The 144,179-nt window shown below is 35.3% G+C and overlaps 6 protein-coding genes and 1 pseudogene across 11 annotated transcripts in view; 4 read left to right on the top strand and 3 right to left on the bottom strand.

Moving 5' to 3' along the window:
- LOC125645922 (F-box/LRR-repeat protein 7-like) overlaps nt 1–4,826 on the bottom strand; it is a 25,034-nt gene extending 20,208 nt beyond the window's left edge. The window contains exons 1-3 of the mRNA XM_048871938.2: nt 4,474–4,826; nt 3,003–3,131; nt 1,988–2,089 (exon numbers count right to left, since the gene is read on the bottom strand). Coding sequence (XP_048727895.2) covers nt 1,988–2,089; nt 3,003–3,027 — 127 coding nt within the window. The 5' untranslated portion in view covers nt 3,028–3,131; nt 4,474–4,826. The remainder of the gene's footprint in view (nt 1–1,987; nt 2,090–3,002; nt 3,132–4,473) is intronic.
- Nucleotides 4,827–16,492: 11,666 nt separating this feature from the next.
- LOC125645923 (transcription factor CP2-like) lies at nt 16,493–35,985 on the bottom strand. 2 transcript variants are annotated; one of them, XM_048871943.2, is made up of 16 exons: nt 35,887–35,985; nt 29,514–29,698; nt 28,376–28,426; nt 28,116–28,192; nt 27,901–27,968; nt 26,951–27,056; nt 26,499–26,752; nt 26,342–26,410; nt 24,910–24,951; nt 23,955–24,055; nt 23,674–23,815; nt 22,101–22,197; nt 21,178–21,268; nt 19,879–19,928; nt 19,430–19,624; nt 16,493–18,248 (listed from the first exon to the last, which is right to left on the bottom strand). In XM_048871943.2, exons 2-16 carry the CDS (start codon nt 29,687–29,689, stop codon nt 18,202–18,204), a joined length of 1,566 nt encoding a protein of 521 aa, XP_048727900.2. In that variant the 5' UTR covers nt 29,690–29,698; nt 35,887–35,985; the 3' UTR covers nt 16,493–18,201. The 2 variants fall into 2 exon arrangements, with proteins under 2 accessions (XP_048727900.2, XP_055998513.1); XM_056142538.1 differs by having other exon boundaries at nt 16,493–18,245; nt 35,887–35,980.
- A 157-nt stretch (nt 35,986–36,142) lies between these two features.
- LOC125645930 (sorting nexin-10-like) lies at nt 36,143–46,163 on the top strand. Its single transcript, XM_048871952.2, has 6 exons — nt 36,143–36,295; nt 39,018–39,098; nt 41,224–41,324; nt 42,419–42,517; nt 43,676–43,834; nt 44,036–46,163. The coding sequence occupies exons 1-6, from the start codon at nt 36,287–36,289 to the stop codon at nt 44,355–44,357; spliced, it is 771 nt and encodes a 256-aa protein (XP_048727909.1). The 5' UTR covers nt 36,143–36,286; the 3' UTR covers nt 44,358–46,163.
- A 2,600-nt stretch (nt 46,164–48,763) lies between these two features.
- On the top strand, nt 48,764–66,114 carry LOC125645931 (tetraspanin-13-like). 2 transcript variants are annotated; one of them, XM_048871953.2, is made up of 6 exons: nt 48,764–48,922; nt 55,312–55,479; nt 57,623–57,826; nt 59,802–59,978; nt 60,768–60,852; nt 63,649–66,114. In XM_048871953.2, exons 1-5 carry the CDS (start codon nt 48,860–48,862, stop codon nt 60,840–60,842), a joined length of 687 nt encoding a protein of 228 aa, XP_048727910.1. In that variant the 5' UTR covers nt 48,764–48,859; the 3' UTR covers nt 60,843–60,852; nt 63,649–66,114. The 2 variants fall into 2 exon arrangements, with proteins under 2 accessions (XP_048727910.1, XP_048727911.1); XM_048871954.2 differs by lacking the exon at nt 60,768–60,852.
- A 7,569-nt stretch (nt 66,115–73,683) lies between these two features.
- Nucleotides 73,684–103,005, bottom strand: LOC125645921 (vacuolar protein sorting-associated protein 16 homolog). Its single transcript, XM_056142537.1, has 22 exons — nt 102,859–103,005; nt 100,939–101,027; nt 100,231–100,331; nt 98,746–98,874; nt 97,349–97,493; nt 94,779–94,897; nt 92,650–92,769; nt 92,456–92,511; nt 91,936–92,105; nt 91,087–91,163; nt 90,793–90,918; nt 88,854–88,981; nt 88,214–88,358; nt 86,205–86,339; nt 85,686–85,794; nt 83,825–83,922; nt 83,071–83,175; nt 82,876–82,953; nt 82,460–82,629; nt 79,823–79,919; nt 76,788–76,891; nt 73,684–74,022 (listed from the first exon to the last, which is right to left on the bottom strand). The coding sequence occupies exons 1-22, from the start codon at nt 102,900–102,902 to the stop codon at nt 73,881–73,883; spliced, it is 2,487 nt and encodes an 828-aa protein (XP_055998512.1). The 5' UTR covers nt 102,903–103,005; the 3' UTR covers nt 73,684–73,880.
- Nucleotides 103,006–109,195: 6,190 nt separating this feature from the next.
- On the top strand, nt 109,196–134,006 carry LOC125645929 (hepatic leukemia factor-like). 4 transcript variants are annotated; one of them, XM_048871951.2, is made up of 4 exons: nt 109,211–109,356; nt 112,539–112,769; nt 113,157–113,315; nt 130,954–134,006. In XM_048871951.2, exons 1-4 carry the CDS (start codon nt 109,263–109,265, stop codon nt 131,271–131,273), a joined length of 804 nt encoding a protein of 267 aa, XP_048727908.2. In that variant the 5' UTR covers nt 109,211–109,262; the 3' UTR covers nt 131,274–134,006. The 4 variants fall into 4 exon arrangements, with proteins under 4 accessions (XP_055998511.1, XP_048727908.2, XP_055998510.1 ...); XM_056142536.1 differs by lacking the exon at nt 113,157–113,315 and having other exon boundaries at nt 109,196–109,356; XM_056142535.1 differs by lacking the exons at nt 109,211–109,356; nt 112,539–112,769; nt 113,157–113,315 and adding an exon at nt 124,304–126,114 and having other exon boundaries at nt 130,957–134,006.
- A 6,105-nt stretch (nt 134,007–140,111) lies between these two features.
- LOC125647439 (uncharacterized) lies at nt 140,112–141,482 on the top strand (annotated as a pseudogene).
- The last annotated feature ends 2,697 nt before the right edge of the window (nt 141,483–144,179 follow it).

Here is a 144,179-nt window from a genome sequence, read left to right as displayed (position 1 = left end):
GATGTCGATCACCAAACACAACATAAAATTTAAAACTGTTCTTACGTCTTGATCTACTCCTTATCGGCCAATCCAACTTAGACGTGGCGACATCTTTAAGAACCAAAGAATCGTTTTTCTTTATCTTGTCCTCAGCACAATAGAATATCTGTCCATCAATTTTACCCCAATCGGGAAAAGTTACACCAAAATATGCGGTGGCCATTACTAAATGTCCTCGCACATGAACGCTTATTCTTTAATGCTTATAGCACCACAGGTCAATTTCCCATTGCTGACGGACTGAAATGAGACAGCTCTTTTTTCGGATCTGTGGAGATTAAGTAACTTTTACCCTGATAATCCGTGAATGTATATGAGAAAACAAATATAAGTATTCTGGTTAATTCGGTGACAATCGATGGATAAGCAGCGGTTTAATATCGTAATCAGAGCTTCGCTAATCTCTCTAATTCTCTCTGGTGAACAATGATACATCTTAATCTATTAATCTAGTGTATTTGACAAAACTTGGAAACTTAAACAATAATTAATTCTCAGTGTTTAAATGACAAAAAAAAAACCATTACAACTTTTGAGCTCCTTAGCCGTTCAAATGGACAGGGGTCAGAATCTTCAACAGTACACGGCTTTTTTTTCAGGTGTTGTGTACCGCTCTCATTTTCCATGTATAGAGAAATATCGTGGCATTCATTACACGTTCGATAAACATATTGGTTTAATAAAGAGAAGGAAATAATTGATGACACTTCCTTTTATACTTGCAGGATTTATGCACTTGAATAGTTTTTCAGAGTATATTTGCATTGAACCTTACATTGTTCGTATAAACACGTATGTTCTTCGGGTTTTTTATATTTCATTTGCAATGACTTTGATAACAAGTGCGTCGAGACTGACTGACAGCCGTATTCAGGTCCCAAAAATGTGATTTTTCAAAACTAATGGCAAAACATACATACCTATACATGCATTATTTTTCAATTTCGGTCCTAACAATTTTCGAATTCTTTCCAGCGTGTTCATTGTTGAATGATCTAGATTCCAATAACACTCGTTAAGTTCACATTTTAGAATTGGAGGTGTTCACGTATATGTCCCTCTGTAGTTACTAAAAGTTACAATGTCACTGAAAGTTTATTAAGTTTTAATTCAATTTCCACTTACAATCGGATTAATTTACTTATCCTTGCAAATCGAAAGGTTCTTAGGGGGACAACATGAAAGGATCTAGACCCCACTCTTCATTACTTTACCACATACAGAACCCAATTCAACAAAAGGATTGATATACACAATTAAGGATAATTGAAAATAAATATTTTTAGAATTGCGTTGATTTCTTTTACTCTTTCAGTAATGATTTCCCCCGGCTGGCCCGAATTTCTTATCATTTTTAATATCGAGGCACAGTTCTTGGCCAAATTTGTAAGAAAGGATTATACACTTGAAATATAAACTGTTTAATTTCATTGACGATTTTTACTTGTAGTAAAAGTTTACGTTTTAATGGGAAACATGTTTTTGATTTAATAAAAGAATAATGTATGATTGACACTAATTAAGTTTGAGTAAAAATAAATAAAGAATTTAATTTTCATAAGAGCAGGAACGTCGAAATTATATTTTAAAGTTCCCGGATGTAAAATCAAATTAAATGATATTCTACATGTTCATGGACTAAGAAACTGCATTGTTATAAGTACTATATTACATGTTCATGGACTATGAAACTGCATTGTTATAAGTACTATATTACATGTTCATGGACTATGAAACTGCATTGTTATAAGTACTATATTACACGTTCATGGACAATGAAACTGCATTGTTATAAGTACTATATTACACGTTCATGGACTATGAAACTGCATTGTTATAAGTACTATATTACATGTTCATCCCGACCCCCAAAAATCATAGATCCGTTTCTTTTAATTCTATGGAGTACTTTACAGACAACTATCACATCCATACAGACACTTACTTGGCACGCTGATGACGTGAAACCGTCTAGGGGTCTTGGATGGCCAAGGGTTGATGATGGCGAAATCTGCAGAATCGGCAGAAAATTGTACCAGAGGCTGGCCTTCAAAAAACGATGGAACAAACTGTCTATATTAAAAATCTAAATACGCCGTACAAATATATAATGAAATTGGAGACGTCTCGGACGGCTTTCTGTCTCACGCCAATTTATCCGAGCGGTTGAGAGAATGGTTGTGGTGACGTGCATAGATGTAGATGTATTATTGCATCCCTTTGTCATTAGAGAACGTGAGAGGAGATCTTGCATGCAGTTATTGATTTGAGTATAAAGTGTTGGTCTACTCTATAGATTAATTCCAGATTATCAAAATTTCATTTCACCTCACAAAAGGTGTCAGATTTTGAACTTTAGGCATCAATCAAAAGTTCATTCACTCCGAATTCAATTTATAGAATGCATTATGTAAACAATTATTAGATATCATGATTTATGTGATTTTGAGGTGGGTTTTTTCTTTTAGAAAATTGGTGGCTGTGTTTTCAGAAGCACTGATGCCCGACCTTCATAACAAATCATATCCTCCACCACGGACAAATGCATGTATACACTCCAGAACTTGTCACACATGTAGAAAGGTGGTTTTTTTTATTTTGTCATGGAGATAACGCTGATATCCTATTACATGGAACGAAAAGAAATTTTAAAATCCATTACGATCTGTCTCAGCAAAATGTAATTTGTTTTCCTTCAAGATATGACCCAAAAATTGCTTTGACATCGCATTGTGTGAGCCGCAATTTTCTCAATAAACTCCATGTATAACATAATATTGAACCGAGGCCTATATATGCTGATACAATTTGAATGATAAATATTTCACCACGGACTGCCTCTTCGCGTCTGAACAGACGTTCCGTACGACTGACAGCGAAATCATTAAGAGATAAAAACTACAAAAAACCGCGCTTTCTGAACATGACATAAGCTTAATCAAACTTGTTGAGAAACTTACGTGATTTCGTGTTGGCGGATCCCATTCTTCAACCATATATATCGGTATCCAATGAAAAAATATGCTGCTTTATTCAATTTTTATGACGTATCCATTATTCATAACTCCTCTTGCCACTGGAACACGTGTCTAAATATTCAGAAAAAAATTATTTACTGTGGAGCAACAGCACAATGCAGTCATTATCTTCTTAAAAAGCAACGTTTACTAGAAGAAAACTTTCTAAACACTGCTGAAAAAGTCCCCTTTCATGAAGATAATGGCTGTGTGATTTAAGGGATGTTTGTCAACATCTTTCTCATCTTCTCAGGCCGTTTCCATGAACAAAGATTGTGTCATCTCCCTAAGGATTCCGCAGAGAGCCTTGGTTGGCCCTCTGGTCATATTAGACTGTCGCACAGCAGAAAAACGTTTAAGCCTCATTTCCGACTAAGGTTATAAATTGGTGTTTATAAACTTTTATAAATGGGACTTGCTTGTAATTAAACCCAATTATTTAAACAGTGTGAAGATGATTCAACAAATAAAGAGAAAGGTTTATATTTTGGTTGACCTTTACTGACCTTCAATTAACCCATCTACGTTTATCTAACGAACTACATGTAATTTGGAATAAATCTTATCATATCATAGCGTATACTAAATTATGGACAAACAGTATAAAGCACTAAAATGACCAATGACACGAACAATATTGAATTGTCATTTTTTCTTGGGAAGACCCGTCACTTCTTCAGGACGAAAGAATATTTACATAGAAATGAAAGACAAATCAAAGTACTAAGACACAGTCAAAGTAGTACTACAAAGTCTAGTCTGGAAGTAAATAGGGCTTATTGAAATCGTCAGATGTTTCACGGTACGGAGCTAGAAATATACGTCTGTTTTCTTCCCGGAAATTTGAAAATTCCATTTTGTTCGTGTCGTTGGTCTAGAGAGGGGGGGGGGGTGTCTGAACATAGTAATTTATTGAATGTTGTTAAATGCTTTTGTTTTAAATATCTCTCATTCTTTCCCTCTCAATCTCTCTCGTTTGAATATGTATAGATAAACAGATTCATCCTGAAAACTGAATCACTGACTTCCAGATGATGGCGTTCTTGAAGCCTCTGTCAGTGCTTTTTGTGCGTTTTAAGAAAATAAAGACGATATTGGAGTTTTTTACTAAACATCACAGCGGTAAAGTTACAATCAATCAAACACGAGGTGCTGGACGTCCTTCATCTTCGGATCGTATACAAATATTTTTTCCTGACTATGAGGTAACAATGTATTTATTTCGAATTCGTTTAGCATAAGATACTATAATACCTACGATATGAAATAGTGATTGGCATGCATGTACTTGTGAACAGGTGCGCAAAGTTCTCAAACATTCGCAACTCTCTCTTTCAATACGAATAATATTGGTGGAATCTACATGAGCAATCTGCGTTAAAAAAAAAAACGAATACATTTAATAAAATTTTACCTCTCTTGAAATCCTTGTTTATCAGTCCTTTTATGATTGTCACCACAGTACAACCCATGGTACTTCTATATCCACAGACGACGTACGAATTTTAGCCGATAAAATCACATTTGAACAGGCAAGTGGGACCTATCGCCAAAAAGGTGTTTTTAAAAAGAAGAAACAATTGGGTTTGTGTATTAGACCCAGTAATGGACTGCCTTCTTACACTCTCTACGATATTTACTTAAAAGTTTATCGTTACTCTGATTTTAAAAGTATGGTGCCTTATTGAAGTGAACTTAAAGTGCGTGTTTGATCAGTGGATCGGTGTAAAAAGGGGGAATCTCCAATCATCACGGAGTGCGGTGGAGTCCTCATGATAACGCAGGAAGGCAGAATTTATGGGAATTTATTTTTGCAATAAAAAAATCTCCATTCACATCCTCCAATGGTTGAGATTTGAATGATAGCAGGTTAGAGACAGCAGATGTGTATCAGCATTTCTTTAATGCGTTTCTTTTTATCGGAGATACGGCCATACTGACTGCTGGTTCGTGTCATAATCAAAGTGATACACAGTACAGACCAGCTGGCCAAATTTAAGAGAAATAGGATTTTGTTTACTGATTTTTACCACATAGATGGACGAGATTCCCTCTTTCGGAAACACTTGTAAAGTAAGAACAAGGTACGGTTTTAGCCAAAATCTGCCCTGTCAAGAAAATTTACCAAAATACTAAATCTGGTATTTGACAATGTGTCATTCATGAATATCACCATTGTTATTCTTAATTTTGATGTAAAATACGAGAGCGCTTGTAAAGTACTTTGACTTGCACAACATCTAACTGACTCGTTAAGTATATTTCGCACGTGTAAAGCAATCTGATTTCGTGAAGCTATGTCACTTTCTCCCCATCATATGTAAACTTGTCTGACCCAATAATTGTAAATCCATTTGACCAATGTACCAATAAGTACTCCAATTTGACCTTTAATCTGCTCCCTCTTCTGAACCAATATAACCTGTAAACAGATGTAATAAAAAAAACAATTTAACACAAAATTGTAATCATAAATTTCGATTCCAATCACATATACAGAGAATGAATCCTATCGTGCGTAGTATTAATGGGCCTTCACAGTAATTGGACTTTGACAGCAATTCTATTTTTACTCGTGTATTGTAAATGGACTCTAATTCGCGGTAATTTGACTTTGACTCATGCAAAATAATTTGACTCCACCTGGTGTACAGTAATTTTGACTCCATCTGGTGTACGGTAATTTGACTTCATCTGGTGTACAATAATTTGACTTCACCTGGTGTACAGTAATATTTGACTCCATCTGGTGTACAGTAATTTGACTCCATCTGGTGTACAGTGATTTGACTTCATCTGATGTACAGTAATTTGACCTAATCTGGTGTGTGGTAGTTTGACTCCTACGCATGTATAGTAACTGGATTCTAATGCGCATACAGTAATTTGACTCCGACTAGTGTACAGAAATTTCATTCTAATTGGTACACAGTAATTTTATCTAAGTCGTGTAAAAATTAATTTGACTATAACTTGGGTACCTTAAATTGACTCTAAGTCGTTGTAAAGTATTTGAGTTCAATTCGTGTACAGTAATTTGATCTTAGTCGTGTAAAAATCATTTGACTTTAATCAGTGTATAGTAATTTGACTATAACTCGTGCAAAATAATTTGACTTTAATCAGTGTATAGTAATTTGACTTTAACTCGTGCAAAATGATTTGACTTTAATTCGCATACAGTAATTTGACTCTAACACGTGTACAATAATTTCACTAAAACACATGTACAATAATTTGACCTAAATTGATATAACCTAACGGTTCCAAAAATGTGTCATCTAATATAACCCATTACATGCACATGAATTTGACTTTCACTCGTGCACAGTGATTTGATTTGAACAGTAATTTGACCTCTGCTACTTTGATTCTAAGACACTAACATCACCTCCACCACTTGTAACTTGACTATAACAAGTCCAAAGTATTTTGAACTCTAACACTTGTAAAGCACAGCTTCGTTTCAAACTTATTAAATAATATTTAATTTGTTTTATTTTTTAGAAAACAATACATACGTGTATATAGCTCTACTGTGGTCTATGCCACGTCCTGTGTTTCATCGAGTTACCATGTGCTGATATTTCTGTCATTCTAAGCCTCCTCCCGTGGGTTTGGTGTATTTGGATACATTGCCCTCTTACGAAAATGACCGAGTGCCACTGATTGGTATTGGGACGGGGTGGTATTCGAACATGGATTCCAATAGGTATTTTACTGATCTCAATCATCAACTAGTCTACGATAACAAAAATGATCGCGTATCAATGGTGGTTGCGTCATGCGACAGGGGGATGATGGAAGGGGTATTTTTCGAGATCAATTCGAATCCACCTCTGGTGTGTCCAGGGGTTCTTGTTTGCCCAACTATTTTGTAATTGCTTATGGGATTTATGAGATTGATCACCGTTCGTTATCTTCCCCTTTCATGGCATTTTTTCAAATTAAAATTTATTTGATTATATTATCGAATGAATACATTAGTAAGTAATATCACCTATACTCAAATGCATTGTAGACGATGTCGCTAATTTGACCACGTGATGCACGAATTTGATCACGTGATATCATTGATTTGTCCAGCGTTACCTTATCGCGCCTGTTACTATGTAGAGTGGACACACCCCCACCCCCCAGTTTTTATTCATTTTTCCAAATCAAATTCCGTTTCGCTATGTAGTTAGGGGGGGGGGGGGTGTATCACTATTGACACATTCTATATAGAGTGGACATCCCACCCACCCAGTTTTTAGTCATTTTTCCAAATCAAATTCCGTTTCGCTATGTAGTTGGGGGGGGGGTGTCACTATTGACACATTCTATAAAAATCTGTCCCAGTAACCTGATAATTTTTCACTGATCTAACTCATCATATTTTCCTCTATCACAAATGAAAGTTTGAGTGAAAGGTCTGTTGAAGACAGAAATTAGACTCGTCCTTCTAAATTCCACTGAATATAGGGTTGTCCCTTTAAAAACAAACTTGACAACCCCATTGCGAATTGATAACTCCCGTGGCTGAAACACGTTTCGAACACACGCAAACTGATTTAACAAATGGTACCTTGATGCAAATACGAGGATTTTAAGTTTTACTTTTTATTCCTATTAATGTAAAACTGATGTTGCCCCGTCCTATTCACAGCGGGGATGAAGTTAATTACATTTCATATTACAAATTACTTTTTCTCAAATTCTATAAATTTATTCATGAATTTTCATCTCTGTACAAAAAACTCTTTTCAACACATTTATGTACATCATAATCATGTACATTATACGCATTACCGAGATTATACAATTTGTAGCTTACTTTTAATTTGAAGATTTGCGAATAATCTAAATGAAAACTGATGTAGAGAATCACTCCCCAGCAACGATCTGGGAACCAGCAGTACGAAGAAGAGGGATGGTTACCACGCCACAGTTCACAGTTGTATAAATTATTCGATATCAATGATTTAATCATTTGACAAAGAATTGACTATGACCGAGTTTCATCCCTTTCATTTAGTGGTGGTAAAGTTGAAAACGTGAAGTTTCGCTAAGGTATAGATGTGCAAACTTGCGTTTAAACAGGAACATGACGTGCCAATCACGTGACCTCGACCCTAATTAACCGGTTAACTTGCCTGTATTACTTAGCTCCATCCAGCCCACCCCTGATGGCTCTAAACTGACACAACCACCACCCCATCCACACCTGATGGCTCTAAACTAACACAACCACCCACCCCTGATGACTCTATACTGAAACAACTACCATCCTCACCCACCCACCCCTCGGCTAGAAAATCACTCTAGACACGAAAATCCCACATGCTGTTAGAGCCAGAAATCCGGAGGCGAGGTCCTTCTGTGTTTCACCCTAGCCAGTTTTCCCTCTCCTCACTATCGGAGACTCTATTTCATGTAGTACTTCAGTGCTCTATATGGAGCTGTGCGAGAATTAGACACAAAAGTCTTTAGTATAAGAATGGCTTACAATGTGAATAAGATTCTAAGTACCTGCCCAGTTCAAGTTTCCTGTTCTACATTTCCACACCATTAGCAGGTGAATTGTTTTTCTATAATGTTTAACTATAACTTAATTGTGTACAAATTGTTTTGGGTATGCAGAGTGATTATACCAAATATAGCACCAAAAAATGTTATTATGAACGTTCTACTGTAAAACAAACTCAGAGGCGGATCTAGGAGGGTGTTAGGAGGGTTGCAACTCACCCTTACCAGTTTAGTTGGTTGAACATTTTTGATAAAGCAAAAATTATCATTTTTGGGGGCTCTTCACCCCTCCACCTTTTGGGGGCAGAAAATGTACCATACTTGGATAGACCCCCCCCCCTTCGTTTTTTTTCCTGGATGCACCTCTGTATACTTATGGGGGGAAAGTAACTGTGTATGTAATCACATAAGGATTTTGTCATGGGTACAATCAAGGCTTTGTGCTTTTTTTATTATTTGATAACACCTTTATGTTCGCAGCACATCTCATAATTTAAATGTCTACAATAATTTTATGAGAGAACACAAAAAAGAACAGGGCATCTTTTAAAGATTCCCAAAATCATTAACAGGTGTGAGTGCCATTAGCATCGACGCGTGATTGATGACTTCTCATTGATGCAATCAAATTATTAAAAAAAAAAGTGGAATGTTGCTCCTTTCAACTAGTTCCTGATCTGGTTCAACTTACGTCAGAGGTGAATTTGGACGGTTACATACACGCTGTTCCATTTCACCCAAACATGTTCAATGAGTGCCAACTATAGGGAGACAGCAGGGCGAGGCATTACATTCACATTCTGTTCCCAAAGAAAGTCGAAAAAAATTTGTACATGGCGTGTGGCGTTGTCCTGTTGCATAGTGGTTTGTTGTCTGTGATTGTGGATGAAGGGTAAGATATGTCGAATCATTTCGTTCCTGTACCGAATTCCTGTCAGATCACCAAGGGAGTTTTTTCTTTGTGCGGTTATGTCCCCTCATATCATTACACTATCTCCACCATTTGAAGATTGATATTACAACTTTGATAGAAAAATATTGTAATACCAATGAAGGAAGGCTTTATACATTTCATTGACTTCCGTAAGGCCTTTGATAGAGTGATACACACTGGTTTGAAACTGAAATTGTTGAATATGAATATTGGCAGTTGTTTTTTATAACATTATTAAGGATATGTACATGAATTAGAGATAATCTTACTGATCCAATTTTGATTAACCTTGGTGTAAGACAGGGGACAATCTAAGCCACTCCCTGTTCAAAATCTTCATCAATGATTTTCCATTGTTGTTTAATTTATGCAGACAATATACTAATGAATTAATGTCAACATCAACAGAGGATTTACAACAGAGAATATCTATTTTTAGAAACATAATGGTGTTCGAAAGTTAATGCTTGTTTGTGTAGTAAATTTTTGCATTTCAATAACAAAATGCCATGGTATTCACTAGTGGAATTTTTTTTGGAATATTTTAAAATTGGATATCAATTCAGAGATTATAGTCAATATTGTAAAGAAACTACTCTGTAATAAATACACTGAAATCTGGTACAACAATCGAAATAAATTGATCGATGGAAAACTATCCACATATTTTAAACGTAAGAAGCACTTTGGTTTTTGAAAATTATCTTAATAAAGTTAAAAATTCTAATATTAGAAGATATATTTATAAGTTACGGATATCTGCTCATAAATTAATGATTGAAGTTGGTAGATATTCTGGTATTACAAGGAATGAACGATTCTGTAACAAATACAACTCCGGTTCATTAGGTGATGAGATTCATTTTTTTCAATTAAATGTGAAAAGTTTGTTGACGAAAGAAAACTGTACAGATTTTTACTACACTTAATGATGGACAACTCACAGGCATTTGAAGTTTTAAATATCTATAATAATAAAAAAAAAATAGTCTTCCAGTAAACATAATGTTTACAGGAAGACATTTTTTTTAAATTATAGATATATTTAAAACGTTCGAATCCCGGCCGCGACAGACCTAAGTCGTTAAAATAGGTAGTGATAGTTCCATCGCCAATCGTTCGGCATCAGGTGTGAATGTCACGGGTCCTCGGAGATTACCTTAAAAACGGATGTCCCGTGTCGCAGTAGGTGTGGCACGCTAAAGAACCCTCACTGCTCAATGGCCGTAAGCGCCGAGCATAGGCCCAAATTTGAAGTCCTTGGTGACGTCTCCATATGAGTGAAAAATTCTGGAGCGAGACGTTAAGCAAGATGCAATCAATCAATCAATCGAATGTCTGTGGAACAACTAGAAGACTGAAATCTATTTCGTAGATAAACAGACTCGTCTTGTCGGAGTGATGTCACACGCGGGTGTTCCGAACACGGTTGTCGGCGTGATGTCACACGCGGGTGTTCAGAACACGGTTGTCGGCGTGATGTCACACGCAGGTGTTCAGAACACGTTTGCGCCTCCAACAAGATCTTACGGTGTCAAATTTGAAAAAGAATATTGAATAAAATGTTAACACACGACGTATAACGCACGTCATCTCGGCCACCTCAGTGACTTAGAAAGAAAAAAATCATTAAAAACTACATATTTTTACTATAATTTATCATTAATTAAAAAACGAGTGTTCCATTTATTATCAAATAACGCGACTCATCTGTGGGTGTAACAAACAATGTTATCATTTTTTACATATGATTATAACATGCATACAATCTCATCCATTTGTATTGAATACATATATAAACCAATGTAAATATTGATCAGGACAACCCGTGAAAATTGTCACCCCGTGAAAACCATTGTTTCAACAGATATAACGTAACAGCTGTTAATGTTACACCCTAAATCGTCGCCCCATCCGAAATCGCCACCATCGACAATTAGGAATATTTCACCCGGCGACGATTTGGAACAAGATTGCACTATCATTGGGAATGTAACTATTACAAAACTAAAGTATTCAACAATTCAATAAGACGCGTTTTCAATTTATACGCACGACATGTGCCCCCATTCCACAACGTTTACGGATAGTCCTAACGTTCCGGAACGTTAACACAAAGTTTGTGGTTGCGGTATTTGACGTCGTGAATAGGAATTTTACGGCTCCGGACCATTTCTGCATAGTTTGCGGGTCCGGTAAGTTTACAGAGACTTCGTGAAAGATCCTTGACTTTTGCAACCCTGATCTGGGTCATTCCAGTTTCCATTCAATGGCGCGAGGACGATCAGCCCCATTAAGGCGAAACATCAGAAGTAGTAAAGAATTAATCAAATAAAATTGGTAGAGATTTTTAATGTTCCAAAACGCTCAATAAAGTTCCTGTTTTGATTTTTTTTTTAGCAATAAATTCAGCGCAAGTCAGCTAAAGATATGGCAAAAACACGATACATGATCGAGACCGAAGAACATCAAATACCTATGTGGCAAAAATTAGAAAATGGAGAATTCAATTTGAGCATTACTACATATAAAAAAAAATATTATTCCATTGATAAAGAAAAATCAATTTACGAAGTCACAAACGGGGAACTTTTGTCTCTGAAATGGAAGTGGAAATAAAATTCTGAAGTAGGATTTTCGAGGGAATTGGGGGGGGGGGGGGGGGGGGGGGGGGGGCTTACTACATTTAATACAATTTTTGGTAATTTGTGCAATATCGAAACCCTTGAATATTGGGAAAATTTTAAAATGTGCAGGCGGCCGAAAGCTTTCAAATCAATTGATTTAAAAGTAAATTAATCTTTGGTGGTATCCGGTATTCATGTAAACCGGCAAGGAAACAAGGAAGTGGGGGGACTATTCCTGCATTAACACAATCCTCTGTATCAATCCCTACCTAGAGTTATCGTTCCTTAAAATCACATTTTTTTAAAAGGATTTTTATGACGGTAAAAGTGCTCAAATGAAATATGGTTTCTCTCTGTGACACAAGAAGCATTGAATTGTGTTGAAACGTGGAATTCGTTCAATATATATAAGTTATATTGTAATGGGATATAAAAAGTACAATAAGTTGCTTGTCCTACATTTTCAGTTTCTCCTAGGGTAAAGTGTAAGGAACGATAACTCTGGGTAGAGATTGCATCCAACTGGAACACCTCAGGCCCAAGGTGTTCCAGATGGCCTCCACACTTGATTAAAAATTTCTTTAAAAGAAAACAAACACAATCTCTGTACATATGTTTATTGTTGTACATCAAAACCTAACAAGTGTCACATAAACATTGTACAAATCTTTGACTATTGTTTTTTCTTCCTAAAATTAAAACTGTTGGCAATGTGATGTGTTCTATCAGCTTTATGACCTAAAACAAAATCTGAAGAATTATCATATAACCAAAATTTCATGGAATGAATAGACTTGGACAATGTAAATATACCTCTCAAATTGAAGACTGCAAGGAAACACTGCACAAGAAAATTCTTTTACAAGTGTAAATCAAACCAAAGGCAAAACATTAGAGGGGCTAAAAACTATAAGTTCCAATGAGATTATGTCCATTTCAGCATCAATGAATTCATTCAACATCAGATTCATGGGTCACAACAATCACCCAAGATGCATTGCTTTCTCTCTTTTTGTCCATATGAAATGCATGCCAGACAATTTTTGACCATTTTTTTTCAATACTGTACAACCAAATTCCCTCTCATTTCCAAAACTTCAATAAATTAATTAATGGCATCTGAGAAATTTTGTCTCCAACTTGAACAAGATTCCCCATCCACATGCTGACTACAAAATTTAAAATACTTAGTATCAATCATTTTATAGAAACAAACAAATCAAATGCAATGGATTTAGAACATTGGGTTTAGATACCCAATGCTAATACCGACTACATTCAAAATTCCTTGTGCTTTTTTTCTTCTTCTTTTAGAATATAACACCCAACTACAGACATGGTTGAGAGAGGAAGGATAAATAGAATTCACACCAAACCTCAACAAATACTTTAGTGAAGAAATGGAAATGATCAGAAAGAAAATGGTTACAAAAAATATATTCATTTTCTCAGCAAATGAGGATAAAATGATGCGATTCAGCCATTCCAAATGCAAATTTACAATTGTTTTAAAATTGTTGCACGTAAAAAAAATATCTGACCAAGGGGGGAGTAAATGAAAGTTATGGATACAAAATAGAAAATGCTTTCAAAATGGCAACAGATGGGCTAGAAATGCAAAGAGGCCCTCTCTCATATAACTTTCATTACCTTATTTTTTTCTCTTACACTGAGCCTAACAATCCTGAAAGAGAATTGAAGGTAATCCACAATTGTAATGTCATGCATTGTACTTCATCTGGTAAATCTAAATCTCGTTGCTAAAATCATTTATGTATATATAAACCTAGGCCTACCTAACAATAAACATAACCAAGTTTTGATCATAATATTTCATTTCCACTTCTCACTCAGATGAAAAACACAGGCTATGGATGCTCTTAAAGTCTTCTTACTTTTTATGGAAAAATAAAATGTATTCCTTGAATTCAAAAATCTGTTGTCTTCTAATTATCATCACAAATTCAGCTTTACTATCAGAGTAGGGTGCATACCCCTGTCTACACAACACAAAATTTATTAAAAACTTTGTAGGAGGACTTATTAAGAGAAATTAGTGATTTAATTCACTAAATGTTACCAAAAAATGTGATGAACAACAAAAAAACACACCAAATGTCTTAATCCGAACTCATTTTTTATAACCCCTGAGCACACAATATTTCCCCCAACAAGAGGAACAGGCACATATTCTACAATCTACAGGAATCTGCTAGTTTACAGAGGACAAAACTTTTAAAAACTATTTACAAATAGATATACATAGAGAGCAATGTCATTTTCAATCTACAGCAAAACAAAAATAAACCAATGTGCACAACAGATTGTCACCCTATCCAAATACACTACAGAAAGGCAGCAAGTTGACAGACTAGTCAGCAGAAATATTTTCTTAAAATGAAGGCAAAACTGACTTTTCAAATCCTTGAAGTGTGGTTCAATAAGCACTCTAAAACTGATCAAGGAATACCACACGTACAACTATGTAGAGGAAGATGCCCTCGCATCATTCATCCACAGTGAACATGACAACTTCTACCGTGGGTTTGGCCTCAGTACTACAACCTTGACTATTTACTTCAATGTCAACTCTCAACTGCCAATTCAGTACTAAGTCACTTGAGACTGTAGGATGAAAAATGATACCTGAAATGTCCATGATCCATTAAGATCAAGAAAGGTCAAATAATGACCTTCACCTTCAACCCTTTGCACTCAAGGTCATTAGACTTCTTCCTCTGGTCACATGTATACAGTGCTTGTAAGAAATGCACTGTCCATAATATTGTTGGTGATGTTTGCCCATATACTATCAAATTTCTGTATTTGCTGCAGCTGCATGTGATAGTGTGGTGATAATAATCAAGAATCCGGTCACAATTTACACCCACTTAAAACTGCCCCTCCCCCACCTCTCCCCTAGGCATTGAATCACAGCTCTCAATCCCGATTCACACCCACTTAAAACTGCCCCTCCCCCACCTCTCCCCTAGGCATTAAATCACAGCTGTCAATTCCGATTCACACCCACTTAAAACTGTCCCTCCCCCACCTCTCCCCTAGGCATTGAATCACAACTGTCAATCATGATTCACACCCACTTAAAACTGCCCCTCCCCCACCTCTCCCCTAGGCATTGAATCACAACTGTCAATCACGATTCACACCCACTTAAAACTGCCCCTCCCCCACCTCTCCCCTAGGCATTAAATCACAACTGTCAATCACGATTCACACCCACTTAAAACTGCCCCACCCCACCCTCTCCTAGGCATTAAATCACAACTGTCAATCACGATTCAAACCCACTTAAAACTGCCCCTCCCCCATCTATCCCCTAGGCATTAAATCACAGCTGTCAATCATGATTCACATCCACTTAAAACTGCCCCTTCCCATCTCTCCCCTAGGCATTAAATCACAACTGTCAATAATGTAATGGAAAAATATGTCAGAATCTGTTCCTTTCCTGATATCTGATCATATTAATACAGTCTGCCTGGAATTCTCGTCATCAACAGTCCTCTGTATATGTACAGTCAGTTTATACCAACAACACTACATGATGTTAGCAGGAAACTATGGTGATGTAATCATGGATGTGTAATGTACATAAGAAAGCAGATTAATTTTCTATAAATTCATGGTGGATGGCAAGTACATGATATTCTAAATTAATACCTCTAGGATTTATCCATCAGTTTTAGGGAGTGCTAAAGAATTGTATATAATATTGCAATAAATGTTGGAAATAAAATTCCCGATTTCAAATGATTACAAGTATATGTGTGTGATGTCAATTGCTGCTAGGAGCACCCATTAATCCTTTTGAATATTCAATATTTGAGCGGTGGAGGTGGGGAATGATTTAGGGGGGGGGGGGGGGGGATTTTCTTACACTGTAATAACTCCTGATTTTGATGCACGAGTTGGATGGGAGTTTGTATCAAAAGAAGATAACAGCACTAAATAAGACAATAAAAAGCAGGAAATTTTCACATGATTTTTGCGACTTTGGCACTGTCAATTCATACACTTGAAGCTTTTGTGTGTGTGTGTGGGGGGGGGGGGGGTAATATTGTTCTAATGAACATGTGCAACAGAAAATATCGGGAGAAATTATCTGCTAGTTTGTAATCTTGTGAAATTATGAGAAAGTAAAAATGTCATAAATAATCTGCAGTGATCAACAACACTGACATTGTCTGACTGAAATCGCGTCATCAGACCACACTCAAAAAATGGAATTCTGGGATTTTATCATTTCATGAAATCATGGTGGAAATAAGTTCTACCAGGCCAAATCTTAAACTTAACTCAAAACACATCTGTATTTACATGCTAACTTCTTCATCAAATTGATATTTTCAACATTTACCCCACAACAACTCTAATTCTATTTAAATGTTCCTTCCTCTTTTCTTAATAAATGTAATATACTTAAACTTGTAAAAATACATAAAAAATAAAAGTTACTCATAATTCAATCTGCAACAAAATCAATGTTTGTATTCACAAATACAAACAGACACATACTTCAATTGGGGGGAAAATTGTACCAAATGTTCCGAAAACAAAAATTCCTAAACTTGATATTTCATACACTGTACATAAAATTCAATGAAACAAGTGAAAATTCTGATGTACGTAACAGAGATAAACATAATACAGTCAGGCATGATTATAGCAACTTGCTTATGATGAATTATGGCTTATAACGAAGTAATTCTCATAAAACACATAGAAAAAATAACAAATAATTCATCACATATAATGAATTAAGCCGATCACAAAACAAAATAGGACATTCCTGATGCTTCACTGTAATCGGGTTGTACTGTGCTCTGCTTAATAAGCAAGGTATCTTCATGAGCCTCTATGCTGCACATCTACACTTCAAAACCCCACATAAAGAAAAAAGTCACAAAGATTTTTTTGCGTGAGATAATATAACAAAATTTTGTGAAACACAAGGTTCTAAGATTTATGGTAGATCTTATTTTCAAAACATTTCTTTGTCATAGAGACTCGAACAATGGCGTTAAACAAAAACATAATAAAATTTTTATTTCATCACGCCAAACAACACACAATATTCCTTGACCCTTTTCTGAGTAAAATAATTCCTAGTACATACATGTATAACAATATCTCTACAAACTAAAACACTGGACATCTTATTGGTCTGTTGTGCAAGTATTTAAATGAACAGGAGAACCTCAATACGTATACCAGTATGATGTGTGTATTACACAGAAGATTTTATTTGTTTTAACCACACATACACAATGGTATACACAAAACAAAATAATGGTTTCTATCCCTATATAACAACTTTTAAATTATAAGATAGTTTAATGTCACCCTGCCTATAGTTTTTTCCTGATCATAAAAATTACATCCATACATAGCTCCTAATATCTACCAAAATATTGCAGGAGATTCTCTATTTAATAAAGCATACGTTCACTTTTTCAAAAATTTAAATGGATTACCTTCAAAGTAATAGACAGTTTGGAAAGATGTCAGTCAAACACAAAACCAATAACAAATGAAGCCACTTGGCCAACATAATCATTCAAGCAACAAAACTGGTTTCTCATCACATATCATCATTTTTCATGTCACAGCATTGTATTATAAACTCCTCAAATACAAGTCAGAAATAATTTCCTTTAACAAACACACTGGCAATTTTTTTTCTTTTAAAAAATAAGATGTACACACTGAAAAATGAATTTGTTGGTCTTTGAAGATGGAAATGCTTGTAACCATGGCAGTGAGACAAGCTAGGAGTGCAAACCCCATGAATTTCATACATAGATACAGTTCCATGCACACCGAGATAATGGCTGTGTTCGTCTGTAACAACATAATAGGAACTTGACTGAATGATTTAGAAAACCATGCACGCTTTAGTAAACTCCTGTGTCAGTGCAATGGATGTTGGTCAAGTTGCTGCTGTAAAACACCGAAACCCGGCAATTATTGTCACAAGATTTCTTACTGTTCTGACAACACTCCTCCTACACAGTACAAGGCATGCTGGGAGATCAGTTGGATGTTGTTACGGTCAAGATATCGACTTCAGTAACACCTTGTATTGGTCAGAAGTGTCTGCTGCAAGGAAAAAGGATTTCACAATTTGTTACCATTTCATCACAATTTTAATACGTGTCGATAACTTATCTCAATCAAGTTTTCACAGAACAATCTAAACTAGACCTGTATTTGTTGTACTAATATTCTCCGCAGGACTCATCCAAACTAGTGCATATTCAAACTATGGCAGCTTTAAATGCCACATTCACTTCTGCAATCCCTGTATTACAAACTTACCTAACACTCTACCAGATCCATCTTGAATATAAATCACACCTGAGAAATTGTTATGAATTGAAAATGGAGGCTGTGTAAAAAAAAAATTTGAAATCTAAAACTTACTATTTACTTTACTTAGTGAAAAAATTCATTTTTAGTAGATTTTAGATTAAAATCCTGCAAAATTTGACTTTCTGATCGGCAGTCACACCTCAAACCACCGAGATAACCAACTAAGCAATAATCTTTATAAGGAAAAGTGATATATTACTGACATTTATTTTTCCATTCATGATTCAGAAGGAAGTCGGCCTTTATGTCAATCCTTAATGTTGTGAACCAGTCCCCTTAATGCTGTTGATGCCAAAAGTGCACACACTACTGCTGTGTTGAACTACTACTCGAATGTTTTCAGTATCCAATTAAAAGGCATTGCATTGCTTAATCATTTCCCAGAATCTTCTGAGCAGATTTACTGCTTGGATGCCATTTGACTAGTTAAGTGAAAATGTATTAAACAATGAGAAACAAGCGATCAGCAGATCCTACAACCACAGTTTGGATGTGGGGCAGAGTAGATGTGGATCAGCAGATTCTACAACCATAGTTTGGATGTGGGGCAGAATAGATGTGGATCAGCAGATTCTACAACCACAGTTTGGATGTGGGGCAGAGTAGATGTGGATCAGTGGATCCTACAACTACAGTTTGGATGTGGGGTAGAGTAAAAGATGTGGATCAGTGGATCCTACAACCACAGTTTGGATGTGGGGCGGAGTAAAAGATGTGGATCAGCAGATCCTACAACCAGTTTGGATGTGGGGCGGAGTAAAAGATGTGGATCAGTGGATCCTACAACCACAGTTTGGATGTAGGACAGAGTAGATGTGGTTCCATAATGGTATGTAATAATGCAATAAACAATCTAAATACAAGTATACACATGTGCAAATTGAGAGTTACAGAGCATCATAGCTTACATTTCATGGCTTCCACACAGAATCTGGACTGTTCGGACATGTTTTGTAAGACTTCGTCGTTAAGGAGGACATAAATTCCCGAGGGGCCCTGGCAATACAACTCCCCAATCTGACTAGCACCGACATTGTAAAGCTTGGCCAACTTCTCCAGAAGTTCCCGGCTAGTCAAATGCTCGAGGTAGAGGGCATGGTACACTATGTAAGACAGAGAACATGTAACTTTAACAATACATAAATTCTTAAAACTGGATAATACACATTTTAAAAGTCATGGAAAACAAACATTCCAGTTTTCACGTATTACAACTGAGATTAATCAGCACCAATGCCATCAATCTCCACCAAAAACTCGTAAATCCAATACAAGGTACTGTAAATTGAACATCTGATACATGTGTATTCATTCAAATTGGATGTATATAACATAAGAAATTCACTTGTTTACATACCTGAGTCACTTTCTTGACACACATATATAATCAATCTTGGTCGAATTGCTCTGCAACATGAAATGTCGATTATCATTCATTGATTAAACTTTGTTACAACACGGATCTCAATAACGAGTTTAAATCTATAGTACAAGTCTCTTATTTTAACAATTAGGCAGAGAATGAATCATGCATTTAAAACACAAACACTGAGCAGTTTCTCTATTTCACTTTATACAGTTCATGTCCTTACCACAAAACCAGGATAATTTTCTACACTTTATACAGTTCATGTCCTTACCACAAAACCAGGATTATTTTCTACACTTTATACAGTTCATGTCCTTACCACAAAACCAGGATTATTTCTACACAGAGCCAGTAATAGAAGATATTACCAATTATACTGTATAAGTCATATTTTTAGCGAGACACAAATTCAGCAATTTGTTCATAAATTCTTAGTATATATATTTAGTGAGAGCTAATTTTAGGGATATTATAATTCCAAAAAAGATAGCTATTACTTCCAATATGGAATAAATAGTTAGCAATATTCAATTTTAGCGATCTCAACACCATTGCTGATAATGCCAAAATGAAATCCTCGTTAAAAATTCTACTTATACGCTAATTTGCAATTATAAAATAGGTAGATTTATACCCTTACTGAGTTACGGTTCTTACATGTACTGTTGAAGTGGGTAGCAATGTTGTCTGATATGTTTTATACATATAATTGTTAACTGATTTTTACACTGGATTACTCAGTTTATCTGTCAAGACAGGGTGGACATGACCGGTCAACAAAGGCATCATCTTGGCAACTAATCCCACTACTAGTGTTCACAGCGATCGGTGTTTGCCCAACTCTAAATTTTGTATGCTTTAAAGGATTTACGAGATTGATCACTGTTTATTATATTCACCTTTTTCATTCTACAAAACTTTCACTGACTATTAATGTTCAAACCTCTAGAAAAATTAACAGATAAGTTTTATTGGAATCCGAGTATGAAGAATTAATATACAGTCTAAAACCCATATGTTTTCATTGATCATGCTTCATAATTTCTTGATTTATCCAATTCTTACAAAAATTGGTACATTTCCAAATTCTTCAACTTTATATGACATGGTTTAGATTTAAGCATCTCAAAGTGTACTTCCTATTTCAGCAGGAATATGCGGAATCACCTGATCTTTCAATCATTGGACTGTTGTTATGGATACAACAAATGAATTATTTCCCTGACCTCCTGCATTGTTATACACTGAGTTAACGGTAAAAAGCTCTCTTTTTGAACATGCACTTACTTAGCCTGTAGAGCGTTGTTCAGACGGATTCCATCAGCCAATCCACATATCTGAATGAGATCATCTCGTGTGAGACGTAACAGATCTCCACCTGCAAAAGAGTTCATTAACGTACTCTTGGACTTGCGTTCTGAATGATATCACCTTGTATAAGACTCTTCCAAAAAATATATCACAGGAACCTGTGAAAAACTTCCTATTAAAGTATCCTGCCTAAATTAATGATAATGATAAAAACTTATATAGCACTTTATCTTAAATAAAACTCTTAAAATGCAAAAGTTCCAGTATGTAAATTTTTCCTTGTATTTTGTTAACCTATAAAATTGTAACATAACAACTCCTTTTGGAAATAAGGTGATACAAGTTTTTAAGGGTCATCCTTAGTACTGAGATTATGTGAAAAGTTTCAATCCTTTAATTCTCATATTCAGGACATTTTATTATATTTTACACCTGAATAAAGTGAAACTAAATCGTCAAGAGCAGGCACTACATGTCACATACAAGCAAGATTTAGAAGAGTATGATTTGTCATAAATCTATATCTACTTATATATACTGTAGATTACGTAATACAGACCTAAAGCATACTACTACACCATTAGAACCCTGAACAGTTTGGGAACCAACATTTTGGTTGGGGAATGAACACTGAACGGTTTGAAAGGAACGATTCTTACCGAGGACTGAACGCTTTAAGAATAAATGATAATGCTAAGTAAGTTCCGAATGAGCATGTGGAAATGAACAGTTTGAAGGAATGAACGCTCTATTGAAAACGAACGGGTTTAGATGAGAACAGAGTGAGGGAATGGACCAATTCTAGTTCATTCGGTGTAGCAGTACACATTGGCGTCTGTACCATGGAAATTGCCTATTTATAGCTGCTTGGATGCAGTTGTTCTCTGACAATGGGTTACCTGAAAAGTTCTGGAAGATCTGTTTGTAGCTGCAGAATCGATTGGCCTGTAACCAGGCTGTAACTTCAGCAGCTGAAGCATCGCATGTTAAGGGTTTCTACAAAAGCAAAGGGAAAAACAATGATCACATACCAGTGTGGTATATCACAGGGAAATAAACAACTATCACATACCAGTGTCACAGTGTGGTATATCACAGGGAAATAAACAACTATCACATACCAGTGTCACAGTGTGGTATATCAGAAAATACCAATACATAAAGGGTGGTTAACTTAAGGAAATTAGTTCCTCCACTTGAACACTTTTGAGCCGCACAGGATGCTATAAGTGTGTAGGCTCAATACTTATCTTATTGGCTGAAATATACTGTACATTTATATTTAAATCTATCCAGTCTAAAACATTTAAATGTCAATTCAAATTTTGAAAGGGTTTGGAAAGGCTATATTTTGTGCTGAAAGGATTGTTTACTCAAAGAGCTCTAAATCTGCACGATTTTATCAGTTCTGTTTCATCTAATATACTGTTAATATCTATACCCCTAGCGTCTGACGTGCATTTCAGTTTTATATTTATGATACAAGTACAGTAGTAGTAGAGTAGTAGAGATCAGGAATTAATTCAAATGTTGAAATTCATTGAAATCCATGATAAGAGTTTTCCAAGCAGAACACAGATTTTTAGCAACACCTTTATTAATTTAATACCCAAAATTTCATATGAAGATGACTTTCTTGGTCAACAATTCAAAAAATTTATGTATATATAACCCCCTCTTTTTAAAGTTCCGTCTTAAATTTTAAGGCAAGAAATTACAACTCATATGCAATTCTAAAAACCAACAATCCTAGAGTGTTCTTTTAAAGTCTCATATTCAATATGAAGAATTCTAGCATATTTTTAAGAGCAAACCAAATCATTATTTATTTCCAATCTAGTAGCATTAATCTTTTCTTTATATCTACATTGTTGGAGGACATGAGTGTGTAGCAATTTAATGTAATGATTGATTTGTGCTCCTTACATTTTGTTGACACCAACAAACAAAACTAACTTATGCAAATCAATCAAAGAAACTGAAAGAGCAAAAAGGTCCGGCTTAACCCACTGTAACTGAGACATTTTTATATCTTCAGTTTGATGCTGCCTTTGATATCTTTACAAATTGTAATGACAGCCATGTCCTCATGAATGTGTCGCAGTTACGAATGATGCACACATGAATCCTAATAAAAATAGTACGTCTATTCAATTCCAACAGAAATGAAAGTAGAATGTAAATATAAGAAATAAATTTCAGTTTTGAAAATACATGAAGGTATGAAATACAACGCTTCATGCTGGCCTACTTTTCATGAAGCACTAACATGTTTCATGACGTATGCCAATGTGAGGTGTTGCAGTTCATACCCTCATGTATTTTCAAAAATGAAACATTTCTTAGATAATAGTTTGGTATATCACGGGACACATGGATTAACAATGAAAGCATTCCAAGGCAAAGATTTGAAATACGAAATACAATTTTGATATGCAGCTATACATGATCATAATCTTGGTTGTGACTTACGCCTTTAAAATTGACTGCAGTATTCAAATCGTCATTTGATGAAGAAGGTTTCAGTTTCTTACTAGACCCAATTCCACCATTACTCAATGAGGAGTCATCATCATCTTCTTGGAATTTCTTGTTTGAAGTCTGAACTGGTGATCTATGAATACAAAACACTGCTGTCTGAGTAAATGTTCAACTACATAATAACTTTAACAAGTTCTATTTCCTTCCATTCTTTATTTTCAGTTTGTTTTTCTGCATTACTAATGCCAACAAAAGTTAGAGGAAATAGCTACCCAGCATGCAAATCACTGAAGCTCTGTGCAAGAATGGCAAAAGAATTGTTTGGAGACTTAACAGTGGTAGTGGTAATGTTTGTGACTTGATCCAAGGAAACCTGTGAAAATACAAAACAATATGTCACAGTGGCACAATAGAAACACATTAAACAGAGCATTTTATCAAAGAACCTGCCATCTTATAGGTATATGTGCCCTAGTAAACAGTCGTTTTTCAATGTTGGAAACCAGACCGAAATTTTATCATTATGATAAATAAGTAAATAATATCTGATTATTTTTTCCTTTGATAACATCCAATTATTCATATGGCACATCTACCAATAAAAAGACAAATCAAATCACAACAGCAAACTGAAAACTGCATAGTTAAAACTATTGTTCAAATTAATAGCCTACACTGTACTTGTTCTAATGCAGGCATGGGTCTGCTCTGTTTGTATTGTACACAAAATTTTTTACATACATCATATTTCTGCTCCTTATAATTTGGTTGTTTCTTAGTGATGTTCAGTCTGCGTTGTCATGCCTAGCATCGGAGTTACTTCCATAACCATTCAATGCATTTAAAAAAACATTGCAGCTTGCAGTGTAAGTTTATTTTTTTAAATTAGTAAGCACAAATTTCAGATGTTCATTTCACTTTTGTTGGGATTTGTTTTATTACTTAATAATTAAAAAAAAATTTTTTTTTTTTTTATCTTTGATCAGAAAATGAACTTAAACAGTATAAACTTGACTTATATATAGGTATACAGATTGCATTTTCGATGCAGGTGCAAAAACTTGTGACAATTCCCAAAGTAGTTATATCAGAAATTCTAAAATTTCGCAGGGATATCTTCAGTAGTTATAGGTTTGAACAACAGCTTTGAATCTCCTTTAGATACATACTTTTGTATAAGTGCTGAAGAGAGCGAATCAAAAATGGTGAAGCAGCTGTACAACCTACCTCTGTTAAAACTGTACACTCGTATGATGGCTGATATTTCTCCTACAAATAGCATTATCTGAATTATAACTACACAAATAGCATTATCTGAATTATACACAAATAGCATTATCTGAATTATAACTACACAAACAGCATTATCTGAATTATAACTACACAAATAGCATTATCTGAATTATACACAAATAGCATTACATGTATCTGAATTATAAACAAATAGCATTATCTGAATTATAAGTACACAAATAGCATTATCTGAATTATAAGTACACATATAGCATTATCTGAATTATAAGTACACAAATAGCATTATCTGAATTATAACTACACAAACAGCATTATCTGAATTATAACTACACAAATAGCATTATCTGAATTATACACAAATAGCATTATCTGAATTATAAGTACACAAATAGCATTATCTGAATTATAAGTACACAAATAGCATTATCTGAATTATAACTGCACAAACAGCATTATCTGAATTATATAAACAAATAGCATTATCTGAATTATAACTACACAAACAGCATTATCTGAATTATAACTACACAAATAGCATTATCTGAATTATACACAAATAGCATTACATGTATCTGAATTATAAACAAATAGTATTATCTGAATTATAAGTACACATATAGCATTATCTGAATTATAAGTACACAAATAGCATTATCTGAATTATAAGTACACAAATAGCATTATCTGAATTATAACTACACAAACAGCATTATCTGAATTATAACTACACAAATAGCATTATCTGAATTATACACAAATAGCATTATCTGAATTATACACAAATAGCATTATCTGAATTATAAACAAATAGCATTACATGTATCTGAATTATAAACAAATAGCATTATCTGAATTATAAGTACACAAATAGCATTATCTGAATTATAACTACACAAACAGCATTATCTGAATTATAACTACACAAATAGCATTATTTGAATTATACACAAATAGCATTATCTGAATTATACACAAAGAGCATTATCTGAATTATAAGTACACAAATAGCATTATCTGAATTATAAGTACACAAATAGCATTATCTGAATTATAACTACACAAATAGCATTATCTGAATTATAACTACACAAATACCATTATCTGAATTATACACAAAGAGCATTATCTGAATTATAAGTACACAAAGAGCATTATCTGAATTATAAGTACACAAATAGCATTATCTGAATTATAAGTACACAAATAGCATTATCTGAATTATAAGTACACAAATAGCATTATCTGAATTATAACTACACAAATACCATTATCTGAATTATAACTACAACCAATCAATAACAATTGCTGATCTCCTGAAACAGAGGAGTTGTCTACTACACATATGCAATAAAGCACTGATATAAAAAAAAAAAGAGGTTGTGGATTAATTGAGATAATTTCCCACCTTTTCAGCCTCTGTTCGTTTTTCCATCTTTTCCCTGTCGGTTTTGTGCTTTCTGTCGGCTCCTTTGGGCTAAACACAGAAAAAGAACAGTTACAGAGTGTGTAGAGTAACACAATATAGAAGAGAGTGAGGACTACAATACAATTCACATTCTGACCTTGAAAACTTTGATCTGACAGGATCCACAGTGGATGAGCTTGCTTTCTGTTTCACCGTAGGAATAAGTCTCCACCTGTAAGCGGAAAGGCACACCTTTCTCTCCGCCATGCTTCTTTGCTGTAAACTCTGTGCTGATACAATTGACCCTGATGTAAACCCCCGACTCCTTTGTGGGGTCCCAGATAAATTCTGCTCCATTCAGGTGGTCTCTGTTGATGTTTACATCAACTAATCCATAGGACAATGGAACATCTAATAAAATAATTATCATAACAAATTATAAACTGCAGTTTTTCACTATGCAGTATTTTGTACACTGCACCCACAACAGAATATAACATCATCAATTGGTACATATAAGTCGGGCAGCAGGAAATACAAAAGCATTCAAGATCAACATCCTGATACTAACAAAAACAATGCTTTGATCTACTAAATCAATTCTTGTACCGATATCTAGGATTCTTTCTCCTGGTCGGGTGTTCCGCCAACTATCAATCTGTTCCTTTTCCATGTACTGAAGACGGCGCTCATGAAAACATATCTTTACAATGCTCTACAATGTATGGTTAAATCAGGATTATGTATTGCTAATTATCATCTGTCACATTTGTTATATCTGCCACTCTAAAACATTGATATTTCTTCATCATCTTCATCATTTACTTTAAATAAATCCTGTGAGGATCTGGGTTAGAACAGGTCCTCCATACCATTTGCTTGTCGCAAGAGGCGACTAAATGCTTGAGATCGCAAAAACTGAGGCCCCATGTCAAAGCAGGTGTGGCATGATAAAGATCCCTCCCTGCTCAAAGACCATAAGCGCCGAGCATAGGCCTAAATTTTTCAGCCCTTCATCGGTATTGGTGACGTCTCCATATGAGTGAAAGATTCTCGAGTGGGACATTAAAAAATATTCAATCAATCAATACTTTAATTAGTTAAACTTAAAATTCCAGAGACAATATTGAATTAATAATTGTTTAATACAATTTAAGACTTGTGACTTTTGTCGTAAGTTGTTTTGAAAAACGGGCCCCAGGGCTGTTCAATGGCTGTTACATTAAATTCACCGTGTACAGAAATTTCTTGTAATTGGATTAATTAACAAGGACAATTTCAAAACACTACATCCAAACAAAATGTAAATACGAATTCTGATTGATTGATTGAATTTTTAAATCAATCAGTATGGATGCCTCCTGGTAACAAGATATTGGGTGTTAATCACTTCTCTGCTCACTATGCAGCATCCACCATCGTGATTCGAAAAGAACAATCATTCAATGCCTACAGAATATGCCCATGTACTTCTTTCTTCAGTTTTCAAGTACATAGCTTCAAATATATATTTACCTACACAAAATCATTCTCTTCGATCTTCTTACTAAAATACTCACTCTGAGAAATTTGTCTTGAAAATCCGATAAATCTCCCAACTTTTTCAGTTTGATTTCGTATGATTGTCCTGCAAAGTGTAAAATTATCATTAACCAAATTTTGTTCTTTGTAATAGGAATATTAGTGATACAGGGATTCTTTGCATTTTTTTTAAAAAGAAGTCATTACAATTATATATGATTTAAAACTGCAAAATGAAATCACAAGACTAGACCTTGATTTAGGTAGGTCAAGGTCTCCTCATTGAGCTTCACTGCGGGAGAGGTAGCTGCCCCAAGGATGTACTGAAATCTATAAATAGAAACAGTCAGGACCACAATGTTCAACAGTAAAAAAAAAAATTCTTGTTCTGTATAACACTTATTAAAATCCTTATGACAACTTCTAGATTATAAATTGAAATACGATGAAATGACACTTGATAATATACATTGTGCTTTCATTATCTTATATAAAACCATTAGAGTATCTTACCCATTGTCCAAATTCTCGGATTTGAATACAGGCAATGCCAGCAATGCTTCACTGTAGGACAAACCAAGTTTTACATTACAACATTTATATGCAAACTTCACAAGATTTGATTTCATAAAAACTTTCTGAGATTGCACCTATAGGTTAAAGTGATTTGAACTCCCTTTTAAGACTAATACATACATTACACTAATTATAAAATACACCTACTGTGATACATATTCACTGATATATCAGAAAATATACCATACATGTTCATGTTTGAAGTTCTATAAAATAAAACATTTTGAATCTATTTGGTTGAAGTTTTGTGATTTACAATACTTAGCATATCTACTGAAAGTTAGGAAACAAAACAGCTTCAATTTTCAATGAAGTTTTTGGGAGATCAAAGGCCATGGTCGATGATGGTTGAAAGCAGGAGCATTGATAAGATAATATATGCAGCATTGCCCAGGGTAAATTTAAACATATTTTATTGAGAAACTCAACAGGATTGGGCAACAGGCAGAGCCTATGTAGGCCCTGGGTACAATTTTGCAATACTTTGTCCACAACAACACGGTTACGTACAGCTAGATCTACTAACACGGTTACGTACAGCTAGATCTACTTGTGAAACAAGATAAGCATCCGATTTGAAATTTCTCAACAATCAAAATTTCAAATGGGCTCTCATTTTTTACCAATTTTGTCCCAAACAGACATCTCATATGCACATTCCTATAAACACACTTTTAGTTTCAGAATGATGACAACGACTATTGACCCTCAGTCAAAAAAATTTAATAAAAAAATCATTCAAAAGAATCAGGTTCCTCTACTTCAGGGTCTCCATGTTGGTTGTCATGGTGTAGGTATGATGGTTGGTCGGAGTAAAATTTGAAATTGGCCTCTTTGTGTTTAATATAAGTGATAAATAACCATTTCAAAGACCTCACTGGGATGTGTAGTTGTGTGGCACATTATCAAATCTACTGAGAAACCCTTTCGACTTCATGGGATTTGAGCATATGACCACCCCACTTTACATCTCCATTAAAAATTTTTTTTAAATGTTATCGATTTCTTTGGAAGTCAACAATAAAGCTAATGTTTCTAAAATCATTCCTGTTAAATATTGACAAAAAGAATGTACCTCATATTGTAGCTTGTTGTACCCAGCTCAGAACCAAGACCCGATAGGGATCCATCAAAATCTGCTGCCAAGGAGTCATTGATGTCCCAGCTGGTTATGGTGGGAACATGGTGAGACATCTTGGAACGCTTGCTTCCCTGTGTGACCACATCATTCAAAGACCACCCAAATGACATTGGAATTACCTAATGTAAGACATTTCACTCATCATTCAAAGACCACCCAAATGACATTGGAATTACCTTATGTAAGACATTTCACTCATCATTCAAAGATCACCCAAATGACATTGGAATTACCTAATGTAAGACATTTCACTCATCATTCAAAGACCACCCAAATGACATTGGAATTACCTAATGTAAGACATTTCACTCATCATTCAAAGATCACCCAAATGACATTGGAATTACCTAATGTAAGACATTTCACTCATCACACAAAAATACCAAATCAATTAGTACATGAAACAGCAAAAAACATTTATTTTCAAGACAGCAATGAAAAGTTCAAAACTAACAAGGCAATGCATATATATTCAAAATGGATTATATAGTATATTAAATCAATATATATGCTGTCAAAATATCAAAAAATACCTGAGTGTGCATAAAAGGTCATTGCAAGAAGAGACACTGGATGTCAAATTGTCAATCATGCCATGCTTTTTTGACAATTACTGCACTTTGCAGCAATGCTAATGCTACCCCAATTCTGTATAGTTAGTAAAAATGACACTTCGCAAATTCATGTGTTGTTTTGTTGTTAAAATCCATCTCGCTACATACATGTTCACTAGTTAAAGATAAAATTGGGAACATTTAATATCCCAAAGAGGATCTCCATTTTTAGTATCGAATGATCGTATCAGTCATGTGACCTAAAATTTGTAAATTCCAAAGTCCCTGCAATAAATCACTTCAGTGCAAGCCGAAGATGCAATAGCATTAAAATACAAAGTAGTTGGAGAGATAAAGCACTGCCAGTTTTACTTGAAAACTTCTGGCAGATGACACAAAAATTCCTAGTGCTCATCATTAATATTTGATTAAAACATTAAACATTGTCAAATTTGAGAGTATTCTTAAAAAACAATGAATTATAAAAGAACCAAAATAAATTTCCTATTCCCCAGCAAGATTCACAGAAATACACAATTTCTTTCCTGGTTTTATGAAAAATATCAGAATAAAAAATACATCCTTATCTCCAACTTGCACAAAGTCATTTGTTTACACGTAACTGACTTCTTATTAGGTCTATCACATTAGGGGCAATTTCAAGGTCACGGTTCATAATATCAAAATTACTGTAGCACATACTATATATATAAAAAAAAAATGGAGACATAATATGATAGAAATCTAATAAATAACCATTTGACAAGCAGGTTCATACATATGCATCTTATAATTTGACAAGCAGATTCATACATATGCATCTTATAATTTGATAATGGTCGTAGATAACAACAAAATACCACTGCTAAACGACTATAGACCTGTATGTTGTGATTTATTGTTTTAATATGACTTCACATACTGTGAAATGCACTGACAGGTATATTTCTGTTCGGCATCTGATCTTTCTTGGGAAGCCTTACCTAAGCTGTGTTCTTGCTTGACAACATCTTGTAGCATTTCTTGAATGAGTTATGTAATTTCCTACAGATCATGTAATCTTCTACAAGTTACATAATTTTCTGCAAATCATGTAATTTTCCTGCAGGTCATGCCATGCAATTTTACTGTGAGGATTTCCACAATGTGATAATGACTAGAAGTAATTTGCTGCTAATCAGAATAAGGTCATGTAAAGTCCTACACATTGTGTGATTTCCTCCCATTTCATTCAGAAGTATACCTCTTAGAGGTTTCGCATCAACTCAATGATTTCACTGCTGCTAAAAATATTGATAAAATGACATGAAGTTATATGGTGCTTCAGAACACTGCTGATTTGACAATAGCGGAATGTTGTATACTGTTTGATATACTCCTGGGACAGAGTATCAGTTAAGCAAGCGCAGCGAACCAGTGCAAAGCACTGGCTTGTGGTACAAGCTCTATATGACTAAAGCATGCAAAAAAACTCTGAGCTAAAGCTGCATATTTGTTTAGACCTCCCCCCCCCCCCCCCCCCCTCTCCACATTTTGCTTCACACAACATACTTTTACCTTTATTATCACATACAAAGCTCATTTTCACATACAAACATCAATTCATTAGCTGGTCACTTTTTATTGTAGTGATAAATGATAGTGTAAAGCAAGATTGAACAGATGGATTGAACTCATGTGCTGAGTATACTGAAGGATAAACAACCATTGCTACATGGGGATTTATCAGACAAATATTCAGAATAAGTATCAGTTTTGTAGATAATAAAGATTTATAATGAGTTTTATTATCCTATTTAGCAATCTTTATTACACTACAGATTTTCCCCATTTTATTTAAGATAAATATCTTATTTCTATTGCCAGTGGCTATATAAGGCACAACGAATAGGGGGTCTGAGCCCACCACCCCATAGAGGCTATAAAGGCACGCCGAATAGAGGGTCCAAGCCCACCACCCCATAGAGGCTATATAAGGCATACCGAATAGAGGGTCTGAACCCACCACCCCATAGAGGCTATATAAGGCACGCCGAATAGAGGGTCCAAGCCCACCACCCCATAGAAGCTATATAAGGCACGCTGAATAGAGGGTCTGAACCCATCACCCCATAGAGGCTATATAAGGCATACTGAATAGAGGGTCCAAGCCCACCACCCCATAGAGGCTATATAAGGCATGCCGAATAGAGGGTCTGAACCCACCACCCCATAGAGGCTATATAAGGCATGCCGAATAGAGGGTGTGAACCCACCACCCCATAGAGGCTATATAAGGCACGCTGAATAGAAGGTCTAAACCCACCACCCCATAGAGGCTATATAAGGCATGCCGAATAGAGGGTCTGAACCCACCACCCCATAGAGGCTATATAAGGCATGCCGAATAGAGGGTGTGAACCCACCACCCCATAGAGGCTATATAAGGCACACCGAATAGAGGGTCCAAGCCCACCACCCCATAGAGGCTATATAAGGCATGCCGAATAGAGGGTCTGAACCCACCACCCCATAGAGGCTATATAAGGCATACCGAATAGAGGATCTGAACCCACCACCCCATAGAGGCTATATAAGGCATGCCGAATAGAGGGTCCAAGCCCACCACCCCATAGAGGCTATATAAGGCATACCGAATAGAGGGTCTGAACCCACCAACCCATAGAGGCTATATAAGGCACGCCGAATAGAGAGTCTGAACCCACCAACCCATAGAGGCTATATAAGGCACACCGAATAGAGGGCTATAGTTGAACTCATATGATCAGCTTGACTTCTAGGGGGCTTCCGCCCCAAGCCCCCTCTTAATCATGCTTAAACACCACTGGGCTTTCTCATCAACTTTATTACACAACGCATTGGCAAGTTTCACGTTTCAGCATCAGACAGAGGCGAAAATGCAAATGGCAGTGAGTTTACAATCTGCTTTGCAATGGCAAGGGGAATAACTGCTCATGCACAGTCATGTGCTATTGGGAACCAGCATACTAGTAGAGTACTATAGTATCGTTGACTGCCCTATTTCGGTGACTGACCAGAATCGGTGACCTTTTGTTTACGTGTGCGCGTTGTCGTTTCCGGATGTAGATTGCATCATCAATTTCGCCGTAGTGTATGCAAACATATATAGAGTACGTCTTCAATTTTTTTCCGAAAATGAACTACTAGAAAGAGAGTATGCAAAAATCAACACAAGCACCCCAAAAATAAGCCCATTTATTTATTACTTTTTCAAGCAAACCTTCAAATTAATATAAAGCAGTGATTGGGAAGGCCAAAATGGCCTATGGCCCCACGGTTCAAGTTTTCAATGGGCCATTTTTAGATTTAATGGGCCATCAACATATTTTGAATGACCATTTTCAATAAATAGCAAATGTCCAGTGGAACAATTGTTTTAATTGAAACTCTGAACCATAACCACGATCTTTTCCACTGCTCGTGAAAATTTTTCTTCTTTGTTTCAATGTCCCCTTCTCAACGGTATCATTGCTTTTTATCGGCATTGGTATTTGAAGACGGTCTCTCGGGGTTTTTTTTATTGGTTTTTTTCACTTTCTGTCATTTCTATATCTGTCCTTGGACTTCCAAAGCTTAAATGCTAAAGTATAAGCATGAGAAGATGTGATGAGATGTGATGTAAGAGGAAATAGTTTATTGTTTACCTATTTTGATTAGTATTGCTTCAACCAATGAGATTCGGTGTATCAGAATACATAGGAATTAAAAATGAAAGTACAAAAAAATAAGTAAGTCGTACCCAATTCATTCTAGAAAAAAAAAAACCTATGTTACAATCGATAATGAATGCGCACTTTGGCGCATGGATTAGATAATTTAATGCGCCAATTTTCACCTGAATGGGACTATGGCGCAGGGCGCATGGCCTTCCCAATCACTGATAAAGTGTTCCAAAAGTCTAGAATCCTACACTAAGTTATTTTATTCATTGACGTTTAGTTGCACATTCCTCCTGTATATATGTTTTAACAGTTACAAACTTTTGGCAAACCTATATTAACAATGGTCACCAAAATAGGTGACGTCACCATTTTACGACCACAAAGTGACATGTTTTTTGTTACGAAAATATATTCAATTAAGGCCAATTCAACTTAATTGATAGATTGTCATTCCTGCCCACCCCTCAATAATAGGCCCGCCTGTAATTTTTTTTATTTCGCGAAATTTGCGATTTCCGGAAAATTTTCATGTGCGACTCTGGTATTTACACTTCTTGTTTTACATTTCCGGTATAGCAATGTGAAAAACCATGTGAAGAAAATGGCTATATGGTTTTCTTAATTTCTTACTGGCGTAAATAAAAGGAAGGGATTAATGTTCTTCATATCTTGAAGAAGTTTGGTATCTTTCTCTGTTTGAAATCAAAGCTTAACCTGGAATTCGTCAGTGAAATAAGCATAGATTGATATCCATCTGGCATTAAATAATGCACTTCTGTTGACAAAAACTCGTTTGTCATTATTATTTTTCTCAGAAAATAAAAATTGAAAAAACAAAATCCTCCCACCCGCCCCATACTTTTTGGTGACCCTGGATGATAATCTACTAATTAAGTTGAATTGGCCTAACGCAGGGATTTATCAGCCTATTTTGGGAAACGCCATTTTTTCAAAATTGGGAAAATTTAATCGACAATTTGCTGAAATTGGGAAAAATAACAAAATTATATATACACTTGTTTTCATATACAAATCAAATTAAATTCCAACATAACCTTTAATTTTCACAGAAATACAACAGTGTTAACATAGTCAGACCTCGTAAGCAAATTCTGATAATACTGTCCAAAGACACGTGTTTACAAGTCTATTTCTTAATGCATGGAATGCATCTGTTACTGTTGTGCGTCTAGATTCATTCGGTACACCTCAGTAACATCCAAATAAAGAGGTAACTGACCGAGGCGTACCAAATTTCAGTACTAAATTTAGATAATTCCTACTTAGAAACAGAATGCACGATTTGCGATTTAAAAACAACACAATTTTTTCAAAATTTTATTTTTGGGAATTTTTACTCGCAAATTGGGAAAATTTGAGCCTATTTTTGATTGGGAATGGGGCCCAATATCGGCCCCTGAGAAGGTACTGATAAATCCCTGTAACGTACCAATGAATTTGGAATTTTTAGATGAAAGTAAAAGAATTTAATTACTTAAAAGGTAGGTGTATTGTTTATTCATTTAATCTAAGTGATTAATGAGAAAATTGCGGTTTATCACTAAGGTAACCGAAACTGGTCAGTCAACGATACATATTAGACACGCATATTTGGTAAAATAGAGGGTCTGAACCAACCACCCCAGGGTTAGGTAGAAACTATATACATTTGCCTATCTGTATGCACTGTCAGGCATAAAACACTAAATGTTAGTCTATAGTTTCAATTGGACCCCTAGAAATGCATGGGATGGAACCCACTTCATTGGGGATTCAAATGTTTGAATCCGCTCCTATACATTTTGCTGTGCTCGCTCCAATGGTAGCTCCGTCAACATATTAATGTGTGTATAATTCTGAATCCCCATCGAGATGCTTTGAGTAAAAGTGGGACGTGGTGTATTGTTTTTGTTCATGACATCAAATACTGAAATAGGTCATTCAGACCCTAAACTTTCATTAATAGAGATCAGACATATTTCGCACTAACAAAACCTCGCCATTCCAATATATATCAACAATAAATATTGTTTATCTACAAAGGAATAAATGTCCATCAAAAAACTTTACCTTTTAAGTCGCAAACAGAGAATGGTTTATACCTTGTTTACAGAAAAAAATTTCACCAGCAATTCAATGCTGCCAAAAATAAGGCCTTCAGTTTACGACATTTCAACATGGGGATTTACTCGATTTTCATTATAGATCAGTGAGGATATCATGACTAATATCATTTTGATATATGTCTATATTTGTTTTACCAAATTAGAAATTTAGATAACATATTTCATAAAATAGAAATGTCGTAAATAGTTTACATTTCATTACAATCGGGTTCGGAATTCCGAATTTGATTGGTCATATGATGGACTGCTGACTGACGCGACGCGAACTACAAAAAAAAAACAACTTGAACAAGGGAAGAGTTTTGAATTGACATTTTGAAACTGGAAGTGATATGTAAACTTGAATGGATAAGGTATCTGATTTATCATCTTATGCAAGTATGAGGTTGAAGGGCCCCAATACTGAGTAGCATAGCACTTAATTGACTGAATAATTAACATTTTTTTTAATGAGTACCTCCATTGGACGTGCCTATTATCATGCATAGTCACTAACCACGATATGGCCACATAACTGATTAATAATAAACGTGTTTTCAAGCATTTTTTCTTCCTTCTGTAAGTCAGATAATGTGGTTTAAATGATTGTTATGAAAATATTGATACAGTACTACACAGTATCTTATTCTTGTTTTAAAGGTGGCTCACTACACTCAAAAATAGTTTCTCAAATCAGTAGGAATTGGTTTAATCATAAAAGCTATGATGATATATAATATGTATATTTGCCAAACAGGCAGAAAATATGTAAATTTGGATAAAAACATGATTTTCAAAAAAATTATTTCAACACATATGAAAATAAGACTCTGGTGGATTTGAACTTGAGATCTGCGATTCACCAGCCCAATGCTTTCACCACTGAGCTACGATGTTAGATAAACAAATTGATCAATACAAATACTTTCACAAAACATTTAAATCACCATCTTGTAATGTAGTGCCATAAAGATTAAATTTAAGCTTTAGTGTAGTGAGCTACCTTAATGCCTAAATAAATCATGCATAGTAAATTTTGGTCAGATACATATATATTTATACATGTATGGAGTAACAGTTACTCAAGAGTTTATTATTTTAGTTTTTTCCAGTGTAAATGTGTTTTTTTATTATTACATAATATTGCACAATTAGTTATTATACTAATCTAGTTTGCTCTGTAGTCCTGTCTTTAACATATATACTTATCAAAAACTTATATCATTAGATGTAAATATATCAAAGTTAATTTTACACATATATATACTTGTGAAAGTTTTGCAATTTCTAATAAAATCTGGTAAAGAGTTCCATAAAGTTGCTACTAAAATGATAAAATATTCAAATGATCAGTAATAAATTCTAAAATATTCTATTAAGGTTCTTCTGTCTTTTATTTCTTGTATTCACCGTATTTACAAATCTAAAAACATTTAGATACTTTAGCTTGTGTCAATCAGTCATGTGATGTAAAACTTTATAAACTCAAGAATTAATTTTCAATAGATGAGACAGTCAGACAGAGGCATCCATCTTGATAGCATAAAAAAAATGATGCTGATCAAGGTACTTTCATGTGATCCTGTAATTTAGCCTAATACCAATATTTGTCTTGTTCTTTTCATACTATACAACAATAGGTGACTCTTGAAGTATTGATTGTGTATTGTTTAACGTCTCTCTCAATAATTTTTCACTCATATGGAGATGTCACCATTGCCGGTAAACGGCTCCAAAATTTAGGCCTATGCTTGGCGCATTGTATGATCTTTAACGTGCCCCAACTGCTGAGACACGGGCCTTGGTTTTTACAGTCTTATTTAAATGACCATCCCATTTAGTTGCCTCTTACGACAAGCAAGGGGTGCTGAGCACCTATTCTTACTCAGATCCCTACAGGAATTAAAATGAGGAAAACCAAGTTAATGTACATTTTAAGTTGTGCTGCCTCTAACATTAACTTATCTTAAAACACCTAGTTTCTGACTATGTGATTAAGTATTTTTATGTAGACATCCATATGATAAGACCATTTAAGACATTCATCAATCTAAACACCTAGAAGTTTAACATTTAAATCATTAAATTTTCTTAGAGCATCACCAGAAAATATAATCATTTCAAGAATTTTAGTTGTAAGTTAATGCTTGTATGATAATCAGTGCAAAAATCATCTTATATCTCGTAAGATTCCTTAGCACTGTGAAAAAATGCTGCATTGCATAGTGTCAAAAAGGCAAATTATTAATTAACTTGGCCTCATAGGAGAATAATTGCATCACTCGTTATCACTTCATGTTCTTTGGATCAGCTCATTGTACAACTAGGACATGTCCTAATTAGTCACTCCCAGCCCATGGGTTGAAGTTTTTTTCACGTGCTCAAGTTAGGGGCTTGAGGGACCAATTTTTGTCAAGTCCCATAGGGGAATATCCAAGTCCAGGTTGAATTTAGAAATTTGCTATTGTTTTTATATTACACCATCATATGGCAAAATAAAAACCAGTATTTGAATTTTCATTCTTTAAATTCGAATTGGCATCTTGGGCGATCTATCTCGACGGTTTGCATGCAAGAAAGCAAAAAATATAGAGTTATGAACTTTAACTTGTTATAATAAGATATTTTATTCTGAAATGCCCTCATTTTTATTTTCGTTCACCATTTAGTTATGTATACAATAATATGCAAGTCCCTTGGACTTCCGGCCTTTTTAATTACTGAGTCCGAATATGGAATTTGCTAGCTAATCCTTGACTTCTGGCTTGAAGAATTTTTAACCCCTGACTCCTTAGAAAACATATTGATTAGCAAGCTCAAAACAATAAATATGTAATTTGCAGTATATTTTGTAGGTTTATTTCTAGATTTTTTTTCTTTTGGTACATATTTTACTTACCAGTAATGTAAAACTTGTCCTAAGAAAGGATCTGGTCATTCTTAAAGTTTGCCATCTATAATTGTTTGTAGTTTGTACAATTGAAGGAAAATTTTTTACCTGTGGTAGGGGAAATATTCATTTGTGGTCAAAGGAAAGTTTTACCGGTAGTGAAAAGGACCTCTATAAATCCTAATATTTATATTTTATCTCTACAGATTGATGTGTCTGTGAGAAATCCAATCACCCACAATACCTGGGAGAAAGGAAGATTCACCAGTTATGAAATTGCCATACAGGTAATTCTAATGAATTTTTAGATTATATATATATATATATAATTATATATAAAGCACTAAATAATCACAACTAGGTACTGAAAATTTTCGCCCCAGCCCAGGGTTGAACCAGCGACGTATGGCACCCACCGCCTAGCAAGATTGTCAAACCAGTGCGTAAGTCCACTCGGCCACAACGACTTCCCTATATATATATATATATACGCAGTTGTGTTAAGTAGGGCCATAGAAATATGTCGGGGAAAAAAGCATTAATAAACAGATCAATTTGTGACAAATTCTGTAAAAACAACCCTTTTATACAAAAACAATATGTATATATCATTAAGTGTATATTGACTTCCTATACATTTTTCACCAGACCGACAGTCTCTACATCAACTCTATATCACGTGATCAAATATCATGATAAAAACGTATCGTGTATGCATAAATCGTTGAATTGGTACGATATCCAGATATCATTGCAAGTTGAAGTTAATATAACTTCAAAGCATATTAATTTCTTAATTTGAAAAGTGCTGAGAGCAAGTTTATTGCGACTTGCAACATGTCTAATTTTTGCATTGAATATGCAAGATGAAGCGATTTTTGCACATACGAAGTTGAATCTAGCCTGAAAAACATATTTTCTGTTGAAACCTGAAATTGCTCCCCTAACTTTCCTTTTGCACTGAAGTTCACATGTCGCATAAATCAAACATCTTTCACTTAAAAACCTCGGGGTGTCGTGCCAATAATGAAATTTTTATATTCGGAAACCCTGTTTATGCAAATGAGTCCATTGTGAAAGTAACTATACGTGCAGATTAGGGGCGATATCAAGATCACAATATAATATGGATATTACTTTAGCATGTATGTTATATAGAAAAGAAATTGAAACTTTTTCAATATCAAAGAGAATTAATATAACCCATTTGACAGAAACTTTTACGCGATTACAGTTTACCGTTTGACAGCGGTGGTAAATAACGAAACAATATTTTGACATTTCCAACCACAAAAGGACTGTAGATATGTACGTCATGACCTTCATCATGACGTATTTTTCATTGTGACGTCGCGCAATGTGCCAGTGCGGTAAAGTACATTTATGTACAGGACTGGTGTTTATGGGGAAAGCCTTAACTCAACCGCGTATTGACTTGCCTTAAGATGGTCTAGCGTGCTGGTTACATGCTGCTAGGAGATTTGGTTCCGCAGGTCGTGAGTTCAACCCCAGGTAGGGGCAGAAGTGGGTATCCAATAAAGTGAAATTTTCTGTGCTTTATTTATATATATATAGTTTGTAAAAAGAATTCGGTATTTGATACAGTAAATACATCCAATAATAAAAGTCAAGAAACACAAAACTCGAATAACATTTCACTGGTAGCAGTATAATACACACATTATTAGACAATACTTGGAAATCAATTACAGAGTTCAGTTAAATGTAGTTTCAATTTTAACTGTGGAATCATTAGAATTCATAGTGGATCAATTTTTGTGGAATTTGTGGGTACCCCTCACCCACGAATTTACATCCTCAACGAATAAAAACTAAGCAAACATTCCAGAGTTATCTTTCTTACAAATATATAAATCCATGAAATTACGTCCCCACTAACCCGTAAAAATTCAGCAATCCACGAAAATTGGTCCCCACAAATTTAAAATGATTCTACAGTATGTAAAACTTATACGGCACCAATTTTGATGCACCAGATGCGCATTTCGACAAATAATGTCTCTTCAGTGATGCTCAACCAAAATTTTTGAAATCCGAAATAACAATAAACTTGTAAGAGCTATTTTAGGGGAAAACAGAGTGCAAAAAAGTGGAGTCAAATTTGTCTAAGGATAAGAGCTATGCATGAGGGAGATAATCCTTAATTTTGAAATGAATTTCTAAATTTTATCACAGCAATTAAATATACATCCGTATTTTCAAGCTAGTAACGAAGTACTTAGTTACTGAGCTGTAGAGACCCTCGGGGACTAACAGTCCACCAGCAGAGGCCTCGACCCAAGGGTCATATAAAATTTTAAGATGTGCAAAGGACTTCAAATCCCCTACTCTATAACAGAATATTCCTTTATATGACAATGTCATCAATTGATCTTTAATTTTCTTTTTCAGACCGATCTGAAGTCATTTTGTCTGCAGTGTTCTGTTAGTAGACGGCGCTTCAAGGAGTTTGAATGGATACATAGGTGTTTAAAAAACCATCACCCTCTAGAGTATGTACTGATGACATTTACACCGATTGTAGTTATCACAATTGTAATCTGCACTGATTCAAGGACACGGGGTCATCAGTACAAATTATATATGTCGTTATCAGGTACAGCTGATCTATACAACATTTGAATTGTGACCTTGCAGCAGTGCATTCAGTCAGTGTTTCAATGATGATATACATAAAGAATATGAATTTCTATTGATATTTATCACTAGTACATATATGTTCATGATGTTACGTGTCCATTCATGTGTTTGCTCAGTTTAAGAATTCAACCACATTTCTTAACCGATTTTAATCAGAAACCTTTAATTTGTAAATATTTTGGTTTCTTAGGGTTTTGCTGCAAAATAAAATTTCCTTTGTACAAGGTATAAGCTAATATATTTTTAACCAAAATTTGTCAAACTTCTTTGACAGTCTGCAAATTTTAAAAGTCCTTTGTTCTCATTTGTGTTTAATGTTGCAGTTGAAATGTCAAGGTCATTGTGTTAAATGTTACAGTTGAAATGTCAAGGTCATTGTGTTAAATGTTACAGTTGAAATGTCAAGGTCATTGTGTTTAATGTTACTGGTGAAATGTCACTGAAAGGAAAACATCAGAGTTTTTGTTTAAATTTTTATGTCCTGAAGATCAAATTGTTTTCGGTATGTCTCTTTGTCTCAACTCTGGTCATAAGAAGGGAAAGCTCAAGGTTATGTGACTATGAAAGGTCAAATGTCATGGTCAAATTTGCGAAGGAATGTTTGCTTGCTCGGATCTTGTGTTCCACAAGCACATCCAAACATTTTCAGATTTGCTGGAATGATACACTTTGTATAATATCCGTGGTTCATATAGGTTATCAAGGCAAAAGGTCAAGGAAAATTCCAAAGAATTAAACTAAATACAGGAATGAAAACTTGGATACAGATGTCCAAGGAAGGGTATGTCAAGGTCACTGAAAGGGCAGTTGTAATTTCCTTAAAATCTTTTGTTGTGCATTTTGTTTTTGATTAAAATGCATTTGTATTATGGTGCTATTTTACACCAAGGTTTTGGTTCCTTACTGGTTTTCAAGGTTAGACATAAAGTTTATATGTTTGTTTCAGAAATCCCCCGACACTGCCTCCAAAGAAGTTTTTTGGGGAACGCTTTGATCCCTCGTTTATTGCATTCCGAATGAAAAGTCTAGAGGAGTATCTAAAACAGTAAGTATTATGCATAAAAAGGAAAAGGGTGCATTCCAAATGAAAAGTCTAGAGGAGTGTCTAAAACAGTAAGTATTATGCATAAAAAGGAAAAGGGTGCATTCCAAATGTATGAAACAGTAAGTATCAGTTATGTAAAGGAAAGTGAAATGTAAAGGAGTATCTAATACAGGGAGTACTGTTCATGTAAAAGAAAGTGTGCTTTTTGAATGGAAAGTCTTGACGATTTAAAAAGTACTTGCCATACACATAGTATCATCATATTAAAAACAAGACCATTCAGAGAAAAATTATTGAAATATAAGCAGGTATGTATTTTTATCTGACCAAAAGAGAGAATTATTCACTTTAAATTACTAATACATTTGGCCAAAAGATCCTATAGGGAATTTTCTCAGATATTTTGTGTCTTACCTCTTCCAAGGGGAGACCATCGTCGCAAACCACGGTTTTGAGTCCACTCACGCTCCCTCATGATGATGGAGATAATCGAATAGAAGCACCCGTGGGTAACCGACGATGAGGGGAGACATGTTGTTAATTTTGTACTTCCTGTCTGTCCATTTGCCACAAAATCTTGTGAATGCTTCTCCTCCTATATGGCTTATCGGATAGACTTGAGACTTTGTACAATGCTTCATTGCCATTTTTAGATTTGCATATTGTTGAGACGTGAGGATCCAATTATTTTCCTTAAAGTTATAAACTTCTAGTGGATCTAAGAGTGGTGGAGGATGTAAAATAGCGTATCGGATAGACTTGAAACTTTGTACAATGTTTCTTTGCCATTTGTAGATGTGCATATTATTAGGACAGAAGGATCCAATTATTGTTCTTAATGTTATAGTGGATTTAAGAGGGGTAGCGGGTGTAAAATGGTTTGTGAACAATTTTCCTCTTTGGCTTATCATATAGACTTGAAACATTGTACAATGCTTCGTTGCCATTTGTATATGTACATATTGTTAGGACAGAAGGATCCAATTATTTTTTTAAAACTTATAGTGGATCTAAGAGGGGTGGAGGATGTAAAATAGTTTGTGAACACTTCTCCTTTATGGAGTATCGGATAGATTTGAAACTTTGTACAATGCTTCATTGTTTTTTGTGGTATATACATTCTTTGTGTGTGTGATATAATTCTCTGTCTTATTGTAGACTACTGCAGCATGGCCTGTATCTCTCGGATGTGGCTCTTCACTTGTTTCTCCAAAGTAACCTGACAACGGCAGAAATTGACAAGTTCCTCAAAGGAGATATATCTTCTGAGGCTATAGAGGAGCTGTGGAAATCTAAAGGAAATAAATCCAAGTGCAGGTAAATGTTTCAAATACAGGGAGAATTGAATATGATGATTATAATTACACACCTTATCATTATTGGTTGTCTTATTTAGTGTTGATGAAATTCATTATTTATTGAAACCCCACAGTAACAAAAAATATTGGATTTTGAACAATATAACTTTGAGAAACTTTAGCAATCTACTTTTAAAGTTGCTATTTAATTTCACTCCAGGTGCTTTGGTGAAGTTGATAATTCTAGTCAGAGCAGTGGTGATTTGGAAGTTCCGTACTTGAATGATGACGATTCTGTCAGTGACAGCGAATCAAAATCTAATGAGAGTGACATTGACACATCGGTTTCTGATGCTGAATACCCATCTGTGACCTTAGTTTTGTCGGATTCTTCAAGGTCATCACCCATGGATAAATTACGCAATAAGACACCACTGCAGTTTTCCATAACAGCTTCCGAGAACTCTGATTCTGTTAACTTGAACAGAACAGATTCTGTGGATGCTTCCCACAGTATAAATGGAGAACTTGAAAAATTGTAATAATAAATCATTGCATCATTTTATATTCACAACCACTACACTTCCTTGATTTCTTCATCTCAATAATGATATGAGGCAGGACGTTGTGACAGAGGTGGCTTTTTGTCATTGTTTATATATTTTACAAAGTTAATGTTGATCGTTTTAAGGCTTGTAAGGAATTATACATGTATTTATGTTGTAGACCTGAATTCTTAATTTTACTGCTGCTTTTTTTTTCGGGTGGGTGGGTGGGGGTGTTGAAGTTAATTACAAGAGTATACTGTGTTAATCCTAGTCAACTTGATTATTAAATCTGAATTGGAAAGGTGATTTCCATATACCATACTTTTGACATTTTTGTCAGGATTGAAATAATGTATGTGCACGTATAATACTCACTGGTCCGAGTTGCTGATCAGATGACTTCCTGCTATGCATTTCTTAACCATTTGATATTAATATTATGATTGGAATTTTGCATCTTTAAGGGGTTGTAAATATGTTGAGAGTTCAGGCTTCAGCCCCCCCCCCCCCCCCCCCCCCCCCCCCCCCCCCCCCCCCCGGACAAACAGACAAACTTAGGCTTTTGATAAAATCCTTAAATTACTGTGTGAGTGCATACTTACAAAGAACATTGGAGAAGTCCTATAGTAAAGTTGATTGATTTTAATCCTCTGCAGGATATATAATTATAGGCTGTTTTATTGATGTTAAAAATCAGGAATGTTCACATTCTTGAAATATGGCAGAGATCTGCATCAATGATGTGTAATTTTGATGAGCATTCTCCAAATCATTATGACGTTCCTCAGTAAGCAAGGTCTTTGATGAACCCTTTACATCATAATCATAGTTGTAGCTTCCTCAGAGAGATTATAGAATTTATATAGAATTGTCATAATGGAAATTACCTCCTGCGAGGTGAAGAAGCTTTGTAAATAGATTACAACTAATAAACCCAATACCTCGGACTCAATTTTCCCACCGACAAAAACTCGAGACCTGGGAGGTGGGGTTATTCTCTAACAATTTTAATGAGGTAATGATTGTTTTTTTGTATATGGTCATGATGCTCATGGTATTGGATTGAACCTCAGTCGAAGGTTAAGTTGTTGACACAGTTAGAATGCTGGAATTTTTTTTTAGATGTTCATTCTTCCAGGTCGTACACATAAATTATGAAGCTGAATTCTTGTGTGTAGAGTTAAGGCATCAGGGTAGGGTGTAGACATCGAGATCATTTGTGTGATTGCAAGTAATATTTATATATAGTCAATATCATGAAAATATGCTCATTAATATGCATCAAGGATGATTTAACCATTTAGACCCATATTTATTACATAAATCAAAAAGATATAAGCTACCTCCACACCTCAAATACAGGTAATGACAAATTCACAACTTCTAATTGTAGATTTTTTAATTTCCTAATTATGAAAATACTGTTTGCATAAACTCTACTTTATATAAAAAGGTTTGACTATTAAGGTTGTTTGATCCTCATTATTTTCACATGATTTTTTAAATCTTATAATTAACAATTTTTATCACAGCAAAGGCTTGAAAACCATGTAAAATGCCAGGGAGGTTATTTATAGATTTCTTCTTGTTATTCAGATGCTTTGCTGTCAACACTGCATCACACAGATGTTTGTATAGTACAACTGTTAAGTTTACATGACTTGGAAGTCTGGTTGTACATGCTTCGTTGAGGTAATCGAGTGTCAATGTGTTCAGACAAGTTGTACTAGTATGTGATAATCATTCCTTTATTGTTTTAAGAATTTATAGAATATGTTGAAATAAATTTCTAGTCAGAAACTAAGTGTATTAGTCTTGTTTTAATACAGCTAGTTTCGGAGCTATAAAACTGGGCTTTAATTTCGGTCTCAGTTCTCCATGGTATGTTTCTTTTAAAAAGCAAGTTTTGTAGTCCCAGAGGCCATGAGCATATCGAGTCAAACTTGATAGCTGTTTCTGACTCAAATGTGAGAATTTTTCTCAAATTGTTGAATTGAACTCAATAAAGTGTGCCACAAAATTTCAGTTTCATTCAAGTTGAGAAAATGCTCTGAAAAAGCTGGCCTTGCTATATTCCTATTTGAGAGGTAAACAAGACGCAAATAACAGCAATGAAATTCTTTCATTGGAATTTACATCATCACAAGCCGTTTACACTACGTCAAATGAGACAAAGTGGAAATTAATGCTAATTCCTAAGGAGTCCAGGACAGGAGTGTGATCCGTGGTTGTTTTGTCGGAAGACAAGATTTTCCAGCGTTATTGCATTAGATCTGCCACACTCTGTGTTTTATTTACACTGACTCAGATATGCTTATAGAGCTTACAAAACACCTAGTAGAAGCATTTTAGTAAGCTTTTCTAATTACTTTTTGTCCATTGTTGGTCTGTCCATTTGTAAAAATTTTTACATTTTCGACTTCTCCAGAACCACTGGGTCAATTTCAACCAAGCTTGGCACAAAACATCCTTGGGTAAAGGTCTTTTAAGTTTGTTCAAATGAAGGTGAATGCATATAAAATGAAGAACCGATGAAATGAACTCATACATGTACTGATCAAGGATAACCAACCCCCCCCCCCCCCCCCCCCCCTTTATGATTTTGGGGTTTTGGTAAAACTGCTTTTCTTGCTAACTAAGTTTTTTCATACAAACATAGTAGCACCCATTTGCTCTCCATCTCTCAACTTTCAAAAAATGACGCTATTCAGTGCCTGAACTAATTATATCTTATTAAGTAACCTAGCTGTTCTTGTTTAATTAAAAGTTGCCCAAGTTACTTGAAGAAGTTCTTCTAATGATAAAGACAATAATCACTATATTTATAATTTTGGCTCCACCCTGAAACCAAATTGATCATAAAATTCAAAATTTTGATAAAGGGATATATACATGCATGTACCTAATCCTTCTAAATATCCATTTAGTTTCAATTAATTAGTACATTGTATCAAATACAGTAAAGCATTTATCATTTACATGTAATGCACATGTAGGCCTACATTATATATGCCCCACCCTGGAGTCAGTCCACAGGCACTTGTTTCTGTAAATAACTTATGACCTCTGTATACTAATAATAACAAGTGGCTGTATGGAGCGCCAAATTAACATAAACTCAAATAATTGAAGATATCTTTAATTATTTAAAGATATCATCAATTCATTTGATGCACGCAACAATTGAATTAAAGATCTCTTCAAATAATTAATGATATCTTCAATTCTGAATTATTGCGCGCATTAATTGAATTGATGATAGCATTAATTCTTCAGCTGAATTGATGCGCACTTTAATTGAATTAATGATCTCTTCAAATGAATTAATGATATCAACAATTGAATTGATGCGCGCTACAATTCAATTGAAGAGAGCAATAACTGATATAATGCACGCATTAAATCAATTGATGAGAGCAATAATTGAATTGATGCGCGCATTAATTCATTTGATGAGAGCAATAATTGATTTAATGCGCGCATTAATTCAATTATTGCTCTCTTCAATTGAATTAATGATATCTTTAATTCATTTGAAGAGAGCAATAATTGTTTTAGAGAGAGCAACTATATATTCAAAGATATCTTCAATTCAACATATCCACAATTGAATTAATGATCTCTTTAATTGAATTGTTGCTCTCTTTAAAAGAATTGATGCGCGCATTAATTCATTATACAAAATCATTGTAAATGATTTAAAGATATCTTCAATTGAATTAAAGAGATCATCAAATTATTTATACCGAGCTCTAAATTAATCATTGCGAGCAATATTTCTACTGAATTGATGCTCTCATCAAATGAATTGAAGAGAGCAATAATTGAATTAATGCGCGCATCAAATCTATTATTGCTCTCATTATTTGAATTAATGTACGCATCAATTGAATTGAAGAGAGCAATAATTGAAGCGCGCATTAATTCATTTGATGAGAGGAATAATTGATTTAATGCACGCATTAATTCAATTAAAGAGAGCAATAATTGAATTGATGATATCTTCAAATAATTGAAGATATCTTCAATTATTTGAGTTTATGTTAATTTGGCGCTCCATATGGCTGTGAGTCAGTCTAGGACCTCTACCCCGGGGATCATCAAATTTACAATTTTGGTAGAGGTTTTCATGCTATATGATCACTAGGCCTATACATTTAGTTTTTCTTAAGATATGCTGTTGTAGAGAAGATTTATGGCAAGACCTTGTAACACCCCTCAAAATTGCCAGGAGTGGAACCCACATAACAGAAGTTTGATCCGCGCATGTGGCATAGCTCAGGTAAGCGTTGTGGCCCATGGGTATCTTTCCCGCTTACCAGGTAGAAAAAGCCAATCGGATAGGTACAGTCGAGTGCTAGAGTTTATAAAATAATTGTTAATTCGTGTAGATAAGATAAGAGTGATAAATACGCAACTGTGAACCGGAAATAGTTCAAGTCACGTGAACATTGGTAAAATACACGGTGACATCTGCTTCGGTGAATCAGTTGACGATGGTTTGTGGAGGTTTTTCTTGTTCCAAGAACTCTCTAGCGGCGCTGAATGTGTTGTATATTGTAAGTATCGCGGATTTTCCATAATCGGGACCACAAGTAAGCTCTTTTTGCCAATATTGACATGAGAACTAATTAACTACGGGGACTTGCCAAGTTGCATGTCAGTCTATTACTCTGATGTAAAACTGTAGACCTGTGTGTCCATAGTAAATCGGCATATCAATTTAAATATATGGCAGGTCTCAGTGGACAAGCCAGTCTGTATCTATTTATACTTATCTTAAGTCTACTACAGACAACTACTGGAACCCCCCCCCCCCTCCCAACTCTTCTCTATTTTCTTGTAGATCAATTTTACCCTCTAAAATACATTTAATTCACAAAGTCATCAGATGAAAAGAAGAAAGTGTTAATGGTGGGACCAGTTGGTGTTACACTGTCCAGTGGTTGGGTGCTTGCCGCCAGACAAGATGGGCTAATCAGTTATACCCTATTGATCTAACATAACTGATAATATATATATAGAAAACGGGGAAGATAATGATATTACATATAGAGCAATGATGAAATGCATTGATGTGCCCCACAGTAATAAAACGGGGAAGATTTTGTAAAAATGAAAACCGCATATCTTAGAAGATTCTATGCTTTTTCATACCTTCTTGTTACAGAACATTCTTTTATACCAAATTTTAAGCAATGGGGCCTGTGTAGAAAAAGCCTTAGGTGTCTTGATTTTTCTACTCAAGTCCCTGTGTTTAGAGAGCTTTTGTCATGCCATATTCACCAACTGTATCAGAAGTAGTGACAGTGTTTTAATAACAAGCTTACAGGTCAATAGTGAAAGTCTAATTATAGTTAAATATGATGAATTTTGAAGACAATTTCAAATCTGACATGTAACACATACTGGAGCCGTTATTGCCAGGTGTATATTTAATGTATTTTTATTTTGAGGTGAAATTTGAAAAGACAAAAAATTCAGCAACATTTATACTGTCAATGATGCTTATCAGTGCTCTGACACCAAAGTTTTTAGCTCACTTTAGATGCAGTCTCAAGTTTTTCTGATCATTAGTTTTGTCCAGCACCTGCATGTCTCAGGGAAGTTGCTTCCTAATTTCAGTTTTAGTAATCATGTAGGCTCCAAACTTCTGAAGTGTTTAGTTGACCAGCACAAATTTATTTATGTTCTTTTTACTACTGGTAAATGGTACCTTTCCCCCTTGTACAACAAATGAATATTTCCCATTAGGTAAATATTCACCCTCAGTTGTAGAATCTACACAAATTGTATGAGAATTTCAACAAAAATCATTTATATTATATATTCTAAGTCATTTTCTATAATTATCAGAACCTTACAGAAAAGATAATGATAAGTAATCAATTTATATGCCTGTTTTGAGATATTATAATCTGTGGATGTCCTTCACCCCACTCCCCTCCCCTGGAAAGCTCACGACTGCATTTCTCAAAAATTCCCTTTAAATATGAAATGGGTAGTAACATCTGAAAGCTGGGTAAAACCCTGACCAGCAGGGTTTAAATATAGCACCTACCCACTCGCCAAATGCGAGCAAAATTTTGTGTGGGCACCTAAATTCGCTGTCTTGCTCGCCCACATGGCGAGTGATTTTTGTGAACAGGAATCGGCCATAATTGTATCGGACTTGGTAATCTGTATATCTTTAGCAAGCAGATGCTTTTCCGGAAGTTATTTACAAGGTTAATTTAAAGTGTTTTGGAGAACTCATCTAAAACGAAAGTAAACCATGCACAATTCTTACCCAAGTCAATCCACAAGATCACTGTTAAAACAGCTGGAAGTTTTTAACCTTGCAGAAAAATGAGCGCGATTACAGTCTTCCTGATGATTATGTCATAGGGATATGAAAAAATAGAAAACCTACTGTTAGTACAAAAAAAGCAGCATCAATGGAATAAAATATTGGATATTGGAGTTGGAATGCAATTAATTTAATGTTTTTGTGGTAGAGTATATCTAAGCATATTATGAATTTTTTTTAAAAAGTATGGAAACTTATTTTCAGCCTTGTTAAGTATTACTATGCAATCAAACAGTTTAACGAAACAAACACACACAAAATATATGATCCATTCCCATGTCTCGTGCATTTCTTGCATTTCATCAGATGTGGGCTTGGATGTTTTGTTGTGGGCTCTCAAAAAAAAAAAATATTTCAGGAGCCCCGCCGTAACATGGCTCCTGGAAACTTTAGTTAAGTTTCAACCCTTACCAGGTTCACCATAAAGGACCCAGGTTTTGGAAAGAATTATCAAATGACCTTGAAGCTGCATGAGTCGAACAATGCCTCTGGGGGTCTGTGTATTAAGAACATTTCAATCTTTCTTCCTTCCTTGTGTTTTTTCTTTCTTTTTACACACAGAAATACAGGTAGTTAATCTAGGGCATATTTTAACAATTTGTAAAACTGTTTAGTACATTTTGAAATGAATATAAAGAATCTGATAAGACAAGTAGTGAATAAAACTGGACTAGCATTAACTATGAATAATTACTAGTAGCATTGTGTTACATTTTATGGAATGACATCAGAACCGTGCATTTTAGTTATTATTTTCACAAAATTATGTTGACATGTTCAGAATTTTTTTAATTATTGATTGTCAGAGTATCATCTAAGGGAAAATGCAGTGATGGTGAACTAAACTAAACCTTGATCTTGTTTTTGTGTCACTCTATAAAGTTGCCAACAGTTATTTGGCTGTCAGCAGTCAGCCTGTCTATTGCCAAATTCATCTCCTCCTATACCGGTGCATATTTAATAATTGATATCCAATAAAAGTTCCCTCAATGTTTTAGTTGTATATATGGCAAATATGTTACATTGGGGAACAAAATAAATATTGGGAAATAATTAATGATAGGAGTATAGTCAGCCCTGGATTGCGTTGTAGTGTTTGTGTAATACTGAATTATAAATTTTTTCACTTTTACATTTTAATTGGAAATTTGTTGTATTGAATCTCCTTAATAGCTATATCCCCTATAAAAGGCTTGTAAATGTTGTGAGACTGTTTTAATTTACAAAGCATAACATATCAACTGTAATATATTGTATTATAAAAACATGACTTTGTACTTCTATTTAAGAAAATGGAGTGAATCTGTGAACATAGAAGTAGAACAAAGGAAAGACCTTGTGTTTAAAAAGAGTACAAGAATGTAATAGGAAGCTGTGTATAAAAGTAATAAGAAAGTGTATAAAAAGTGTAACAGGAAACTGTATGAAAAGTGTAATAGGAAACTATAAAAAGTGAAACAGGAAACTGTATATAAAAAGTGTAATAAGAATCTGTGTATATATAAAGTGTAATAAGAATCTGTGTATATATGAAGTGTAATAGGAGACTGTATAAAAGTGTAATAGGAGACTGTATATATAAAGTGTAATAGGAGACTGTATATATAGTGTTATAGGAGACTGTATATATAAAGTGTAATAGGAGACTGTATATATAAAGTGTAATAGGAGACTGTATATATAAAGTGTAATAGGAGACTGTATATATAAAGTGTAATAGGAGACTGTATATAAAGTGTAATAGGAGACTGTATATATAAAGTGTAATAGGAGACTGTATATAAAGTGTAATAGGAGACTGTATATATAAAGTGTAATAGGAGACTGTATATAAAGTGTAATAGGAGACTGTATATAAAGTGTAATAGGAGACTGTATATATAAAGTGTAATAGGAGACTGTATATAAAGTGTAATAGGAGACTGTATATAAAAAGTGTAATAGGAGACTGTATATAAAGTGTAATAGGAGACTGTATATATAAAGTGTAATAGGAGACTGTATATATATAAAGTGTAATAGGAGACTGTATATAAAGTGTAATAGGAGACTGTATATAAAGTGTAATAGGAGACTGTATATATAAAAAGTGTAATAGGAGACTGTATATAAAAAGTGTAATAGAAGACTGTATATAAAGTGTAATAGGAGACTGTATATAAAGTGTAATAGGAGACTGTATATATAAAAAGTGTAATAGGAGACTGTATATAAAGTGTAATTGGAAACTTTTTTTTTTCAATTATGATATTTATTTCAAGATTTGACACAGTAATTATCACTTTTATATTGATGATGCTACTTTGGTTCCGGTCACAATATAACTGTTTGATTGGTACTCGGGGTATATACCACTCCAGCACTGTTTTAAGGCAGTGTTCAACATAAATGTGTGTGTGATTTTCATCTTGGTTAAATGGGCAAGCAAAACTACAGACATGCTTGATTGGGCAAGTTCAGATTTCAGTTGGAAATATGATATTTTACATAAAAATATGAAGATTCAATTTTTATTCCATCACACGTTTGGGCTTTGGAACATCTTCAGTCACATTTTTATTCTGCACCAAATATATTTAAACTGTGACATACATGTACGACTTCTTGTGATCAATACCAGTACTCGGACAGAAGGAAGAAAGGCTATGTGAGTGTTTAGGGGAAAACGAAAAGAAATGACTAAAATAAACAAAAAGAAAGGACTGGAAAGGAAAGAAGGATTTTAGGGGTGATTGACAGACATTGTATGCCTATGATGTGTACTGTAAGAGAAAATAAATCGCTTTTGAATTTTGTGTAATATGTTTTTGAATTAAATTTCCAGCAACTAGTAATTGGAATTCAGGAAAGTTGCCTACAAGTGAATTTAAAAGTCAATGTCCATGCTGTAAGGGGCAAAATCTCTTGAATGACACAATCAGTGATAGGTCACTATTTATCTTGGACCTCCATCAAGATCATATACAGATAGTCAAGCTTATACTTGTCAGAGGACTGCGAGGCATTGATTTTGACACAGTTCAAGACATTGTCAGTCAAGGCCAGATGTATGTTATTGTAACTTGTGTATATTAATGTTGCAAACATAATTAGTTCGCAGTACCACATTTCGTTAGAATATATTTAAACTAGTTTATACTCTGTTATAAGGCCCTAATGAGCCTGTCATTCCCTTTTAAAATTGACTAGACCTATCTCTTTTTTATTGAGCTATCAACCATGCTGTCATTCATGCAATTACATGAACCTTAATTTCACAAATTTTAACAATGACGTGAAAAATCCACATCACACCTTATTTATATATCGTGTCATATGGACTGATTTGTTCAAGGAATTTATTTGGTGAGGTCATTACTGATGGGGAAAGATGGCTTTCAACAATTTAAGTCAAGGTCACAGAAGGTAAAATCACATTTGAAAATTTGGAGTGGAGGGATTGTAGAAGTATCTATAGATGTGCTGTATTATGAGTGGTCCTTACTGTGGATGAGCTATATGGTGGGCGGGGGATTTGAGAAGATGGCCTTTTTGTTGGGTTAAAAGCAAGTGAAGAAATGTGGGAGATATGTATGATATGGTCATAACAAGACTAATATGAATTGTATTTAGAATTGTAACTAGGAGCGGTACTCTGAAAATGTAGGATTAATCCAGTATAGATAAAGGATAGTTAAAGATCAAATCTTACTCCCTGCATAGTAAAAAAAATAACAACATGCTGAAAACTCCTTACATGACATTTTGACTGATATAGAGCTGAATGTACACCAGCCATGTGTCAATAGAGATAGAAGATTCATAGTACATTGCACAGCTGGCTGAAGATCTCTCAAAAAGAACAATGAAAATCACTGTCACACAGTCATAATGTGAATCAATGAAGCTGGAATAGGACGGAGAGATCATTTGTGTATGTTCAACCATTAATGTAACTATAAGCAGTGTTACACAGTAAATTAGATCTCTCGTGAAGTGTACTGATTAGTGCTACAGACAGGGCAAAGAGGCAACAACACGCAATATGGACCTTCTACATATGTATTTTCCTGAACTGAATTAATTTTCAATGGTACATTTAAAAAAAAAATTGGAAACAAAAAGTAGGAAGATTTTTTTTTTCTTTTAAATATTTGGAATATGATGTCATGGTGATTTTTAAATGTCAACTTTTCAAGTAGGTTTTTTAATAAATATGGGTGGCATTTGCATCAACAAAAGGTTTTTATGTAATTTGAACATAAAGATTAAAGAAAGACATACCTTCATTTTGATAGCGGTTGACATATATGCGCTCCAAACTTTCTGAAGCCAAGCAGCTTATAGAATTGTTGAATATTTGTTCATTTTAGAGTAAATGATGGGAAATGCTTTTGATGTTGTACACAATAATTTGGTTATATTCTGATAATTCTTTCATCACTAAATTAATCATTAATTTGATTTTGTGTATCTCACCTATTGAAAATCAAATAAACATAATTTTTAAAAACACATTATCACCATAGTCTTAAATTTGTTTGATCCACAAAGTAAAGTATTAATTTTTATATGGGTAAGGTTATTGCATTTTATAATGAGTCCTGTCTTGCATTTCAGTTGGTGTCCTTCATCCTGATTGGAGTCGCTGCCTATGCTAGAGTTGTTGCCATAGTGACCAGCCTTGCATTGGTGGGAGGTGTTATTGCGTGTGGTGTTTTCCTATTTTTCACAGCCTTAATAGGACTGATAGGAGCATGCAAGCACCACCAAGTCTTGCTTTTCTTTGTATCCTTTAAAGGTTCTGAACATTTTTATGCCCCTCCCTCCTCCAATCAAAGATCGAGGGCATACTGTTTTTGTCCTGTCTGTTTTTCTGTCTGTTCAAAATTTTAACCTTGTCTATGATTTTTGAATGGTGAGGGATAGGGCTTTCAGATTTCTTAAATTACATTCCTTTTGACAAGATCTTTCTTTTGGTAACAAACTCTTTGGCCTTGGAGTTTGACCTACTTTAACAAAAGTTGACCTACACAATATCTCATGAACTATTTAAGGTAGAAATTTCACATTTTGCATAGAGATTCTATATGGCAATACCTTTGTTCCTTTATTGCCACAGGTACCATAGTGTTTCATTTTTAGATTTGGTTCACATCTTAAACTGAAATACAAAATTTCACTGAAATACAATTGCTTGTAGATATTGTAGTGTTTGTAAGCTTGAGATTAAGATTGGGTATTTATTATTGTAATCTTACAAAGAGTATCATACATTTTCTACAATATTTAGAGGACATTTTTAGCTCTTCTGAGCCGAAGGCTCAAAGAGCTAATCATATGGCCATATGTCTGGCGTGCAGTGTGCGTCAACTTTTTGGGAAAAGGGCTATATCTTAAGAACCCCTTGGCCATTTTTTTTTTTCAAATTACTCGCAGGGTATTCTTGGTCCAAGGGCTTTCATTTGTACTAAAACTAGGGTTGTGACCCTTTAACAAGGGGAGATAATTAGGAAAATGCAAACAAAAGTAGTGGTTGCTAAAAAATCTTCTTCTTAAGAACCACTGGACAAATTATCACTAAACTCATGCATAAGGATGAGGATAGGTTGTAGATAAAAAAAAATGTTCAAGGCATCATCCTGGGGCAAAGGATGTGGTCTCAAGGTCACTTCAAAGTTGACCTTAAATTTTGTTTTCTTAAAACTTTGATATTTTGCTTAGTATATGGACTAGGATCATCAAATTTTGTCAGTTGATGCATCTTAGGACCTTATATCATGTTGTCTCAAAAGTAGGTCATGGTGACCTACTTTTTGAATTTCGCAGGTAATTATTATTAAATGAATTTTGATGCATATCTTGGACACTTTTGAGTCTATGATCATCAAAAATTGCCAGTTGATGGATCATGGGACCTTGAACTGCGTCATGTAAAAAGTATGTCACCATGACCTACTTTCTGAATTTTGTGGCTAATCATTTATGAATACATTTTAGGTTGATATTTCAGATACAGAGAGGTTTAGAATCATCAAACCTTGTAAGTTGATGCGTCTAGAGGCCTCGAAACATATGTATTTAAAAAGTAGGTCACTGTGACCTACTTTTTGAATTTTGCAGACATTCAAATTTCACATCTTCAATTTTAGATGCATATTTTAGACGTTATGAAAGCTAGGATCATCAAACTTTTGTCAGTTGATGCATCTTGAGTCTTCGTAGTTTGTTGACCAAAAAGTAGGTCACCGTGACCTACTTTTGGAATTTGACGGCAATATTTTAATATTTCAGAGACTATTTGACTTACAATTATCAAACTTTGTCAGTTGATGCATGATGAGTCTTCAGAGTGTGTTGACTAAAAAGTAGGTCACCGTGACCGATTTTTGGATTTTGACGGCTATATTTGAATATTTCAGATACTATTTGACTTACAAATCATCAAACTTTGTCAGTTGATGGGTCTTGAGTCTTCAGAGTGTGTCGACCAAAAAGTAGGTCACTGTGACCTACTTTTGGAATTTGACGTTTATATCTGAATATTTCAGAAACTATTTGACTTCAATTATCAAACTTTGTCAGTTGATGCATCTTGAGTCTTTGGAGTGTGTCGACCAAAAAGTAGGTCACTGTGGCCTTCTTTTGGAATTTGACGGCGATATTTGAATACTATTTGACTTGTCAGTTGATGCATCTTGAGTCTTCAGTGTGTCGACCAAAAGTAGATCACCGTGACCTACTTTTTTACATTTACATTTTCAGGTACTATTTGACTTAACATCATCAAACTTTGTTAATTGATGAATCTTGGTTTGTGAGAATTTTTGCCTGTTCTACAATGTATCAGAAGAGCGATCTTGTTCTAATAGGTGTAATTGCATTGATTTGTATGCCGAACATGTACAGAAGTTTTCCTGAGCCGTGTCAGTACATGATTATTCTGTTCCTGGTATTTCTGATCCAGTTTTCTCTAGCATGTGCCTGTCTTGCTGTTAACGAAGATCAGCGAGAACATCTGGCCAAAACTGGCTGGGACATGGCAAGTAATCAGACTCGCAACATGGTACAGATCAAGTCACAGTGCTGCGGATTCAGGAAGCAGAACCCACTCAACCACCCTTCCTGTGCCAGTGTTAGTCATGTTTAACTTCAGTCTAAGTTCCTAAACATGGACTTTGTTTGAAACAAAGCATGTATGAAAAGTTCAAGATTTATTTATTTAAACTCTTCCATATTTAGCTTACCTGAAGTGGATAATCGATGGAGCTTTTCTGATTAAATATTGTATGTCATCTTTCCATTAGCTGCAATAATGTAGCTCTCTCCGATTTTAAAGTCATTGAGGCATATACTTTTACCCTTGTTCATCCTTCTGTCCTCCCACAACACCCAGTTTTCTGGATTTTTTTTCTAAACGCATTGAGATATTGAATTGATTTTTTGTATGCAGGTGTATATTGATGAATTACAAATCAAGATTGAGTTTTGTTTCAGTTCGTTGATTTTTGATGTAGTTGTGTACCTTTAACTTTGAAAAATTACTGTTATGACCAGTTTTCCAGACTTTTTAGCTGAGTTGCATAGCAAATCTCGGCTTTTAAATTGGCGAAGGATGGGTGTCCAGTCAGGCGGGCGGGCGGCATCCACAATTAGCTTGTCCGGTCTCTAACTTTCATACTTTTTGGTGCATCTTTGTGAGACTTACATAACATGATCACATCCAAAAGAGGAAGGCTCCTATTTATTTTGAGGTCCAAAGGTCAAGGTCACTTTGTCACTAAATGCCATAGATTTGAGCTTGTCCGGTCTCTAACTTTCATACTACTTGGTGCGTCTTTGTCAGACTTACATATTTTGATCACATCCAAAAAAGGAAGGTTCCTATTTATTTTGAGGTCCAAAGGTCAAGGTCACTTTTTCACTATAAACTGTAGATTTGAGCTTGCCTCTAACTTTCATACATGTATTTGCTGGTGCATGTTTATCAGACTTCAAATCCTGATGACATTCAAGATTCATGTTGCTTTTGAAATCCAAAGGTCAAGGTCATTATCACACTAAATACCTATTGCGGCCATTCAAAGCTTCATAATTATAAACTATATTAAATATGTGCATGTTTTTACTTCGTGAATGCAAGTGTGCATAATTTTATCGATCACTCATGCCTTGACCATATTTACACAAATGTTCAGAACTTTGAAACAGGTGTCATCGAAACCTACTGGTCTGACCATAAAGGTATATGGATGAAGAAATAATGTAAATAAATTATAACATAAACTTGTATTTCATTTTATGCATAAACACATCCACAATTCAATATACAAATCCTTTTTAAACTATGCAATTAATACAATCATGTATATTGTCCACAGAGGTTTGTTATAACTCATTATTTTACTTCAAAGTAAGTATTTTCCCTTCTCTTAAATGTTCTGTGTAACTTACTATTCATTTTTACTAAAACTGATCACCTTCACAAATTAGGGTCATTCCAATGAAGACATTCCAAACTGCAACTCGGCCATACTTTTGCGATTTTTTTCTAGATCCCTTGAGATATTGAACTGAATTTTTTTTTGTATGCAGATGTATATTGATGAGTTACAGATTGAGTTTGAAATTTGTCCCTGTTCATTGAGTTTGATGGAGTTGTACCCCTCTAATGTAGAAAAATTTATATATTTATTTTATGACTGTTAAAACATATAAAGGATTGTTGTTGAGTTTTTCATTGTACTAAATGCATGTAACATACAATCTAGATACCACATTCAATGCTATACTTTGATAAATTTCCTACATTTGACTTTACTGCAGGCGGGGGCATTCGTGTCATGCCAAATCATCTAGTTTTTTTAATTCTATATATATGGAGAAGGCTACATTATTGCAGCTATCTTTCCATCTGTACATGTATCAGCTTTTCCACATTTTTTCACTTTAAATTTGAACCTCAATAACCACATAGCAATCACTGTTTGAGATACATGCACCTCTCAGAGAAATTTTACAATCTTTTTTGTATATACATATGTTGATTGGGCTATAGAATTGTGAGATGTATCTGCGATATGCTGATTTATTTTCTTCTCTTTTAACAGTTGAAGTGTTGTGAAAGCAATGAAAAGGCTGAGTGTTGTGCTAGGAACTTTACCCTAAATTCCCAGAATGGCACCAGTGAATGTCCATGTGCCTCGTGCTTAGAGAAACTTAGTGATGAAATCAATTATGGCTTCAAATTAACAGGTGGAATTGGCCTCTTCTTTAGTTTCACAGAGGTAGGTACTAAGTACAGGTGTCAGATTTTTATTGAAAATGTACAATATGTTCTGCTCTAGGTTAGAAACTCAAAACATCGCAATTACTGAACAAAGCTGCCCCAGTAGCTCATTTCTTGAATGAGAAGCTCATCCATTGTTTTTGGGTATCTATAGTCATTCAATTTCTCACTGATTCTTATCTTGTTCAATGAGAAATTACAGAAAACTAGGGAAAACTGAATCTGCTTGTGATTATTGGCTGTTAAAAATGTCACCCCTAGAATCTTCTGGGGGCTTTGCTCTCGTAGCACTCACTAGGATTTTGCCATGGACTGCCGTTTCAAATGAAATGTATATCGCTGGGGGAAACATCAAAAGAAATTCACTGTATTTATAACTTGCAAACCGATACAAATTGATTGCTTTCAAATATGTACATGTCATTTAAATCCGTACATACTGTCCTGCTTCTTACTAGCCTTGAAATTTGCAGACTGCCATCATCATTTAGTCATGTTTTCATGTAATGATTGAGATGCTGTTGCCTTGTGTTGTGGAAGGGCATGATGTAAATAAAAAAATGTGAGACCTTTTAGCTTAGCAGATATTAACAATTATTTGGCTGGTCGGTAAGGTCACCATTAACAAAGGGAACGGGGTCCGTGTGATGGTAGAGCATGAGAGGAATATAGTCCAACATCACACGATGTAATAAAACGTTTTTGTCATCTAATCTGTTTGTCACCTCCGCATGACGTTTGTGATTGTCTTTCACATTTTCCCGTTTTTGGTATGTTTTATTTACAGATTCTAGGAGTCTGGATTACGGTTCGATATAGAAACCAGAAAGACCCACGAGCCAATCCGAGCTCATTCCTATAATCATTCACAAGTGTGTATACTGACAGTGCACTGCATGGGGGTTGTGTATCTCATGTTTATATAACGCGTGTATCACCTCCAGCTGCCTTTAATTGCTTTGGGCGATGTAAAAGTCACATCTTTTTCAGCAGTCCTAGTTTGCTAATTTTTTATTCAATAGCATTTGTCAGTTGTAGATTTTACATTCTCATAGTGTGGATTTTGTGAGATCAACAAATGATTATGTCTCGTACTGATATTTTTCCATCATTCTAAACTTCAGTTACATCAAGACTGTAGTTTATTCCCAGTCATGGAGATAAAATTACAGTTACATGTGGAATGAAAATTCAGTAGAATTCTCAAAAACTTTCAACCGTCATATAGGGCACATCCTTTTTATACATGTATCTGCCAAATGCACAGAGAAAAGAAAGAACTTGTAAAAGTAATACTTTACAAATTAATATCCTGGTAACATGTCCGATGTTAAATCTATAAGTTTAGGATTCAGATTGGGTACAGCTGTTTATTAAGACATATGCTACACTATTGCACATTAGATACTGTTCTTCTGACACAATTACTCACAAATGGCAAGCCTAACAAATCATGAAACTGATATTGCCAACAGAAACCTGATCACGTGCTTGTAATCAAGTCTCATTAAGTAAGTAAATTCTGATGAATATATTGTATTTTAAAACTATTCTATTCCCAGGACAGTAAAAGCTTGAGTTATAGGAAAACAAAAGTTTGTCGCAACAGGAGAAAATAAGCAATGCAAAATTTATTCTCCAGAAGAAACACAGGGGGGAAAAAAATTTGAAAGAAAAAAAAATACCTGGAACTAAAAATGAATAATTTAATTCTTATTGTATCCTTGTCTCTGATTGGTCAAATTCCAATTGAGGAACGCAGGTTATTTTTGTATAACCTGTTTTGGTATGGGGACACACCCCCTTGACAACCAGATGCTGGAACTTTTTGTTTTTCTCTCTCTCTCTAAATTTACATCGCAGCACTCTTTTCAGCCTTCTATGGAATAGAAAGTCAACGTGTACAATAAGATACTTCGGTTTGATACACATGTTGTTTTCTCGTTGTCAATATTAGCATAAACTTGTACGCAAATCACTGTTGTAAAACATCTTTCTTTGTATGATGGTCGAATAATAGATTAAAACAAAGATATTATATTTGAATTAATGATTTACCAAGTAAGAATTGCCCTGTTCATTTTGAAATACATTTCTCACTGGGGGGGGGGGGGGGGTGGGGGGGTGTTTCATTGCTTGATCTGCCTTTCAACAAAGCAAACAAAAATTCATACATCACATTTTATCAGTCACATTGACATGTGGATCGCCATTTGTCACTTGCTTACATATTTTCTTGTGTTGAAATTACTATTAGCGACAACATTGCATGCAAGGGTAAGTTTTCAGAGTTAAAAGCCGCAAATTATTGCATTTTTTGATATTTAAAGAGGCCTAAACAATGCAATTTCCCGTATTTTCTCCATCTGCCGGAGATGAGCGACTTCAAAGTCGATCTCTATCTCTAAAGGGCAGTGAAATACGCATTGCATGCATATAGTCTACACATATTTTCTTTCATGACAAACTTCACCTTCGATACAATATTTTTGATAAATAGGCTAGGCTCTGTAGAACTAAGATTAAAGATGGCGACCTTCACAGCTAGATGCTTCGTCGTTGTTACTAAGTGAATTATTGCGCGGCTCAGTTGACTTGTATTTTTCCGAGTTTATGTACATTTTGATAAACGAAGGTTAGCATCTTTGTCTCTTGCATTAAATTATAAGGAATGACTTTAATTCTGGGGCAAATTATATGAGTATAACCTGGTTTGGGTCAGTTTAGGCTTTTTTATAATCCGCTTCGCGGATTATAAAGCGTAAACTGACCCAAACCAGGTCATACTCGTATAACTTGCCCCAGAATTAAAGTGAAGTGGATTATAAAAAAAGTGTAAACTGACCCAAACCAGGTTATACTCATATAATTTGCCCCAGAATTAAAGTCATTCCTTAATTATTCTCCAAGTGAAAAATTCTTATTACAACAAAGGGAATTTACAGAGATAACTGATTGTAGCTGACTGATTTGGGAGATACACTATAGTCAGCTAACAGTTTAAACTTATTCCCAGTTCTCTGTTCCTCCGTAGATATGCAGTATATTAGTCGTTAAAGTAGAGCAACAAGCGTACTTCTGAATATGTTACACCCTTTGATCACGTTAAAAAGATCAGGCCAGTACCGGGTAATAATGATTTACTATGATCATGCACACATATATTCATTTTCTCTAATGTTTTATGTGAGGACTATTTGTGGGTGTTTTTGATCCTATCCTTGATTTTTTTTTTTAAATCTTTGTCTTTCCATTATTTGAGATTTGTTTTCTAGCATGAGTATAAACCCTAACCTTCTATGTCTTGTTGTAATTAGTTTTTGTGGTGTTGGGCTAACTAATCATAAATTATTCCCTAGGAAAGATAGCCATTTGAACATTGAACCCTATTGGATATCTCTAAACCTTCATTTAAATTGGGTGAATTTATGAAATTTATGTATTGTAAACATTGAGTGTACAGTGTGCTTTCTAAGATACTTCTGGCTTTTCATAGACAGTACATTATATAGTCATAAGCATAGCAGAGTATAGTTGTAAGGTTAGATCTAATAGGTGAAAATACATCATTTCTAGAAATTTAAAAAATCCTCCTTTCTTATGCTCAAACTGTTATTTTTGTTTGATATATCAATAAAAGGTTGAGACATGTTTTTGTATTCTTTCAGCTGATAGGAGTCTGGTTGGCATTGCGGTATAGAAACCTTAAAGATCCAAAGGCTAATCCAAGTGCATTTTTATAACAGTAATTAGAAGTCATGTTTAGATTTTAATTTATTTGTTAACAGATTTTTGAACGACTTTCATTTTTGTATGCTACAATTGCGGGATTAATCGTGTCCATTGCATTCTATCATTTGACTGGTTCTGGGAGAGTGTTGTAGACAGATGTTGACTGGTACTGTAAACAGATTTTGCACTTTATCATTGACTGGTTTCTGGGAGAATGTTGAAGACAGATTTTGACTGGTACTGTAGACAGACTTAGACTGAGAGAGTTTAAATCATTATTATACAATTACATGAATGCAAGGATTGTGTGCACTTGATGCTTAGTAAAACGCAGGAACTGGTTATCAAATCTTGTAGCCTTTAATATTACAGCCAGATTTATCGGAGCACTGAATTAATTTAACCTATGTTTGTTAAAATTGACAAATTTTTGGGAGTTGTTTTTAGAATGTGCAAGTTTGTAAGTTCTGAAAGTCTGATCAGTTGTACTAGTTTTTTAAAGAAATGCGTAAATTGAGTCATTTTACTCTATTATTTGTGCAATATATTTGTTGCCGTGTATTTTTGTTGTTTGTGTACTATTATTTCACTGGTTTTTATCGCCAAAGAGTGTGACAAATTAATTAAGAAAGGAGATATTGTGATTTAGGATAAATGATGAGACGTCAGTTTTTGTCAATACTTATAATTATCTTTTACTAACAGAATTCCAGTGTTGTGTTTCTTTGGAATTTTTTTTCAGATACCATGACTGTATTTGTTTTTTTTACAGAGAATGAACTCTTCTCTATTGCCAATGTGGGTGGCTCACTACAAACTATAATGAGGGATTTGACTAAATACCAGTAGTTCTCATGTATTCATATTAAGAGGTTTTGTGGTTGTTCAGGGTGATTATAAGTGTCATACATTCCGTGTCATGTTAATGTTGTTACTTTTTTTTTTATTGGTATCGGTACTAAAGACATGATAGGGTGATATATAATATTTTACATACAGTAGTACTAATGCAGAATCTCAAACTATTTGTAATATAGCAGAATGGCATGACCCTACACAAATACAGTAAGAACTATATATGATACAGACTCTTTGCCCACCAAAATCAAGTCATGCTTTTGTTCAAAATTAAGAGTATTCTGTGCATGAATCCTGATGTAACTTGGTCAGTTTTCTCAATTTGACTACAATCATTTAGCTTCAGAATAGTGACGTCTTCTTGATATTTTTTGTTGAACACAGATTTGGACCAATGCTATGTTCATGCCACAAATTAACTGTCTAGTTTTCTTAAGAGACAAATCTATTCTGTTCAAAACTGTACTCAATTTTTTTTTTTTTTTTTAAAAAAACTTAATTTCACAAAAAAATTAGCTATTGAACTTTTGAGTGAAATTGAAAAATTGCATCACTTTTAATACCCCAAATAACAGTAAATGTTTGAACATAATCTCTTTGTTTGAAACTATTGAACATAATCTCTGTAGTAAAAGTGCAGTCTGTCTTGAATATAATCTCTTTAAGTAAAAGAATGAGTCTTGTCTTTTAAGATTTTGAGTTTTACGAGAGTCAAAAAGGTCTTTATCATATGTGGTCCTTTGTAACCATATTAGCTGACGGTGATCAGCATGGTTGTCCTTTATTAAATCTGGATTAAATTCTGTATAGGAAGGTAGCTTATTATGAATTTCGTCACCTTGTTGATGTTCATCAGATCATGTTTCTTGTTTTTGTACTTTGCTGAGAATTTTGATTAGACAAGAACATCGAGAAGGAACACATGCATTGTCCCCCTTATTTCATACTTTGCTGAGAATTTTTTCGAGACAAGCATCCATGCATTGTCTCCCTTGATCTCTTAGGTGCGTCTTCCTGATATAAGAACTGTTGTATCCTAACGAAGAGAAATCCATTTTATAGAGAAATTACCTTTTGTTAGAAACACTGTCTGTTTTATATCTTGGCATACAAATGACTGATGCAGAATTTAGATTCATTGGTGTTCAAAATTGAATAACTGTGAATAATATAACCTAGATTAGTTTGCAGCTCAATATACAGCGAGACATGCTTATAGCGAACCCCCAGGGACAGTGAAAAACAAAATATCATAGCCAAAAAAAAATTTATAAAATTCTCGGTATTGTCATCTGATAGGGGAATAAATATCTCTTTCCAGTAAGCGTGAATTCGTTGTGAATGTGTTCATTATAATCATGTTTTACTGTATTGTAAACAATGTGGTAATGAAAGTTATAGAAGATAAAAAATTTGTATGCCAAGACACAGAGCAGGTCAGTTAATTTATGTTTATTTTATTTTTCATATACTCTAAAGATATTTGTTTTGTCCTCAGTTTTGTAGAATATAGATGTTATGGGATTAAATAAATTTAAAGCATATTTCAAATAATTGCTTGTTTTATTGAAAACAAACTATATCATATAGACAGAGAGAGTGGGAGACGTTGAACTTATCGGTCACTGGTGGTATTTGATGTGAAGTCGGTGCAGTACACGAGGTACTAACCCTAACCCTACACGAGTAAATTAAAGTGATATAAAGCTGCAATCAAAATTTTGTATGATGACATCCTACATAGGTCTACCGTGTTCGTTTATTTGGGCTTGTTTATTTTTCATATGCATGTCTTTTAGACATGAGGTACAGCTACATGTGTTTTTCTGTACATCCGTCCTTACAGAATTTTCTGTTTCTATTTTCATTTGTCTGCATATATCGAACTGAAACTTGCTGTGTAGCTTGTTTGTGGGTCACTCGCTCACTCTCAGTCTTGATCATATTCCAATTTTCGATTCATTTCCACCTCTTGCAGGAGTTTTGCCCCTTTCTTAGAAAGTTGTATGGAGTACATGTGCTCGGTTTGTCCATTTCTTCCAGTTTTCAAGTGAGGATCTAGAGTGTTTATATGTGTATTGAAAATGTGCATTTGGCAGAACTTGCGTTAGACGGGACGTATTATGGTACAGCGATATCTGTACGTCCGTCCGTTCGGGGTTTTCTCTTTATAATTTCATTTCCCTTTCACATATGCTGAAACTTGCTGTGTAGCTTCTTTGTGGGTCACTCTAGATCATACTGCAATTTTGACCTTTTCCAGGAGTTTTGCCCCTTTATTTGGAAATAATTATTATATGGAGGGTACATAATTTGTCCTCCCTACTCCTCTCACAGTTTTCAAGTAAGAGCCTTCTTATTTTGTGGAGTGTTTGTATGGGTATTGAAGATGTGCATGTGGGATGGATTTTGATTTTCTACAATTTTTGAGAAAATTACAGGTTGTTGAACTTGGTCCATTTTGAGGAAATCTCGATTTTTAAGCTAAAGACCCTTTGTTCATATGAAAGTTTGTCACAGCCTCATGATGGCTGATACTACCTGAAGCAAAGTTATACAAATTATAGCACAAGAAAAACACCCTATGTAAGCATTTCACAGGCGTATTATGTACCGTTTGCGGTACTCTTGTTAAGAAATATTACAAAGAGTACCAGTAAATATTGGGTCCGTCTAATTCCTCCCATTGTTTTCGAGTGAGGATCTTATTTTACAGTGGTTATATGGATAGTGAAGATGTAGCATATGGCAAGGATTTTGATATTTAAGAAGCAGATACAGTTTCTGACCGAGAAAATGGATGGTTTCAGTGGGAGTCCCAAAATCTAGCATTCAAATAAGGAATATATAAGCAAACCCAAACTATGTTTAATTTGATCCAAAATTGCTTTGTGTTGTATCACAGGAGCGTGAAGATGGCATAAAATGCCAAAATCAAAAGAACCAATGAGCCAGAAGAGCTCAGATTTACATGAAAGCTTCCTGGCAAAGTGCAAATTTAAGTTTCTTCAAATCATGGCCCCCGGGAGTAGGTTGGGGTCACAATAGGGGATCAAAGAAAACATACAGCCTATGCGTCGAGCAAATTCACATTCAAATATATTTTCTATTAATACACAATATATATTAATTTCATTTTGCTCGATGGATGGGCACACCTTTTCCTAAGCAATATTCTGGATGAAACAGTTATATAGCTCTTTTTAGTTCACCTGAGCCAAAGTCCCTAGTGAGCTCTGATCAAAATTTGTCCGTTGTTTGTCAGCATAAACTTTTCTTATTTTCATCTTCTCCAGAACCACATGGTCAATTTCAACCAAACTTGGCCAAAAGCATCCTTGGGAGAAGGGCTTTCAAGTGTGTTCAAATGAAGGGCCATGCCCCTTCAAAGGGGAGATAATCACAAAAATGCAAAATTAGGGTAGGGTCATTTAGAAATCTTCACAAGAACCACTGGGCCAGAGGAGCTGACATTTACATAAAAGCTTCCTGACATAGTGCAGATTCAATTTTGTTCAAATCATGGACCCCGGGGTAGGTTGGGGCCACAATAGGGGATCAAACTTTAACACAGAAATATAAAGGGAAAATCTTTTCAAGAACCAATGAGCTAGAAGAGCCAACATTTACATAAAAGCTTCCTGACATAGTGCAGATTCAAGTTTGTTCAAATCATGGGCTCCGGGGGTTGGATGGGGCCACAATAGGGGATCAAAGTTTTACATAGAAATATATAGGGAAAATCTCCACAACCAGTGAACCAGAAGAGCTGAGATTTATATGAAAACTTCCTGACATAGTGCAGATTCAAGTTTGTAAATCATGGGGCCCCGGGAGTAGGTTGGAGCCACAATAGGGGATCAAAGTTTTAAATAGAAATATATAGAGAAAATCTTCTATTCAAGAACCATTGGGCCAAAGAAGTTGACATTTTCATGAAAGCTTTCTGACATAGTGCAGATTTAAGTTTGCAAAAATCATGGCCTCCAGGGGTAGGTTGGGGCCACAATAGGGTCTAAGGTTTTACATATATATTGCAAATATATATGGAAAGTCTTCAGATAAGGGTCAAGGTGACTCAGGTGAGCAATGTGGCCCATGAGTCTCTTGTTTTTAAAAGGTAGAAAAGTCTTATTCATGACATCATAATGCTATCAAATAACTAAGCAATAACTTTCATTTAAGTTGAGATAGTATAACTTTAACTTACTTAAAACGCAGATCAAGCTTAATTCAAGACACATTGAAAACAGAATTTTTGGGGGCCTTTTTACACAATCTTGTTCTTTTTGAGAAAAATTGCAGCCTCGGGTTGTTCACTTGTTGAATTCAATCAGTTTTTGTTGAAATAAAGTGAGTACATGGTTTGCCTGTCTCACTCAGTTTCCAAGCTAAGGCCTTTGTAAGCAACTTGAAGATGTGCGTATTGCAAGGACTGATTCCCAACAATTTCCCAATTTTCTTTGATGTTTGAAAAAATTACAGGTTGTTGAACTTAGTGGATAATTTTTACATGTGGAGCTCTTGGTTTGCCTATTTACCTCTCGTGGTGTTGAAGCGTTTGATTCATACGTTGCAAAAGAAAGTACTGCATCTTGTCATTCTTGATGATGGCTGGTACTATAAAAACACCTTGCATATTAATTATATAACATTTCCAGTACTCTTACTGTTAGACTTGCAGCAGTATATAAACCTTGCTTCATGTTGGTTATCAAGGTTTCGTGTTTGGTAACTAAAATGGAAATGCAGATGAAATATGCAAGAAATATAAGCTACATCTAACATCTAAATTAGGGAAGACTTGCAGGAATGGGACCTTCATCCATGATCATGAAGTAATAATAATAAATAATGTGCGGCATTTATATATCGCATTACAGTATATAATTTGTAATTACTCTAAGCGCTTTAACAATGTAAAACATGATAAGATTAATCAGAGCATAAAATATAACATCCAATAAAATAAAACAATTTAAACATTACGAGTTCATGCAACAAACCAGCCTTTACTTTAAAAAAGAATATATTACAAAATATGGTTATAAGATTTCCTAAAAAGATATGTTTTGAGGTTTGTCTTTAAACTTTTGACAGTGCCACACGAACGGATGTCTATCGGTAAACTGTTCCATAGTGTGGCAGCTGTTGCATCAAACCTTCAATCTCCATAGGTCTTTGTACGAACGCGGGGGTTTTCTAGCAATCGTGAATTGCATGAACGCAGAGATCGTTTTGGTTCGTACACAGTGATGAGGTCGCTGATATAGGTCGGTGCCAATCCGTTTAGTGCCTTGTATGTGTGTAGTAAAATCTTGTATTCAACATGGGAATCAACTGGAAGCCAGTGCAAGGACACAAGCACCGGTGATATATGGTCATGCTTCCTGACCCGGGCAACAAGTCGAGCTGCTGAGTTTTGGATTGTCTGTAGCCTGCTCAGATCTGTTTGGGGTAGCCCTTTAAATAGTGCATTTCCATAGTCTAAGCGTGATAACACAAGAGAACATACAAGTGCCTTGCAGGCGTCATCATTGATGAAAGAACGAATCCGTGCAATATTCCGTAGATGATAACAAGAATGAGAGATGGAACTAATATGATTTTTAAAAGAAAGTACACTGTCGAAGAAAACACCAAGGTTTCGAACACAGTCCGAGTTGGAAATAATGGTATTTCCAAAAGACAGTTGAAAAGATGGTGAAACGTTTGAATGTTTCGAAGTAAACACTATAAATTCAGTTTTTTCAAGATTTTATATCTGCTAAGCATTCCTGTAGCCGCGATGAGATAGCATTCCATGTATCTGTAGGTCTAAAAACTAAGTATGCCTGGGTATCGTAAGCATAGCAATGATACATGATATGATGTCTGCGGCAGATTTCACCAATTGGTTTTGCAAACATTGCATAAAGTCTTGGTCCCAGAACTGACCCTTGGGGCACTCCATATGGAAGCAGAAAGTCCTTAAACTTTGCAGTTCCTACAACCACTTTCTGACTACGACCAGTTAAGTAAGATTTGATCCATGTAAGTGCTGCACCAGTAATACCAAATGATACCTCCAGTCGCTTAATGAGAATTTGATGGTCTATAACATCAAAAGCTGCTGAAAGATCTAGCATCACCAAGGCAACACAAGAGCCTTTATCCAATGCTGTCACAATATCGTGGTGTACCCTTAGAAGAGCTGTTTCTGTTGAGTGACAAGGACGATATGAAGACTGGGCCATGTCATTTAGGTTGTTTGAATCTATATGGTGTCCTATGCGAGTTGATACCACTCTTTCCAAAATTTTGGAAAGAAATGAGAGGTTTGAGACAGGTCTGAAGTGAGGATACACTGAGGTCAAAGCTTTAAATTGATCTAATCCATACAATATTGATATTTATAAGTCAAAGAAATTTATGTTCCCAAGACATCATTGGAAACTCGGGTTTCGAAGTGTGACCAACCATGGGTTTCCGATGATGCCCCCCAAGAATGTATACAAAATTTAATTTCTGACTGTTACAGCATTATGGAGCGCCAAATTAACATAAACTCAAATAATTGAAGATATCTTCAATTATTTGAAGATATCATCAATTCAATTATTGCTCTCTTTAATTGAATTAATGCGCGCATTAAATCAATTATTGCTCTCATCAAATGAATTAATGCGCGCTTCAATTCAATTATTGCTCATCAATTGAATTAATGCGCGCATCAATTGAATTAATGAGAGCAATAATTGATTTAATGCGCGCATTGATTCAATTATTGCTCTCTTCAATTCAATTGATGAGAGCATCAATTGAATTAATGAGAGCAATAATAGATTTGATGCGCGCATTAATACAATTATTGCTCTCTTCAATTCAATTGATGAGAGCATTAATTTCGTAGAAATATTGCTCGCAATAATTGATTTAGAGCTTGGTATAAATAATTTGATGATCTCTTTAATTCAATTGAAGATATCTTTAATTATTTACAATGCTTTTGTATAAGGATTTAATGCGCGCATCAATTCTTTTAAAGAGAACAACAATTCAATTAGAGAGATCATTAATTCAATTGTGGATATGTTGAATTGAAGATATCTTTAATTATTTAGTTGCTCTCTCTAAAAGTATTGTTGCTCTCTTCAAATGAAATAAAGAGATCAATAATTCAGTTGAAGAGAGCAATAATTGAATTAATGTGCACATTAAATCCATTATTGCTCTCATCAAATGAATTAATGCGCGCATCAATTCAATTATTGCTCTCATCAATTGATTTAATGCACGCATTATATCAATTATTGCTCTCTTCAATTGAATTGTAGCGCGCATCAATTCAATTGTTGATATCATTAATTCATTTGAAGAGATCATTAATTCAATTAAAGCGCACATCAATTCAGCAGAAGAATTCATGCTATCATCAATTCATTTAATGCATGCAATAATTCAGAATTGAAGATATTATTAATTATTTGAAGAGATCTTTAATTAAATTGTTGCGCGCATCAAATGAATTGATGATATCTTCAAATAATTGAAGATATCTTCAATTATTTGAGTTTATGTTAATTTGGCGCTCCATACAGCATGCTGTCCTCATGGAGACAGGGTTTCTATTAGTTTTCAAGGTCATGGAGACAGGATTTCTATTGGTTATCAAGTTCAAGGAGAAGGGGTTTCTATTGGTTATCAAGGTCATGGAGACAGGGTTTCTATTGGTTATCAAGGTCATGGAGACAGGGTTTCTATTGGTTATCAAGGTCATGGAGACAGGGTTTCTATAGGTTATCAAGTTGAAGGAGACGGGGTTTCTATTGGTTATCAAGTTCAAGGAGACGGGGTTTCTATTGGTTATCAAGGTCATGGAGACAGGGTTTCTATTGGTTATCAAGTTCAAATAGATGGGGTTTCTATTGCTTATGAATGCAAGGTCACGGAGACAGGGTTACTACTGGTTATCAAATAAGGTCATGGAGACAGGGTTTCTATTAGTTTTCAAGGTCATGGAGACAGGGTTTCTATTGGTTATCAAGTTCAAGGAGACAGGGTTTCTATTGGTTATCAAGTTCAAGGAGACGGGGTTTCTATTGGTTATCAAGGTCATGGAGACAGGGTTTCTATTGGTTATCAAGTTCAAATAGATGGGGTTTCTATTGCTTATGAATGCAAGGTCATGGAGACAGGGTTTCTATAGGTTATCAAGGTCATGGAGACAGGGTTTCTATTAGTTTTCAAGGTCATGGAGACAGGGTTTCTATTGGTTATCAAGGTCATGGAGACAGGGTTTCTATTGGTTATCAAGGTCATGGAGACAGGGTTTCTATAGGTTATCAAGTTCAAGGAGACAGGGTTTCTATTGGTTATCAAGTTCAAGGAGACAGGGTTTCTATTGGTTATCAAGGTCATGGAGACAGGGTTTCTATTGGTTATAAAGTTCAAATAGATGGGGTTTCTATTGCTTATGAATGTAAGGTCATGGAGACAGGGTTACTACTGGTTATCAAGTAAGGTCATGGAGACCGGGTTTCTATTGGTTATCAAGTAAGGTTATGGAGACCAGGTTTCTATCGGCTGTCAAGTTAGGTCATGGAGATGGGGTTTCTATTGGTTACAGTGATATGTTAAAGTAACAGGAATTTCGAACCATGTGGATAATTCCGCTATACTTATCATGTCCATTTCTTCCAGAAACGGTACTGTCTTTTTCTCTCAAACTTCCAGAAATAGTACTGGGTATTTCTCTCAGACTTCCTGAAATGGTACTGTCTTTTTCTCTCAGACTTCCAGAAATGGTATTGTCTTTTTCTCTCAGACTTCCAGAAATGGTACTGTCTTTTTCTCCAGAATACTCTCTATATCAAGATTAAATACAAAAGTCATTGAAAGGGAAATTCCTAATTCTACGTGTACAAGATTTCAGTTACATTTTTCATCTGATTTCTGTTAAACTTTCAGGAAGTAAACTTAACAGGTATACTCTCAGTGTACTACTTGGCTTGATCTATTGTACATTGTAAAGTTATCATGAGTTTAGAATCTACATGGGGTAGATGGATTTTTTTCTATAAACTCAAAGTTGGCAACATACATTGGCAGTGTTTTGTAAATGATAACAAATGTTACATTTTCAGGTATTTATGTAGTATTATTTATATACAGAATTATATATTCAAGTTACTTCTTCATCATAACAATAAACAAAATATTTAACGACACAAGTATTGCACACAATTTAGTCACAGAATCCATGGAATGCGCTTCGAACACTGTCCCTGCCTCGGAATTCTCGTACTGGGATCTTGCGATTCAGCACGGATCACCTCCGGCCAAGTTGCTGTTTCATACCGCGGATTGCGTCCACTAACTGTTTATCACTGGGTCCACACTTTGATAACACATAAGACAACTCCTCCTCATTCCGGTTCTCAAATGCAGTTTCTGCTGCCTTCTTCTTCTCCCTTCAAAGACCAGTTTATTACAAGCATGACCAGTTTATTACAAATGTGACCAGTTTATTACAAGTGTAACCAGTTTATTACAAGTGTAACTAGTTTATTACAAGTGTGACCAGTTTATTACAAGTGTGACTACTTTTACCACATTTAATACCCACGATAATGATTGGGATTTTGTTTCCTCTGACGAATGTTTCTTGCATTAGAACAGTGGTACAGTATGGATTAAATAATGGAGAATTGACATATCATGCTGTAGAGTTACAATATGATAAATGCTCTACTCCTCTGTTAATGTCCCTACACTTCTTATTCACTTCTGGGGGGAAATATACATATAAGATTGATAAAAATGTGATTTGAAAAGTGAATACATGATAGCAAAGACTAAAATGATTACAGCAAAATCTCTAGCTGGCTGGAGTGTAGAATCTACACTGTGGGCTTATACTAAGGCAATGAAGGCTTTTATTAAACAAAATGTCGACAATAATACAGGACATTTTCACTTATCAAAAAAAAAACACCACTGCTGTTTCTAATATGTCAAGAGTAAGTTAGTAGTTAGGTCTGGCTCAGTCAGAGATAAGAAATACACCCTTCTGTCTATACAGCGAACGCTCTACAACTGAAGCCATCATGCTTGTACATGTTAGTAGTTAGGTCTGACTCAGTCAGAGACAAGAAATACACCCTTCTGTCTATACAGCGAACGCTCTACAACTGAAGCCATCATGCTTGTACATGTTACTGTAAGTAATGGGGGACATGATACAAATGTCTAGGCGATTCTTTGTATACTGTAGCCATGGTAATATTGGTCAAATGAATATTTCAAAATTGAATGTTGTGTGAGAAAAGCAGATATATGTTAACAAAAGAATTCATAAATCTTTATGAACCAGTTTCTGTACTAAAGGTGAGATTAAAAGATAGAATTTTTAAATTTAAGTAATTGAGGAAGATGGGGGGGGGGGGGTGTAAAATTTCCGTAAGTTTCTGTCATACGACTTGGTTATCGCATTTTTTGGGGGGTAGGGGAACAAATTAATTTTAACTTACATTTAAAGTGACACTTACGGACTACATGTACACTTTCATTTGTCAAGAAACAATAGAAAGAAATGGGTCTAGAAAGTTTTAGTGCTAGGTACTTGATAATATTAATTTGGATCAATATTCATAATATCTAGTTTCTAGGAGAATGGGGGATATTGTTGAAAACTATGTGAATTAATATAGTTTTTAGTCAGACATTGAACTTTCGATCTTGCCCCTAAGCTGTTAGAGTTATACTATTGTGAACTGTAATTTCAACATTTTAAAATAGTCATGAATTATCAGTCCTTGATTGAGCAATATTTTTGAAAAAAAATAATTAAAAAATCTCACAAAGAATCATTTTTATTTGTTTAAGGTAGCTCACTACACTGAAGCTTGTACTCTGTATGACACCATGTCACAAGATGGCGATTTAACTGTTTTGTGAAATTATTTGTATCGATCAATTTGTTTGTCTATCATTGTAGCTCAGTGGTTAAAGCACAGAGCTGGTGAACCACAGATCTCGAGTTCAAATCCCCCTGAGTCTTTTGTTCAGATGTGTTAAAATATGTTTTTTGAAAATCATGTTCTTATCTAAATTTGTATATTTTTTGCCTTTGTGGCATATATACTTATTGTATATCATCAAATCTTTTATAATTATATCAATTCATACTGATTTAAGAAACTAATTCTGAGTGTAGTGAGCCACCTCAAACACATGAAATGATATTTTGGTTGTAATTATTGAATATCAAATATGGTCATTATACACATAATCCCTTTATTTGTGATTATAATGTAATTGTATACATGTATTTATTTCTGTTTAGTGACAGAAAGCCCTGGGAAAGAACAGTACTTATACTAATTGAGTTACTTTCTTTAGATAAAGTATCATTTCCTGTTCTGGGGCCACTTTTGTAAGATCTTGCTTTCACTAAGCATTTTAATTTATGTTCTGGGACCACTTTTACACATACCCTACTTTCACCAAGCATTCTAGGGCCACCCCACTTTTGTCAGATCTTGCACTTAACCTACTTTCACTAAGCATTTCACTTTATGTTCTGGGATCACTTTTACACATACCCTACTTTCACCAAGCATTCTAAGGCCACCCCACTTTTGTCAGATCTTGCACTTAACCTACTTTCACTAAGCATTTCACTTTATGTTCTGGGATCACTTTTACACATACCCTACTTTCACCAAGCATTCTAGGGCCACCCCACTTTTGTCAGATCTTGCACTTACCCTACTTTCACTAAGCATTTCACTTTTTGTTCTGGGGCCACTTTTTACACTCAGCCTACTTTCACTATGGGACGAGATCGACAGATTGATGTTGGATAAAAATCTAAATTCAAATAGGGAGGGGGATAAAAACTCTCGTAAGTTTCTGTCATCTGACATTGATTACACTTCAGTGGAAAAAGAAACAAGACAAATGACTGTTAAAAACCACATAATAATATTATATTTTAATGAACATTTAATCATACTTTTAATGGTCACTTTCATTTGTGAATAAGCAGTAGAAAAGGTATACAGTGTGTTATTTATACTTGTATGTTTTTACTTGTCAATCGATTAGTTTCGACATTCATCATATTTAGTTTTAAGGGTGTGTGAGAAAATTATGTGAATTTTCAGACATTGAACTTTTGATCTCGCCCCTAAGCATTTCACAATTTTTGTTCTGGGCCACTTTTTACACTTACCCTACTTTCACTAAGCATTTCACTTTCTGTTCTGGGGCCACTTTGGTCATGTACTTCAGAGCTTCCCTCATATTTCCGTATTTTGCACAAACTTCTACAAATGCCTGTATAAAAGAATTTTCAAACTATCAGTACAATGTACATATCTATGGCTGAAGATCTTTGAAAACTTAGTAGATTATAATTAACTTTTTCTGAGTGCTTGAATATATGCACAGCCAAAATTGGTTAAAGGGACTGGTTAACAATATTTGAAAAAAATTATTTTGCATTTTTTATGTTAAATTTAAAAAATATAACTCATTTAATGTTGATAACCAAAATTTTGACCTTCTGAATGCAAGAATAAAAGCAATATTTTAGCCTTAAATCTGTGTTATGTAAACAAAGACTCGAGTCTTTTGATGTATACATGTACAACAAACCCGTGAAATATTAATTCTGTAATATAAAGCATCTTAATTTTACATTGTCACAAATTCTAACTTTTAGATGACACATTTTAGACAAAGAATGCTTAAAATGTGAAAGATATAATAAACTTAGATTGATGTCCATTTCTTTTGAAAATTTCATAAACAATAACATACCGCAATCTTTGTTTATAAAACAAATAAAAAAACTCTCTAGAATGAGCTATTTTAAATGTGATAATGTATCACTTTAATTTTTATGTGAAATCTTTTAAACACATTAAACAGTGGATTTTGATCATTAAAAGAGAAAAACAAAATTTTGGGGGAATCGTGAATCAGTCCCTTTAACACTGCCATATGATATTGTAAAAAAAAAATTATTTCCTTCATAATACCAAAATCTTAACTATCGTAATATCCCTGGTCTTTGCTCACTTAAGTCTTCAATGTGTAACTCAATTCCAACAAGATGTACTGTTAGCAATGCTCACTAAGAATACCCCCTGCTTACCCCAATCTCCCAAAGGGTGTTGTTAATAGGTATAAATTACCTCTTTCCTGAGTGTCAAAATATGGTATGCCTTTGTAGAAGAAAATGGAAGATATAGTCCGAACACAAATCCATGGCATAAACCTATAATTTTGACCTTGAGATCAAAGGTCAAGGTCATAAAGAGGTCATGAATGTACATGACACATAGTCTCATGGTGATACACCCATGTCTTATGGTATGACTATGTCAAAACCCTATAATCAATTTTGACCTTGAGGTAAAAGTTCAAGGTCATATAGAGGTCATGAAGGTACTCGACACATCGTCTCATGGTGATACACTCATATGTCAAATATGATATGCCTATGTCAAAGAACAAAGAAGTCATGGCCCTGACACGAATCCATTGTAAAAACCTTTAATTTTGACCTTGAGGTCAAGGTCATATGGAGGTCATGAAGGTACATGACACATCGTCTCATGGTGATACACTCATGTGTCAAATATGGTATGCCTATGTCAAAGAACAAGAAGTTATGGCCTGGACACGAATCCATTGTAAAAAAAACCTTTAATTTTGACCTTGAGGTCAAGGGTCAAGGTCAAATAGAGGTCATGAAGGTACTCAACACATCGTCTCATGGTGATCTACCTGTGTGCCAAATATGGTATGCCTAAGTCAAAGAACAAAGAAGTTATGGCCCAGACACGAATCTGCACAGACGGACAGACAGACAGACAGACGGACGGATGACGGACAGACAGACAGACAGAGTGATTCCAATATACCCCCCAGAACTTCGTTTGGGGGGTATAAAAATGAACTCTTTACTCTAAAGACAACTGGAACAGTACATAACAGGTGCTACATTTTCTTCTAAGAGGTATGGTATAATTTTCTTCTCATGACTGATAACATAAGATTACTACGTGTAGCCATGTTCCCCACTGCTGCAAAAAAGCTGAAGCACAAAAGTCCTATAACTCCTGTAAAATTTGTCAAATCAAAATGATGGCACAATATGATCAACTACATATGGTGACTAACAATCCTCCAAAATTTGAATGATCTGTTGAGCGGTTTTGGAAAGTATACCTATAGTGCAAGGTGAAGATAACGAACAGTGATCAATCTCATAACTCCTACAAGCAATACAAAATAGATAGTTGGGCAAACACGGACCCCTGGACACACCAGAGGTGGGATCAGGTGCCTAGGAGGAGTAAGCATCCCCTGTTGACCGGTCACACCCGCCATGAGCCCCATATCCTGATCATGTACAATTCAACAAAGTCCCATAACTCCTGTAAAATTGGCAGAGCAATATGGTAACTAACAATCCTACAAATTTTAAACAAAATCCGTTGAGCGGTTTCAAAGGAGTTGCGGCCACAAAGTCAAGTGGGACAGATGAACACACGGACACCGGTATTTTTATGTCCCCTTCCTCGTGGTGGGAGACAATAAAACCATTAAAGCAATCAACAATTGGCATTTTTGTCAATATAAATTGAATTTGGTGACAAATGGAAGATGATATGTGTGTTTATTCAATCTAAGAACATTAATTAAAATATTGAAATCTGCCCCCTCCCCCTCTCCCCAAATTAATGTCATTCCTGTTATAATGCTACAATTGCTAAGGTGAAAATAATGGGGGATCACTGTATTTCCATACAATTAGATTCCTTCTTTCCTTATGAGAAATACAATGTACATCTCCTAATCAACAGGTGCTTTCTTGCATCTTGAGAAGAATAATGCACACCTCCATATTAACAGGTGCTTTCTTTATAAGTGTTTTATTTCCTCTTGAGAGGAAAAATGCACACCTTAATATTAACAAGTATTTTCTTTCCTCTTGAGAGGAATAATAAACAATTCATACCAACAGGTGCTGTCCTTCCTCATGAGAGGAATAATGCATACATTCACAACAATAAGTGCTGTCTTTCCTCTTGAGAGGAATAATGCATACCTCCATACAACAGGTGCTGTCTTTCCTCTTGAGAGGAATAATGCACACCTTACTACCAACAGGTGCTATCTTTCCCCTTGAGAGGTATGTTATACAATTCCATACCAACAGGTGCTTTCTTTCCTCTTGAGAGGAATAATGCATACCTCCATACCAACAGGTGCTTTCTTTCCTTTGGAAAATTTCTCAAGTTCAATCCAATCACCACTTTCTCCCAGAGCATTGATCCTTAACCACCAATACCTGAAATGATAAATTACACTATATCAATGTCTAACACCTTTGTGTTAAGCCTGTCAATTTAGACCTAGATGTACAAGTCATACAATCAATTAATAGTAGTGTATAAAATGAGATACATATCCATGTATTTATTTCAAAGGGTATTGAAGAATTGAGCTAGATAAATGACTCAGGAAGGAAGGAACCCACAGAGAATATATATTATACTAATGATCCAGGCCTGGAGGTTATAACACTTTTTTGAGCACGTTTTCAAACTCAAACTCAAATCCGTACTCTAAATCATACTCATACTCAAATGTGAAGGTTATAAAACATTTATAAAATCATTCTCACACTCAAATAGAGTACATGCTCAAGATTTTTCGAGTACGTTTTGAAGCTTGCTCAGAGTTGTTCTCAAAACAATCAAGGCTTAGTTTGAGTATGAGTACAATAAAAGTTTTATAACCTCCAGGCCTGGAGTATATTTGAAAAATCTTGAGCATGTACTCCTTTTGAGTGTGAGAATGATTTTATAAAAGTTTTATAACCTTCACTTTTGAGTATGAGTACAATTCAGAGCATGATCAACTATCTTTGTATAAAATATGAAAACTCTAAGTGTAGTAAACTTAGTGGTAAAGTCTGTTGTAACCTTGACCTTTGACCTCATGATCAAAAAAATATGATGGCGTCTTCCTTTAATTATTAATTACCTTTGTATGATATATGAAAGCTTTTTGTTAAAGACTATTCAAGATATTGAGTCACAATGAAAGTGGTGACAGATAAACAGATGAAAGTGATGACAGATTAACAGATGGGTGGATGGATGAAAGTGATGACAGATAAACAGATGGGTGGATGGATGAAAGTGATGACAGATTAACAGATGGGTGGATGGATGAAAGTGATGACAGATAAACAGATGGGTGGATGGATGAAAGTGATGACAGATAAACAGATGGGTGGATGGACAGGCACCCAAAATATACAGATATCTTTTTTATCAAATAACTGTCTTTCTGTAAAATATGAAAGCTGTAAGTTAAAGACTTATGGATATATTGTGTTGCAATAAAAGTGTTATCAAATTTGGATTGGATGTCTGCTTCAATCTTTGACCTCGTCACCACAGATTGTATAAGTCTCCTTCTTTAATCATCAATTACATTTGAAAATGTACATTTATAAAATATATCACATCTACAGGTGTCTTACTTTAATAGCCAACTACCTTTGTATAAAATATGAAAGCTTTATATTCAAATCAATGCAAGATATTGTATCACAATGAAACTGATGGACAGAAGGATGGAAAGACAGATAGAGAGTCAATGTTATTCCTATAGGGCTCCCACATATTCAATGTAAGACCGTATCTATTGTGCTTATAACAGAATGGTGTACAGACATACTGAATGAAACACAAAGCCCTGTATGTGCAGTGTTAAGTCCCTGTTTCTCCTGGTGGGGGGCAGGGGCCGGGGACAAGCCCCTCTGTCTGGGACAATGGATTCTACACTCACCTTCTGTTTGTCTGGGATGTTGGATTCTACACTCACTTTCTGTCTGGGATGTTGGATTCTACACTCACCTTCTGTCTGGGATGTTGGATTCTACACTCACCTTCTGTCTGGGATGTTGGATTCTACACTCACCTTCTGTCTGGGACATTGGATTCTACACTCACCTGTCTGGGACATTGGATTCTACACTCACTTTCTGTCTGGGACGTTGGATTCTACACTCACCTTCTGTCTGGGATGTTGGATTCTACACTCACCTTCTGTCTGGGACGTTGGATTCTACACTCACCTTCTGTCTGGGATGTTGGATTCTACACTCACCTTCTGTTTGTCTGTGACATTGGATTCTACACTCACCTTCTGTCTGGGACATTGGATTCTACACTCACCTTCTGTCTGAGATGTTGGATTCTACACTCACCTTCTGTCTGGGATGTTGGATTCTACACTCACCTTCTGTCTGGGACGTTGGATTCTACACTCACCTTCTGTCTGGGATGTTGGATTCTACACTCACCTTCTGTCTGGGACATTGGATTCTACACTCACCTTCTGTCTGGGACTCTGGATTCTACACTCACCTTCTGTCTGGGATGTTGGATTCTACACTCACCTTCTGTCTGGGATGTTGGATTCTACACTCACCTTCTGTCTGGGATGTTGGATTCTACACTCACCTTCTGTCTGGGACTTTGGATTCTACACTCACCTTCTGTCTGGGACTCTGGATTCTACACTCACCTTCTGTCTGGGACGTTGGATTCTACACTCACCTTCTGTCTGGGACTTTGGATTCTACACTCACCTTCTGTCTGGGATGTTGGATTCTACACTCACCTTCTGTCTGGGACATTGGATTCTACACTCACCTTCTGTCTGGGCCTTTGGATTCTACACTCACCTTCTGTCTGGGATGTTGGATTCTACACTCACCTTCTGTCTGGGATGTTGGATTCTACACTCACCTTCTGTCTGGGATATTGGATTCTACACTCACCTTCTGTCTGGGACGTTGAATTCTACACTCACCTTCTGTCTGGGACTTTGAATTCCTTTCTGAGTTGTTCGGCCACCTTGTGATTGTTACCGATAGTGAGGCGGTAAATTGTCTGATGAAGGGAGAGATTGAGAAACGGTCTATTCATCTCCTCCTCCAGTCTCTGCTGGTATTTCAACAACTTCATCTGCTCGTCCGTTTGCTACAGATGAAATACGTTTCTTTTAACAATGAAACTGATGTTTTGAATACGTCAAATGTAAATTGATAATAATTTTGTTACTTTGATTAAAAAATTAAATTCACAGAAATTCTACGTATGTAATTATACAATCAGTTACAATAACTACAGACATAGAGGATACTATTGACTCATCGATCACCATTCTCAGAAATGGGAAATTACAAGTCAAAATTAGAACTCCTGTAGCCGTCAACCTCTACCTACCACCCTAGCAAACTCATTTTTGGCTTTAGCAAAGCAGGACTGGGCAAGCTTGAGTTCCTCCACTCGGTCTTCCATTCTCTGCAAACATTAACGATGAGGACATTTACAAATAGACTGAGCTTACCATTATATTTAATTACATGTACATTGTATGTTTCCAATGCATCACACACTTTATGAGTTCTAATAACTCACATCCTCTCCAAAACTGTTGATGACTTTACAGTTGCCTTCTTCCTGAAAGTTGTCTTCCTGGTAAAAGAGATCTTCCATCAGCTTTCTGTTCTGTTGCCTGCAGTACTGCAATCACAATGCATTTATATTGACTTACATCCGAGATATCTACTTACATGTACACCAACCAAATACTAACAAACAAGTACTAGCAAAATACTAACAACATATCGACACATTCCTGTGTTGGACACTTAACTTTTTCACCATAGTAGTCCAAAGGACTGGTAGATTCTGTAATTAACTAGTCCTGCTAGGTCAGTAGCTAGTCCGGTTGCCAGAGGCAGTCAGCCGAGTCACAAAGCGACAAGGGGGCAGGGGCAGTGCTGGATGGGGATTCCCCCAATATGGTGGCAGTGTTCAGGGGAGCCTACCGCGGCAATTTTTCTAGTCTAAAAGCAAAATCCTGCATTTCTGTTGCAAGATTACATTCTAATAAACTCATTTTAGCCTCTGATTTTACAGATTTATTTATCAAACTGTGGCGTTTTGGGTGTAGATTGCACACTTGAATCGCAGTGTTACGAGCTATATTTTTCTAAGGGCAGAATTGACGCAGTTGCATTCAAGATTAGACATTAGTCCATTCCATTAGGTTTTTGATTATTCAGTAGTCCACCGGACTACTTGTAACTGATATTTAGATAGTCCGGGGCAAAATTTACTAGCCTTGGGCTACCAGACTAGTGTTACAGTTGAACCCTGCAATACTCACCTGAATAAACAGTGAGTAAGCTATTGGCGTGTTCCTGATTGCCATGAAAAACTCTCCTTGATTCATAGACTCCTTCAGCTTCAGTAATACTGTATAAACTGCAAAGACATCCAAATTATTCTATACTGTATAAACTACAACGACAACCAAATTATTCTATATTCACTACATTTTCTCTGTAGTCCTGAATATATACAGAGAGAGAGAGAGAGAGATTGTATGAGGACTGTTTGAAAAGTTCGTGAAAAAGCATTATACATCCGAAGCCCCCCAACCCCCACCCCCAAAATTTTATACCTAAACTTTGTGCTGATTCCAATAAATATGAAATTATTTGTTGCTTTCTGAACATTTAAAAATTAGCTTCATGGAGCATGGTAGTTTGTTTATGTTTTTTTTTTTCATAAAAACATTTCTGTTTTGATTCATAGCTTTTTTTTCTTCATTGTATAAAAACTCACAATATTTGATATCATATTACAACAGTAATGAACCATAATTTTGTGAATGTTCAAATTATATCAGGAATGCTACCGCTCTATAATCATTCATTACGGATGGTAAACAAAAAAATTCAAAATTGCAATGTCATGTGATGTCGTGGATCACCGTGCTTGTGCTGATGTGTTCAGGCGGGGAAATCAGAGAACATGACAAAAATATTTATGGAAACTGTTGAAGATGAACCACATGTCTTTAAAACCATGATGTATAAATGACATCGGCATTTTAAGGATGGGAGGACTGATACTACCATCGAGACCAGTACAAAACATACTGGAAAAAGGACATATTAAATGTAGAATTTTCGAAAAATGTCTGATCACTTTCAAAAACTTTCATGCACATCTTCAATGTGTCCATAACAACTGTGCATAGATTGAGGAATGTCAAGTTAGAGGTGTGAGAGGAGATGATACGCTATTACAGGGACGCCTGCCTGCCATCCACCATTCTAAAAGCCAGATGCACATTGTGTAACCCAGTCGATGAAAACCAAGCACAGTCATTTTCTCTTAATTTACAGTGTTTGCGAATTTTTCTAACAGGCCTTGCAATTTACTGTATGTTATCCTTTTTGAACAGCCCTTGTAATTTACAGCGTTTGCAAACTTTTCAAACAGCCCTCGTAATTTACAGTGTTTGCGAACTTTTCGAACAACCCTCGTAATTTACAGTGTTTGCGAACTTTTCGAACAGCCATAGTAATTTACAGTGTTTGCGAACTTTTCGAACAGCCATGATAATTTACAGTGTTTGTAAACTTTTCAAACAGCCCTCGTAAATTTTATGTAACCACGCTAAATTACAAATACTGCTAAAGTAAGTAGTTTTACGGTAGTCTTTTAATAGCACAGAGGTGACCAAAAAACCATTGTTATCTGGGATTAGAGCATCTACTCTCTGTCATTCTTTATCTGGTACATACATGTACATGTAATTAGATCAAGAATATTTCAAATTTTACAAAACCCAGAGCTAAGATTATGCATTTTTACTACAAAATCAATTCTAGATTACTAGAATATGAGTATTGTTTAGCGGGATTTTTAAATTCATGTATATAATGCTGTAAACCAACTTTTATTCACGTGCGAGAAAATTTCTTGAGATTCGCAATTACGTCATCATCACAAATATTTCTCATCGCGAACCAGTCCTTGAATGTCTCTTATAGGCTCGAAAAAGGCTCAATCACGAAAATTACTCGCCGCGAACCAGTTTATCACACGTGAATCACAAAACAAAGTAGCCGCGAATAAAAGCTGGTTCACAGTACTTGATACTAAATGTTGGACACGAGTTAAAACCGTGATACAGAGATTAAATTCAGGACTGATAGATAGGTTGTCTTACAAACCTAGGTCTGTGTCTCCACTTTCAATAGCCTTTGCGAGAGCTATACTGTCCTTCTGCATCTTCATCAACAGGGGAACCTGCTGAGCAGCTCGGGGTTCAAAGTCCAGCAGCTGTAAAGGATACAGGTCATAAGAGAGGTCAATACACGTACAGTATTCACGAAAAATGAAAATCATGAAATGAGAGAGGGTTTGATCAAATGTGTAAAGTCAGAAGAATTTTGAACCATTTGACCTTCATTGTGAGGACAGAGGTGCACTATGGAGACAACAATTCTGTCCTTACAGTTACGGAATGTGAAAGGTTTTGATACAAGGTACAAATATATCACACTAGTGGGGACAAGTTCTTACTGATATTCTCTCTCAAAAACTTTTTTTACAACTTCAAAGAGAGTATGGGATAAACTTTTATAGGTATACCTATACCAACCTTAGATAATATTTTTTTGCCTTTATATTAACATTGCGAGGACGTCCTCACTAAATATGTTTCGTGAGAGAGAGAGAGTCCTGCCTACCCTTATGGCTAAGTCAGTACGCCCCACTTCCAGAGCATGGCTAGCGATGTCGGAGTAGGATATCCCCGGGGTATCTCCAAGCTTCTGATTGATGGCTCTAGCTACAGTCTCATCGTCTTCCGTCTTCTGCTGAACCTGTTACGACAAATCACAGTTAAGACGTGATGAGACAAATCACAGTTACGACATGACGGGGATTATATCAAAAACAAAATCATCAGATTTACAAACATCGTCACCAACCACGGCTTTGAGTCCACACATACTCCCTCAAACAATCAAATGATGGAGAGAATCGATTAGAAGCACCCATGGGTAACCGACGATGATTTACAAATTGTGTGAGGGAATGGTTTAACAAAACAATAAACTGCTAGTTAACAGTAGAACAAGTCAGTTGCAGGCATCAGACTTGCAGCTTATAGTTGATTGCATCCTTTTATTCCTGTCTGCTACTTTGAAGAAATCATGTTATAACATAAATTTCAAAAATTTGTGACAATTCGGAAATTCCTACTCCGCCTTTGGGTATTCTAAATGTTATAGTTTCCCCGCTAGATGGCGTTTTTGTAAGTAGTATATAAGCGGGATATTTCGGGCGATAAGCAGTTGATGCAGTGACGGCACAGAGTGAAGACGTGGAGTTAGAAAGGTAATTTATTTTATACATTGCAATTGTTTTTTAACATTATACAAAGCCTTAGACGTGACTGCACAAGTCTTTCCTGGCTTTGTATGAATATTAGATAATTGTAATACCGCGCTGAAAGAGCCGAGCTGTAAGAGCCGGAGTCACAAAGAGCCAGAAAGAGCCGAGCTGTAAGAGCCGGAGTCACGAAGAGCCAGAAAGAGCCGAGCTGTAAGAGCCGGAGCCACGAAGAACCAGTAAGAGCCGGAACCACGAAGAGCTAGAGTCGGAAAGAGCGACGAGAGCCGAGCTGTATAAGCCGAGCTCAGAGAGATAGAGCCAGCTGCATCAGAAATCCTGTACATACTTAATTCAAGACAAATAGTCATGTTTTTCTTGTACCAATGTATATATTGAAATAAAATATTATTACCTCAGAAAGTTAACTGAGGGTGCCCATCCGCTTCTTACAGTTTATATATATATTTTTGGGGTTGCACGCTACAAATTTATTTTTCCTTAACAGTGATTGAGATCATCATGAAATAATAATTCCAAGATTTACAGCCATATCATTTTCCTAATGTATGCATACAACTATTTCAGTCATTTTCTACAAATGTAATTTCATTTGCCTATATTATGTTTTACCCCTACATACCAATACATTTGTATTATCTATTTCAGGACACGGCAATCATGTAAATGGTTCTTCAGCAGGGTGAAAATGACAAACTCTAACAATACATACCCTATTTAAGGGTCATGGTCTACATTACTGCCCTACAATAACCGTTTCACAAATGATTTTTTTTTGTATTCTCAAGGTGACAGCAAAGAATGTGACAGACAGAAATGACCATCCAGTGCAAGAAAGACAAAAATGACCACCCAGTACGGGACAGACAAGAATGACCACCCAGTAATGGACAGACAAAAATGACCACCCAGTACAGGACAGATAAAAATGACCACCCAGTACGGGACAGACAAAAATGACCACCCAGTAATGGACAGACAAAAATGACCACCCAGTACAGGACAGATAAAAAATGACCACCCAGTATGGGACAGACAAAAATGACCACCCAGTAATGGACAGACAAAAATGACCACCCAGTACAGGACAGATAAAAAATGACCACCCAGTACAGGAAAGACAAGAATGACCACCCAGTGAGGGACAGACAAAAATGACCACTGAGTGCGAGAAAGACAAGAATGACCACCCAGTACAGGATAGACAAGAATGACCACCCAGTGAGGGAAAGACAAAAATGACCACCCAGTGAGAGTTTTAATCCAAGGTACATGTACATTGTATCATGATTATTCAAGATCTCATGGCAAACATGATGTGATCATAGATAAAGTCTCATACCTTATAGCAAGCCCAGTGTGCCAGTATCCTGCTAGCTCCCTCAGCATCAGGTATTTTCAAATACTGACAGATTTTCACAGCGTAGTAAAATAATTTCCTGAGCACAAGTCGATCTATTAAAATTGGCATGGATAAATGCTGTAATCTTTCAACTGTTAAGAATGATAATTTACACATTGCACAACGCAAAATCCAATCAAATGTACTTTGATTACAATAAAGTACGAGCATTTATAATGTAGAACAATGACATTAAATACAATGTAATACAAGAGCTTGTATTTGCAATATTACATTTCATTTCTAACACACACACACACACACACACACACACACCCCACACATACAGACTGACGACATTAAATACAATGTAATACAAGAGCTTGTATTTGCAATATTACATTTCATTTCTAACACCCCCACCCCCCACACACAGACCCCCCCCTCACACACACAGACTGACGACATTAAATACAATGTAATACATGAACTTGTATCTGCAATATTACATTTCATTTCTAACACACAGACCCCCCCCCCCACACACACACAGACCCACCCCCACCCCCACACACACACAGACACCCCCACCCCCCCCCCCCCCCACACACACACACACACAGACTGATAACAAGGATACTGAGAGTAGGTGAGAGGAATGCCTATCACATGATTCCTCACTTGGTTTAGAACACGTAACATCTGACACATATTCACGTAAGCCTCCGGACTATAGTCCGTCAAGAAGCACTTCCCAAACGTAGCGGCCTGAAAAGACACAGCAGAAATTGTACAACAGCTTTGTTAATGTTGACTCACGACAAATATCATTCGTCATGAGGGGGTTTTTCCCACTTGAAATTTTCTGTACAAATATTTACAAAGTTGCTAACAACAGTTGTTCTAAAGTTGCAGATGCACAGCAACAATTTGCATTCACAATTTTATGTGTCTCTTCCTTAGATAGGCCAGAGGAGTTCCAGTGAAAGATATTCAAGTTGGTGTACTGCTGTACATTGCACCAAATAAAAGCTGGTTTATAATTTCATCTATATTGAGTCATTTGTCAGAACAATACTCTGGTTTTCTTGATATCCAGATATAGGTTATTAATCGTTTTTGTTTCATTGTGTTAAAGGTTTTGATACAGTCCCGAGTTTTGTTTTATTGTATGTAATAGGGCTGAAACGATTCATCCAAAAATTGATACTGTTCTATATTAACGCTCGATTTAATGTTCGATTCATTATCTCAATTTTTGGTTCAATAAGTTCATTGCAAACGAGTTCAGTAAAATACATCAGGCTTGGCCTGTACTTATTATTTTTACCTGCATGAGGGACAAAATAAAATCAGATAACATTCAGACTGTTGTTTGCCTTGAGTCTGACACAAATAACAATGAACTTCATCAGTTTAAACTACAGAGCCAAAAAGCATCTTACCGTTTGGCAGTTTGGAGACATTTTTGCTTTTTAAAATTATGATTGTGAATCTTGATAATTAAATGTTTCTTCAATGTTATTATTGGTTTCTTTTGTAAATTGTATCGTATTGAAAGTATTGAATCGTGACATAAGTATTGTAATATGTATCGTATCGTGAAGAGGGCATATCGTTTCAGTCTTAGTATGTAAGTTTTAAATACAGACCCACGCAGTAGGGTTAAGGTGTCCCGAGTAAAGTTAAAACAAACATCACAAAATGTACCTCGGTGCACTTCATACTATATGACGTCACAATATAAAAGTACGTCACGACGTACAGGTCTATAGTTGTATCGAGGGGAAAATGTCATAAAATTTTCTTGCTATTTATTGCCGTTATCCAGTGTTCAAGCTGAATGTGTTTAAATCTGTTTGTCAGATAATTTTTTCCCCGGTTTTCTTCGATAATATATAAGTCTCATATTTTTATATATAGTATGTGCACGAAAGACTGTAAAGTAATCTTTAGATCACTTTGTGACCTTGATATCGCCCCCGAAGTGTATAGTCATTTGGAATAAAGAAAACCAACGCATGTACATATCGACTCAGTACAGGTGAAAGATGACAATATTTTATTTCGGTCAAGGCATATTCAGAAAGGTAACTAGTTGCAGATTTAGGATTTTGATACGGAAGGTACAATATTTTGCCTCGTTTAGATACGATTTGGATGTGAATGTGGAAAATGCCTAACATTTGAGTTGAGATTATGGAAATTGCTATATTTGAGAGGATATTGTACCGATCCGTATCACTCTTTAAATTTACCATATCAATGTCGAAATATCAAGCCCAAACTGCAAATGATTTGAGTGCATCTTTCACCTATACCGAGGTGATAAACAACTAAAAGTCTAGCGGATAAAAATAGCTCTACGTCAATTGTATGATGACGTAATAGTTAAGCAAAGGATTTCCCCACGTGATACGATGTTTGTTTATGTATTGACAAACGATTTTTACTAAAAATATGCGACGCTTGAAAGAATTTTACTTTTATATGAATATGATGTTATTACTTGTTATTTTACTCGGGACACCTTAACCCCGCTGTGCAGGGTTTATTGCATTTAGGTTTTTGATACAGACCCTGAGTAGTGGTTTCTGTTTCGATGGATCTATTTCATGACCTGCGGCTTCTATACACTGACTAACTGCTATTTCAAGTTGGTCTTTTATGATTCTGATGTATTCATCTGCTTTCTGACTTCCTTTCTGAAAATGTTTCCAAAACACAAATCTGTTGGGATTATGAAATGTTGTATTCATTGATCAGCAATAGGAAGAAATCAGCAGCTTTAACATCTAATATGTAATAAAAGATACTTGTGAATTAAATATTTGCTCATATATATTAAGAATTACAAGACATGAAATGCATACGTAAAATTCTTTAGAGGCTTCAAACAACATGGCACCTGGTTCCATCGAGCCTATTTTGAATATTTTCTCTGTGACCTCTGAAATGTCAGATTACACATACATTATATTGCTTACTGTTACAAATGTGAACTACAAAACGGTCAAAATCAACTATGATGACCATGTCTTTAACACTACTCATGACACTGGCACCGAGTCATAAAATATGACAAACAGAAGGACAGATAAACAGAGACATGGGAACAGAGAGATGGGCAGGGCCCTCATTGCATTTCAATATGCTGTTGCTGTAAATTTACAATAAAATAAGCCAATGCACAGCTTCTGTAAAATCACAAATATTGTGGGGGTTTTCTTCTTTTTTTAATGAATTCAAATCCAGTCACAAAGAGGGAAAAACAAAATGAATTTAAGTAATTAAAAGAACAATGTCTCTACAACTGTCATCAAGTCCTCATGGACTTAATTCTTCCCAAACCACAAAATTCTGACCCCAACAAAATACCGTACATCATAAAAATACCATATATCATAAAAATACCGTATATCATAAAAATACTGCATATCATAAAAATACCGTACATCATAAAAAAAATCATACATCATAAAAATACTGTATATCTGGTCATTTTTGCATGCTGGAAATGTTGGCTGTTTGGAGGATGCGGAAATTTTGCTATAAATAACAGCACAAAAATTCCTATACATCTTTAAATGATACATTATTCACCAAAAACTAAAGCGATAAGACTTCGTTTTTTTTTTAGAAAAATTGGACAAATACTTCCGATGCTAAAATTTCCTAATATGCGGTAAATGACTTTATAGTAAGATATCTGATTAAGTCACCTGGGACTTTATGGAGGAATTCATGCTGGTAATTCCCGATAATCCGTAGTCCGTCCTCCTCTTCCACCAGATGGATCGGAGAGTCAAAGTTGAAGTTAATCCAGTCTTTATCAGGGCCCACCACCAGCATCGTTGTTCCCCACAGCCCCACCAAAGCCCCGGAACCACACCTAATGTCAAACCATCAAACACAAAGTGGTAAAAAAACGACAGCAAAATCCACAAATAATGTCAAACCATCATACCAAGTGTGGTATAAAAACTTACAGCTAAATCTGTTTTATCATCTTGATAAAACATATAGCTAGTGTGCTGTTTCCAAAATAACGAGTATTTTACTTATCAGAGAAAATTCACAAGTGTAATTACAATTATCAAAAAAATTCACAAGTATTACAATTACCAAGAAATGAAGAGGGCTAATATAGGCAATGCCTGTTGTCCAATCCATTTATGTTTTATACATTATCCAATATTGTTTAAATTACTTACCAAGACAATTTACAAGCATTACACTTACCAAGACAGTTGCTGAGGTGGTGTTGGAGATTTGGTGTTAAATTCACAGTATTTTTTCTACAGAACATAAAGATAACATACCTTTAACACTTGGTAAATATATTGTTCGTTGCACGGAAATTCAAACTGTTTAAGATTTCAAGAAACTTACTGACAGGAAGTCAGTACAATTTACGACCATCGTTTGTGACTAACCTGCAGGTCTGATGAACCGATCCAGATGACCCCTTTATCTGTGAACATGGCCAGAGAACGATTGTTAAATGACAGAGACATGGCCAAAAACTCAGTCACGTCTGTAGAAACATCAGGAGTCTGCTCAAAAGGAAAAGGATTACAGTACAACCTCATTACAGATATCAATCACACTGGACGGTAAATAGAAATGATTGAGTTCATAAAGGACACCATGTAATACAGTACATATACAGTTTAAAATACTAATGAAAGATTGCATCATTGAAATAAGGGAAAATATTTTAAGAAACCAGTTGGACAAAATTAACTTTTGGGATTAGGCCAAGTAAAATTAATTAGTAGATTATCATTCCCGCCCGCCCCTCGAAAATCGCCCCGCCCCGATTTTTTTTATTTTTCAAAATTACGATTTCAGAATATTTTTATGTCCGGTCCGGTATCGTAAACGTATTTTGTTCTGCCTTTTAGAAACCCAAATACACATGTAATTATGATTTATAAAGCCTTTTCTCAATGAGAGAAGGCATTTTCGAGGTCAAAAATACCATGGCGAAAAATAAAAAATAAAATCCTCCCACCCGCCCCATTTTTTTGTGAAGTTTGAATGATAATCTACTAATTAATTTTACTTGGCCTTAAGGCAAGTTTTTTTGTGTGTATAGTAGAATGTGCGCAATAGACAAAAATAAAATTTGGAAAACTACTGAAATTCTAAACTTCTATACAAGTATAAGAATGTGGATCTGTTGGTACATAATACAGATAGACAAACCTCCTATACAGATATCAGATATACTAGCCTCCTGTAAAGATATCAGATACCAACTGCATGTACAGATACCAGTTAACCTCCTGTACAGATATCAACCTCCTGTGCAGATATCAAATACCAACCTCCTGTACAGATACCAACACCCTGTACATATATCAACCTTCTGTACACATACATGTATCAACCTTCTCTACAGATATCAACCTCCTGTACAGATATCAACCTTCTCTACAGATATCAACCTTCTCTACAGATATCAACTTCCTGTATAGATATCAAATACCAACCTCCTGTACAGATACCAACACTCTGTACAGATATCAAATACTAACCTCCTGTGCATACACCGACCTCCTGTACATACACCAACCTCCTGTACATACACCAACCTCCTGTACAAATATCAGATATCAAGCTTCTTTACAGATATCAACCTTCTGTATAAATATCAAATACTAACATCCTGTACAGATATCAAATATCAACCTCCTGTACAGATATCAACTTCCTGTACAAATACCAACTTCCTGTACATACACCAACCTCCTGTACAAATATCAGAAATCGACCTTCTTTACAGATACCAACCTTCCGTAATATGTTGATGGTGCTAGCGTTTGAGCGAGCGCAGCTTCATGTATGTACATATTTTGTAATGTTCATGTTTTGATCAGGTTCAATTTAAACAATATCTACTTGCCAAATACTCATGACATGAATTTTCTCCCAGGATTTTATATTAAAAATCATTAAAACGTGTATACATGAATGTGATTGAAATATTTTTATGCTATATATACATTTTATTTCTGCTGCCTTCACTGTAACTTGCTTAACTTTTGATGTATTACTTGTTCTGAACTGTATGTACTCAGCAGTTGACTGCCTCTACTTTCCTTTTTTTTTTTAACTCAATCTTTTCAAGTTACTAATTGTAATTTGAAAATAATGCCCAAACCCTTCAAGTTTGTAAAACTGTGTTTAAACCACACTGCCTATGAACATAAAATGCATTTCAAGATAATGATAATTTAAAAATGAATTGATAAATTCAACTATTGGGCATGTGTATGCGCGGACCCCCCCCCCCCCCCCCCCTCAAAAAATTTTCCTTGTTAGAGGTTTAGATTTTGCTCAGATTATTTCCCGCGCTCTAGTCATTAGAGCTCGCAGTACGAGCCAGCGCTTTGCGCTGGCTCGCTATAAACATCAAATATCAACCTCCTGTACATACACCAACCTCTTGTACAGATGTCAAATATCAAACTCCTGTAGAGATATCAACCTCCTGTACAAATATCAAATACCAATTTCCTGTACAGAAATCCATCATTGTGTAATCTTAAAAATATACCTGTACTTGGTATTGGCCTCCATGGTCAATCAAACAGAGTTCACTCCCCTTGGCAATCAGAGCTCGAGACTGTCGATCCAAATTGATCACCGTCCAGCTACTGGGAGCTGAGGACAAACCTGCAATATATTGTTAATCAGAAATTGTATTCATGGATGAATTTGATGCCAATCAAATGAAAATGCCCAGACTAATTAATTTTTTGAATTGACAAATTCAAAGGGTAAAAGATATAACCAAGGTGAAATATTTTGTATATGCCAGTTCAAAGTGAAAATCACTAGGCCACAAATCTTGGTACCAAATGAAAAACCCTGTCTATTAGAATATCAAAGCCATTTCCCCCTTGAATCCTGAAGGGATCTGGGTTAGAATAGGTCCTCAGTACCCCGTGCTTGTAGTAAAAGATGACTAAATGGGGCGGTCCTTTGGATGAGACCATAAAACCTGAACTCCGGTGTCACAGCAGGTGTGGCACAATAAAGATCCCTCCCTGCTCAAAGGCCATAAGCGACGAGCATAGGCCTAAATGCAGCCCTTCAACGGCAATGTTAATATCTCCACATGAGTGAAAGATTCTCGAGAGGGATGTAAAATTATCTTTAATCAATCAATCAACCTTTCCCCCTTGGTTCAAAAGAAATAGCCAAGGTGAAATATTTTCCCTTAAAAAGTGTAACGCCAACACTGGGATCATGAAACTAGCTCTCTGAACATTCGTCCTGGTGAGCTAATAGGAGATCCTTTTATGAAATAAAATAAATCATTCAGATAGATAAAATAAATGAAATAAGATAACTTGATCAAGATTACCTAATAATATTGTATTTTAAACCTGGGTCATTCCAGGCCATTCAATATACATAATACTTAAACAAAGAGTTCAAATACAACTTTTCTGAAAGAACAAGATTGCTACACGTAGCCATGTCCCCCATCGCCGCAAAAAAAGTTGAAGCACAAAAGTCCCATAACTCCTGTAAAATTTTGTCAAATTAAAATGACGCCGCAGTATGTTCAACTACATATGGTGACTAACAATCCTACAAAATTTGAACAAAATCCATTGAGCGGTTTTAGAGAAGTTGTGTCCACAAAGTGTTTCTATAGTGTAGCATGTACAAATTAAACAAAGTTCCCAATCTAATTAAAATTAGATGTTGGATCCGCTCGCATACTCGCTACACAAACATCTAAAAACATCCCATAGAGGGTCACATCAGAGGTCAAATTCGGTATCACTCTAGACTTATCGGCTTCAACAAACATTCAATGATTTTGCCAGCGGTGATTTCATTGGTCAATCGAATTTGACCTCTGACGTGACCCTCTACGGAATGTTGTTAGATGTTTGTGTAGCGAGTATGCAAGCGGATCTAACATCTAATTTCAATTAGATTGACAAAGTTCCATAACTCCTGCAAAATGTGTCGAGTCAAAATGAGGACACAATATGATCAACTACATGTATTAACATCATGCCCTTACAAACCCACCTGACTAGGGGGTACAGGGTATTAGATAAGATAAGTTTATTCCAATTCTGGGCCCAGAGGGCATAACAGTAAGACATTTTATAAAGAAGGAAATTCAAAAAAGAAAGAAAGTTTACAACATTAACTACAGGTTACAGAGACTGTAAACTGCGTGTGGATGCAGCATGTTGGGGAAACAAGTACATACATATATGAATTGCTAATCATGTATATATACAAGTAGATGGACAGTATCAGTATTATACCAATATATGAATAATAAACTACATATGGTGACTACGGTAACAATCCTACAAAATTTGAACAAAATCCGTTTTCGGAGGAGTTGCGTCCACAAAGTGTTTCTATAATGTAGCATGTACAAATTCAACAAAGTCCCATAACTCCTGTCAAAATTGTCGAATCAAAATGACGACACAATATGATCAACTACATACATGTATGGTGACTAACAATCCTACAAAATTTGAATGAAATCTGGTGAGGTGATGATAACTTGTCTAATATTCTTGACAAGCTAAAAATAAATATTTTATTTCTTATTTTCACGGATCGGAAAAGGGGGAAGGGTCTTATCCTTTATTGGATGGGATTAATATGATTTTAACTTCAACCTTACTTCCTTCACTATACTAGCAAACATAGTGTGTGTGTGTTGGTGGGGGGGGGGGGTATCCATGATTGCATTTCTCACCTGACTATTGACACAGAATAGTACTGTTTCTCACCTGACTGTTGACACAGAATAGTACTGTTTTTCACCTGACTATTGACACAGAATAGAACTGCTTCTCACCTGACACAGAATAGTACTGTTTTTCACCTGAATATTGACACAGAATAGTACTGTTTTTCACCTGACTATTGACACAGAATAGTACTGCTTCTCACCTGACACAGAATAGTAATGTTTCTCACCTGAATATTGACACAGAATAGTAGTTTTTCACCTGACTATTGACACAGAATAGTACTGTTTCTCACCTGACTATTGACACAGAATAGTACTGCTTCTCACCTGACACAGAATGGTACTGCTTCTCACCTGACTATTGACACAGAATTGTTTCTCACCTGGCACCTCAGCCAGCCTTCTGATCCTGGGGTCGTCCACGCTGTTGGCTATATACACTCTGTAAGTACTGGTCAGTACAGCTATACCAGTCCCCTGGTAACTACTGAATATCTTACAGTCAATCAGCTTCACGTCCTTCACCTCCTGTAAGTTTAGAGGCAAACAATTAGAAACACATGATATATAAAGGGGCTAATAATAAAACAGAACTCTTAATGATATAAATTTCTAGGGATGACTGGCTCAGTTTTCTGATGGGCTTGTTGTTAGGTCACTGGTATGCATGGTAATGGCGATATTGTGTCCTTTGACAAAGTACTGATTTTGTAAACCACTCATATTTCAACGCTATATTTCTGCAGTGTTGCCCTCTTAGATTTACCACACACACACACAGAGACTCACTTTTCACAATCATTAATTTAAAGAATGAAGACAATCTCAAAAAGTTCAGCAAAAAAAGGTGCCCAAGGGGGGGGGGGGGGTATAGAACTAATTCATAAATTCATGATACTTTATTTGATTATTTGCTGTATATGTGTAAATGGGTTGCAGCTTTGGCTAGAGGGTAACCTGCCACTGACTGCAATCACATCCATGGTCCAAGAAGTCTGTATCTTAGAAACCACATGTCCTTATCAACCTTCCTGACTAAAAAAAGGATTTTTACCATATAGATACCACATCTTTGTTAACATAAGAGTCCATGTACAGATCTATTTCTACAACACATGCACATCTATGTTTCATACACCTTGTCTTCAATGTACATCTAACACATGTATATCTAGATTATACTGTACATCTAACACATGTATATCTAGATTATACTGTACATCTAACACAAGTATATCTAGGTTATACTGTACATCTAACACATGTATATCTAGATTATACTGTACATCTACCACAAGTATATCTAGGTTATACTGTACATCTAACACATGTATATCTAGTTTATACTGTACATCTAACAAATGTATATCTAGATTATATTGTACATCTACCACAAGTATATCTAGGTTATACTGTACATCTAACACATGTATATCTAGATTATATTGTACATCTAACACATGTATATCTAGATTATATTGTACATCTAACACATGTATATCTAGATTATACTGTACATCTAACACATGTATATCTAGATTATACTGTACATCTAACACATGTATATCTAGATTATATTGTACATCTAACACATGTATATCTAGATTATATTGTACATCTAACACATGTATATCTAGATTATACTGTACATCTAACACATGTATATCTAGATTATATTGTACATCTAACACATGTATACATAGGTTATACTGTACATCTAACACATGTATATCTAGATTATACTGTACATCTAACACATGTATGTCTAAGTTATACTGACCTTGCCCATACCAAATGTCTTTTTGAAGGTGAGGAACATATCATACACCAGCACCACCCCATCGTCTTGCACAAACAGCAGGTCCTCTGTGTGGGACCACCCCATCTTGTGGATTGTGCCACTGTTCCACTGTCAGAAGGAATACACACATGAATATGTTGAAGTCCATTTCACTCATCATATCATCAAAAACCATGATTGTAAAACACAAAGTAAGCATTTTAAAAACAAGGACCATTAAAGTTATATTGATACAGTAAAACACAGTTATAGTGAACCTCCATGGCCAGTAAAAAACTGTTTGTTATAACCAAACTCCATTATAAGTAAAACACAGTTATAGTGAACCTCCAGGGCCAGCAAAAAACAGTTTGTTATAACCAAACTTCATTATACAGTAAAACACAGTTATAGAGAAAATCCAGGGCCAGTAAAAAACTGTTTGTTATAACCAAACTCCATTATAAGTAAAACACAGTTATAGTGAACCTCCAGGGCCAGCAAAAAACAGTTTGTTATAACCAAACTTCATTATACAGTAAAACACAGTTATAGAGAAAATCCAGGGCCAGCAAAAAACAGTTTGTTATAGCCGAACTCCATTATACAGTAAAACACAGATATAGATAGATTGATTATTGTTTAACGTTCCTCTCAAGAATATTTCACTCATATGGAGACTTCACCACTGCCAGTGAAGGGCTGCAAAATTTCGGCCTACGCTCGGTGCTTACGGCCTTTGAGCAGGGAGGGATCTTTATCGTGCCACACCTGCTGTGACACGGGACCTCGGTTTTTGCGGTCTCATACGAAGGACCGCCCCATTTAGTTGCCTTCTACGACAAGCAAGGGGTACTGAGGACCTATTCTAACCCAGATCCCCACAGGACACAGATAAAGAGAAAATTCAGGTCTAGCAAAAAACAGTTTGTTATGACCAAACTTCACTATACAGTAAAACAGTTATAGAAAAAATCCAGGGCCAGCAAAAAACAGTTCGTCATGACCAAACTTCACTATACAGTATATAGCAAACCTTTAGAGCCATCAAAAATCAGTTTGTTATAACCGAACTTCACTATACAGTAAAACATGGTTATAGCGAACCTCTAGGTCCAGCAAAAAACATTTTGTTATGACCAAACTTTATCATACTGTTATACAGTAAAATACGTTTACAGCAAACCTCCAGGACCAGCAAAAAACAGTTTGTTATAACCAAACTTCATTATAACCAATACTTTGCGGTATTCCCAATTCGTGTGTTCATTATAAGCATGTTTTACTGTTACATAATTGTTCACTTACTTGTTGCACATATATTTCATATTCATAAGATGTAATATACTTTTCATATAAGAAATTGATACCTATCAATCTGATTAAAATTGTGATCATTTGATCCAATCACTAAATGAGTGGATCAAGGGATTATTATCCTGTTAATTGAATGCTGTTAATTATCTAGAAAATCATGGTACAAACCCTCATTTGACTTATTTGTTTCCCAGCAGCAGTGAAAACAGTAACAATAGGTTTGGTGACCACCTGGACCCGGGCAGTTTTGGTGTCATCCTTCAGCAATGCTAGAAAGAAAATACACGTGAAGTGCCAGGACATATCCACCGCTCCAAAGTCACAAATAACTAATCAGCGTCATTCCTGACATTCGTGTCTCAGATTCTGAGTTTTAAGTGTAAGACAGTTGTCTAAAAAACCCTGGTTCCTGAAATTAAAACCTTCTTTCTCTCATAGGTTAATCCTTTCATATTCATACCAGCATTTAATGTAATGAATTTGTAAACATTGGCATAATTCGGGCTTACTCGTTGGATGTAATGAATACGGAATATCAGAGCCATTATTTTGTCTCCAATTCCGTCATGGCTTTCATGTAGTATGTTGTAGATATTCGTTAAAATTTGTGTTTACCAACTAGATCTAATGAACAGTAAATATTGAAATACTGATTTCATTCAGTCCCACTAGATCTAATGAACTGTAGATCTTGAAATACTGATTTCATTAAGTCTTACCCACTGGATCTAATGAACTGTAAATATTGAAATACTGATTCATTCAGTCCCACTGGATCTAATGAACTGTAAATATTGAAATACTGATTTCATTAAGTCTTACCCACTGGATCTAATGAACTGTAGATATTAAAATACTGATTTCATTAAGTCTTACCCACTGGACCGCCATACGGGGCTGCAGCTACCTCAAATTTACTGACGTCCACAATCTCACTCCAGTCCATTGAATACAGTTCAGATTTTCTGTTGAAAATAAAATTCAGCATTTAAAAGTATTTAGTTACCGTATCACAGATTTTAAATTAGCCCATTTTTTCTTTGTGTGTCTGATCATAGTTTGATATTGAAGATATACACTAGTATCATAAAGGCCCCTGTATTGGTGGGATACCCAACTCAGTGATACACGTATTTTCTTTGAGTACATGCATTTTGGTATCTGACATGGTTCTTTATATATATATACATGATGTATATATATTATATATATACTTTTGAAATTTTAAATCAAGGTCTCTTGAACTTCGAGTTTGAAGTGTATGTATCTTATTTGTTCTTTTCTCATGTTAAGATAGGCCTCTAAAACTGATTTCTGATAAAGCTTTACTCTTGTTAACTAAACAGAGCACAATGGGAAACATAGGGCCGCAACCACACAAGTTCTTCCAACGTACACGGTTCTGGGCGATCCTCTTTAGCTAAGCCCATGTCATTCCAGCAGCCTTCACTTCTTCGTTTATACTTAAATATTTATAAGATAATCAATATAATCTAAATTATCAAAAACACAGACATACAGTGAAATACACAGTTTTGTTTGTGACACAGTTGATATTTTCCACACAAAAAACGTTGCATTGATGCATTGTACCATCATCAGATACGGAATCAGAAAACCAGAGTGGTGATCCAGAAAAATCGGATCAAACTCTGAAATCAACAGTATCAAAAAATGAAACATTGATGGGTATATAATAAATATGTGTATTGTTAGAAAACATGTTTAACATGCTGCTAATTAAACTCAAGATCTTCATAAGAAAGTCCAGGCATAAACACCATGTTAAATGTAGAAATTTCTACATTTTTAAACCTAAAACGATCTGATATACAATAGTAACTGGACAGTGTAAATGTCTAAATAGATATAGGCCTTATAGACTAGAAGTGCTACACTCACGCTCTAATTTTATACAGGTTGGGAACACTTCCCCTGTAGTGAGATACTCTCGCAAAAACACGATTATCCGTCTTTAGTTTAGCGAGAGTAAATATATCCCGTACAACCGAGAAAAATACCTGAGGAGTACATCTCTTCGTGATTCACGAGAAAAGAAGAAAAAATGCTAAAATGTCTGATACTTCTGCAAATATATTAATCAAAACAAAAACACTCATGATGTGCATTGAATTTCAGACTCCTTCCCTCTTACGCAGCAATGTTGGTATGAAATTTCTTGTCTGTGTTGTAAATTTTATAGAGACAATTCGCATCATGTTGAGTGTATGTCGTACTTATTCAGCATTGCATGAAAATTTGCCATTATTGTCCATAAAGACACCAAAACACCTGTTTATAGTCATGTTTACTATCTTGCTAAAGAGGAATAATCATGTTTTAGCGAGAAGATCTCGCTATAGGTGAGGTGTTCCCAACCTGTTATAGACTAGAAGTGCTACACTCATGCTCTAATTTTCTTTGTTTAAATGCCAGAAGTGGTCTATATTACAATGTATTTATACAAACACAGATGGGCGTTCACGCAAATTGTAATGTAAATGGTACTTTTGTCAATAAATAATTCATTCGTTAATAAAACATCTGTCATCGTTCAGGATTCCCATTGAAATTGAATCCTCGAGAATACTATCACTGACATTGTATGCTTATAATTTCTGTACATATCTACATTTTAACCTACGTGGACATAACACACAAGACGAAAACGTGTTAAATATTAAGGTAGTAAAATTGACTCTGTGGCTCATTTTTAATAACAATTGAGGAAATTCGAATTATGACGCCCCTCCCCTTTCTTTACATACACATGAGTTTGGAAATATCTATACATACTTGAAATATACATTTCCGAGCGGATTCCAATCTGCTGTGGCCATTTCATCTCATTTGTGTGAACTAATCAAGTATTTTCCTTCCCACGATAAACACTTCTTCGCTAAAAAATCCTACGAAGTATTGAATGTCGATCCCGACTTTAGTTAATTCATAGAGAATATGTACAATTTCATTTTTAATTACATCCCGTTTGATCGAGCGCCAGTGGCGGATTTAAGGGGTCGCAGCCGGCGGCGCCCCCCCCCCCCCCCCCCCCTAAAATTTCAAATTTAAGGTAAATCGTGGTGTCTTGTTGAGAAAAATGTACTAAACGATAAAAAAAAAAAAAAAAAAAAAAGCAATAATTTCTTCAACTCATTGAGAAAGAAATTACAAAATCTTTTGATTTCTTGAATTACTTTAATGGGAGAACTTAATTTTTTCCAAAACCCCTTCAAATTTGCGTTGATTTATTAATTTCACCTTATTAAAAATGATAGCTAGAAAATAGTACAAATAGGAGACATTTTTCAAGCCCTATAAAATCTGTAAAATCCAGGAGCTTCCGGGGGCTTCGCCCCCTGTGGACCTCAAGGCGGCCCCCAGACTCCCTGCCTCATAAAGTGGCGCCCCCCGTAACCGCAATACCTGGATCCGCTCCTGAGCGCAGTTGCATATATATAATACAATGCTTAGGTTTTGATCAGGTTCAATTCAAACAATATCTATTAACCAAATACTACGAACATGAATGGGAATGGACAGAAGAAATGGTCTATCTTATCTGTCTCCCAGGGTTTTATGTTAGGCTTAAATCATGCATGAACAATTAAATTCTGTACTAGGTTTTTTTGCTAGATTTAGAATTTGGAACTTATTCTGATCTGTCTGCTCTAGACTGCCTCTACTTTCCTTATTTCTATACTCAATTTTTTCAAAGTCACTAATTGTGATAAAATATGTCCTTCAAGTCTTGTTGGAAACCAGTGTGAACCGTTCTGTCTATAGTTTTGATATAATGGTATTTCAAATACTTTTTAATTTGAAACATTAAATATGCATTCCTGTAGATGTTCTTTCGTTTACATTCGCAAATCCAGAATTCATCTCTTTTAACCCCCATCCCCCTTTCTCCCATTTACGGAGAAAATATGTTAAATTGAATATGACACAATAGGGTGATGAAATCTTCAAAAATCTCTCGAAAATTACTCTGATTCCACACACAAGTACTCTGAAGTTGAAATTAAAAAAAAAAAATAAGCTGGAATTCCTCATTGACAATATACTAGTCTTTGGTGATCAAGTCTTCCAACAGTCTGTTGGTATTTCCATGGGCACGACTTGTGCTCCTTTGTTAGCTGACCTGTTTTATATTTTCATGAAGCAGAGTTTATTCAAAAACTTCTACATGAGAAGAAAAAATTTTGCTGTGGCCTTCGATTCGACATTTTAATATATCGGCGATATCTTATCTATTAACACTAGTCATTTTCATTCCTATGTTGATTCGATTTATCCCTGCGAACTCGAGATAAAAGAAACAACGTGCAGAGTCCTCCACATCGGCTTCGTATCTTAAAAGCAAACTAACAACTCAACTTCATGACAAACGGGATGATTTCAGTCTATCGATTGTCAACCTCCCATATTTATGCAGCAATTTTCTATTATAACCTACATATGGTGTTTATATCTCTCAACTTATTCGATAAGCAAAAACTTGTTCTGCGTATGATCAGTTTTTAAATTGAGGCAGGCTACTGACAAACAAGTTGATGTTACAGAGTTTTCAACAGTCTCATTTAAAGTCAGAATTATGTAAATTCTATGGTCGTTACAACGATCTATTCTGCCAATACAACCGAACATATGGTCAAATGCTGTCCGACATGTTTCATACCGATTGTTAGGGCATTCTTGGCACACTGATTTTGACAACGGATTATCTCGTTTACCTGATCAAGATATAGGGCTCACGGCGGGCGTGACCGGTCGACAGGGGATGCTTACTCGTCCTAGTCACTTGATCCCACCTCTGGTGTGTCCAGGGGTCCGTGTTTGTCCAACTCTCTATTTGGTATTCCTATTAGTGAGATTGATCACTGTTCGTTATCTTCATCTTTTTTCTAGGAGTCCTTCGATTACCAGTAACGCCCCTTTTAGCTGTCCGCGGTGAATGATGATGATGATGGTGATGATGATGATGACCTGCCAGTATCTCTCACAATGTCTGAGCATGGAATAAGTTGAATCTTATGGATGATGACCGAGTCATAGAGAAATTATGTTGGTATCCTCACACGAAAACACTTTTTGTAAACACATACTTTAACTATAACCATTGTCCCAAATATGCAGTCATGCGACATTCAACTATTTATCCAGAAGCAATTATCAAACCAGCATTTAAAGTGGTAATCGGATATTAAAAATAAAGCAAAACTGTAATAGTCAAAATCAGTGTGCAAAGAACGGCCTCGATTGGTATCAATCATGTCAGCATTTCTTACATACCCTTTTCATTACCAGCAACTTGAGTGCGACGTATACTGGAGAATGTTTAGCCCCTTACATGGTCGAGAAATCAAGCGTGTGCTTTTAAGGAGGCATGCTACACCAGAGAAATTTCATATGGATGAAAAGTGGAGGATATATACAACATTTTGAAATAAAAAACTGTCAAATTTAGTTTATTTAGTCAAAAAATCCAGTTTGAGTAGACAGCAATCTGAAAAAAATTTAAAACCCCTGCTAGACTCGATCCCGCGATCTGCAGTTCAGCAGTCGATGTGCTAATCTACTTAGCTACTCAGCTTGGCGATGATTTTTTTTTTAAACGAATATGTAGACAAATATTGGTGATATCTATATTTTCACTCATGTTTTCATAGGAAGTCAGCCAATATGACGATGTAGAGTACCTCCTTAAGATAGTATCAACGTTTTTTAAAACTCCTTTACGAAGGCAGGTGTTCTTCCGCTAAGTCGTTGATCAATAATGCGAAAAGAGTGGTGGAAAGAGCTTGTCTCCCTGGCGAACTCCGGAGGTAAAGTGAAACCAATCCGTCAGATACATGTACCCTGTTAATTCTATTACACATGACTCTATGTCTTAGTATATTACTTTTATAACATTATGAATTAATTTTGCATGTCAGTTAATCTGTCATTAGTCCAGAGATTCGAACCGAAAATATGTTGTATTGTCATTTTTAGGTCTGAAAGAAAAACTGAATGCATAGTGATGTAGAACAGGAAGACTTTAACAAAAATTGTAAATTTTATTATCCCCGGGGTAGAGATTCTAACCCTAGGGAAGGGCCAAGCTTGGTATATATACTCATATTTAAATACTATCTTCTTTAATGGTATTGATGCTAAATTGAAACTATATAAATATTTAGAAGGAGTTGGGAGAAACTAAATACTTTGAAGGAGTAGGTCATCCTTTAACAAAATTTTATTATCCTTTTATCCGGGGGGGGGGGGGGGGGGTCGGGGGGGGGGGGGGGGTCAGGGCTTGGTTCCAGGGTGGAGCCAAAATTATTATAGTAATTATTGTCTTTATCATTTGAAAGACTGATACAGCATAAAAACTAAAGGCATGGTTAGGAAAAGGAGAAAGGGATCTACCTAAATTGTGAATTTCTCTACTATTGGGCGTTGACTCGAGGGCGGGTCCAAATATTTGTCATATTGTGTTAATGTTACATAGTCATATATTATATTATGTAAAGCCAGACGCGTACCAGAACGAAAATGAAGTGTATACGCAATGCACGATGAGAGGTCTGGGCCGTCAGTGGGTTGTGGGCAAAGCCCTGGTAAGGGCCAAGGGGCGAAGTCCCTGAAGGTCCTGGGTTTGACCAATGAAATCATCAATTTTCCGTGCGGAGAAACCGTGTTTCTTATCAATTTCCAAACCAAACGAATGCAGAAAATTATTTTCTAAAGTGTTTTATAATACAAACGCACCGTGTGTACTTAGACTGACTTTTCGTTTGTTTTACGAATTGTGTTGTCCACTTATTTTCGTTGTTTTCAGCTGGTATATATGGTAAATGTTATCACAAAGAATATCCTAAACAGGGCCGTAAATTAACCTTCAATTTGGAGGAGGCAGGAAATTAGGCGGGGGTCTGGGGGCCACCCAGGCCCCCAGACGCTGAGCACATTTTGTGCTCACTGAACACGTTTCGTGCAAAATCCTTGATTCTAGGGCCTTCTAAGATGTTACTTGACTAACTCATTCTAAAAGAAAGATTTGGAATGCTTTTTAAGGGAGGTATCATGTTCTTAGTTATTGGAAACAACATAAATTCTAATGAACTTTAAATTTTAATTTTTTTTGGCTCAAAAGTTGGAGGAGGCAGCTGCCTCCTCCGCCTCCATGTAATTTACGGCCCTGCTAAATATATCTACTGCATGTACATATACCATGTACATTACAGTGATATTCGACATGATGTTGATGATTTGAAATTCAAACTGGACTTTGAATTTGATGTATTTTTGAGGCAAGTATCTTAATGGCATCTCTCTCTCTCTCTCTCTCTCTCTCTCTCTCTCTCTCTCTCTCTCTCTCTCTCTCTCATGATGTGTACGCAGTTGCGTACTTGCGTATAGACAGCCACGCGCCTGAAAGCCTTTCATCAGGACGTTCGAGGGCAAATAAGTTCTAGGTTCTGATTCTGCTGAATTTAGAAGTTAGCTTAGATATCCAGAACAGGAATTTCCCCCCCCCCTCGATTTCCTAGCCCCCGGGACTGTTGATACTTTTTAATTAATTACTCAGGTGACCGATAAAATCGGTGGTCCTCTTGTATTTTAAAGGGGTGACATTTAATGTCAACATTGACGGAGAATGGAATGTGGGGGTGCGGGTGGGGGTCATAATATTTGTATTTAGCTGTACAGTGTGTTAAACTTGATTTTTTTGCCCGAGATCGGGGGGGGGGGGGGGGGGCATATTGTTTTTGTCCTGCCTGTCATTCTGTAATTCTGTCAGAAACTTTAACCTTGCTAATAACGTTTGAACAGTAAGTGACAGAGCTTTGATATTCACAAGAGTAGTCCTTGTGACGAGACCTTTCCGTGGGTACCAACATTTTGGACCCGGTGACCTTGACCTTGGAGTTTGACCTACTTTTTGAAAACTTTAACTTTGCTAATAACCTTTGAACAATAAGAGCTAGAGCTTTGATATTTCACATGAGTATTCCTTGTGACAAGACCTTTCCGTGGGTACCAACATTTTTTTACCCTGTGACCTTGACCTTGAAGTTTGACCTACTTTTTGACATTTAACCTACTTTTTAAAAAATTTACATTGGTCATAACTTCTAAATGGTAAATAATAGAGCTTTCATATTGTACATGAGCATTTCTTGTGACAGGATCTTTCTACTGTACCAAGATATTTGTCCTTGTGACCTTGGCCATCTTTGGAATTGGCCCTTATCGAGGGCATTTGTGTTTCACAAACAAATCTTGTTTTAAATTCCTTTGACCCATTCTTACCTTTATCAATATTCATTCTGAAATTCTGACGGTGACATGTCTTCAGAATAAAAGATAATATCATATTCAGCAATATCCTCAAAGTTGAAATGTTGATTCAACAGAAATCGGAATACACCCTCCGCATAATTCATTTGGAAGAAAATAAACTTTAAAATTCGTGGTACTTGCATTTATTGAATGCTTTTAAAGAAATATTGATTTTCAATGGAAATCCCATACTCCATTTCAATTTTATGACTGCAGTTATTTATCTGTGTTAGAATTCTGAAATTCAGAATTAATATTCACTTTCACAAACGAGATCGAAGAATCTTATATTTCTTTAAAACCACGTGACGCACTGCCCAGTTGATGTCACTATCACACCTATGTTTGGGTTTATGTCAGGGTTTTAAAAGTATGTAAATGAAATCAAAGTCGGAGGAATATCTAAAGGACAATATTTAGAAGAAATCAAGTAAACGTAAATTGCTCGAAAATAATAAGGAAGCTAGCGCTGAATAAGTGACACCAATCATGTTGGTCCTAATCCGGAAATGTATTCGAAATATACACTAAAATATTATTCTTTCATAGACTGTGGGAAAATGCCAGATATGATAATGTCACGTGACTGGTCAGTATATCAGTATACGCAACAAGCGTAACGGGGGAGTCTATTATCGTTCTGTCTATTATATATATCTTATTCTTCATAAATCTGTAAGATATAATTATCAAATTATGAAATTTTGCATTGATCAATTGTATCAGCATTTGACAGATACCGCGTCCCTCATCTGAACATTGTCTATTAATGGAATCGTCCTATTGCGCAGCTCTGTTTACAATGACGTAACTGGTCAACTATTTTCAGGTTTATGAAATTATAGATCAACTTTTCGACGTTTTCGACGATGGCCGACGGGGGATTCTGCGACTTTCCACCCGGGATTGACAGTGGCTTAATATCGCAGCTGTACCATGAGCGAGCGGCATCTCAGAATTTCGGTAAGGTGAAAATACAATAGGAGATTTACCATGCGCTGTCCTTGGCTTGACCAGTCCGGCGGCCATATTGAATCATGGACAGTAAACATTAGTTACTGACCATTATATAACACACAAATTTACGCAACAGATACACAAAATTCGACAGGGTTTATATATATTACAGAGTTCATAGGTTAATTAGAAAGAGTACTTAAAGGATGCAATTAAGTCGTGTGCGTTTAAGAAGTGTTGCAAGGTGCGCGTTATTATGAAGTAATACAAAGGTGTTTACCTATATGTATACATACATTCAGATGGGACTGGATAGGCGGGTTTTTCTGTGTTATTTCGTTCACAATCAGAAGTTTACGGGTTTTCAAAGAATCACTATCATAGAGCAAAAGAAATTTAAATTGAATTTTAGAATCTTGAAGAAAACAAAAACAATTAAAGATTGACTGTGTATGATGATACCTATTTCTTTGTTGACAAAGTCAGAAACTTCATTTTACGATTACCATTGGGAATTTATCTTTAAACAATTTATGACAAATAATGCTGATTTAATTATAATTAAGTTGTTGACAAACGAAGACAAATATGTCATCCCATGGTATTATTGTCTGAGCATCTTCATTGTGTTGATAAGAATATGTGATAATTGTTGAGGATGCACCCAAAGTTTGTGCTAGACAAAAATTTCATGAATTAATAAACTCAGGATATGTCATTGATTAAATACACATATACATATTATGTAAATGTTTTTATAATTAAGGACTGTATTTAATGAAAACTTGTATGTGTCTGTTCGACGTGACTCACACTTCATGAAAGGCTAGACTGAAGACATGAACATATAGTATATCATATTCCAAATCCTGAATAAATATAGCTAAGAACAGGATGACAAGCGAATGTGAAGTCACAGAAGTGGATTTATTGAGATGAAATTGTGTTATATATGTTTTATCTTCGGTGTGCTCAGATGAGGACAATTAAGATGAAGACAAGATCGACTGTCAAAAACATAGAACAATGCTACACCAAGTGTATTAATCAATTTAAAGTTGTTTAATTAATGCATGTGTCAAAAGTGCTACTAGAAGCATAGAATAGCATTTAATGAGAAGGGGTTTTAATATGTTTATGAAAGTACATAATGATTATTTCTTGCAGGAAGTATGATTTCAGCACCAGTTTTTGTGCACCTTTGATATTTTCTGTCATATATTTTTATCTAATAGAGAGATATTTAACCCCAAAATAATGTTGAATATTTTGACCTTTTGATGGCCTACCATCTTCACCGAATTTGACTACTAGTTTTCTATCTGTCTGCTTGTCCATCTGTTGCATATCTTAGTTTTCCAGACTTTTTCATCATGCTTTGATTTATGAAGCTGAAATTTGATATACACAAGATTTACTGATGAATAAGTTCAAGTTTCATCATTGCAAGATGTATGGGAATTTGTGCTGATTGCTTTTCTCCACTATGCTTTAACATAAGAAACTGAAATTTGAAATTTATGGTTGTCTAACACATAGGAAAAAGTCATGTTTGGCTTTAACAAAAATTGTAAAATCTGGTTTCACATTTGACTGAATATTTTGCTCTGTTTATCTGAATCTGTATAATACTCTTTATTTAGCGGGTTCCATATATATGTTTCTGATTAAATTTGACATTTGTCATGACCCTTAGACTTGTGACCAGTGGGGGATATAATTAAGAAATGAATATACTCGATACATGAGGGCATGAACTCACTGAACTGTGACACTTCATGTCGGCATACTATATGAAACCCGTTGGTGCTTCATAAAATATACGCCGACATGAAGTTTTGCAGTTCATACCCTCATGTATTTTCAAAAATGAAGTTTATTTCTACAATTACTTTCTACTTTGATTGCTGTTGGAATTCCCAGCTGAGCAGTTAAAATAAATAGACTACATTTACCTGTATTCATACGCACATTGTTTGCATTCATGAGAAAATGGTTATCAGTACAATTTTTAGAGCTATCCAAGGCAAAAACTTTGGAAATATAAATATATTGCTATGCAATGCCTACTGAATGCTTGTTTAGGCCAAATAAAATAATATGTGTGTTTCCTATTACCAGGAGATTTTAAGTCCAGGTAGGTAGGTAGGTAAAACATTTTATTTTACTGAAAACTTTTTATTCAATCTCAAAAAGTAAAATTTGGCAATTCTGTCATTATGTCTGTAACTGGAGTTTTGTCAGGGAAACAACTCACATATTTCTTTTCTGAATCAGCTGAGTGGTCACATTTCAATAATTTTATAGCAAAACTGGAGCTTGGCAACACCGTCTTGGTAAATGACAAAATCGTCAAGACGCTTAAAACCAATGGACGTGTAAATTGTTTGAAGATTTCAAGCATTTTATAACCGTGACGCAGATTCAGCTTAGTGTAAAAATAGTGAAAAACACCGAACAATTCCGGAATTTTGGGATATGTCTTTTATTGTCATTATAAAAGGTTTTTTTCCAGGTAGGTCGGAGAACTGGAAACACACATATTATTTTATTTGTCCTTATGTTTATAAAGATGAAGTGATCACTTTGTATTAAATGTATATGTTTCTGAAGCAAATCATTACTGTCGTTTTAGAGTCGAAGCTTATTTATCTGTTTATTGGAATAACATTTTCAAGGTTATGTTCTAATTCAAAGACAGGACGCTTTCTTACTCAATCGAGTTGGAGTAGCTCAATCGAGTCGGAGTAGCGCAATTAAGCAAGTTGGAGTAGTTCAATTAATCGAGTCGGAGTAGCTCAATTAATCGAGTCGGAGTAGCTCAATCGAGTCGGAGTAGCTCAATCGAGTCAAAGCTTATTTATCTGTTTATTGGAATAACATTTTCAAGGTTATGTTCTAATTCAAAGACAGGACGCTTTCTTACTCAATTGAGTCGGAGTAGCTCAATCGAGTCAGAGTAGCTCAATCGAGTCGGAGTAGCTCAATTAATCGAGTCAGAGTAGCCCAATTAATCGAGTCGTGGTAGTTCAATTGATTGAGTCAGAGTAGCTCCTTTGATCGAGTTGGAGTTGCTAAATTGATCAACGCTTTCCACCTTCTTCATGTCCTTTGAGTCTCTATAACGGCATAACGCTGCCATTTTCCCCAGGAAGATTTGTAGTGAAGTACTTGATTTTTCTTTGAAGATGAACATAGAAACAAGCCTCATGGCCCTGGGTTTTATCAGGATCAGTATTCAACAGCCGAGGAGATTGCTGCCCAGACAATGCATGCGATGTCAAGCCAAAGTCGATCAAGCGGCCTAGCAGGAATCAATGTCGCCACCACAGCAGCCGCGGGGCTATTTGAACCACACACTCAGTCAACCGTGAACTATGCCCTCAAACCCGAAAAAGGTCTTCCCCCTACTCCTCCAGGTAATTTACAAAGCTTGAAAGTTTTGGGTTATTGGGATGTTCTTTTTTAATGTCACAATTGTTCAGTTCTTTGCATGTCACTGAATATAACACAAAATGAAGTTCATGATAATCATACTGAGGCATATCAGGAATGTGAAAGATACCATTCAAATTTCTTGTTCTCGCTGTGTAACGAATAAAACTAAATTCCATGACTAGATGATAACGCATTTTGACTATAGTGTATGCTCAAAAATACCAATAAAGAAAAATAAGAAAATTCCTTTCCCCTCCACTATTTCCTCAGTTTTTAACTTCTCATTTAGCCCCGAATTTCACATTCCATGATACATTTTTTTTTTAAAAATGGCCATTGAATGATTGTCTTGCTTCTTGCCCACTCAGGGAGTCCTGGTGATGGGAATACCTCCTCTCAGCAGCACCTGGCCAAACCAGTGCCCGTGAGGAGACTGTCCGAAAAGAGCATCTCTCAGGCTCGGGCAGCAGTGTCAAATGCGTACGAGGCCTCCGTTTATGAGCACAGCGCAGCAATCTATGGACATGGTAGGTACCTTGTTGGTGTTCATGTCTGTGGGGCGTGTACAAGGGTTGTCTCGTGCGATTTTGTCATGTCTGTGGGGCGTGTACGAGGGTTGTCTCGTGTGATTTTGTCATGTCTGTGAGGCATGTACGAGGGTTGTCTTGTGTGATTTTGTCATGTCTGTGGGGCGTGTACGAGGGTTGTCTCGTGTGATTTTGTCATGTCTGTGGGGCGTGTACAAGGGTTGTTCCGTGTGATTTTGTCATGTCTGTGGGGCGTGTACCAGGGTTGTCTCGTGTGATTTTGTCATGTCTGTGGGGCGTGTACGAGGGTTGTCTCATGTGATTTTGTCATGTCTGTGAGGCGTGTACGAGGGTTGACTCGTGTGATTTTGTCATGTCTGTGGGGCGTGTACAAGGGTTGTTCCGTGTGATTTTGTCATGTCTGTGGGGCGTGTACCAGGGTTGTCTCGTGTGATTTTGTCATGTCTGTGGGGCGTGTACAAGGGTTGTCTTGTGCGATTTTGTCATGTCTGTGGGGCGTGTACAAGGGTTGTCTCGTGTGATTTTGTCATGTCTGTGGGGCGTGTACAAGGGTTGTCTTCTGCGATTTTGTCATGTCTGTGGGGCTTGTACGAGGGTTGTCTTGTGCGATTTTTCTGTTGCTCCGGGTCCCGATTCCTTCTCATTCAGATCTGAGATAAATACATTTAACAATTAAAGTTTTTGTTTTAACATTTTGAAAAAAGATGAAAGATATGAAAGAAATGATGTTTATTTTATTGAATGACATTTTTATTTTTATTAAAAATTAAGGGCTGTCTATGACCTTTACAGATTACCCTAGTACATCATTTAAGATAAGGGATGTATTTTGACTTTCTATTGATAAAGATCTTTGCTGAAAGAGCTGCCTTTGTTTGTCCTCTTGCTCAGTTTTTCAAATAAGAGGAAAATTGTAGGGGATATTAAAGGTAATTTCAGACAGACAGGTAATTTTGGACAGTTCTCAAAATATACAAAATATTTATCTGAATAAAGATGTAAATGTCAAATTGCATATACCTTTTGAAAGCTAAACAGATTTTTTTTCCAATGCCATTTCTTTGACTTCCTGTAAAAATAAATATGAGTGAAATAAACAGGTATGAATAACCAGTTGCAGATGTTGTAATAATGTCATCGGTTCAAAGTTCAAAGACAGAAAAAGTGTCTGAAATTACCCGAATATCCCCTACTGCAGGGGTTAGCTCACAAGACCGTGTCACAGAGAGCTTATACTCTGCTCCTTGTTTGAAACAGTTCTACTTCTGAATCCGTACGAGCCCAACATCTATAGATGCACTCTCCAAATCATTGTAAGCCCTACACAGTCCACTCCCTAAGTCATTATAAACCGTACAGATCCACTCCCTAAGTCATTATAAACCTTACAGATCCACTCCCTAAGTCATTATAAACCTTACAGATCCACTCCCTAAGTCATTACAAACCTTACAGATCCACTCCCTAAGTCATTATAAACCTTACAGATCCACTCCCTAAGTCATTACAAACCTTACAGATCCACTCCCTAAGTCATTACAAACCTTACAGATCCACTCCCTAAGTCATTATAAACCTTACAGATCCACTCCCTAAGTCATTATAAACCTTAAAGATCCACTCCCTAAGTCATTATAAACCTTACAGATCCACTCCCTAAGTCATTATAAACCTTACAGATCCACTCCCTAAGTCATTATAAACCTTACAGATCCACTCCCTAATCCCTAAGTCATTACAAACCTTACAGATCCACTCCCTAAGTCATTATAAACCTTACAGATCGACTCCCTAAGTCATTATAAACCTTACAGATCCACTCCCTAATCCCTAAGTCATTACAAACCATACAGATCCACTCCCTAATCCCTAAGTCATTACAAACCTTACAGATCCACTCCCTAATCCCTAAGTCATTACAAACCTTACAGATCCACTCCCTAAGTCATTATAAACCTTACAGATCCACTCCCTAAGTCATTATAAACCTTACAGATCCACTCCCTAATCCCTAAGTCATCACAAACCTTACAGATCCACTCCCTAAGTCATTACAAACCTTACAGATCCACTCCCTAAGTCATTATAAACCTTACAGATCCACTCCCTAAGTCATTACAAACCTTACAGATCCACTCCCTAAGTCATTATAAACCTTACAGATCCACTCCCTAAGTCATTACAAACCTTACAGATCCACTCCCTAAGTCATTATAAACCTTACGGATCCACTCCCTAAGTCATTACAAACCTTACAGATCCACTCCCTAAGTCATTACAAACCTTACAGATCCACTCCGTAAGTCATTACCAACCTTACAGATCCACTCCCTAAGTCATTATAAACCTTATAGATCCACTCCCTAAGTCATTATAAACCTTATAGATCCACTCCCTAATCCCTAAGTCATTACAAACCTTACAGATCCACTCCTTAAGTCATTACAAACCTTACAGATCCACTCCCTAAGTCATTACCAACCTTACACATCCACTCCCTAAGTCATTATAAACCTTACAGATCCACTCCCTAAGTCATTACAAACCTTACAGATCCACTCCGTAAGTCATTACAAACCTTACAGATCCACTCCGTAAGTCATTACAAACCTTACAGTTCCACTCCCTAAATCATTACAAACCTTACAGATCCACTCCCTAAGTCATTATAAACCTTACAGATCCACTCCCTAAGTCATTATAAACCTTACAGATCCACTCCCTAAGTCATTATAAACCTTACAGTTCCACTCCCTAAATCATTACAAACCTTACAGATCCACTCCCTAAGTCATTACAAACCTTACAGTTCCACTCCCTAAGTCATTACAAACCATACAGATCCACTCCCTAAGTCATTATAAACCTTACAGATCCACTCCCTAAGTCATTATAAACCTTACAGATCCATTCCCTAATCCCTTAGTCATTACAAACCTTACAGATCCACTCCCTAAGTCATTATAAACCTTACAGATCCACTCCCTAAGTCATTACCAACCATACAGATCCACTCCCTAAGTCATTATAAACTTTATAGATCCACTCCCTAAGTCATTACAAACCTTACAGATCCACTCCCTAAGTCATTACAAACCTTACAGATCCACTCCCTAAGTCATTATAAACCTTACAGATCCACTCCCTAAGTCATTATAAACCTTACAGTTCCACTCCCTAAATCATTACAAACCTTACAGATCCACTCCCTAAGTCATTACAAACCTTACAGTTCCACTCCCTAAGTCATTACAAACCATACAGATCCACTCCCTAAGTCATTATAAACTTTATAGATCCACTCCCTAAGTCATTATAAACCTTACAGATCCACTCCCTAAGTCATTACAAACCTTACAGATCCACTCCCTAAGTCATTACAAACCTTACAGATCCACTCCCTAAGTCATTATAAACCTTACAGATACACTTCCTAAGTCATTACAAACCTTACAGATCCACTCCCTAAGTCATTATAAACCATACAGATCCACTCCCTAAGTCATTATAAACTTTATAGATCCACTCCCTAAGTCATTATAAACCTTACAGATCCACTCCCTAAGTCATTATAAACCTTACAGATCCACTCCCTAAGTCATTATAAACCTTACAGATCCACTCCCTAAGTCATTATAAACCTTACAGATCAACTCCCTAAGTCATTATAAACCTTACAGATCCACTCCCTAAATCATTATAAACCTTACAGATCGACTCCCTAAGTCATTACAAACCTTACAGTTCCACTCCCTTAGTCATTACAAACCATACAGATCCACTCCCTAAGTCATTATAAACCTTACAGATCCACTCCCTAAGTCATTATAAACCTTACAGATCCACTCCCTAATCCCCAAGTCATTACAAACCTTACAGATCCACTCCCTAAGTCATTACAAACCTTACAGATCCACTCCCTAAGTCATTATAAACCTTACAGATACACTTCCTAAGTCATTACAAACCTTACAGATCCACTCCCTAAGTCATTATAAACCATACAGATCCACTCTCTTAGTCATTATAAACTTTATAGATCCACTCCCTAAGTCATTATAAACCTTACAGATCCACTCCCTAAGTCATTATAAACCTTACAGATCCACTCCCTAAGTCATTATAAACCTTACAGATCCACTCCCTAAGTCATTACAAACCTTACAGATCCACTCCCTAAGTCATTATAAACCTTACAGATCCACTCCCTAAGTCATTATAAACCTTACAGTTCCACTCCCTAAGTCATTACAAACTTTACAGATCCACTCCCTAAGTCATTATAAACCTTACAGTTCCACTCCCTAAGTCATTATAAACCTTACACATCCACTCCCTAAGTCATTATAAACCTTACACATCCACTCCCTAAGTCATTATAAACCTTACACATCCACTCCCTAAGTCATTATAAACCTTACAGTTCCACTCCCTAAGTCATTACAAACTTTACAGATCCACTCCCTAAGTCATTATAAACCTTACACATCCACTCCCTAAGTCATTATAAACCATACAGATCCACTCCCTAAGTCATTATAAACCTTACACATCCACTCCCTAAGTCATTATAAACCTTACACATCCACTCCCTAAGTCATTATAAACCTTACACATCCACTCCCTAAGTCATTATAAACCTTACAGTTCCACTCCCTAAGTCATTACAAACCTTACACATCCACTCCCTAAGTCATTACAAACCTTATACATCCACTCCCTAAGTCATTACAAACCTTATACATCCACTCCCTAAGTCATTATAAACCTTACAGTTCCACTCCCTAAATCATTACAAACCTTACAGATCCACTCCCTAAGTCATTATAAACCATACAGATCCACTCCATAAGTCATTATAAACCTTATACATCCACTCCCTAAACCCTAAGTCATTATAAACCTTACAGTTCCACTCCGTAAGTCATTACAAACCTTACACATCCACTCCCTAAGTCATTACAAACCTTACAGATACACTCCCTAAGTCATTACAAACCTTACAGATCCACTCCCTAAGTCATTACAAACCTTACACATCCACTCCCTAATCCCTAAGTCATTATAAACCTTACAGGTCCACTCCCTAAGTCATTACAAACCTTACAGATCCACTCCCTAAGTCATTACAAACCTTACAGATACACTCCCTAAGTCATTATAAACCTTACAGATCCATTCCCTAAGTCATTATAAACCTTACAGTTCCACTCCCTAAATCATTACAAACCTTACAGATCCACTCCCTAAGTCATTACAAACCTCACAGTTCCACTCCCTAGGTCATTACCAATCATACAGATCCACTCCCTAAGTCATTATAAACTTTATAGATCCACTCCCTAAGTCATTATAAACCTTACAGTTCCACTCCCTAAATCATTACAAACCTTACAGTTCCACTCCCTAAGTCATTACAAACCATACAGATCCACTCCCTAAGTCATTATAAACTTTATAGATCCACTCCCTAAGTCATTATAAACCTTACAGATCCACTCCCTAAGTCATTACAAACCTTACAGATCCACTCCCTAAGTCATTATAAACCTTACAGATCCACTCCCTAAGTCATTATAAACCTTACAAATCCACTCCCTAATCCCTAAGTCATTATAAACCTTACAGATCCACTCCCTAAGTCATTATAAACTTTATAGATCCACTCCCTAAGTCATTATAAACCTTACAGATCCACTCCCTAAGTCATTATAAACCTTACAAATCCACTCCCTAATCCCTAAGTCATTATAAACCTTACAGATCCACTCCCTAAGTCATTATAAACCTTAAAGATCCACTCCCTAAGTCATTATAAACCTTACAGATCCACTCCCTAAGTCATTATAAACCTTACAGATCCACTCCCTAAGTCATTATAAACCTTATAGATCCACTCCCTAAACCCTAAGTCATTACAAACCTTACAGATCCACTCCCTAAGTCATTACAAACCTTACAGATCCACTCCCTAAGTCATTATAAACCTTACAGATCCACTCCCTAAGTCATTATAAACCTTTCAGATCCACTCCTAAGTCATTATAAACTTAACAGGTCCACTCCCCAAGTCATTATAAACCTTACAGATCCACTCCTAAGTCATTATAAACTTAACAGGTCCACTCCCCAAGTCATTATAAACTTTACAGATCCACTCCCCAAGTCATTATAAACCTTACAGATCCACTCCCTAAGTCATTATAAACCATACAGATCCACTCCCTAAGTCATTATAAACTTTATAGATCCACTCCCTAAGTCATTATAAATCTTAAAGGTCCATTCCCTAAATCATTACAAACTTTACAGATCCACTCCCTAAGTTATTACAAACCTTACAGATCCACTCCCTAAGTCATTATAAACTTTACAGGTCCACTCCCAAAGTCATTACAAACCTTACAGATCCACTCCCTAAGTCATTATAAAACTTACAGATCCACTCCCTAGGTCCTACATTGACAGGTCTCCTAATCCCAGTGTCATTTCAAGCCCAAAAAAACCAGGGTATAAGTTAATATACAAACAGTGCTCCATTGTAAACTGTAAAATCACATTATAAAAGCCCCATAATTGTGACCCACAGAATGTGAAAGATTTATACAAGATACTCCCCATAAACATGACCCACAGAATGTGAAAGGTTTATACAAGATACTCCCCATAAATGTGACCCACAGAATGTGAAAGATCTATACAAGATACTCCCCATAAATGTGACCCATAGAATGTAAAAGATTTATACAAGATACTCCCCATAAATGTGACCCACAGAATGTGAAAGATTTATACAAGATACAAATGTTTACATTAGTGGGGGACAAGTGGTGTGGGGACATCATGTCCCTACTGATAATCTCTCTCAAAAACTTTTTTTGCACAATTTCAAAGAGAGTGTGGGATAGACTTTTGTAGGTATCCGTATATTGTACTTTTTTTTGCCTCTACAATAATGTATGTATTCTCTCCTAGATATTTTGAGGACACCCTCAATAAACATGCTTTGTTGTCAAGAGAGAGATTTTTAATTTAATCACAAATGGTAACTTTAATAAGGAGATATTCTACATCGTCATGATAACCAACATCCTTTTAAACCAGGATAGAAAATTTAAATATCAGCAATATTTGTTCATTCATTTCAAAGTTCATTGTCTACCCGAGCAGCTCAGTAGGAATAGTAGCCTCTCAGCTGCTCAACTGAAGATCGCAGACGGGTTCAGGTCCAGCAGGAGGTTTCAATTTTTTCCAGATTACTTTCTTCTAAAACTGCATTTTTTGACTAAAATAAAGTAAATTTAAAAGTTTCAATTTCAAAATACTGTTGTACATATCCTCCATTTTTCATCCACATCAAATTTCTCTGGTGTAGCATTTGAATATCAATGGATTTGCAAGAGTTATGCCCCTTGACCTTGAACATGGTGGTAATGCATTATGCTCCATATTATGTGTCCAAATATGACTACGATTTGTATAACCATGTATATTTTGTGTGGCTGAAGTTATTTATAACAGATATTTTTGTCTCTTCATTAGCTTAGGTGGTAAGATTGAATTAACAGAGACAAGAGAGAGACTTAAAATATCATGATTTTTGCACAAAGGAAATATCACATGTGAGTGTAGAATGGTAAGATATTTGCATATACAAAGAAGTGTAATGTATGAAGTGAATGATTCGGTGGTATTCGTTTTTGAAAATATACATATAATCTCAAAATAAGTGAATAGAATATAATTTTCTCCGTTTTAATTCTTACTTGCACACATAATCTAATAAATACATATGATATAGAAGGTTTACAATATCATATGTATAAATTTTATCCACTATAATGCTTAAATGGTGTCATTTTGACAAATTTGCCTTGTTATACTCGGGCAACATTAAAATTATCACTTGCTGTAAATAATGTTCATTCCTGTTTTGTGTAAAATTAATTGAAGCTACCATAAAGTACATATATATGATAAACTTTATCAAAACGCACAATGGTATATAAAACTGAATCTATTTTTTTACCCCTGTTTAGTGTCTAAATTCTTTGTCTGGAGAAGAGAAATTTACGTTATCTTTATAATATCTCAATAACATGATGCTTAAAAATTAATTGTATAGGCATTAATCATTTTGACAAAACATGATTTTTGTTAAGATTACTGGAAGCTTCTATAGAGAACAAATGAATTGCAGTAGTGCATCACCTTTCGTGCTCAAAATTCAAGTGTGAATTGAGGTAATGTTATGTTTCATTATGTTGTAAATACTCAATAATGTACAGTGTTTTCATCGAATGTATGAAAGTGCACTAATGCAAGTCCAATTTATTGACACATTGATAGTCAACCCTTATTTTCTCTTTACAACACAATGGAATGATTCAAGTTCAGTAATCTACGCTATAAATAAAACTGATTTCTTATTTCTTTAATCTCAAGATCTTCAATTCTCTGTAAGGGTAATATGAATGATCTTAACGAGCAAGAGATATTTCTGACTTCGAGCAGTGTTTTACAAAATCACAAATAATAACCTGTTTATTCTGTAAAGGTAAGTATGGTGTCCTTTCTTTATAATGTCTCAGAGACAATAAACATATCCTGTAATTAAAGTATGTGTGTGCATGTTATAAAACAAATGATTATAAATCTTTCAAATCAAACATAACATAAAATGTATGTTTACATTTGAATTTACAGAATGTGTTGCTTACGTAATGCTGTGAAGAAAGTGAATAGCTTAAAAGTATCATTCTTCAAGTAGCATTCTTTTTTTAGTGTGAAAAATATACATACAGATTGATTGTCTATACATAACAATATGACTAATTGTAAATAATTTTTATATGGATCGAAGAGTGGTGTAAAGATTAGATTGAAAGCATCTTTATTTGATTGATAAAAGTTTAATTGCTGATCATTTTTAATCATCTGGAAAACAGTGAAGAGGGAAATATAAATCGTGAATTATATAGAGATATGAAGTGAAATTTCTAAACCGTTAAAAGTTGGGAGTCCTGAAATTTTGAACAGTGTTTGTATAAGTATTATCACATGAGAAAATGTCCATGCAACCAACAGAATTTTTCTTTCTTTTTTTTTCAATTAATAGATTATTCAATAGGTGTGAAGTCGTTCATGGAAACAGCACACAGTTTTCGATTTGAACTCCAATACACAGGGCTTCTGGTTTCCTTCCGTTTAATATCTGAAAAAAGCCCCAGTTTTATGTCAGCACTCAGCAGTGATTATTGATTATGACTAAAATCATAACTGAACAATTCTGAATTACTTTTATATTATCAAAATTTTTACAAAAGTGCAATGAGTATAGTTTTAAAATTAATGGTAGTTGCACTGGTTTTGGAGGTGCACTCGGGTGTTAAACTTCTCATGCAGTAAATTGCTAGACTATTTTGGTGAATAAAGTGCATGGATGCCGTAATGCTGACTATTTATCACCCCTATGTCTGGTTTTACATGTTGTTGTTGTCGGTTCCTTTTTATTTCCATGCAGTATTACGGGTAGTGTCCACACTAGTGGGCCCCCTTCCAGGTATCTGGCTGGCTGCACGCATGGCAGATCTCACCTCAGATCTCCATTGAATGCCGTAACACATGTATATCATCATATGTTGTAATGGATGCACAAAAAAGGTTTTGCCATCTGGTGTCTGATGGTCCGAGTTCACAGAGAGGGGACAGTCACGATTGACCGGGGTACATACACTCTGTGTGGCTGTTGTGTAACTGTACGAGGAGTCAGAACATGATTCACCCCACCACAACTATGTCTGGATATTGGTCGACCCATGGGGTGATGATGATGATGACAGAGAAAAGGAAAACTGTAGCAAAGTTTGAGGAACTGGTGTACAATGTGACCAATTGCTACAGATTATCACCAGTCATTTAGCTCCCATTTGATGATGTAAATACGGAGTGGATAATAGTGGTGTCTAATTAAAAATATTATTCCAATTATAGATTGAAGTTCATATTTGCGGTTAGAACAATAAGTTGGTTAACCACCTTGACCATTGTTTTATGCGATCGGTATTGTGTGTTGATGAGCTGTGTGATATAAGTACTTACAATTTAATGTTAAGTGCTGCATCGTTTTCTTACTTGCTGTTATGGCAGTATAGTAATAGCCCAGTACAACCTGCAATCAAACATTCATCAAGTGAAGCAGATAGCGGCTCAAGTGTGCATGGTGTCGTGGCCAAAGATGTCCTGAGCCCAGAAAATTTATAGTTATTTGTGTGTGAAATTATGATGTGTTATTGTATCGAGTGTCATATATGACCATTTTATCTCCTACTGCACTGAATAGCAGTTTTACCTCTTCTGAAGATACACTGGCTCAAGAAATCTGCAGAGACACCTTGCAGAATGTATCATGTATCTGTGATTGGTTTCATGACAATGCAGGTGATAAAAGAGAACTAAAAAGTGGTATGCAGGAGCTCAATGAACTGACTTGGCATTTTTTACACATTATTGTCGTAACTCAGGTGTCATTTGGCGGGAGGACCTTATAAGGTTCAATATCAACATTGGAAAGTTGTATTACAAGATTACATGTATCGTATTGGGTGTTCTTTTTCTTAATAGTATATTTTGAATAATAGCAAAAATATATTGATACACTATACAAATTCATTTCTGTGTAAAACAGAAAGGGTGTGTGTTTAACAATCTGAAGGGAATTGTTATATTTTCAAATTAAGAATTATTTTTGTAGATTTATGATTTTATGGAATAAATGTGATTTATATATATTAATTAATTATAACAGTCAATGAAATTACAATTTCTAGACTACATCAACCCCCCCCCCAACCCCCCCCCCCCCCCCCCCCCCCCCCCCCCCCCCCCCCCCCGATAATGATCATGATAAGTCTGTGATAATACCAAGATGGATGAGAAAATCATCTGTCCAGGTAGATTGGAGATAATCCAATGATTGTCTTCCTGATTGAGGAACAAAACACTCGTTGTTATCCAGCAGGTATCGATATACACATGATGTAAGACACCCGGAATTTTATTGAAACTTGCAAAAGGTTACCAGAGGCAACATGATACATCATAACTGTCATGTAGGAGTACCTACCGTTCAGGTGAAATCACCTATTAGCATGATTAGTACAACAGTCATTAGCTTGATATAATCTGACCACCCTACTTTGATGTGTATTAAAGAAACTTTTACATTTTCTCAGTCCTTTGGTTTGACACCAGTATCCAATGAAGTCCAGCGGATTGTTACAGTAGTAATGATCTTCCTGTGAAGTTGATTGATGATTTTGATTCTTTTTTTTCTTTATCTGGTGTAGTGTCGAATGTAATTCTGATGTGTTAAGTATTAACACTGAATATTGATAGTCAAGGCAACCTCAGTACATCAGTAGTAAACAAAGATAGCGTAGTGATGAATTAGTACTACTGGTGGTCAGTTGGGGAGATAAGATGACCAGCGGAGATAATTCACTGTGACTGTGTCCTGGTCAGTGTGGTGGGGGGAGAATTGAAGAAGGATACCATGTCCGGGATGTAAGGCTGAAGGTTGACGACAGTCATGGTGAGATTCTCCTGCATTGATGTATAGGAAGTAGCAACTGGTCAGTGTGATGTAATACTAAGTGGGCAGGTAGTGACAGCCTGAGGACAGTACACAGCAGATCACAGGCCAAGCAGGCTGTCAGGTACCCAGGAAGTGACCAGCCAATAACTGTGGAAGCAAAGATAGATACTTGCACCTATGTACCCCGGGGGCAACTGCTCGGTGCTGTTTCCAATACGAGTGAGGAGGACTTTTTTTTTTACCTTGGCCAAGATCATGTGATTACTGAGCTCGTTTAAAATGTGTGCGGTACTTTTGATTACTAGTTGTGATTTCTTGTTATGGAAGAGAGGCTGTGACTTTAAAAGGACTTAGTTTGGGTTTTTTTTTACTTCACTGCCTAGTGCTATCCGGTGGATTATAGCAGTTTACAGATTTGTTATGTCACCGAGTTCTAATACTTATCCAACAGATATAGGTGGTGTCATTGTTGTCGACCAGGACCATTACATCACTTTTATTGGCTGTTACCTTCTATTGACCGCTCAGTAAGAATTTTACAGAAATTGACATAATAGATTTAATTCTTACTTTTTTGGGGGGAGGAAGGATTATGAAGATTTAGCTGACTCTCGTTCATTTTCAAAGACCGTCAACATTTTTAGTACACAGTTTGAGCTGAAATCTACATAGAAACTATTGTGCAAAAGAGGGAAAAAAGGACTTTATAAAAACTTCATTTTTGTGGAAATTTGGGGGAAAAAATATTGATAGATTACGAACTTTGAAGACTTGCTTACTGATGGTAGCAGTGAATGGCTTCCTACGGTAACACTCAATGTTTTGACAGCGGTAAACTTGGACGAGACAGTCCAAGTAGTTATCAACAGTTCTTCTGTGACCCTAACAAGCCCACCGAATCTCGGCTTCATAAAATGAACCTGGAAGGAGGCTATGGAAAATTGAGTATGGACCCTAACTTTAGTGATGCGTACATGATGGATGGATTGGGAGGCGGTGGGTATATGCCTTCAGGGGGAATCCCCCAGGGACCTTGTTCCACGTCGGGACCCTCCATGGTAGGGGGACCCTCAATGAGTCATGGTTACATGGGACAGAACACAGGATTACACACAAACAATTATCAGTCAGGACCGATGTCATCCAGCTATCTTAATCCTTACATGCAGTTTCAAGGCCTAGGTAATGCGAGTCATTTATACATACACTCCTGTGTTGCTACAATATTTACACTTTATCCTGTTCCTTTTATTTAGTCAGCATGTTCTTCCTCTCCATTTGAATGACCTTTCTAGATGACCTTTCTAGATTTTACCCGGCTGATTGAGCATGCAGGTTTAATACATATAGAAGGTCAATAATTATTATGTCTGATTCGTGAAATAAGAAAAAGGTTAAAAAAGTATTTTTAAGATTATGAAAATAGGGAGGTTATTATTTTTTGTGAATGGCAGAAACAAATTGTATATTAATGTCTCTCTTAAGTATACTGCACAGAGTGTGTAAGAATTCCCCCATAAATAAGCTTAGTTTCAAAATTAAGAACTCCAGCATATGAAATCAGCATGAATATACTTAAGTCACCAAACCGGATTCCTGTCGGACCCTTATTAGATTTTTAGTATTACACTGATTAACTTCCAGACATGCAAACCAGACAGTAACTAATATCAACATTGTGGCAATACCCCAGTGGTACTATCCATAGAGGAGCATTATGTAAGACAATATATAGCTGTCCGGCCCCTTGTTATAAGGGTGCTAACACCCGTCTTTTATTCCTTTGTTGTTTTCAGAGCTTTACATGATGTAACCTTATCTCACCAGCTTTCACTGAGTCTTTTCACCTGGGGAGAAATTGATTCTTATTGGGGTATTGAAATCAAAATCTCCATTAAAACGATCTTTTAAGAGGGACTAGTTGCAATGGTACTGATTAGGCCTTCATATAGGCATGTGAATCATTCTTATTATACTGAATAGTGTATTATATGTAAAATATCTTAGATATTGTAATGCAGGTTTAGTTGCAGATTTCTTATTAGATACAGTTGTACATGCTTGGATTCACAAGTTGTCATTGAAATATAGGGGGAAATAGTATTTGTTAAAAGTACCTCTGATTTTTATTATAGAAAATGACTGGTTTTCAGTATCACTTTTAGGTGAGTTAAGATGCAAGCAGTTTTTAATGTGAACTAGATGATTATTTGGAAATCTTTAATGGGCACAACATCTCAAATCCATGTAATGGCAAATTAACTAAACAAAATCCAAATCAATTGCAATAGTATAGTTAAAGGGGAATTCAAGCTGTGAAAGTGGTGGCAACCATTCTCTCTATGGCATTGGAATGAGGAATAAAATGACTAATAAAAACTTTTATTTTGTACAAAAAGAAGAGAAACCTAATAAAACGATGTTAGATAACTGCTTTTAGTGTCAAGAGATATAAAAGGAAGAATCATTGTCTTGTAAGACAATAATTATTTAATCACCAAAATTTCACATTCATTTGCCTGTTTTGAGGTTAAAAAGTGTTTGAAATAATAAAATAGGGGGGTTATTACTGAAATATATATATTAATATAGAACTATTAATTTTCATTGAATTAAATTTTTCGTTACAAAATGACTGTTAATACCCTTTTATAAATATGCAATAATACTTAGAGAGCTTGATTACACCACATCTTCAAAAATATTGGGTGAAGATGATTTATCATTGAAATAATTAGACTAGCAGTATTTTAATTAATTATGACAATGTCCATTAATTACTGGATATGTCTGGAATGACATCATCATTTCTGCGCATTCCCCCGGTTATGTGATCGCTGGCTTGCGTGTTGTTTTTGACGTAGGTTTCCTTAGTTATAGGATCTGTAACTTCCCGCTAATTATTTTCATTCATGTGCAATTATCATGATGTCCTACTCTGTAGTAACTTATCTAGTTTTTCTGCCAAATTTTTTCTATGGAGTAATGTGTGATAGTTTGGGGTTGTTTTTTTTTTTTTGCGTGGTGATATTGGGGAAGGGCATAGATATTGTGTAGAGAACAAAATATGAGCAATAAATGTTTTGTTTTATGGCCCAAGTTTCACTCAAATGGTTTTACCAGACATCATAATGATAAGAACAAATCTGCATACCGCAACAGTACTTTGAGATGTACGTGTTACAGTTTTATCAACCCCCCCCCCCCCCCCCTTAACTGAGAAGGTTGTTACCATGTTTGCAATTTGGTCATTCCTCGCATACTTTAGAGAATTACGCTTTGAACTTACAGCTAGTGTACATCCAGAAAAAAATGTCTGCCAGTAATGTAGCGTTCACACACTGTTAAATGACTCAACATCATACCATTCTATACCAGACCTCAAGGGATGTACTGGTTTCACATTCCTGGAAGAAATTCACTATGCAAAATATATATCATTTTGCCAAAATGCATTTTGTTTGTTGTACAGAATATTACAAATTCTTAATTCACCTATTCTGAAATAATTGTTGAACAATGTTTGTGATCAATGATGAAATTCACTATGGAAAATGTATATCATATTACCAAAATGCATTTTGTTTGATGTACAGAATATTACAAATTCTTAATTCATCTATCTATTTTAAAATAATTATTGAACAATATTAGTGAAATTGAATAATCGATCAACACCTTAAAGAAAAAAAGCTGGACATTCAAATTATATATATGAATTTGCCATTATTTAGTAGTTCCTGAAATCTTTGTCAGTCTGATTGACTTGTGTGTGTGGATGGTGTCAGAGTTCAATGATATGATGAAGTGCAGGTCTGAGAGCGAGAAGTAGGAGAATGTACGGAGAATGTACGACAAGCACCTGGCAATCTTATCACTCCGTCTGATCGAATGGGTTCTGATATTCAACATACCACCACTGCTAATTCTGTGTAGAGTTTATCATAAGGGCATTGAAATAAAAAACCCAAGCTTCTGTGTCTCTTTGTGTAACTCGCAGCCAGTGAATGTGATGGGGTGGTGTAATTCACTGCAGGCTTCATAATGTGCTGACATCTTAGTCTGATATTACTTACATGTAACTTGTGCGTGATTGTTTTAATTTACATGGAGTTCAAGCACAGCTAGTATCTTCTTCTAGTGCCCTTAGTAGGCTTTTTGTATCAAGGAATTGTCATGTTATAATTGCATGCTATATATAAGCCGTAATTTGTCTGCAGAATTCACATGTTTAGTGTGCACGAATGTGACACGCCTACTGAGATGAAGTTAGAAATGTTTGGTCTTCATCAGCCAGGGCCGTAACTGCCGATGAGGCAGACGAGGCAACTGCCTCGTCTGATTTTTTGGCAAAAAAGAAAATAAAATTATATAAATGTTATATTATAGGATATATGTTTAAAATGAAGACAAGCACCTTTGTCTTTGACACCATATTACGATTCTTTACATAGTACAAATGAAACACAAACATGATAAATTGGGATTTAAAAAGTGTCATTTTCAGTCGTAAAGTCAATCGGCGGCCCCCAATCCCCTGCCTCCCCTGATTTAGAACCCTACTTACGGCCCTGTCAGCTTTGCTTCTCGGGGAGTATTATACAATGCGTTGATTAGTCAGTGTGTAGATACTGTGCACTGTTTGATAGTAGTAGTCTCAGAAACAAACACCATGTTACAGTTTATATTCAATCCAACTGAATGATAATATACAATTTTATAAAAATCAATCATTCCAATTCAACATTCATGAAATTAAACAAAGAAATACTATAGTGGTTAGTTTTGGTTGATGAAAAATTTAAGAGATTAAGAAAGGTAAAATTTGGCAATTTAATTTTTGAACAAGATCTAGTTTGTAGATCTATCACCAAGATTAGTGCTCCACCGAAAAATTACATATGTTATCGATTATTGAGTTCATCATATTTCAGTATAAATGCTTTAAGTGTTATGTATTATTTTGGTGGTTTATTCAGTTATAATAAGGTTTTTGTACATTTTATATGTACATTTATATAATTATCTGCGCTTTGTACAGTAAAACACAGTTACAGCAAACACACTTATAATGAATTCACACTTACAGTGAAACACGGTTACAGTGAACACGCTTATAATGAATTACATTAAGCATGCTTACAAAGAATTCACACTTACAGTGAAACATGGTTACAGTGAACACGCTTATAATGAATTCACACTTACAGTAAAACATGGTTACAGTGAACACGCTTACAATGAATGCACACTTACAATAAAACACAGTAACAGTAAACACACTCATAATGAATTCACACTTACAGTGAAACACGGTTATAGTGAACACACTTATAATGAATTCACACTTACAGTAAAACACAGTTACAGTGAACACGCTTATAATGAATTCACACTTACAGTGAAACACGGTTATAGTGAACACACTTATAATGAATTCACACTTACAGTAAAACACAGTTACAGTGAACACGCTTTCAATGAATTCACACTTACAGTGAAACACGGTTATAGTGAACACACTTATAATGAATTCACACTTACAGTAAAACACAGTTACAGTGAACACGCTTTCAATGAATTCACACTTACAGTGAAACACGGTTATAGTGAACATGCTTACAATGAATTCACACTTACAGTGAAGTGATTTTCATTTCATGTAGTTTTGAAATGTATCATGAACTTATTGGATATAAAAGAATTGTGTTTATAAGGAATCAAAATTGTTGGTCCCCAGCACTTTAATAGCTAGAAGTGTGTTTAACTTGCAGCTGCAATATAAATGTAGTCCTCTCCAATTTTTTTAGGGAAAATGTCAAAATAAAAAAAAATCAGAGAGAGCTACATTATTGCAGCTATGTTTTGCATATGCTGTACAATTTTCTGTGCTATAATATACGATTTTCTGTTCTGGTATATTCGATTTTCTGTGGTATTTACAATTTTCTGTGCTTTATACGATTTTCACTGTGCTATATACAATTATTTTGTGCTATATACGATATTCTTTGTTTTCAGCAGCTGCGGCAGCATCAGCATCATCCCCCACACTGGCTCGGGCATTAGCAGCAGTGCAACAAACACAAAAGCGACCAAGAAGTGAGAAAAAGCCCATTCCTTCGGAACAGAAAGACAACAAGTATTTTGAACGCAGGAAACGAAATAATATGGCTGCAAAAAAATCAAGAGACGCTCGCAAAGCACGGGAGGATGAAATTGCCATCAGGGCCAGTTTTCTTGAAAAAGAAAATGCCATTCTCCGAGCCCAAGTTGGCACTTTGAGAGAAGAGGCTAATTCCTTAAAGCAACTCCTTCTACAAAAAAGATCAAGACCTTAATCTCCATTCAAAATCCAACATGTGTAGCCGGTGTTGCGTGTTCTATATTTAGCTCTGTTTTATCTTCGTAGTGTTATATTGCAATAAAGTTGATTTATTGTATCATTAGAACCGTTAAAACAATACTGCATTTCAAATCATCTTTGAAAAACCTTCTTTTTTTTTCAAAGCCGGTGTCAATGGTGTTATATTACATTTACAAATGCAATAGCATTGGTTATTTTGATAATATCGTTTAGATGTCATTTAGATTAAGACTTGAAAAATTCATGGAGTGAATTGTATATACATGTCGTATTAGTATCATATGTGGATGAATATATATATTGTGTATGGATTTAGACATACCTATGTATAATGTTATGGTTTTTCTTGAAAGGTGGTGATGATAGATACTTGTTATATATTGTTTTTTTATCCACTGATGTACAGGAAATAAGTACTGGTATGTTGAAACCTTCCCCATTAATTTACATGCACAGTGTATATGTAATGTAAGAGAAATATATATATATATATATATATATACATACATATGTACTATTGTTCCAATAACAGTGAGCCACTTGGCTTGATGAAGCAAGCAGCAAAATTTTTGGTGAGGCTTTTTCAAAGATTTCAATGTAGCAGATATACCGGTAATTATTGTTCTCAATGATGAGTCATGTTGAAAGAATGACAGCATGGTCATCCAAACTCATTTTTATTTTATACTGTACGACCAATCGGTGAGTGATAGTGTTATTTTCACATGATTTTCTACATTAAATTACACACCGTTTCTGGAATGATAGTATGTATGTAAATTAATTATATATATCAGAGGATTTCTATATTTGATGTGGCCGAGAAATTGATGTCTTTCAAATTTGAAGGAAAAAAATTTTAAACCGTTTCATGTGCATGTATGTTGTGTAACTACAGAGATGTTGATGTGATACATAGCACACACTTAAGAATTTAGCGAGAACAAAGTGAAAGTAATTATGAATACATCAATGTGAATTAGGTATGTGTGCAATGATTATCCGGTGAAAATTGTTGTTTCGAAATACTCTACAAAAGCAATTCATAATTTGTATTCCATATACTTGCTCATGTTGTGTAACCTGAAGAAACAATTATCCTATCCCCATATTGTCCCCCAGTGTACTTTCTCCGTTTATTCTGCCCCCTAGAATGCCCTCCATAGCGGGTATGTGGTGTTGGAGGGCACATGTTGATGTTCCATGATTTCAGTGATGTGCTGTGGTTCTTTGATTTTTACACAAGTAAATTTGATTGAAATCTCAAAATAATTGGGGAAAGGTTTGAATTTCTTTGTATATATTTATGTCAGAATAGTGCTCATTATTTCAGTGCTGGGACTTGATTAAATTTGGAGAAAATTCCTTTTTATAGAGCTATATTGCTGCAGTATATTTCTCCCTCGACGTAGACTTTTTTTCATGGTGTGAATATGGCCCGGAAAAACTCTTTTCCCCTGTTCCAAGAATTGGTCATTTTTCTTAACGATCTCCTGAAATGGCAGCAACATTTGATACAAGTACATATCAATTTGTTATCATGTATTTATAAGACTTTTTTTCTCAACATTAAATAGAAGGTGCTTCTTCATGTTTCCATACAGTTTTGGCATTATGCAGGAACAGACATTTTTCATTGATTTCAAGAATTGTTTTGGAACAATCCTCAGGAAGATATTTTGCAATACATCGGAGTGTGTATTTTAGCCAATTTAAAAACAACAACAAGGAATGTTGAATAACGACAAGATTTTATCAGTATTTTATGGGGGTTTTTTTGTTGTTGTTGTTGTCTTAACGAGTACATTTTACACTAGATATTGAAAGGGTTTTTACTCATTAGAGCCTAATGTAGTTATGGTGTGCACGAAGAGACATTCTGGTTTTGATTGTATCTTTACATTTAGTAGCAAGTTTATCTCAGGGATATTCTGTATGTATAGTTCATGGTACGTCACCATTAATTGGTACGACTTACTGATATCAAACCTTTGGATGTTCATATCTGTACAATTCTAATCAGGATCGGTGATTTTATTTTTTGGTTTCTAGACCAGATGTAGAATTGAATGAAACATTTTCCAATCTATATTGATAGAATGTTAAGTGAAAGATGTATTAAGAGAAAAAGATATATATACTCTGTTTCATTTCACGTGTTCGTATTGTTGGACAAGAAAACTGATGGATAATGCATCCAGCCTTAATTTCATTCTTTATTTCTTGTGCAAGTATATGTTTTCACACAATTTTAATTTCACTGGACATTTTTAATCTATATAAATGAAACTGTTAGGTTATGTTCATTGTAGTTTTGATTTCAAGATTTTGACCTGCAGTTAAACTAACAAAAATTTAACGCAGTGAAAATAAGGCTGTATACAGTATTTGGTTTTTAAGGAGGAAAAGGATTTTGACTGTATAATTGTATTCTTTGATAGTATATTTTACATAGAAGTAGAATGTTTTAGAACTTTTAAAGTCCGTAAGACTTCAACATTGCGACTGTCAGGGTGTGAATGGAAAGGTAGACTCTAGAAACCCTGCTGTTGTCTCGGAAGTATGATCAGGAATCTGTCAGAGACGCTCAGTGATATGTTCCTGTAGTGTATTGTGTAGAAATCTTCAAACTGTATGCATTTTACACCATTAAGTAATGTGTACATGTAATATTTCATGAAATATAGGTATAAATTTACAACGTGAATATTGTGCTGTTGTAGTATGGTTATGGGAAGCTGGATATGTAGTATGGGTAAATTCATATGGTGCGCCGTTTTTACATTTATTCCTCTTTAAAGATTCATAAATTTATGAGATATTTTATATCCTTTATAAGATATCTTATAAAATATATGGGATACCGAGTATTTTTTTCTTTATATCTCATAAACTTTATAAGATATAATATATTTTATAAGATATCTTATAAACTTTATAAGATATCTTAAAAAGGAAAATTTATAAGATATATATTTTACAAGATATCTGATATAGTTTATAAGATATCTTATATGTTTTATAAGATATCTTATAAAAATAAATTTATAAGATATCTTCTATTCTTTAAAAAGATATCTCATAAACTTTATAAGATATCTTGTTTGATATACAAGATATCTAATAAACATGAGATATCTTCTAATAAAAGTTTATAAGATATCTTGTATATTTTATGAGATCTCTTATAAACTGTAAATTACATGAGATATCTTATTAAAAATAGAAGATATCTCATTAATTATATAAAATATCTTTATGGAGGAATAGATATGGTACGTGTGCTATAAATTCACAACACCTTATGGATGGAGGCAGGATTACACTGATGTAACCTACACTTTCAATTCTACATCTTGTTGGGATCTGGGTTAGAATAGGTCCTCAGTACCCCTTACTTGTCATAAGAGGCAACGAAATGGGGCAGTCCTTAAATGAGACCACAAAAACTGAGGCCCTGTGTAAAGCAGGTATGACACAAAAAAGATCCCTCCCTGTTCAAAGGCCGTAAGCGTCGAGCATAGGCCTAAATTTTGCAGCCCTTCACTGGCAATGGCGACATCTCCAGTGAAAAATTCCAAAACCCTGCCTTAAAACAATGGATATAATTGGAATGGGGAAATAAGACTTGCAGTACATGCATTCATTTGACATGCTGAAACCCATAGTTTCCCCACAAATGGCCCCACCAACACTCCTGGTGTGAACAAATGTCCATGTACACTATAGGATTGATTGATTGATTGATGTTTTCTAATATGCCACACGCAACAATTTTTCAGTTATCTGGTGGCGCCCAGTTTTTATTGGTGGAAGAGAGAACCCAGATACAATGTACCTGGGAAGAGACCACCGACCTTCCAAAAGTAAACTGGGAAACTTTCTCACTTACCGGCAGGAGCGGGATTCGAACCCACGCCGACAGAGGTGAGAGGCCATGTGATTTTGAGCGTGATGCTCTAACCACTCGGCCACAGAGGCCCTGTACACTTTAGGAGAATAAACATATTAATGTATTGTACTGTGGTTGTTCTTGAGAAGATTTGTGAAGAATGTTTTTATAGATATTGCATGTATTTTTATGCCCCCGAGATCGAAGATTGGGGGGGGGGGGGGGGGGGGGGATATTGTTTTTGTCCTGTCTGTCATTCTGTAATTCTGTCTGAAACTTTAACCTTGCTAATAACTTTTGAACAGTAAGTGATAGAGCTTTGATATTTCACATGAGTATTCCTTGTGGCAAGACCCTTTCGTGGGTACCAACATTTTTGACCCTTTGACCTTAGAATTTGACTTACTTTTTGAAAACTTTAACCTTGCTAATAACTTTTGAACAGTAAGTGCTAGAGCTTTGATATCTCACATGAGTATTCCTTGTAAGAAGACCTTTCCGTTGGTACTAAACTTTTTGACCTTGACATTTGATCTACTTTTTGAAAAATTAACATTGGTCATAACTTCTAAATGGTAAATATTAGAGCTTTCATATTGTACATGAGCATCTCTTGTGACAAGATCTTTCTACTTGTACCAAGATATTTGTCCTTGTGACCTTGGCCATCTTCGGAATTGACCCTTATCGGGGGCATTTGTGTTTCACAAACACATCTTGTTATAGATGTATATAATAATATACAGTAATTAAGGTATTCAGTGTATAACAACCATATATCTAGTAAATCAATGGTGGGGATTTTGTATAATCATAGTATCATTTTAAAGGGTTCAAATATCAAATAAAAAAATGTCAAAATTTTGATTACTACTTGATTGATTTCCCCTAGAAATTAACTTTGAAATCTATTGGTAGAGCATGTTTAATGAAAATATTTTTAAAAGAAATTATATTTTCACAAATCTTTCGGTAAAAATTTACATACACTTTCTCCTTATGAAATAAAATTAATTATTTACCGCACACATTCTTAGAAAATTAGATTTTTCTTATTTTTAGGAAGGGCAGGTAACTCTTCAAAAAAGTCTTAAGTGCAAAAAAGATCAGCCGATAATTGGGAATTTGATCTACTTCACTTTCATCATTCAAACATTCCAAATTGTTCAGTATCTCCCTGTGAATACCTTAAAGTCCTCTGGAGTCGGGGGGAGGGGGGGGGGGGGGGCATGATATGTACAAACTTGAATCTACGCTACACTACACGAGGGCATTTGACAGAATTTACCCATGTAAGTGATTCTCTAAATTCCTGAATCCGACATATTCTGGTGTTAAAAAAAATATAACCTGTTGTGGTCTATGGAGCGCCAAATTAACATAAACTCAAATAATTGAAGATATCTTCAATTATTTGAAGATATCATTAATTCATTTGATGCGCGCAACAATTGAATTAAAGATCTCTTCAAATAATTAATGATATCTTCAATTCTGAATTATTGCGCGCATTAAATGAATTGATGATAGCATTAATTCTTCTGCTGAATTGATGCGCGCTTTAATTGAATTAATGATCTCTTCAAATGAATTAATGATATCAACAATTGAATTGATGCGCGCTACAATTCAAATAATTGAAGATATCTTCAATTCAACATATCCACAATTGAATTAATGATATCTTTTATTGAATTGTTGCTCTCTTTAAAAGAATTGATGCGCGCATTAATTCCTTATACAAAAGCATTGTAAATGATTTAAAGATATCTTCAATTGAATTAAAGAGATCATCAAATTATTTATACCGAGCTCTAAATTAATTATTGCGAGCAATATTTCTACTAAATTGATGTTCTCATCAAATGAATTGAAGAGAGCAATAATTGAATTAATGCGCGCATCAAATCTATTATTGCTCTCATTAATTGAATTAATGCGCGCATCAATTGAATTGAAGAGAGCAATAATTGAATTAATGCGCGCATTAAATCAATTATTGCTCTCATTAATTCAATTGATGCGCGCATTAACTCAATTGATGAGAGCAATAATTGAATTGAGGCGCTCATTAATTCATTTGATGAGCGCAATAATTGATTTAATGTGCGCATTAATTCAATTAAAGGGAGCAATAATTGAATTCATGATATCTTCAAATAATTGAAGATATCTTCAATTATTTGAGTTTATGTTAATTTGGCGCTCCATACTTTTTGGGATCGAAAAGGTACAAACTTGGGTCGTAATTCCCCTTTGAAACTTTTTCTAGATCCGCCATTGCAAAGCACAGGAAAAAGAACGACCTTTAACGGTTCAGACGAGGCTGCAACTTGAATGCTTTTAAACACCAATAGAAGACATGACAGTTTTGTTTAAAGACTAAAAATTTTATATATATAAAAATTAAGTAAATTTGAAATCACAAAAATCATTAAAATCTCCAAATATGAAGCAGATATGAGAGGCTCTGTGATGTGTTTTATTTAGAGTTCGCTGGGATACATCAAATCAACATAAGAAAGAAAATGATGATTGTTAATAGATAAAACGCCTTCGATATATCGAAATGTCGAGTGGATAGGACACAGCAAGATGTTTTTCTTGTCATGCAGAAGCTTGTTAATAAATCTTGTCTAATAAGAATATAAAACCAAGGTCGGCTAATAAAGGAGTACAAATCGTGCCCATGGAAATTCCATCAGACTGTTGGAAGACTGGATTATTAAAGACCACTTAGATATTGTCAATGAGGATCTCCGGCATCTTTTTAATGAAAGGTGAAGATAACGAAACGTCTGGCGTGTTTCACACCAATCGTTAGGCTGTTTCCCAGGCACCTGATCCTACCTCTGGTATATCCAGAGGTCTGTGCTTGCCCAACTGTCTATTTTGTATTGATTATAGGAGTTAAGAGATTGATCACTGTTTGTTATATTCACTTCTCATAGATGCATAGCAGACATAGCATCCAGTCTGATTAAAATATGAAAATGATAATAAGTATGGGGTCTGATTTTAATCAAGACTGATATGGCTTCGAATCGCCGAGAAATGACACCAGTCCGATAAGAACACCATACGTTTGAACAACGAAGGAAGAAAAAAAAGTTGAGATAGCAGAATTAACATGATCCATCTATATATTAGACTCCACTATTTGAATCGAATGAAAGGTGAAGATAACTGCATGATATATATGCGTAGGAGTTCACTAAAGCCTATTAGTATCATATAAATGATAAATTCACTTTCCATTATCTCGTAATTACGAGAAATGTTCTCGTTATTGCAAGATAATTATCTCGTAATTACGAGATTACGGAAGGTGAATCAATTTTTTTTATATGATAGTAGTCGGCTTTCGTAGAAAATTATAAACTTTTGAAATTAATATATACAGCTACTTCGGACATCCCCTCCCCTCCAACCCCAAAACAAACAAACAATATATAAACAGGTAAACATCGGACCATACCGCTTTAAAGTAATGACCGTGTAAAGTCATACGTTTTGAGTAAAGTTTTGTGATTTCAAATTGACTAAAGGTATGGAGTCTTTTTAGATCCCAGATTTAGGCCCACACCAAAGTTCCTTGCAATATATTTATGCGCACAGTGCGTGATGGCTTAAATCTCAGAATCTTAAAGATATACTTGATTCTATAACGAGTTTAAACCCTTTTGATTTTTATTTAGGGGGGGGGGGTGCCATGTGTTACTCAGAGCACCGTTGAATACCATGGTCCTCTAGTTCTTTTTCTGTTTAGCCTTTGACTTGGATGAACTACAACTACACACGGACAGAGATCGATTAGATCGTAAACGAAACTTGTGACCTCATACACATGGAGAGACCTAGTGGTAGTAAAAAGTAGGCCATTCCTCGGCTAGATCACACGAAGAAATAAATAAACACCAGATGGCGGGCTATGGCGTGATTATACAAATCTTGATTTATATACAAAATCTTGATCTATATTCAATGATTTGTTATTCGGATGCGAAAATTTTGATTTATATTCGGTTATCTTTTAATCGATTATCTTGTTATATTCGATAAATCTTGATTTTATATTTGATAATCTTGTAATTTTCATTTGATAATCTAAGTTATTTATATTCGATATTCTTGTTATTTAATCTCGTTTTTGTATTTGATAAAAATTTTGATTCGTATTTGATAATGTTGATGTACACGTGCTAGATGTAATAAACGGGGTTCTGTGGGTTTTAGTATATTTCATGGTAAGGTTAAGATTTGTATGCTGTGACGTAGAATGTGTGTTGTGCACCAGCGAGATGGTAATACTAAACCACAAACAAACGTAGTATTTCTAATTATAATAAATACGAATTGCTAATGTGAATCTAATATAAAAAAACATCTGATAGAAGTTTAATTATGTAGTAGTTATTTTTATGAAGCACCAAATAAACATCAACTCAACTAATTGAAGATATCTTTAATTATTTGAAGATATCATTAATTCAATTATTGCGCGCACATCAATTCAATTGATGACAACAATAATTGGTTTTATGCGCACATTAATTCAGTTGATGCGCGCATCAATCCAATGTTATTGCTCTCATCACAATTCAATTGATGCGCGCATCAATGTGGTGGAATTATTGCCTCGCAAAATTCAATTTGGAGCTTGGTATAAATAATTTGATAATCTCTTTAATTCAATTGAAGATATCTTTAATTATTTACAAAGCTTTTGTACAAGGAATTAATGTGCGCCTGAGGTCTTTTAAAGAGAGCAACAATTCAATTTTGGGTATGTTGAATTGATTGTTAAATACGTCCCATCGAGAATTTTTCACTCATATTGAGACGTCACCACATGACCAGCTGTAGGTACCACGGCTTTAGTTAAGGTCCTATCCGAAAGACCCGTGATTCTCATTTTTAAATGCCGAGCGTTTGGCGAACGAGCCATCGCTACTTATCATATATGTTCATGTAAATTGTCTGTTATATGCTGATAATATTGTAATCTTTTCTGAAAGCAAAAGTGGTTTACAGAACAGCCTTGATATTCTCAGTAACTATTGTTCAAACTGGAAACTGCAAGTCAATGTAGATAAATCTAAAGTTTTGATATTTAACTCAAATGGCAAACCTCAAGGGAATGAATTTACTATTAATGGCAATACAATACAAATTGTACCAAAATACTGCTATTTAGGTGTTATGATGAAATGTAATGGGAGGTTTAACTTAGCAACAGTTATACTTATTGAAAAGGCCAGAAAAGCATGTTTTAAAATGAAAAGAATCATTGGTATTGATAACCCATGTAAACTTTTAGAAAAACTTTTTGATGCTATTGTACTTCCAGTTCTTCTTTATTGTAGTGAAATATGGGGAGTGGGTCTCTCATCCAAAGATATTTCAAACCTAGAAAAAATTCACTTAAGATTTATTAAAGATATCCTTGGAGTGCACTGTAAAATACCCAATGCTGGTTGTCTAGCAGAACTTGATAGACTACCACTTTGGTCCAAAATTTCATTCTCCAGTATTAAATATTGGAATATTCTGACAACGTCTGATTCTTTGGCTTTTAAACTTTACCAATCCACAAGTGATTACAATACTTGGACCTGGAAAATATTTTCTATTCTAGATAATTTGGGATTTTCAAACATTACAAAATATAAAGATTCAATTCAACATCTTTTACCAAACATAAAACAAAGAATCATTGACCAGTGCACCCAGGAGCAATCATCAACAATCTTTGGTTAAAAAAAACCTTGTATTTTATAAAAAAAAAAAAAAAAAAAAAAAAAATTATACAAAAGAAAAAGAAGTCCATAATTATGTTGATTTACTCAGAAAAAGATCTGAGATATCCTCTCTTAGTAGAATTAGATTAAGTGCACATAAACTTGTAATAGAAAGCGGTAGATATAATTCCACATCAATGAATGAAAAATGTTGTGATGCTTGCAATACTGGTGTGATCGAAGATGAAATTCATTTTTCTATTTCAATGTAAATCTTATTTTAAGCTAAGAAACACTTACCTTAGAAACATTTATAATATAACACAGAAAAATATTACTCCGGACAATGAAAGATACATGTTACAAATATATTTTAACAGTGATATACATAAAGTCTTAAAAATTACTGTGAAATTTATTAAAGACTGTTTTGAATACAGAAGTCAATTACTTTCAACTGCATAAAAATTATGTAAACATTATGTATTGATGTTCAATGGGCCTTTGCCAATTATTGTAATTGTGTTTGTGCCAATAAATATTTGTATTTGTATATTTCAGCAGAATAATTAATAACATCATCATTCTAATTAACGTGCGCAATAAGTCAGAACTGAATTAAGATATCAGTAATTATTTGAAAAGATCTTTAATTGAACTGCGCACATCAAATGAATCGATGATATATTCAAATTAAAGATATCTTCCTTTATTTTAGCATATGTTAATTTGGCGCTCCATATATTTTGCATATGAATCGCGGGCACCAACGGAGCTATTGCATGATCAACATCAGGTTGTGCAATAGACCCCCATCCCCCCCCCCCCCCCTAGATTCAGTTGCATCGGGGGTAAGTGGACCCGCGCAAATTGAATCGAGCTATAAATCGAAAAAAATAAGAATGATGTTCTGAGCAATTTAACATCCCATGATTTCATAGTAAGGAATACACTCTGGTGGCTCGTTTGAGTCGGTAGGTTGAACTTTTGAACGAAAAACAGTTTCCAGCTTACTCTATCTAATTGCTAATAAAACGTACTTAACACCAACCATTGCTTCCACGTATTGTAAAGGATAACAGGAATTGGGACTTGTTTTTCAAGATGATATCAATATAGTGATTGTGCAGGAGATCGTCCGTTTGCACGGGAGGTTTTGGGTTGTGTAGGAGATCGTCCGTTTGCACGGGAGGTTTTGGGTTGTGCAGGAGATCGTCCGTTTGCACGGGAGGTTTTGCATTGTGCAGGAGATCGTCCGTTTGCACGGGAGGTTTTGGGTTGTGCAGGAGATCGATCAAATTAAAACAATGAGAGTAATGTGAAAAATTATATTTTTCTGGTTGTTTGAAACCGATAGTCCGTCATTTCCATAGTATTTGGAATTAATATTTCTTGTAAGAAATATTTTGTTGAAAGTTTACATCATACTACAAATTTTATTTCGTGGAAACGAATTATATTTCGTGGGAACGAATTTTTTAATAAAATCTATTCCACCTGTCCTAAACCAGCCACTGTATCATACTATAATATGATGGAGAAATTATGTCATTGGGCGTTTTTGTTTGCGCATATTTAATTTAATATGTATGTTGCAGTTGTGTGGGGGGTGTTATGGTAAAAAATGCCGAATTTTATGGCGCATCCTTTCTACATAAACTTACTCCTCTGTAAAGATATATCATGAATTTTATAAGAACGTCATAAGATATCTTCTAAAGTTTATGGAATATCTTATATCCTTTATAAGATATCTTATAAAAGATACGATATATCTTATATTTTTTCTTTTATAGTATAAAATATATCTCATAAACTTTATAAGATATCTCATAACTTTTAGAAGATATCTTTTTAAAAGAAAGTTTATAAGATATCTCATGTATTTTATAAGATATTTCATGTATTTTATTTTTATGAACCACAGTGGAAGCTAGCTAAGTGTCGTACCGGAGAAATAAAGGCTATTATTAAACTTTATAAAGTATCATATGAATTACTTTTATAAGATATCTTATAAAACATACAAGATATCTGATGAAAGGTGAAGATTACGTACAGTGATCAATCCCATGACTCCTATAAGGAATACAAAACAAAGAGTTTAACAAACACGAACTCCCTGAATATACCCGATCAGGTGTCTAGGAGGAGTAAGTATCCCCTGGATATACCACAGGTGGGATCAGGTGTCTAGGAGTAAGCATCCCCTGTCAACCGGTCACACCTGCCGTGAGCCCTATATTTAGCTGCAGAACTGCAACTCTCTGAAAAAATACCGGGACAGTGTAGGTACCCTATAACTTTATCAGGTAAACGGGGTTATCCGTAGTCAAAACCAGTGTGCCAAGAACGACCTAACAGTCGGTGTGAAACACGTCAGACAGCATTTGACCCAATGATAGGTTGTATTGGCTGTTGAAACCCCTCACCATCAACTTGTTTGTCAGTAGCCTGCCTCGATTTAAAAACTGATCATACGCAGAACAAGCTCTTGTGTATCGAATCAGTTGAGAGATATAAACACCATATGTAGTGTTTCAATGATAAATCTCATAACTCCTATAAGCAAAATAAAATAGAGAGTTGGGCTAACAAGGACCCCTGGGTATACAAGACGTGGGATCAGGTGCCTAAGAGGAGTAAGCATCCCCTGTCGACCGGTCACACCTGCCGTGCGCCTATAACTTGATCAGGTAAACGGAGTTATCCATGGTCAAAATCAGTGTGCCAGGAACGGCTTAACAATCGGTATGAAACACGTCAAACAGCACTGAACCCAATGCTAGGTTGTACTGACAAACTAGATCGTTATATATAACGACCATAAAATTTACAAAATACTGCTTTTAAACGAGACTGTTGAAATCCCTGCTCCATCAACTTGTTTGTCAGTAGCCTGCCTCGATTTAGAAACTGACCATACGCAGAACAAGCTCTTGTGCATCGAATCAGTTGAGAGATATAAACACCATATGCAGGTGATAATGAAATATTGCTTCACAAATATGGGAAGTTGACGATGGAGAACCTGAAATCATCCTGTTTGTCATAATGTTGGGTTGTTTTAGTTTGCCGTTAATATTTACTTTGAATATAATATCTAAGTATGAAGCAGAAGTTGGCGACTCTGGTGTGTTTTATTTCGAGCTCACTGGGATATATCGAATCGACATTTGAATGAAAATTATCATTGTTAATAGATAAAACATCGTCGATATATCTATATGTCGCATTGAAGGTTACA

Source organism: Ostrea edulis, chromosome 6, assembly GCF_947568905.1.
Source record: "Ostrea edulis chromosome 6, xbOstEdul1.1, whole genome shotgun sequence".
Taxonomy (NCBI): domain Eukaryota; kingdom Metazoa; phylum Mollusca; class Bivalvia; order Ostreida; family Ostreidae; genus Ostrea; species Ostrea edulis.
The sequence above is the reverse complement of the archived record's forward strand: the minus strand, read 5'-3'. Positions and strand labels throughout refer to the sequence as shown.

Excerpts from the sequence above, each read along its gene's own strand:
- LOC125645929 (XM_048871951.2), top strand. The coding sequence starts at position 109,263 with ATGGCCGACGGGGGATTCTGCGACTTTCCACCCGGGATTGACAGTGGC. Across the intron at positions 109,357-112,538 it reads AGCGGCATCTCAGAATTTCG|ATGAACATAGAAACAAGCCT; the intron begins GTAAGGTGAAAA and ends TTTTCTTTGAAG. Across the intron at positions 113,316-130,953 it reads CGCAGCAATCTATGGACATG|CAGCTGCGGCAGCATCAGCA; the intron begins GTAGGTACCTTG and ends CTTTGTTTTCAG.
- LOC125645923 (XM_048871943.2), bottom strand. The coding sequence starts at position 29,689 with ATGTCATTTGGGTGGTCTTTGAATGATGTGGTCACACAGGGAAGCAAG. Across the intron at positions 28,193-28,375 it reads TCCGAGAATTTGGACAATGG|ATTTCAGTACATCCTTGGGG; the intron begins GTAAGATACTCT and ends TTCTATTTATAG. Across the intron at positions 24,952-26,341 it reads AACGAACAGAGGCTGAAAAG|GAGAAATATCAGCCATCATA; the intron begins GTGGGAAATTAT and ends TGCTATTTGTAG.
- LOC125645930 (XM_048871952.2), top strand. Across the intron at positions 39,099-41,223 it reads GTTATGAAATTGCCATACAG|ACCGATCTGAAGTCATTTTG; the intron begins GTAATTCTAATG and ends TTTCTTTTTCAG. Across the intron at positions 42,518-43,675 it reads CTAGAGGAGTATCTAAAACA|ACTACTGCAGCATGGCCTGT; the intron begins GTAAGTATTATG and ends GTCTTATTGTAG.
- LOC125645921 (XM_056142537.1), bottom strand. The coding sequence starts at position 102,902 with ATGGCCACAGCAGATTGGAATCCGCTCGGAAATGTATATTTCAA. Across the intron at positions 90,919-91,086 it reads AAGCCTCTAAAGAATTTTAC|AAAGGAAGTCAGAAAGCAGA; the intron begins GTATGCATTTCA and ends AAACATTTTCAG. Across the intron at positions 74,023-76,787 it reads AAATGCTTAGTGAAAGTAGG|GGAGAAGAAGAAGGCAGCAG; the intron begins GTAAGTGTAAAA and ends TGGTCTTTGAAG.
- LOC125645931 (XM_048871954.2), top strand. The coding sequence starts at position 48,860 with ATGGTTTGTGGAGGTTTTTCTTGTTCCAAGAACTCTCTAGCGGCGCTG. Across the intron at positions 55,480-57,622 it reads ACCAAGTCTTGCTTTTCTTT|TACATGATTATTCTGTTCCT; the intron begins GTATCCTTTAAA and ends GAGCCGTGTCAG. Across the intron at positions 59,979-63,648 it reads TCTTCTTTAGTTTCACAGAG|CTGATAGGAGTCTGGTTGGC; the intron begins GTAGGTACTAAG and ends GTATTCTTTCAG.